General features: G+C 43.2%; 1 protein-coding gene, 1 long non-coding RNA gene, 1 other non-coding gene and 1 pseudogene across 4 annotated transcripts; 3 read left to right on the top strand and 1 right to left on the bottom strand.

Moving 5' to 3' along the window:
- Window positions 1-5,165: 5,165 nt before the first annotated feature.
- Window positions 5,166-21,882, bottom strand: LOC108352222 (uncharacterized). Of its 2 annotated transcripts, XR_015631822.1 has the most exons (3): window positions 17,551-17,629; window positions 16,926-17,041; window positions 5,166-5,391 (listed from the first exon to the last, which is right to left on the bottom strand). It is a non-coding gene; the product is annotated as an uncharacterized LOC108352222 (long non-coding RNA). The 2 variants fall into 2 exon arrangements; XR_015631823.1 differs by lacking the exons at window positions 5,166-5,391; window positions 17,551-17,629 and adding an exon at window positions 21,490-21,882 and having other exon boundaries at window positions 15,226-17,041.
- On the top strand, window positions 12,805-12,911 carry LOC120095360 (U6 spliceosomal RNA). The gene has a single exon (XR_015632533.1). It is a non-coding gene; the product is annotated as a U6 spliceosomal RNA (small nuclear RNA).
- Window positions 21,883-27,709: 5,827 nt separating the features above from the next.
- Rps15-ps10 (ribosomal protein S15, pseudogene 10) lies at window positions 27,710-28,154 on the top strand (annotated as a pseudogene).
- Window positions 28,155-32,735: 4,581 nt separating this feature from the next.
- On the top strand, window positions 32,736-96,692 carry Cpd (carboxypeptidase D). The gene is given in 21 exon segments (NM_012836.2): window positions 32,736-33,526; window positions 39,206-39,453; window positions 63,379-63,521; window positions 64,666-64,835; window positions 65,611-65,960; window positions 66,405-66,596; window positions 69,469-69,636; window positions 71,812-71,921; window positions 75,645-75,747; window positions 76,198-76,340; window positions 77,978-78,147; window positions 79,950-80,273; window positions 81,895-82,090; window positions 87,437-87,572; window positions 88,290-88,421; window positions 88,740-88,835; window positions 88,936-89,000; window positions 92,779-92,910; window positions 93,846-94,031; window positions 94,553-94,652; window positions 96,274-96,692. Coding segments are annotated over 21 exon segments (4,137 nt in total). The 5' UTR covers window positions 32,736-32,780; the 3' UTR covers window positions 96,501-96,692.
- The last annotated feature ends 16,116 nt before the right edge of the window (window positions 96,693-112,808 follow it).

Here is a 112,808-nt window from a genome sequence, read left to right as displayed (position 1 = left end):
CGAACCTGGGATCTCACCAAGGATTACAGGACATTCCTCAGGGAGAAGATTAGGGTAGGGCTCTCCAAACCAGGCAGAGAAAAGGAAGACCTCCCCGCTATGAAAATGGAGTCCTCCATTTTGTGCCTAGCTCAGGAAAGCTGTCCCAACACGGTAGACCTTAGCAATGAGGTGCAACATGCCTCCATAAACACCAAGACAGGGTGTGGAGAACTTCCAAGTGGCTGACCAACATGGAGATTCTGGGGGTGGAGAGGGTATGGAGGCTGTGCCTCCCGTCCTCTGCGTTTACCCCGGTTTAATGTGATGTTATTTAGCAGGAGCCCTTGGTTTCTTCATTTTTGTGTTGTTTGTGTGCTGGGGATTGACCTCAGGCCTTTGTCATGCTAGGCCAGCACTGTACCACTGAGTGATCCCAGCAGCCTTGCTAACATTCTTCACGGGTGCCCTATTATTTACTTATGTGCACACGCATGTTTGTGTGTGTGCCCGAATGGTCAGAGAGGACAACTGGCTGGAGTTGGTTCTGTCCTTCTACTATGTGAGTCCTTAGGATTGAACTCGGCTTGTGTGTCTGGGCAGAGAGTGTCTTACCTCACTGACCCACCTCAACGACCCCTTCATTTTTATTTGTATGCATTTTTTTGCTTTAAATGTTTATTTTTATTAGCTTTAAATTATGTGGACATGTGTGCATGTGTGTATGGGTATGTGCGTGCGACTGCAGGGACACATGGAGGCCAGGGTCCCCTGGAGCTAGAGTTACAGGTGATTGTGAGCTGCCTTGTGGGTGCTGAGAATCAAAACCTAGTCCTCTACAAGAGCCGAGAGTGCTTTTAACCACCAAGGCATCGCCCCACCTCTATTCATTTGTTCTTGAGGCAGACTCTCATTCTGTAACCCAGATTGGCATGGACCTTATGTAGTCCAAGTCAACTTCCAGCTCATGGCAGTGTTCCTGCCTCCCAAGCGCTGGGATCCTGAATGTTTGCCAATATATCAAGGTGTCTGATAGGTACTTTTTTTTTTTTTTTTTTTTTTTTTTTTTTTTGGTTCTTTTTTTCGGAGCTGGGGACCGAGCCCAGGGCCTTGCGCTTCCTAGGCAAGCGCTCTACCACTGAGCTAAATCCCCAACCCTTCTGATAGGTACTTTGCAATGAACCAGTGATCCTAAATGTTCCCCTGAGTTCTATGAGCTGCTCCAGCAGACAAACAGAAGCTGAGAACAGGGTTGTAGGAACCCTGGCTTAAAGCCTGTAAGTCAAAAGGTCTAAGGAAACAGCCTGGGGCACAGCTAGGTGTGAACTGTGGGGAGGATAGGAGTCCACTGACTGACTGAGCCTGTGGGGTTGGACCGGAGTCAGGACACAACAGAACCAGAGGATAACTGTTGCAGGCAGGATTGCTTGCTTAGTGTCTGTGGGAGAAAAACCCCAACATTTGGTCACAAAAGTCTCTCTTCCGGTGGCTGTTGTGTAAGAGCAGAGGAACTGGGCTTGTTTACTCTTGTGCGTTGTTCCGTGCCTTTACACTGTGTGCTGTTAAACTTATGCAACCGCTTAGCCCATCACAGAAGACTTCTGTTTGCTCTCTTATCACCCGTTAACCTGTCAGCTATGTAGACAGACACATGCCATTCTAACAATGGGCTGATTTGCAGTCTTGCCTGAGTGATGTTCTGACGGTTTCTGTGTCTACTGAGTCCATTAGATAGAAAAACTCGGCAATTTGGAAAGCAAGATCTTGTTCTAGGAGGAAAAAGAGTATCGCAACACTAGACTAGTCCCTGTGATTTGTTTGAAAACGACAGTAAAACAAAAGTAAGATGAACCAAAAGAAACTAAAACAATAAAAGCCGTGAGTGGCGTCTGGGGGTATAGCTCAGTAGAAAAGCAAGTGCTTAGATCATGTGGGACCCGAGTTCTATCCCCAGCACAAAGATAAATAAATAAGAAACAGGGGAAAAGAGATGGGTAGCTTTATGTTTGTATATAATTAAGATTTATTTATTATTATATTTATATGAGTACATTGTCACTGTCTTCAGACACACCAGAAGAGGGCATCAGATTCCATTACAGATGGTTGTGAGCCACCATGTGGTTGCTGGGAATTGAACTCAGGACCTCTGGAAGAGCAGTCGGTGCTCTTAACCTCTGAGCCACCTCTCCAGCCCATGTTCATATATAAATGAAAAATCTAGGGTTGGGTTTAGGATTTAGCTCAGTGGTAGAGCGCTTGCCTAGCAAGCGCAAGGCCCTGGGTTCGGTCCCCAGCTCCAGAAAAAAAAAAAAAAAAAAAAAAAAAGAAAAATCTAACAATACAGCCAGGAATAGGAATGAGTAAATTGTGAACACAATGTGTCTGTCAGGGTTCTCCAGAAAAATAGAACGAATATAGAACCAATACACTTGATCTATGTACTTGTCTGTCCATCATGAGACTTCTAGGGCTTGGCCTCAAAAGGCCAAGGAGTCCTCACCATCTGCCACCTGCAAGCTGAAGCCCAGGAAAACCAGGGCTGTCACTTGTTCTGAGTCCAAAGGCCTGAGAAACAGAGGAGTTTGGGTACAGACAAGGAGAAGGCAGATGTTACAGCTCAAGCAGAAAACGTACTCTCTCAAGGCTGCCTTGTTCCCGCAGTGGGTTGGATAATAGTCACCTGAGCTTCCAGGGACTGGCTGTTAGTAGCTCTTCTTAGCTTGGTCTACTGATTGAAGCTGGCTGACCAGCTCGTGGTTGGATGCGGTTTGTGAAGAGATGTGCAAAGAGATAAGAAGAAGAACTTAGATATCCGGACATTGAAGATTAAACTTGTCCCCAGGGAAGTCGATGCCCCTAATCAGCAGGGGGTAGTCTGAGGAAATTGTCCCCTCTGTCCTTTTTTCTCTCCCACCTAATGGTTAGGGGGTTAGAGGGATGGGGGAAAAGGGGTGGAGAAAGGTGGAAGAAAAAGGAACCCACAAGGTAGCCAAGTGGCTAAGAGATTCACCTGCCTGCCTTCTGGGACTGAGGGCATGTGCTACACAGCCCAGCTGACAGGTTTTTAAGGGAAGAGGCGCGGGCAAGGTGCTAGAACAGAACTTGGGTCCTCTGGAAGCCATATGTACTCAACCATTGAGCTCTTTCTCCATAACCCCCATTATCGTCTGCCCTTCCAACCCCCCAACACTAGGTAGGAGAAAAAGAAGGTTAGAGGGGAAAGGGGGTAGTCTTTAGACTACTTCTTACTGATTAGGGGGATCGGGTTCCTTGGGGCAAGTCCAATCTCTTGTCAGAGTATCTCCAATCAGCAATCTGGCAACAGGAAAAGCAGCAACAGGAACCAGCATTTGCCCGCAACAGTGGGAAGAAAACCATGTAAAGCAGCGGCTGCCCCCAGTCCTCTCAGAGCTCTCGAATTTCTACCTTTCAAAGGTCTCCAGAATTCCAAATATAAACTATTGGCAACTGGCAAAAATCACGCCCCTCCTAGAGCACGAGACGGTCATAGTTAGCAGCTTTGGGCAATCTGAAGCAGTCCAATATACCAGACCTGGGATTAAAACAAAAACATATTCACATATAACTGGGTTTTTAAAGAAACCAAAATTCTCACTACAGAGACGAAAAAAGCTGCTGCTGTCATTTTGATAGGAATTGCACTGGATAGATAGAAATCTGGGGTTATGACATCCTAACACTATGTAGTCATCTGGTCCATGAGTTTAGGAAGCCTTTCTGTTTATTTGGTTTCCAGTTCAACGAAGTCTCATAGCTTTTCAACATAAACATCTTGTACTGCTTTTGTTAAATGTATTCCTAAACATCTTATTTGTTTTGATGTCATTGTGAATGGCATGTTTTATTTCATTTTCCAATTATACGAAATGAGAGCACAGAAATACATTGAAGCCAAGTGTGGTGGCAAAGGCCCATAATCCTGTGGGGCACGTAGACAGTGTCACCAGATGGGCATAAGAACTGGTGAGGTGGAGTGTGCCCAAACTCCAGGAATCTCAGAGATCTGAGATGGCAGGAGTGGGGCTGCTCCCTCCCTGCCTCTGATGCCTGCAACCGAGATCCCCAACTGAGGTGACAGGCACTCAGTCCCAGTGGCACAGCAGCTGGAATGCATCTCCATGCTAATGAAGCATCTCAATAGCCTTAGCCTTCAGTCAATGGCCTTCCCTTCCTGGTTATTCTCAAGCCCTTCCCCAAAATTATATAATCCCTGGCTCACCCCGAATAAAGCATATGCATCCAATTCCACCCCCACCCCCAAATAAGGCAACATGAAAAAGCAAAGATCATCTCAGAGAGCTGCTTCTTTAGAGATCACCCCAGGGAAAGCCTTCACCTAAAAAGAGCCACAACACTAAGACTCCTGAAGAAGACCTTCTCTCTTCTCCCACCCTCTGGCACTTGGCTCCCAACCTAACCAGAATCCTGCCCATCCTGGACTCTGCTTTCCCCTTTCTGGCCTGGCGAGCGGTGGCTCTGAGAGAGACTTATTCTGTGAGTTCTGTTACTCTAAGAACCCTGACTATATACCTGGACATGTTCTTTCCCGTAATTGTACTATTTTGTTTTTTTTTTCAATCAAAGATTAACAATTAAAAAGAAATCTTTCCAATCCACTCCAGTTTGGATCAGAGGTTGGAACCACTACAGATACAAAATGAATTGATCGTACTACCACGGATTGAAAACTCAGCCCACCGAACCATTATTCTGACACAATGTATCTTCTCTTCCTAGAAGCTGCTCTCATTAGGTATAGAAGAAAAGCCCATGAAAACGTCCCACATTCAGCTACGGGAAGACTGAAAACCAGTGAGGCCTCCCTTCCAGAAGAGAAATAGGTCATTCTACTTGCCTAATGCATTTAGTAAGTGCACTTCTGGCTGTCCTGTATCTAGATTCTAATGTGCGTGCCTTTAATTTGGCACTAGCTTCCCCAGCAATAGCTCTTGCAAACTGGGGCTTCTCAGAAGACAGGAAATGAAGCAACCTGAGCTTGAGGCAGCCTGAAGGCTCATCTGTGGCAGGCTGGTGGCAAGGTAGCTTGAAAGGTTGATGAGGGGGCTGGGGATGTGGCTTAGCGGGTAGAGTGCTTGTCTAGCATGTACAGGCCTTGGGTTTGATGCCTTGCACCACAAAAAAGACGATGAAAACAAGTGTGAAATCAAATGAATTTAAAAGTTGGTTCCAACATTCAACCATGAAACTCTGAACATCCGCACGGTGACTAAACTTTGCGTGCTTCCAAGTAGCAGCAAGGACAAGGTGACTTGACGTGACAAGCTGAGGTGGTCTAGGAGGTTTCAGGTTCTATATGTACAATCAATCATCCTGGAAGTTGTTTTGAAATGCCTTCTGAAATTATAACAAATCTCCATGCTGGCACACCTAAAATTATGCATAAGGAGAGCAAGACAATTAATGTGATATACCTTGCATTTCTATATATGTGTATCAGAGGACCTTAGATATATTTTAACGTTGTTTTTCCCCCCGGTAGTTATCTGTAATATCAAGGAGAAAAAAGTATCTGTGAGTTAAAACTTTTTTTTTAATTTAGAAAGAATCTCATTTATCTCTGGCTGGACTCGAACTCACTGTGAGGCAGAGGATGATCTTGAACTTTGGATCCTCCTGCCTCAGCCTCTAGTGCTGGGGTTAGAGGTCCACCACACACCTGCTTCATGAAGAAAGCAGTCTACTGAGTTTCCTTTTCAGACCAAAGTGTACTTTTAAAAATTGGTCACATAGTTTAAGAAAAATAGATAATAAACAGCAGAAACTTACAAAAAAAAATGCAGTGATAGAGATTGGATCCAGGGCCTCATACAGCTGAGTCAACAGCCAACCCAGTTCGTAATAACAAAACAAAACCTCTTTTTATGTTGCTTCCCAAGACTTCCTCTCCACTGTGCTCCAACTGTCTTGCTCCAGCCCAGGATATGTTCCCATGGGATTTCCATCCTGCCCAGGCTCTCACGACACCACCTTCATGTATGGACACTCTCCTGTCCGACCACGCAGATTCCGACACTCCCCTGGGCCACGGTTACTGCTTCACGCCTCCTCCCCCTGCACAGGTTCCCACTTTCCTCCCCGTCGCACCCCTCCAATGCAGGGGTGGGGCCAGGCTCTGGAACCTCCCAGGCTGAGCCATTCCACTGAATGACTGTCTCCTTTCTCTCCTTAGGTTCTAAGGCTCCATTCTGAGCCACATCACCTCACAGAAATCCACCTCAGTTTGCTCAGCAGATCGTCTTTCTTGTGTGACTATGTGGGTCCCAATTCGTGTTATCTATAGTTGTTTTGTCTTATTTCTAGGCTTACATGGTTTGAGATTTCATGATGGGCTATATTTTCTGTATCCTTTAGTTTCATCCTGGGATTTCTTCCTTAGCTAGACTTCAAAAAGTGTTTCAGTATAAACTTATACATGTTTGAAAGTGATTTTTTTTTTAAGTGGGGTTAGAAAGATGGCTCAGTGGTTAAAAGCACTGACTGCTCTTCCAGAGGTCCTGAGTTCAATTCCCAGCAACCATATGATGGCTCAGAACCATCCGTAATGGAATCTGATGCCCTTTTCTGGTGTGTCTGAAGACAGCTACAGTGTACTTATATACAAAATAAATAAATAAATAAATAGATTTTTTAAAGATTTATTTATTCATTTATTATATATAAGTACACTGTAGCTGTCTTCAGATACACCAGAAGAGGGCATCGGATCTCTTTACAGATGGTTGTGAGCCACCATGTGGTTGCTGGGAATTGAACTCAGGACCTCTGGAAGAGCAGTCGGGTGCTCTTAACCACTGAGCCATCTCTCCAGCCCTAGATATTTTTTTTAAAAAGTGTGTGTGTGTGTGTGTGTGTGTGTGTGTGTGTGTGTGTGTGTGTACAGATTCACATGTACACCTAGAGGTCAATGCTAGACGTCTTCATTTTACTTCTTGATCTCATTGAAGTTGTATATCCCTGATTTGGCTAGATTGGATCTTCCTGTCTCTGCCTCCACAGTGCTGGAATCATAGGCACATGTTGTGTCTGACTTTTTACGTGTTTTGTTTGCCTTTATACATGAGTAGAAATTTAGCTGGTATAGACTGTTGGATCATACTAATTTATCTTTTTTGTTTGTTTGTTTGTTTGTTTTTCTTTTCTTTTTTCCGGAGCTGGGGACCGAACCCAGGGCCTTGCGCTTGCTAGGCAAGCGCTCTACCACTGAGCTAAATCCCCAACCCCTAATTTATCTTTTAAACAGTAATCATCACTCTGCTATGCTCTGGCGTGGACCTAGACTGTGATTTAGGTTGGAGCCCGGCTTCATAGGAGCAGTTGTTCCTATTACAAGTGACCGATCTTTTCTGCCTATAGCCCTCCAGGATAGGTTACTTAGCTGTGTGATTCAGTCACCTCCTATCTGTGACTATCAAATTCTAGTAGCTATTCTTTTCTGCCTATAGCCCTCCAGGATAGGTTACTTAGCTGTGTGATTCAGTCACCTCCTATCTGTGACTATCAAATTCTAGTAGCTATAAGGATAATTATTAGCACAGGAATGGTCCAGGAGTGAATGTATTTTATCCCCTTTGTTAGTTCAGGTCTTGGGTAATAAAAACCTTGTGGATGATTTTTATTTCCTAAGTATGTGCGAGTGTGAGTAAAACACAATGAAGCAGGCTGAGATGAAGATGGCCGTCAAACAGTATCAGCCCCCGAGTCAAACTGCTCCTGTTTGGGAGTTTCAGTTGGGTCTTCTCTCAAAACACCACCTCAGCTGAGCTTGTTGACTCTTTACCTTCCCCCATAAGAGAGGTCAGTTTGGGTCATGAAATCCTCACCAGAGTATCCAGCTGCCCCCTTAACCAGCTGTATGCAATTCTGCCCCAGTTCCGTATGCAGAATGTGGTGTTGGGGGACAGGTTAGAGGACACAGGAGGACGGGACTGGGGGAGGTGGCTCCATCTGGGCACCTATGGGAATGCCATTTTTCCCGCCAGTTAAAGACTTTCTATTGTGGCCTTTTGGGGGTGGAGCACCCACAGTAACTTCTCACTCGTTCTGTAAGTAAGCCCAATAATTACTCCTTGATTCCACACAGTGAACTTCGGGTTTGTCAGTAGAACCTTAGGCAGAGGGCTGGATGCTTCTTCTGTCTCCCTGTGGGAAGGAATTTGCGCAACACTTGGCATGTAGCTGGCAGGATCCAACAAAACTGAAGACGAGTTTGGGGAGGACATCAGTGTCCCTGATGTGGGAAATGAGACAAACAACTGAAGTGATACTGTGTGAAGGGGCGTGGGGTAATGTTGAGGACATTTTGACATGGTAGGTAGTCTATCCCTATAGGGCTCATAGGAGTAGTGGCAAGGGTCTAAAAAGTGCAGGGGACAGTGAGGCATTAAGAAAGGGACGACATAGGGGCATACGGCTGATGTCCTCAGTTTTGGCCTCAGACTTAGCAGGTAATTGGCGAAAAGGTAGAGAGAAATGAAGGCATTGGTCTGCTATTTTTCATGCTAAGGGGGTCAATGAGGGAAGGACCCCAAAGGAGTCTGTTCTGGGACCACAAAGCATGGAGTCCTCAGGAAAAGTCAAATAGCAACGAAGAAGGGAGAATAACCCACAGTGACAGAGATGCGCCTCAGGCCTGACCTTCAACGCAGAGAAAAGCATCTCTGGGGCTCTTACCAATGGTCAGGTGAGGATCCTGGTACCAGAACACACAGTATCAGAGCTGCTGGAGCAAAGGAAAGGCATCTTTTTTGCTTTTGTAGAGACAGGATTTCTTTGTGTAGCCCTGGCTATCCTGAAACTTGCTCTGTAGACCAGACTGGCCTTGAACTCAGAAATCTGCTTGCCTCTGCCTCCCGAGTGCTGGAATTAAAGGTGTGTTTCACCACCACCCAGCTAAACTTTTCTTTTTAGATTTTTTTAAAAAACTATTTTATGTATATGAGCGTTTTGGTCAGTGTATATATCTGTTCGCCACATGCATTCCTGGTACCCAAGGAGGTGCCATGGTGAACATCCATGTAGGTGATAGGGACTGAACTTGGGCTGTTTGCAAGAACAAGAGCTTTTTATCAAAAACAATGACTTTATGAAATTCGTAGGCAAATGGTTGGAACTGGAAAATATCATCCTGAGTGAGGTAACCCAATCACAGAAAAACACACATGGTATGCAGTCATTGATAAGTGGATATTAGCCCAAATGCTTCAATTACCCTAGATGCACAGAACACATGAAACTCAAGACGGATGATCAAAATGTGAATGCTTCACTCCTTCTTTAAAAGGGGAATAAGAATACCCGTGGCAGGGAATAGAGAGGAAAAGATTAAAACAGACACAGAAGGAACACCCATTCAGAGCCTGCCCCACATGTGGCCCATACATATACAGCCATCCAATTAGACAAGATGGATGAAGCAAAGAAGTGCAGGCCGACAGGAGCCGGATGTAGATCGCTCCTGAGAGACACAGCCAGAATACAGCAAATACATAGGCAAATGCCAGCAGCAAACGACTGAACTGAGATGGGACCCCTGTTGAAGGAATCAGAGAAAGAACTGGAAGAACTTGAAGGGGCTCGAGACCCCAAATGAACAACAATGCCAAGCAACCAGACCTTCCAGGGACTAAGCCACTACCTAAAGACTATACATGGACTGACCCTGGGCTCCAACCTCATAGGTAGCAATGAATATCCTAGTAAGAGCACCAGTGGAAGGGGAAGCCCTGGGTCCTGCTAAGACTGAACCCCCAGTGAACTAGACTGTTGGGGGGAGGGCGGCAATGGGGGGAGGATGGGGAGGGGAACACCCATAAGGAAGAGGAGGGGGGAAGGGGATGTTTGCCCGGAAACTGGGAAAGGGAATAACACTCGAAATGTATATAAGAAATACTCAAGTTAATAAAAAAAAAAAAAAAAAAGAGCAAGAGCTTTTAACCTCTGAGTCAACTCTTCAGCCCTCAGTAAGAAAGAGTCTCACACAAGCAGTGAAGGAGCCCTCCATGATCTGACTTTTGAGGCTGTGGGGCATGGAGGCACATGGGATCAGTTTGGTGTTGTGGAAGCAAGAACGGAGGAATAGAGCTGACACACTTCCCTCCTTGAGACAAAGGCTACAAGGTAAACCCTGATGGGTCTGCTCGTATGAGCCATCAGGGTGCATGGTTAACTCTAGCTTAGGTTCTCCTGAATATTGGGAACTCAAAAGCAATAGACAGGTAGACACTACTGAGGGAACTAACTGGGTATACAGGAATAGTTATCTGGTGCCCAATTCATATGCCCAGACAGGATTGTGTTTATGGGAGACCTAAGAGAGAAATCAGTTTGGCAAGGACTTGAAACTGGTGAGGAACATGGATGGTGGTGTTAAGCCCCTTAGTAGGGCAGGATGTTTATGAAGCAAGATACATTTCCTTCTGGCAGAAGGTTGTGCTAGGGCTGGAATGGTTTGCCCAGCCAGGGTTTTCCCCAGCATCCAGGTGTGGATAGAGAGACAACAGTTGTGGCTACAGCCACATGCTGACCCCCAGGGTCTCTTGGATCCAGGGAACCAGTGGGTGCCGCAGGTGACAGCAAAGCCTAGTTCTTCCTGACCGTGGGTGGGCCCCAGCAGTTTGAGCCGGTCTCATTGAGTTCATTAGAGTAGAAGATGTACAGGAAGTTCCCACGGAAGAGCTCCCGGACAGAGGTGTGAATGGCTTGGAGAGAATGACTGAAGATTGTGGAGAGCTAAGTTAGTCCCTGCTCTCCATGCAACTGCATCCGACATTGATCTGTGGAGGAATCAATGGATACAAATGGAAGGAATCTTTCCCTGCTATGTTAGATCTCGCTGATGTTTGACTTCTGTATCTTTTTAGTTTCAAATTCTGTGATCACTTGACACTGGCTTGGAACAGATGGCAAAGGACTTTCAGAGTGCTAGATTATCTTTATAACCCACTCTTTATGATGGGATAGTGGCTTCATTGATCTTCCCGTCCTCTGTACAGAGGTTTCGCTACAGAGATAGCCTGCTGCTAACCTTTCAGTGTGCCTAATGACTGTTGACCTTCCCTCATGGGAGGAGGAATGGGGTCAAATGTCATGGGACCCTCAGCTGAGTAACAGTGAAATAGAAGCCCATTCCTTAGCTTGATGTGTGGCCAGTTGTCAACGCTTTTTCCTCTTTTTACTACAATCCCTGGGACTTGTTCCTTCTCTGGCATTACCCTAATCCAGCCTCTTCTTTTTTTTTTTTTTTTTTTCGGAGCTGGGGATCGAACCCAGGGCCTTGTGCTTGCTAGGCAAGCGGTCTACCACTGAGCTAAATCCCCAACCCCAACCAGCCTCTTCTTACTGTGGACATGGAACGCTGCTGCTCATGTAGTGTCTGGTCCCCATCCTCCTGTCCTCATCCTTCTACCTTCTCTGTTCTCTCATATATATAGACCCAGGGCCGTTCTGTGGCTGGAGTCTCCAAACCCTCCCGGAAGCACACTGTATCCATAAAACTGCTTGAGCATAAGTCTCTAGCATATTTATATACTCTGTAGTCATGTGCCTGGATGACTAAACATATATATTATAAAAATAGGGGCTGGAGAGATGGCTCAGTGGTTAAGAGCACTGACTGCTCTTCCAGAGGTCCTGAGTTCAATCCCCAGCAACCACATGGTGGCTCATAACCATCTGTAAAGAGATCTGATGCCCTCTTCTGGTGTGTCTGAAGACAGTGAGAGTGTACTCATATATATAGATATAAATATACATTAATATGAAATTAAAAGGAAATAAAAAGTGAACTCCCCTCCCCATCCCTAGTACTGGGAAGTAAACCCAAGGCCTCTAATAATCTAAGCTAGCATTCTACAACTAAGCTATATACCCACCTTGGTTTTTTATTTAACATTTTGCATTTTTAGAGATCAAAAATTCTTCTCCCTATAACGGAAAAGCATCTGCTACTTTCAAAACATAGTGGCTTACCAGTTTGTGAGGCAGCAATTCACACACACACTTCTAATTTCAGGCTATTTTTAAAAAATAGATTCTAACTGCCATCACAGCCGAAAAGGATGTTCTTAGTTACGATTGCCAAATGTACCCAGAGTGCATTACCACTAAATCCCCACCTTGAATTCCACACAGCGGTTACACAAGGTCTTACTGTACTCAGCCAACAGCAGGCCCAGCATGGACACCTGTAATTCCAGAACAGGGCGCTGTCGTTCTGTTGCTTTGATTGGCAGTGCTGAATTGGAGCCTCGGCAAGCATTTGTCCACTGAGCTACACCCTGAGCCCTTCCAGGAGGACTAATTATGGTGTCACCGTGATGACAGAAACATCATTCCCAGAGGCAACTACAGCTTCTGCAGTGTAATACCCCCAGTAGCACGGGCACCGCTCTTCTAAGTAATAGAGGTCACAGAACTTTCTGGCTGGTTCGGGTTTAAGACATCACGTAGATAGTGACCCTCCTTGCTGCAAGGGTCCTCTTGTTCTGCCCATTCTCAGGGCCTCCTGCTCCACCTTCCTCAGTAAGATCCCTTTAGCAAATTCTGCCTGTCCTCAAATTAGCTTGACTTAGTTTCTGGTCCTTGTGGCTAAGCAAGGATTAACTTTGTATTTCCATTGTGACTGACACAGTAACACAGTGTTAGTGTGCATAAAACTAACAGCAATAACAAAAGAACCCTTAAAAGAATTCATACCTATATAGTGGTTTATTAAAACACCACTCTATGAATATTGTACCTAATGGTGAAAGTCTGCAGCCCTTTTATTAGAAGAAGGAACAAGGGCTCGCTTTGGCAGCACATAAACTAAAGTTGGAACCAGACAGAGAAGATTATCATGGCCTCTGTCCAAGGATGACGTGCAAGTTTGCGAAGCGTTTCGTATTTTAAAGCTAGGTGTGGTGGCATACCCATCACTCAGGGTAACTAAATGTAGGAAAAGAAACGAATACAAGCCATCCAAATAAGGAGAAAAGCTATGACTCCCTATATTTGTAGATGACATGGTCTCATCTTTAAATAGACAAACTCAAGGTGTCCACTAAAAATCTAGAATAAGTTCATCAAAGCTACACAAAACAAGAGATTCAACTGTTGTACTTTTAAAAAGTTTCTGGTTTTGAGTCAGGGTCTTGTTATATGGCTCAGGCTAGCCTTGAACTCTCAATTCCCCTGCTTTGGCATGTTTTTCCTCTGGTGGGATGCTTGGTCAGTGCTGTTACACCGGCTAGGAGAATGCAGGGAGGATGGGGAACCCACAGTTTGAGTTTCCCCTCATACATATATGATATAATGTGTATATTTTTATAAGATATTTATACATAGTTTCTATAATATTCTATATTATTTATATAAGCTACATATTCAGATATAGTTTATTTAGATAAAAATTCCATAGGGGTTGGGGATTTAGCTCAGTGGCAGCGCGCTTGCCTAGAAAGTTCAAGGCCCTGGGTTCGGTCCCCAGCTCCGAAAAAAAGAACCAAAAAAAAAAAAAAAAAAAAAAGAACCAAAAAAAAAATTCCATGTGTGTAATGTGTGTATATATATATGTTTTTATTTATATAGAGAGATAGATAGATAGATAGATAGATAGATAGATAGATAGATAGATAGAAAGATAGAAAGATAGACAGATACATTGATACATGGAATTTAGTAGAATTATTTACAAATTGTGGTCAAGCTAAATTATAATAAAAATATATCTAAATTATCCCAGGAAGCTCCCTGTGTCTCTTTTCAGTCAATATCCCCTTTCAAAAACCACTGTTCGGACTTTATAAAAATAAAATTTATTTATATGTTGAGTATTATGTCTCTGTCTTCAGACACACCAGAATAGGGCATCAGATCCCATTACAGATGGTTGTGAGCCACCATGTGGTTGCTGGGAATTGAACTTAGGACCCCTGGAAGAGCAGTCAATGCTCTCAACCGCTGAGCCATCTCTCCAGCCCAAACACTGTTCTGACTTTTATATCTTGGTTTAGTTACCTTGTTAACTTGATACGAATGGAATTACAACAACATGTGCGTACGTGCTTGTGTCCGGCTTCTCAGACTCAATTGAGTGTTTCTTAGATTCAGCTTCACGGTTCTAACTCACTCCTCTCTGTTGTACGACATTTTTAAAACTCAGTCTCAATTGTGTTGGTTTTTAGGTGAAGACTATTACAAATAAACTTAAATGCCTGCTCTACCCCTGAGCTACATCCTCAAACATTCTTGTAGGTCTTTTTAGGCATACTTATTTTATTTTTTATGTATGAGCGTTTTGCCTACATGTATGTATGTGCGTTGTGTGTGTGTGCCTGGTGGCAGGGGAGGTCAGAAGAGGGGCTAAAAGAGTTTAAAATTATGCATGTGCATGTATATGTATATGCTCCCAGAAGTCAAAGGTAATGGAGTCCCTGGAGTTGGAGGTAATAGGAGTTACAGGTAGTTGTAAACCACATGATATGGTTGCTGAGAACTGCATTTGGGACTCCAAATAGCAGTTCTAAGTTGCACATACTACAACTCCAAAGCCTTCTCTCCAGACATCCCCTTTTTTGTGAACGAGAGAGAGGGTCTTAGATAGCCAAGGCTGACCTCACTATGTAGTAAGGATGATCTTGAACATCTGATCTTCGTGCTTCTATACTCCAAGTTCCAGGATTACCACCAGTCACCACCATGCCTGGATGTATGCAGTGTTGGGGCTCAAACCCAGGGTTTCATGTATGCTACACAAGCCCTCTACCAATTGAATTACATTTCGTGATTCAACCTATGTTCTTCTGACCTCTGACCATTTAATGCTTCAAACCTTTTCCATTCTCGAAACAACCACCAGACATCTTGGAGCATTCTTATAAGGTAGTCCGGTGATTTTTTGTTAGCAAGTAAACCAGCCTCTTTTCAGAAAAAGTAATTTCATTCTCTATTCCTACCTCTACTCATCGACAACCGTGGTGGCTACCAGGAATTGAGAAAGAGAAGAATAGCATTTGTGATTAGAAAGCAGAGTCACCCAAATTTATCACTTAAAACGGGGTCATGTTAAATTGCATAGGCTGGCCTTGAACTCCCAATCCTTCTGTCTCAGCCTGCTAAGTGCCAGGTTTACAGATGTGCACCATCACCCTCAGCTCCAGGAATTTTTTTAAAGGAGGAAAAAATGTCTGCACCTGGTTATCCCTTAAGAGAGAAACACAAGAGTGACAGAAATGTTCATCTTTAATTAGTAAAATTTGAATTTCATAGTGTAAAAGGAGGTTATTTTAATCTTAGCATATAAGTTCATGTCATCCTCGAAATAACATTTCATCTAGATTTTTTTTTCTGGGAAGAGATACCTTCATCTTTCTTTATGGTGCTTGTGGTGGATTGAATAGGCATGGCTCCCATAAATTCATGTGTTTAAATGTTTGGCCAACAGGAAAGGGCAATATTAGGAGGTGTTGGAGAAATGGTGTCACTGCTGGGGAGGACTTTGATGCTTCCTATGCTCAAGCTCTCTCCATTGTAGGGGATGGCTCTGATGCTTTGATTAGGAATTTGCTTGTGACCACTGAAGGTCCTGTTCTCCAATTGGTTCTTGTTCGATCAATAACGATGTCTGAAGCTAAGGGCTGGGAGGAAGTGGTGCGACTTTCAGGTTCCCTCAGGCAGGCTAGGAGAAGTAGGGGGAGGAGAGGGAATTCTCCATGCTTTGGAAGAAGAGAGAGTCAGCAGCCATGTGAGATCTTGGGTGGAGTATCCATTGGCTGCTTCCCCAGGCAGGAGATTAGAGACATAACTAAGCTGAGGGCAGATGTAGGGTGTTGAGCAAGAAGGTAATTGGACAACTAAGCTAAAGACAGAGAGTGTTGAGCAAGGAGTAAAGGAAAAGGCACGATAGCCACAGGCGGCTTAGTAAAACCCAGCCCCTGAACCACAGTAGCCGAGGGAGGCTTAGAAGAGCCCAGCCTCTAAGCCATAAAGGCAGGTTAAAATTGAGCTCTGCATGTGTGTGCCTGTGTGTGTGTGTGTGTGTGTGTGTGTGTGTGTGTGTGTGTATGTTTCATCCAAAGATCCAATGGAACTAGGGTGGTGCTGGTAACATGGTCCGCCCAGAGCTTAAAGCAGGTTAGCAGAAACCACACGCTCTAGCTCTGCCCAGTGCAGAAATCCAGTCTCCTCCTAGCTGCCTTCAGACCAAGATGAAGATTTCATGGCTCCTCCAGCACCAAGTCTGCCTGCACAATGCCATGCGATCCACCATGATGATAATGGACTGAACCTCTGAAACTCTAAGCCTGCCCTAATGACTTGTTCTCCTAAGAGCAGCCTTGGTCACAGTGTCTCTTCCCAGCAATGGAGCTCTAAGACACTGTCGAAAGCTTCCAAGGTTCTAATTAATCTGACCTGTGTACCCTTCACTTCCATGTGTCCACATAGAGGTCATGCTTGACCAACATCTGCTGGGTTAGCTTCCCTGTGGAGGGAAGACCTTGCAGGGTACAGCTAAGGACCAAGAAAATGATAAGGACAAGGGGGAGGGAGCATCGTGGGAAGCATCGTTGGAGCCTTGGCTTTCGGTATCTCAGGGGCCTCCAGAAATTTGCCGCAATCTCTGCCAATCCTGTCTTATCTTTGGCTGCACCAGTTTCTCTAATTTTTAATCTGGATTCATCATCTGTTCTTTCCTCTCTTTGAGGATTCCCCATGTGTAATGAGCAATGAAATTACTCCCTACAAGGTAGAAATTACTTCCTACAAGGTACATTTGCAAGCCTACTGCCCCGCTCTGGCTCTCATGCAAACTTGCAGAAGCTGGGTGGCTGCTTTCTCCCGGTCTCTGAGCATCACTTTTCTCCCAGACCTGTGACAGAGAGGTGGCTGCAGATTGTTCCCATAAATAGCATCAATTTCTTCACCTTCTGGTGCTTCAGCTTGTCCTCTTGATACAGTCCAGCTGGCTAGGCATGAATGTGCTTGTGCCAGGTGGGTGTCAGCAAGCATTTTCATCAACGTTGGAGGCTGATATTATTGGCTGTGGGAAGGAGTAGCGTTAGTAACTGAACTTTTTAATTAATTTGTTTTTATATCTTGGTGTGTGTGGTTAAGGGACTGTGAGTTTTTCTCTGGGCTGTATATGCAACAGAACACAGTTCTGATTTCTTGTCACCTTTTTAATTGGAAAATGTCTTTGATCCTGGGTATGCTTTGTTATATCTGGGCAAGAAAGAAAAACCCACTTGGTACCATTTGAATTTGTTGCTAGAATCTAGGGGCAGCCTCTGGTGAACCTATAAAAATAAATGTAAGATACTACCGAAGCTCTAACCTAGTTGCACTGGGTCCTAACAGCAAAGTCACATATCAGAGGAATCCGCATCCACGCCCACAGAAGCTGTAGAACTAAGTGTGGTGAATAGTCACTGTAGTCACATCAGGAAGGCCGCTCTGCGGCCAGTGAGATGGCTCAGTGGGAGAAGACACCATGCCCTGCGAGGTCAACCATTCTAAAGCACAGGCTCAAATAGCATTTAGTACACTCACCCCTAGCTCTACGGAGCTCTAGAAAGTTTTAGCATCCTGAAAGGCAAGCCCACTTGGTAGTTATTTTCAGTTGTTTCAGTTACCATAGTGAACTGCTGAGGATTGGTCTGGTGTTGCTATGTATTTAAATGTTCTAAATTCTGTACCCCAAGATCTGGTTGCCCCAAGAGGAGCAAATTCCCATGTACACCAGTTTTGTTGTGTAAATCTTGCTCCCTGATTTAAAACTGCTAGGTAAATAAACAGCCAATTACTGGGAGGGTAGGAGGAGGCGGGCTTGGGTGACCAGGCTGGGGCCACAGGTAGGGCCATGTGAGGAGGGGAGAAGAAAGAGAGAAGGGACTCGGAGGAGGAAGAAGATGGAGGGAACAGGAGGTCTCCATTAGACGTGACAGATCAGCAGCATGTGCCAAAGTGAAATGGACTCTGACCACAGGCTGGTGGAGCAGAAATAATCTGGGAAGACTCAAACAGCAAGTATTCGGGGAGCACAGCTGGGGAAGTAGCCAGTCTAGCCATTAGAAAATTAGATTAGTGGTAGCCCCCCAGTAATCGCACAAAAGCTAAATAAATAAATACATATCATAATCCAAGTCTCGTTCATTTGAAGCTAGACAGGGATAGGAATAATTAAATTAACTGGCAATGAACCAAGATATAAAAATATGAGACGGAAAATTCTAGAAATAAGCAATTCAAATGTTTTAAATCACATGCCATTCTGAGAAATATAATGGAATCCTACACTGTCTTGCTCCAACCAGCTTAGAACAAGACTTATCCTTTGTCCAGTTTTCACATTGCCTATGCTGCCTACCTGTGAGTCAGTTGATGGCTGTCTGGGTTGTCAGATCTGCTGTTACAGTATCACAGTGTTGGGTTCAAGTAACTTTTATTTAATAGCAGTCTCAGAGCGAGAGAGTAGGAACACTAGGAAAATACTTTAATGGGGGAAGGAAAACAAAAAATAATAATAATAAAAAAATCCAAATGCTAGGCTGGGGAGATGGCTCGGGGACAAAGTGCTTGTCGTGCAAACCTGAGAACTTGAGTTCAGATTGAAATACCCATGCAAGAGCGAATATCTACAACTTTAATGTTGGAAGAAGCTGAGGCAGGGGGATCCTGGATCTTATCTATGGCTTTAGTCATCTCTCGAGAATAAGGAGGACACTGAGCCATTGAGCTGTCCATCTCTGTGTGCCCCTGGACCTGGTTTGGTTTGTAATTACATTGGTTAATTCTAATGTATAACCCGGATGAGCACCATCCCGATCCTAGTCTTCCCTGAGGCTTTCCTACATAGAGCTCCACCCCTTTTCTAGATGGCAGGCAGCCAAGACAATGATCCCCTTTAGAAACATCAGCCTAAGACTGAACCCCCAGTGAACTAGACTATGGGGGGAAGGCGGCAATGGGGGGAGGGTTGGGAGGGGAACACCCATAAGGAAGGGGAGGGGGGAGGGGGATTTTGCCCGGAAACCGGGAAAGGGAATAACACTTGAAATGTATATAAGAAATACTCAAGTTAATAAAAAAATAAAATAAAATAATAATCCCTATGGGGATTTTTGAAAAAAAAAAAAAAAAAAAGAAACATCAGCCTAGTTCTGCTTTTCTTGAGTAGCCCACGGCAACCATGCTCCTTCCCTTTAGTATCCATCTTGTTTTGTGCTCCCTCCCTGAAGTCTGCTTCCAGGGCTATGGCTCCTAAGCAGATCATTAAATCCTCTCTTGGGTCAAAGAACTGTGAGGAATGCTGTCCTCACAGCAGAACAGGCAGTATTTCTTCATCAGAAGCAGCATACTTGCAAGCGCCCCTCAAAAGCCAGCCTGGCTTGGGAGGAAGGCAGGAAGCTCCTGAGACCCTCACCTGAGATTCTCAACTCCCTGCTGCCTCTCCTGCTTAGGTGTAAGTAATTCTGCCACAGCCACTGTGGTCTCAAGGTCTCAAAGGTGCTCGTGTATTTTAAGTATGGAAGATCGCCTGTAAGAGGGACTCCCTCTATGCTGCTTTGGGGAAGTCATTAACCATGCAGGGCAAGACTTTGGCGGTGTTGCTATTTTAAGGTCACCCCAGATACTGTCAGGAACTCCTCACCCACGCTTTGTAAGCAAACCCGATAAACTTGCTGTTTTACCCCGATAGACTCAGGGGGCATCTTTATCCCTGTCTGTGGGTGGTTCCCTATGGGGAATAAGAAGCTGTTGGTTACATTTCCCCGTGGAACAAGGAACAACCACCCAACTCCGCCCTATCCCTAAACATCAGCTGTCACGTTCTCAAGCCTCCTGGAGTATTTGCTTTTTAAAGACTTTTTTTAAGATTTATTTATTTTATTTAATGTACGTGCATGTTCCACGCCCGTGTATGTGTGTTCGTCATGTGCTGTCTTGTTGCCCTTAGAGGCCGAGAGAGGATGTCAAATCCCTTGGAGCAGGAATTAGAGGCAGGTGTGAGCTGCCATCCAGGTGCTGGGAATTGAACCTCAAGAGTAGCAAAAGTCTAACCGCTGAGCTATCTGTCCAACTCACTTGCTTTTTGTTTGTTTTGTTTTTCAAGACAGCCCTGGCTGTCCTGGAACTCACTTTGTACACCAGACTGACCTTGAACTCAGAGAGATCTGCCCGCTGCAGTGCTAGGATAAAAGATGTACGCTACTGAGCCCGAGCCTGCCTTTCATTTGCACTTTCTTTAAATGAAGGGAGAAGGATTAGAATGCTGGGGCCTTTTTTCTAATTGGGGGAGGACAGAGTGACTTTTGGAAGCGAAGGATCCTGTCCTAGTAACTTGAGTAATACAGATGCAGAAGAAGAAGAAGAAGAAGAAGAAGAAGAAGGAGGAGGAGGAGGAGGAGGAGGAGGAAGAGGAGGAGGAGGAGGAGGAGGAGAAGGAGGAGAAGAAGGAGAAGGAGAAGGAGAAGGAGAAGGAGAAGGAGAAGGAGAAGGAGAAGGAGAAGGAGAAGGAGAAGGAGAAGGAGAAGGAGAAGGAGAAGGAGAAGGAGAAGGAGAAGGAGAAGGAGAAGGAGAAGGAGAAGGAAGAAGAAGAAGAAGAAGAAGAAGAAGAAGAAGAAGAAGAAGAAGAAGAAGAAGAAGAAAGCGGTGTTGAAGTTTCCAGAGGAGGTGACAGACATGATGCTTTTAGAACCTGGACTCTCGCCTGAAAAATGAGAATAATTCAGCCCTCCAGGGGTTGTGTTTCAATAAGTTGAAGCCGGAAGAAAGAAGTTCTGGCTGAACACACACTCATTACAGATAAAGGCTAGCTGAGGCGTGGTGATGATAGGGCAATTGCCTGGTATGCACAGATTTGGCACTGCCCAAAAGAAAAATAAAAAGTAAAATTCATTTCTCTGTAAGTGGCCCGAGAACACCTGTGAAGAATCGTTCACTATTTACTTGGCCTGGAAAATACCCCCAAACCATACATATCTAGAGGTCCAAATTGTCCCTGAAGAGAAGGCTTCACGGAGAAAGAAAAAAATCCCAGGAGAAAGAAAACTTTATGGCATCTGCTAATTAACTTTCCATTGCTGTGACGAACAACTGAGGGTAAACCAGCCTAAAAGGAGGAGGAATGTTCGCTTTACTTTGGCTCACGGTTTCAGTCTCTAGTCGACTGGCCTCTTGCTCTGGGCCAGCGATGGTGCAGTACGGAATGATGGGAGCATGCGGCAAAGGTCTTCTGTTCAGCTCCTGACTGCTAGGAAATGAGAGGAAGAGGCCAGTGTCTCCATATCCCCCTTCAAGGGCAAGGCCCCGGTGGCCTAACTTTCTTCCACTAAGTCCCTCCTTCTAAAGCTTCTGTCAGCTCCCAGCAGAGCTTCAGCCTGGTGACCGAGCCTTAGCACATGGGATACTATTTATGACCTACACGGTGACAGCACATGAGTACATTCAGCTAAAAATAAACACAAAAAGGAGTAAAAAGACACTTACTCATTCATAGATTTGCCAGAATGCGGGCCAATCAACGGATTCTACACAGATAAGAAGCACCGAGTGGCGGAACTTAAGTCACTATCGTCACCAGGTGCCATCTGCTGCGGCTTGTCCTGCCATCACCTCTGGCTCTGGAAGCCAAATGTCCTGTTTTCTGCGTTGCCTCAGAAACAGTGTGTCTGCCCTCTCCATTCCGCCCCAGCTAGAATTAGCCACGGTCCTTGCTTCTCTGTGTCACCAGCTCCCAGTATTAAACCTGTAAACTCTAGGTTCATCTGCTTGGTAAAGCATAGGCTATTCGGCCCTGAGTAGGCAGAGCAAACCTGGCCTTTTCAGTATGAGGAGTAGCAGAAGGTTCTGCCTCAGACTCCGAAGGGGGAATGTTGCCCCAGTGTGGGAGGGGCTCAGACGCTGAACTATCAAGAACAGGACACATTTCCTTTCAAACTGCAAGATAAACAGTATAAAATACATTGTAAACTAAATTGCTGGGCGGGCCCTGGCTGTTCGCACTTTGTTGGTGCTGTTGCTTACTTCCCCGCATGGCTCTGCTTCTGTCATGTATTCAGTCGCATGACCTCCAATCCTTGCAATGCACCCTGGTAGACAATCCATGAGTAAGACGCTCTGAAGGTTGGTGTTTATGGGTGGTTTCCTCAAATTCTGTTACCAACTCTTTCCTTGCCAACCATTGATTTCTAATGTGGAAATGGCTTATGGGAATCAGACACCATCCCTGACCCCAGCAAAGACCTTAAGTCCTAAGCCTACATCTTCTCCCTGGCCACAGTAATTGGTTCATGGAGCCTTCTCCAACCTTCGTGAAATCAGATATTTGACTACCCCAAGGGCATAATATGTTTTTCTTGCCAAGTGTGAATCAGAAAACACCAGTGGCTCTGGGAGCTCCCAGCACCCTTCTTGGAATCACATGAGGAGTGAGACTTAGATAAACATTGCAGAAGGCAAGGCCAAGGGGCAAAAATAAACTAGGCACTTGGATAAAGCAAAGCCTGAAACCATATTTCTCCTTTGGACTTCTCAGTTATATGGGCCAATAAATCCCATTTAATTATTTAAGCATGACTGAGTCAGGTTTTCTAATATGTACAAGTGAAAGTATCTGGTACCTGCTTCCTTCCCTGCCTGTCTCACGGGGGCAGAAGTGTCCCTCTGCTATTGGCTTATAGCCTTTCAGAAATATAGATTAAAATCACTACCCTGGTTTCATGATTCAGTAGCAGTGACCCGGAAACTAGTTCTGACTGACATTTAAAATAGGGATAGGAGTTTAGCTTACTGGCAGAGCATTTGTCTAGCCTTGGCTTTGATCTCCAACATTGAAGAGAAAAGGCACCTTTTAAACAGAATAGTCCTACACATGGGCTACATAGTGGGTTCATGGCCAATCTGGGCTACAGTGGGAGACCTCATTCCAAAGCAAAACAAATGAGGAAATAGAATAGGTCTACATAACCACAACCAAACCTGAAATGCCAATAAACATATTTCATTTCCCTTTAGCTTACAAAGAGGAAGACATACAGGAATTAAGAAGCTGTCAAACAAGCCAGGCATGGGGGCATGCACTTTTAATCCCGGTACCGCGGAGGCAGAGGCGGGCACTGCCTCTGTGAGTTTGAGACCCAGCCTAGTCTACAAAGCAAGTCCTAGGATAGCCCCAGATGTTACACAGATAAATCCTTTCTCAAGAACAAACAAAAAACAAAAACAAAATAAACAAAAAAAAATAATTCTGTCAAACAAAAAAAAGCAAACAATAACATCAATGGAATATCAATCAAACAGAGCAAAATACATTCCAGTTTTTAACTTTGTAAATGCGTGAATGTTCAGAAGAGGGTGTTGGATGGAGTTACAGGCAATTGTGAGCAGCCACGTGGGTGATAAGAACCAACGTCAGGTCCTCTGCAAGAACAGCCAGCTGTGGTAAACCTCAGAGCCAGATCCTCAGCCCCACACCCGCCTATCTAAATGTAGGTTCCTTAAGAGCCTATCTTAGATCTTAGATCGGAATGTCTGTAGGCGTGATTCACTGGGGGAGTGTCTTGAGGAGAAACCTATGGAGGCTTAAAGGGAGCAAAATAAAGGAAGAAGAAGCTAAGCAGAGATAAACACATTCTAGCTGCAATCTGATTCCACAAGAAAGCATTGCCCCCCTCCAGAGACATGGAGGTGAACTGTAACCTGGCCAAGAGTGGGCTGCAGGCAAAAGCAGCTCTTGTCAGATCAAGGTGGGTAAATGACAACAGCTTCAGAAGAACTGATGGGCCAAAGTCCGTCTTGAGTTGTCCCTTCATTAACCCTTTCCTTTCAGAAATAAAAGTACTCCATTTTCCTCCTGGTAACACAGCAGGGAGTGTATGAAAATTCTGGCTGGGCCACCTGGTCTCCTTATCTCTTCGGTCTGCTCCTCTAGTTCTCTAAGCCAATGGGTGTCTGCAGTCCTGAGTTAAGCCTTCAGGCTTCTTCCCCCACAGACACTAGCCACACACAAGTTCACCTGCATATTGCATCTCACTTCTTCGTTAACGATCAGTGAACCTTAAAACTATTCATGGATTCTTTCTGTAGTTCTCACTGATGAGTGCCTCTCTTCCAGGCTTGCCTGTGACTGCCCTTCACTTTTTCCCAATGTGGATCATGTATGGGTAAAATGTGCGTACACTTCGTGCGGAGCAAAGTGCAATGAACTCCATGTTATGACCGGAGTGTCGGAGAGGGGTCCACAGGTGGGGCCGATGGCTGCAACTCTGCTGTGTGTCTTGCTGTATTCTTACCCGAGCCCGCTAGTGGCAACTTAAAATGAGGACCCTTTCAGGGTTCCCTGCCAGCGTGTGGTGTTGTTATGAGCATTGCTTGGGATAATGTACACACAGGCACACATAAATAAATATAAGGGAATATTATTACACAGACTATGAGTGACAGGATGTTTTTTCTTCCTTATCCCAAATTTGCTCTCAGACAGAAGGATCAGAAGTTTGTTGTTACTCTGGACTATTTACTGAGTTTGAGGCCAGCCTGGGCTACATGAGACCCTGCCTTGCAAAACAAAACAAAGACAAAAGAAAACTCACTAGTAACTTCTGTACTGCTAAGTTCAATAGTTTAGTCCTAGTCGCACTTGCCCTCTGAGTAACATTTAATACAATCCCTTCTTTCACCTTCAGATACATTGTTCTCTCATTCCTTCCCTCTGTTGCCATAAAAAAATAAAGTGGCGGGACTGGTACCCCGCCATGGGGCCATAGGAACCATTGCTAATTTATCTCAGCGGCTCCACAACGGCCCCATGGTGCTCTCTAACCTGGGTGGTCCGAGAGCCATTCCAGCATGGCACCTTGCCACGCTGCTTTGCTTTGAGTCACAGTTCCCTTGGCGGGTTGTAACCACACCAGGCATACATGTCCTTGGTGCTCCTGCCACCAAACCTTCTCTTGAACTCAATTAGGTCACCACACGAAAGAACACACAATAACCTCTGGTCCAATTGATAAGATATAATTTGCCCATCTAGACAACACAAAATCCTGTACACACCCATCCCTTAGAAATATTCATAGCGGGTTGGGGATTTAGCTCAGTGGTAGAGCGCTTGCCTAGGAAGCGCAAGGCCCTGGGTTCGGTCCCCAACTCCGAAAAAAAGAACCAAAAAAAAAAAAAAAAGAAAAGAAATATTCATAGCAACCTGTATCTATGCTCAGAGAAGAATCTCAACATCTGCCACCATGTTCTCCCAACAGGAGACTGCTTCTCCCTCTATTCCTTCTAAAACTTTTCTCCTGCCAATCCTTCCTTCTCGTCCAATGACAGGTCTTGTTGTATCCTGTACCTGCCTTCCTGCATAAAGACATCAACCTACATCCCTCCCTCCTTCCCTCACTTCTTTCCTTCCTTCCTCCCTCCTTCCATCTGTCCCTCCTCCCTCCCTCCCTTCCTCCCTCCTTTTCCTCTCACTTTCTTTTCTAAGACTGGCATGCTAACCTTGAACTCTTATATATCCCAGAGTTATATAATCTCTCTGTCCTCTTCCCTTACTTCCCATGTGCTGGGATTATAGCATCTACAACCATACCTGATAATGAAACACAGTCCCCACGTGACTTCCAAGAACTCCTGCTCTCATGACCTTTCCCCCACTTACTGGCCACTTGGAAGATTTTCTTTTTTCATTCTTCTGTTTCTCATCTGCACACATCATCCCACCTGGGCACATCATCCCACTTGGTCACATCATCCCACCTGGGCACATCATCCCACCTGCACACATCATCCCACCTGGGCACATCATCCCACCTGTACACATCATCCCACTTGGTCACATCATCCCACCTGGTCACATCATCCCACCTGGGCACATCATCCCACCTGGGCACATCATCCCACCTGTACACATCATCCCACTTGGTCACATCATCCCACCTGGGCACATCATCCCACCTGGTCACAGCATCCCACCTGGTCACATCATCCCACCTGTACACATCATCCCACTTGCACACATCAAAGGGTCCCAAGAGGACAGAGTCCAGGGTTCACATCAACGTTTCCAGCTCTCTTCCTTCTCTCTCACTCCTGTCTTCTGTCTTACAGGTTAAATGTCTCCAGACTCCCTTGGATTCAAGCTGAGAGGTTCAGCTAGGATCTCATATTTATACATCCACTTGCCTATTTCACTCCTTACACGTCTAATAGGCACGCCTACAAATGCAGCTTCAGCTGCTTCCCCGCAAACCTGCCCTGCCTCAATTTTCCTTCCCCAGTAAATAGAATTTCTCTCTTTATCATTAGCTGATTAGCTTACATCCTGGAGTTATCATTAATTCTTCTAGTTGTGTTACACTAACCCCTCCACACATTTTATCATTCTACCTCCAGGATATATTTAGAATACAACTACTTCTCAACACTTCTGCTTCCACCATGACCTGTTCCAAGCCATCCATCACCCATAGGCAGGGACCCTGCACTGAATTAAAGAAAAGCGAGGGTGGAGGGGAGTGAGCTGAGCACTGGCATTCATCTCTGCTTTGTGACTGCAACACAACGTGACCACTTCACTCACACTTGTCGCATGCTGTCCTAACCATGACGGACTGAATCCCCCTTATACTATCAGTTCAAATAATCCATTTTTTCCCTCCAGATGCTTCTGTCAAATATGTCACAGCGGGGAGAATAACTAAGACACTGTCGAAAACCCATTTATTTTGAATATTCACTTTCCATCTGTTCATATTCATGCCTTGCATGTTACATAATTTCTCTTAAAGGAAGGATTCCTTTTGTGGTGATGGTGATTCAGGGCCTCATGTATGCATGCTAAGTAAGCACACTGTCAATCAACTACAACCCAGTCCACATGCTTTTCTCTACTTTGTTTATTGCTGTCAATTATGTCTTGTATAGATAATACATACATAATAAATATTTGTTGAGTAAATGAATATAGTGTGCCCACGTTAGACTGGGAATTCTTAGCGTTGCAACTTTGATCTGTGAAGAAAGCTGCTGGCATTGAGATGGGCCTCAATGCTTCTCTTCAGTACCTTAGCCACATCCAGCCTGCTCAACTCACTTGAAGACAGGCTTTGAGGACACTGCTTCAGAAATTGTTCCCACTTCTTCCTAACACACACCACACACACACACACACACACACACACACACACACACACACACACACACACATCTAGAACTCAGACTCAGAAGTTAGAGGCAAGGGCTGGGGATTTAGCTCAGTGGTAGAGCGCTTACCTAGGAAGCTCAAGGCCCTGGGTTCGGTCCCCAGCTCCGAAAAAAAAAGAAGTTAGAGGCAAGAAGAATAGGAGTTCAAGACCCCACTCAGCACATAGTGAATTGGAGACCAGCTAGGTTATAGGAGGCTCTGTCTCAAAAGAAAAAGCAAATAAATGAACAAGCACGCCCACTCTGGATTTCACACAGGCACCTCAAATCTGAAAAGTCTCAAGCCCAATCCTCAATTCCTTTCCCAACCCCCAAGCTCCTCCCATGCAGCTTTCTTTTATTTTAAAGTCTTTCTTTCTGGTACTGGCAAAGCCACCTTCGTTGTCATCCTCACTGGTTTGCCATCTCCATGTTTTCTTCCTTCCTTTGTTCGTATCCAGGCTATTCCACCTAAATATTCCTCAAATACTTTCCTTCTTAAGATTTATTGCTTTTCCGAGCAGCCGCCAAGATGGCCAAAGTGGAGCAGAAGAAGAAGCGAACCTTCCGCAAGTTCACCTACGGTGGCATGGACCTCGACCAACTGCGGGACATGTCCTATGAGCAGCTGATGCAGGTATACAGCGCCTGGCAGAGATGGCGCCGGAATCGTGGCCTGTGGCGGAAGCAGCACTCGCTGCTCAAGTGCTTGAGGAAGGCCAAGAAGGAGGCGCCACCCATGGAGAATCCCGAGGTGGTGAAGACCCACCTGAGGGGCATGATCATCTGCCTGAGATGGTTGGCAGCATGGTGGGTGTGTACAACGGCGAGACCTTCAACCAAGTGGAGATCAAACTGGAGATGATCGGCCACTACCTAGGTAAGTTCTCCATCACCTCCAAGCCTGTGAAGCACGGCCGCGGCCTGACATTGGCTCCACCCACTCCTCCTGATTCATCCCTCTCAAGTAGTGGGGGCAATAAGGACTTGTTTTCATCCCTGAAAAAAAAAAGATTTATTTATTTTATGTGTATGAGCATTTTGCCTGCATGTATGAATAAGGACCACATGTGTCAGTCGAGGGCATTGAATCTCTGCAACTGAAGTTACAGGTGTTTGAGAATCACCTTGTAGGTACTGGGCACAAACTTGGGTCTTCTACAAGAACAGCAAGTGCTCTCAATTGCTAAGCCATCCCTCCAGGCCACTCTTATGTGCATGGGTGTTTTGTCCGATGTATTTATTTATGTACACCATATGCATGCAACATACAACACCATTGGAGGCCAGAAGAGGGAGTCTGATCCCCCCTGGAACTGGAGTCACAGACAGTTGTGAACCACCTTGTCCATGAATTGAACCTGGTCCTCCGGAGGAACAACCATCTCTCCAGCCCCAACTCCTTTTGCTGTGGTTTCAACTCCCAGAGCATACATGCACACTCGCACACAGACACAGCAATGCTTTGTTATGTATTAAACATGTAAATCATCTCGTTTGATTTTCATAAAAATAAAAGAACTTGCTCAAGGACACAAGTTCTCAACCTTCCTAATGCTGTGTCCCTTTAATGCAGTTCCTCACGTTGTGGTGACCTCCCCCCCCAAAAAAATTATTTTTGTTGCAACTTAACTGTACTTTTGCTACTGTTATGAATCTTAGTGTAAATACCTGTGTTTTCTGCTGGTCTTAGGTGACCCCTGTGAAAGGGTCATTCGACCCCCATGGGGGTTGCAACCCACTGGTTGAGAACTACTGCTTAAGGTGAAGCATTTAGAAAATGATCTATGGGAACTCGGTCAGTACCGACATCAAAGCAAATGAGCTAGCCTGAGGAAGGGTTTCTCTGACTCAACATAAATGCTTTTTCTTTTGTATTTCAAAGGCAGGTGTTTGTCTTTAAGTTCATGACATAGAAACAATGTTTGTAACAGAGATCAAACGCCCAGATTTTCACAGCCCAGTTTCGAGAGCTTGCTTGGGGTGACATTGTGCCTCAATGTCTTCAGTTTTGAAATGGAAATGGTAGAACCTACCTCTTCCGACTGTAAGTCCAAAGTGTTGCAAAAGAGCCTGCTATAGCCTTACCCGGAGGACGAGGGTGACATGTCCTTGTAATTTGTTATGTCTATGTTTCCTGGTCCCTCAGTAGATTTTTGCCTCTGAGAGAAAAGAGATCTTCTCCATTCATCTTCCAATTCTCTTGAACTCACAAAGTAGCAATTTCAATAGCATGTATGCTGCATAAGTGACAGTCATATTAAGTTTATAAGTGTGTAGGTGTTATGCCAGACAATCAGGCATTTACAAGTGCATGATCATGCTGTTTTAATTATGTACAAATCTTTTGAAGAAAGTAGTTATGGAACAGGATGACTATTCACTAGCTTCTACCCTATTTTTTTTTTTAAATCCAGACTTTTACCACTTAGTTACTTTTTTAAAAAAGCTTTCTCCAAGTTTGTTATTTGTGAGCCGATGCTTTTGTGGGAGGCAGAGTGGGAAAGGGACACCTGTCACACGCTCTCAGGCTTCTGGAACAGAGGGTAGTATTCAGCTGTGGGTAACTACAAAGCCAGCCCTCCTCCCCTCTGTGCCCTTTCACTAAGCAGTGACCTGCTCTGTAGCTTTGGGTTTCGTGACAGGGCCAAGTTGTACTTGGAGGGAAGAAGGCTCCAGTTCTTTCAGAGCCCAGGTCTGCACTGTGGGAGGCCTAAGGATGCCAGGGAGGGCACTGTCTCAAGTAACATACTATTATTCCACTGACGTTTGTTTCTTTGTGTTTCAGTCACCCTTCTTAGGTGAAGCGGTCCTTCTAAGGTCATCCAAAGGAGAGAGAAAATGATAGAGGAGGAATATTTGATTAGAAGTTAATGTGTCCCCTGGGCTCTTTCAATTTGGGTGATTGCAAAAATGCACGGTGTAATGTTTAAGCACTCCCAGAGGAGAAGGGGGTCTCTCTGCATGGAGCTGGGGCTTTATTTCAGATGAGTTACAGCCCTTGTGCGTGATACAGCCTGGACTAATGGGACACCAAGAAGTAATCTCAAAGCCAGAATGGCAGTGTGTTGTTGTGTAGCAATTTCCTCCAAGATTAAAAACTTCTATCTTGGAGGAATGCTTACTAAGATGCAGAATGTTAAAGGTGGAGGAGAAACTTTGTATCTTGCTGGAAAGCTTCATTAGCTCCAGAAGCAAACATCTCAGCCATTTCAGGAAGTCCCTGAAACTGACCAGATTTACTAGACTACTCCCTCTCTAAGCATATAAGCTGTAAAGACTGCTAAGACACACCCTCAGACCTGCTGAGCTACCTAGAAGAGGCTCTGGTAGGATGCAGACACCAGCTGTCTAGAGGATGCTTAAGCCAACTGAATTGACTGGAAGAGGCACCATCAACATGTTGTACAGTGCCCTCCAGTTTTCTAGTTTATGAACCATCACTGGGGTGGGCTTTTGGCGATCCAACTGTTGTCTTTGAGTAATTTCTGCAACTGTAAGTAACCCCTGACTCATATTCCTGTAAATAACCTCAATAAAATTCACTGATTCACCAAGTTGGATTTTAGTAGTATCCTTGCTTTGGTCTGTCATTGGTTCCTTATCTGGGGTGAAAAGACATTTGTTCATGTCTTTGTAGGAATAGTTTCACACAGCACTGCTTGTTACCATGACAATGTTCAATTTGGAGTCAGCCTGCCATCCTCTCTCTGGGTCAGCAGGAACTGTCCCATTTCACTCCTCAAGTTATCCGTTTTTTTTTTTTTTCCACTTTCACCAGCTCCACCCTTGTTCTAGGACTCAGTGCCTTCTTGGATTATGGGTTTCTTGTAGGTCTCTTGGCCTCATGTTTAAAGTAGCCTATACCATTCTTCAAGTTACTGTCAGAGGGGGAATTTTCTAAATTAGTTTCATCCCATCCTTGGCTCTCTATTGATACACCCCTTCACCAGTAACCTGGACCTACAGACAATTCTAGAATACCTAGTCTATGCTCATAAACTTTGCAACCTCCTGTTCAAGTTCCTACTTCTACCCAGAATTCTTCCCTTCTCTCTTGGTTTCTTCCCTGTCTTCTTGGTTTCCTCCTCCTCAGATTGAATGAAGATTTCCTCAGGAATGCTCCCACAGATGTATCACATCGTTCATTCCTGAATTGGACCTCTAACTATGCAAGCAATGCATTGCTTCCCAGCATCCAGCTTTGACATACACCAGTTACCCAATAAATACTCAGTAATCAGTGAATTCCACTGGCCCTATAAAGATTTAATTAGAGTTCAGAAAAGAGACCTCAAACTACCCAGCACTGAAAGGAGGAAATAATAATGGTTATCACAGTTACGTTGTTAGATGGGTTAGAACTTCACGCTTGATAAAAGGATTGCCGGGCTGGAGAGATGGCTCAGTGGTTAAGAGCACCGACTGCTCTTCCTGAGGTCCTGAGTTCAAATCCCAGCAACCACATGGTGGCTCACAACCATCTGTAATGAGATCTGATGCCCTCTTCTGGTGTGTCTGAAGGCAGCTACAGTGTACTCATATACAATAAAATAAAAATCTTAAAAAATAAATTTATAAAAAAAAAAGGATTGCCAAACTTCAAATCTCTTCAAGCTAAAGTGATTAAACCCTACTTGGAAGGTTAGGTTTTCTGAACTTATCCAAATACCTTGGGGGAATTACACTTGCCAAGCAGGTATTTCTAGACATGCCAAATCTATCTCTTAAAGACAGCATTCCAAAACTATAGTTATGGCTGTACAGAGGTAATCTAGACGATCCTACTCAAAAGAAGTGTGAGAGGAGGGTAAGATTACTAAAAACGATATCTCCCCAATGAGAGCTGAGACCAGCACACATAGAAGATAGTTACAGCCCAACATTCTTGCATGTCCAATGAAACAGACCACATTAACACGGGGGAGCCTACTATGGCAGTTTCCACTTTATAAAGGAGACATCTAGTCACGTGACAAATCAAAAATAAGAATTGATTGCTTTATGAGGTGTCTCATTCTCTTCAAGTGCATGCAAGCAGAGATGGGCTCAAGCCCAGCAGAACCCATGGCGGGGGGTGTGCAAAAGAGATGGAACTAAGGAGGTCTTTGATTCTTCAAGGAGGTCAAGATTCTTTCTAACTTCCTGATTTTCTCAGGAGTCCTTGAATCTTTGGAACCTTTTGATTCTTTTGATTATTGACTCTAAAGCATTAAAGCATAGCTAAGAATTGCTGCAACAAAGAAGGGGGCTAGTAAAAGCTCTCAGGGAATTTCAGAGAAGCCATAAAGAAGAGACTGAGTGGAAAAAACGAGAGAAGTAGAAGAGGAAATGGGGAGGCGGGAAGACCTTAGTGAAGGAAAGGAAAGTGACTAAAGTCCCTAGGGACTGGAGTGGAGAAGACACGCCCAGAGGGAAAATCGTCCGCTTTAAGGAAAGCCCCGCCCCTTAGCGTGACGCCCAACCATTCAGGGCTACGATTGGATGAGGCTGGAGGGCGGGATGGGGTTGCTAGGCGCAGAGGGGATCCGGCGGGCCGCCGCCGCCCGGAGTGCGGAGCCGCTGGAGCGGAGCGGTGTTAGCGGCGTTGCTGGAAGATGGCGAGCGGCTGGGATGAGCGGCCGCCCTGGCGGCTGGAAAGCCTGCGGCTGCTACCGCCGCCACCGCTGCTGCTGCTACTGCTGCTATTGAGGAGCTCGGCCCAGGCGGCGCACATCAAGAAGGCTGAGGCGACCACGACGACCGTCGGCGGCTCCGAGGCGGCCGAGGGCCAGTTTGACCACTACTACCACGAAGCGGCGCTGGGCGAGGCACTGGAGGCGGCAGCGGCCGCGGGGCCGCCTGGCCTGGCCCGTCTCTTCAGCATCGGCAATTCGGTGGAGGGCCGACCGCTGTGGGTGCTGCGCCTCACGGCTGGCCTGGGGCCGCCGCCCACCCCCGCCGCCGTGGGGCTGGACGCCGCGGGGCCGCTGCTGCCCGGCCGACCGCAGGTGAAGCTGGTGGGTAACATGCACGGCGACGAGACGGTGTCGCGCCAGGTGTTGGTCTACCTGGCCCGTGAGCTGGCGTCGGGCTACCGCCGCGGGGACCCGCGCCTGGTCCGCCTGCTCAACACCACCGACGTATATTTGCTGCCCAGCCTGAATCCGGATGGCTTCGAACGCGCTCGCGAGGGTGACTGCGGCCTCGGCGACAGCGGTCCGCCTGGGACCAGCGGCCGAGACAACAGCCGAGGCCGCGACCTCAACCGCAGCTTCCCTGACCAGTTCAGCACGGGGGAGCCACCTTCCCTGGATGAGGTGCCAGAGGTGCGCGCCCTCATCGACTGGATCCGCAGGAACAAGTGAGTGTTACCTGACTCTGCTCTCCACGTGAGCCTTCGAGACCAGGAGGCTTATTCTGACAGCCAGTAGGCTCCCAAACAATGCTTGCCAGCCTAAGGGGTCGGGGGCAGTTGAGGTGAAGAGTGACACCCTGTAACTGGAATGGAGGCCCGACTGCAGTACCTCCTAGTCTTGCTAATTGTAAAGAAGCTTACCTGTGGCTGTCATTTGTGCCGCGCATAGCCTGAGGGGAGACTTTTTTTTCCCTGCCATTTTATCCCTAATTTTGAAGGACCATCGGATATGAGAAATGTGTAAGAGTTTAAGGATTCTCAAGTTAACCTTCATTATGTAGCTAAGCTGTCAGTGTCGTCACTAGAAGCACTACGGCAAGCACTTTCTGTGACTGCATTATATCACTGGATGTTGACCACAATCGGGCGACCTAGACACCACTCATATCCTCCAGACACCACTCAGACTCTTGTTTTGCATACGGGGAAGTTGAGGGGCAGACTCAGGGAATCTAAGGCTGGTTACTCAGGGCTCCACTGCTAGGGAGACAGAATGGAGCTCAGAAATAGCAAAAGACACCCCCAATCACTTCCTCAGATATTGGACAGAAACCGACTCTCCTGCCTTTACTTCTGATTCTGCTTAGTATGGAATAGGGGGAAACTCCCACAGGTCAGAACTGCTTCGTTTCTGATGCCAGTTGTGCACCTTCTTATTGGGGTAGCACAGCCAATCATGTACATCGGTAACATTTAAGCACCGCGTGGGGTTTTAAAGGGTAAAACGTAGAAGTATGAGGCCCTTCAGAAACTAGTATGTAACAAGAGCATGTTATAAATATATATGAGAGGTTTACTTAGTTAAAACTTGACAGAAACTGTTCCCCATGAGCCACAATTTAAGGCTCCCTATCTCTCGGAGAGGCAGGCTATGGTCTGACTCCTCAGAGATGAGTAGTAAGAGGAAGGAGGAGTGAAGGAAGATGCTACTTCCTCAGATGGAATCGTGCCCGAAGTAAACCTGCACCTCTTTCCTTTCTCCAGCACCAGCTTTGTGCGAATATTCCCGATATGTGTCTTTGTAAGGCTTTCGAGGGCTGTATCTTGAGTTGAAGGTTTTTTGATTGGCAGATGAGTCAAAGGTAAAGAAAGCATCCTTGCAGATGCTTAATCTGTTTAAGTGTTAAAGGACGATTTCCTCTCCTTGATCACGTCAGACTTCTGGACATCTGCATAAATTTGATTTCGATATGACACTTGAACTGTCAGGTACTGTGGCAAGCAGAACTTTGCATTTTATTTTCTGTTGTTGTTTTGAGACAGGGTCTCACTGTGGAGTCTTAGCTGGCCTGAAATTCACCATGTAGACCAGGTTGGCTTCAAACTCACAGAGATGCTCCTGCCTCTGCTGGAATTAAAGATACTTGTCACTGCCAGCTAGGGAATGTGTCAGCTGCACTGTTTTCATTGCTTGCGTGTTTAAAATGTCCCATTACAACTGTTTCAGGGAGTTTTGTCTTTGGTTGTTATGTTGTGGTCAAGAGAAGAATTTTCTCGAGGCGATACTGACAGTCTCAAGGCACGAATTCACTCTCTGCTTAACTCTTTCAAATTAGTATCATTTCGTGACTGTGACTCCCCCGTGTCAGGGTCTTGTTGGCTTGTGAGGTTTTTAAAAGCTCAGGGCTCCATTTCAGACTCTACCTGTACTGTAGCAGATTACTTTGATTACTTATCAATCCCAAATTTTTGTGGGTTTTTTCAGATGTAATTTTAGTAAAAAAAAGGAAAATTTGTGCATAGTTTCAGTCTTAAAAAATTAACTCAAAAATACATATTCTTTAATAATTAATTAATAACAGAGGATGTTGATATGTAAATAAAATTTAAAATGCAAACACAATTAGAGATTGGTGGATGGAGGGAATATTAAAAAGAAAAACACAGACATTAGTCTATGTGAGAAAACTACACTTTTTAATGTGTTTTGTGGAGTAAGTTGTTTCACTGACTTTCCTGGTGTTCTTTTCATCCAGCTCTATCCTTCCTTCCTCCCCTCCCTCCCTCTCCTCCCTTCCCCTCTTTCTCTCTCTCTTTCTCTCTTTCTTTTCTTTTCTTTTCTTTTCTTTTCTTTTCTTTTCTTTTCTTTTCTTTTCTTTTCTTTTCTTTCTTCTAGGCAGGGTTTCTCTGCATGACCCTGGCTAGCAAACCTTGTGCTCAGAGATCCACCTGCCTCTCAAGAGCTGGAGTTAAAGGTGTCCACCACCACCTCCCAGCGTATATTAATTTTTTTTAATGCTGGCATTTATAGTTCAGTAGTGGAGTGCCTTCCTCATCTATGTGGGGCCCTAAGCTGAAAGGTGAGGGAGAAAAGGAAGAAAATTTTGTTGTTGTTTTTGAATATGTAAAACTCTTTTTTTTTTGGTCCCCCCCCCCCCAGCTGGGGACCGAACCCAGGGCCTTGCGCTTCCTAGGTAAGCGCTCTACCACTGAGCTAAATCCCCAGCCCCTGAATATGTAAAACTCTTATTTCTCTGGTTTATGAGGGTTGACCCTTGGAGCCTGGAAAGTATTCTACCACTGAGCTACATCCCAACCTTTGGTACACTTATAAAGAATGTCATCATCATGTCGGTGTGGATATAGATTATTTTTGAGGAATATTGTATATCGATGTCTAGTTTTTTGGGTCTTTTTTCTTTCTTTTTTTTTTTTTTTTTTTTTCCCCGGAGCTGGGGACCGAACCCAGGGCCTTGCGCTTACCAGGCAAGCGCTCTACCACTGAGCTAAATCCCCAACCCAAGTTTTTTGGGTCTTTATTGTTAGTCAAATACTAAATCCCTCCATCCCCCCAGCTGGGGACTGAACTCAGGGCTTTGCACTTGCTAGGCAAGCGCTCTACCATTGAACTAAATCCCCAACCCCTAAATTCTCCATTTTTAAAGAGGTTGTTTATAGGGCTATAGGGAGAATGTAATGAAGTTACTTAGAGGTTAATTTTTAAATTGATAAACATTCTTATTTTTAATATGGTATATTTAGCAACTTCTTTAAATCACGTGATACTGAAGTCAAACCCTTGAGGATTTGAATGGAAATCTTAAAACATCTTTTAAATAAGATTGGAAATGATAATACGCGCAGCTGCTTTGACAAAGATAGGAAAGGGTAGTCCTGCAGCTACTGTGACAGGTATTGCTTTGTTTTGAAACTGTCCCCAGAAGGATGACATTGTGTCTTAAAACTATGTAATTAGAATACAGAGAATCACATTTAATCACTATCATAGCTTACTAAGGGCTTTTCTGTTGTTGCTTGTATGTAGTCTTAATGCCTGCAATAGTATTCAGCTCATAGTTAATGCTTTAAAAATGCTTGTTGCTAAGTGAAGTACCTGACCTGGAAGAGCCTTTTTATAAGTTTCCCAAAGTAAATGGAGGGGAAAAAAAAATCCTTGAGTTGTTTTAGAAATACAACCAGAAAGTAAGTGGTTAATACATTAGCTAGGTGGAATTAGAAAGCTAGAGTGTGACAACCTTTGTTGTTCCCTTGTTGTTCTGTTGCTCAAGGAGTGGCAATTAGTAGCAGAATGAAACTCTGATCAGGATGCTAGAGAGCTCCCAGGAAATGAACATTTTTTGAGAAGCTCGTGTGTAGTTGCGTTCGGTGTCTGCTGTGTTGTTTTTAGTAATTGTGACAATTCTGAGAGGTGGGTCGAATATTCACATTTTATGGATGAGCTAGAAACAGGGATTTAGAGGAAGTGACTTCTGATCACAGTGTTGCTGAATTGCAGCTCTGGGGGACACTTGACCAGTCCCAGCACTTGTGCCAATGCAAGACCCTGAAGGTCGTTCTCTCGTGTCTGCACAGGCACTAATGAGAATGCATTCATTTTAAACTAACCTCCTTTATCATAAATTGTCTTTATCACTACCGGCTAAGTTCTTCCTTCTGTTATAAGCAACATTCATTGTTTGTCCGCCTCAGAGATGGTACTCGTCATGCCTAAGGTAGCCTTTCAGATTACACATATGATAATTTTAGTTTTCTTTCAAACATATAGAGAGACATGTTTAGACTCTGAAAAGGTCAGTTTATTGCAACTACAAGTATCCAGGGCCAGGAAAATTCTAGTCAGAGTGCAAAGAGAAAGTATTCAATCTCTATTTGTAGTAATGCTTTGAACAGTTACATAAGGGAAGGATGTGCAGAGAGAACACATGCCTTTACTTTAGTTTTCTCCTCAGAGGGAGCGCTTGTGATCTTTTGTAGCTATAAAGTGGACCACGCTAGTGGTTCACTTAGAAGTAGGAGTGAGGCCGGGGCTGTAGCTCAGTGTTAGGGTGTGTGGCTAATATGAGCATGGCTTGTTTGATCCCCCAAACCCATCCCCACCCCAAGCAGATTTTTTAAAAATAGAAACCCCCTTGTCTGTGTTGATTTGTTTTCCGGTGGCCCAGGCAGAAACCTCGGAGTAACAGAGGATAGCTCTGTATTGTTTTTCTCTGAAAGAAGATCACTATATCCAGTGGGCTTTTTTTCCTAAATCTTTCCAACTTTGTATCTTTCTTTCTTTTTTTTTTTTTTAAAGATTTATTTATTTACTTTATGTATGTGAGTACACTGTAGCTGTCTTCAGACACACCAGAAGACGGCATTGTATTCCATGACAGATGGTTGTGAGCCACCATGTGGTTGCTGGGAATCGAACTCAGGACCTCTGGAAGAGCAGTCAGTGCTCTTAACCGCTGAGCCATCTCTCCAGCCCACTTTGTATCTTTCTTGAAAATATAATTTTGTATAGGGACTTTGTGAAACTGGAATCAGATAAGATATATTGTGTTTTAAATTAGATGCCTTCTCCTAAAAATTATCTTTGGGCAGTAAGTATACAGAGCATAATGTTACTAACTTACCTCTTGTATTCAGTATTTATTATATTAGCCACTTTTTCCATGAAATGGACACATTATGGAACGTAAGTTCCAGGTTACACTATATGAAATTGTCACTTTCATAGATAGGAAAAGTAAGATTGAATTCTGGCAAGTTCCTGTAGGCCAATCTAATTAATGAATTTAAAATTCCTCATGTAAGACACTTTTTTAAAACATTAGTTAATGCTGTATTATTCAGCAACATGTTCAATGAAGGAAACCTCTAAATACCTGTGGTTAACTTGAAATGTAAAAGCAGCCTAATTGGTTGACTGATTGATTAATTGATTGCTTATGCATACTAGGCAAGCACTCAGCCACTAAGCTATATCTTTAGTTGTGAAATTTTAATTAGTTTTTTAAATTTATCTATATGTGTAGGAGAGCACACATGCCAAATGTGCATGTAGGTCAGAAAACAACTTGTGGGACTCAGTTCTCCCTTCTACTATTGTGGGTCCTAAGGATTAAATCACAGGCACTAGACTTAGTGGCAGGTATCCACTGAGCCATCTTGCTAGCCCCAAGATAGGTATTTGATTTGTGGAGCTGGAGAATAAGAGTCAGTGTCTAGCATGTGCCTAGGCCCTGGGTTCATCCTCAGGACTGAATGAATGAATGAATGTAAAAAGAATAAAGGAAGAAAAAACCCAAGTTTACTTAGGAAAGATCCTGTGGGTGTTTTAAATGCTTGGTATTTTCTCTGTCTTTAAAGGTGATATGTAATTTGATTGTGTTTTCAAAGGTTTGTGCTTTCTGGAAATCTTCATGGTGGCTCAGTGGTAGCAAGCTATCCTTTTGATGATTCTCCCGAGCATAAGACCACTGGAATCTATAGCAAAACCTCCGATGATGAAGTCTTTCGATACTTGGCGAAAGCTTATGCTTCTAACCACCCTATAATGAGAACTGGTGAACCCCATTGTCCAGGAGATGAAGAGGAGACTTTCAAAGACGGGATCACGAACGGTGCGCACTGGTATGATGTGGAAGGTACGCAAAGCACTGGCCCGCTTGTATTTCCCTCGCTGGTTTAGCTTTCTTATGTGTGTTCTGAATGCAAGAGGAGATGTGGAGCTTCAGTTCTTTTTTTTTTTTTTTTTTTTTTTTTTTTTTTTTCCTTTTCCGGAGCTGGGGACCGAACCCAGGGCCTTGCGCTTCCTAGGCAAGCGCTCTACCACTGAGCTAAATCCCCAACCCCCTAGAGCTTCAGTTCTTAAACAGGTTATTTCTTTGTATGTCTGGGCCAAAACTGCAGCGACATTTTAAGACGACCACAGAAATGTGTGCTCTCTCCATTTGAATTCACCCGCTGTTCCCTCACCCCATCTGCTCTCCCACCTACACGTGCTCCCACACACATTCTTTCCCCAGACCATTCACAAGTGTGTTAGTGACAGATCTCCCAAGTTCCTCAGTGCTTGTGCTTCCAAGCACAGAGACTTTTTCTGCCGTGCACCATTCCCGTTCCTGAGAGATCAACAGTCAGTCAGTGCTGCCATTCACATGCACTGCAGTTGGTTTCCCTTCTTGTCACCAAGGAATTGTAGTTCCTTTTTCTCCAAATCCAGGATCTGGTCAAGGCTCAGCCATTGTATTTGATCTTGTAAGAATCCAGGCAGGAGCCAGCAACACGGCCCAGGGGATAAAGGCTCCTGCCACCAAGCCTAACACCCTGAGTTAACGGTCCTTAGGACCCACATGATGGAAGGAGAGAAGTAACTCCTGAAAGTCGCTGTCTGATCTCCACATATGCACTGTTGCATGCACGTACCTCCCTCCCTCCCTACACACACAAATGTAATTGTAATGAAAAGAAAAAACAGTCCAAGTTATTGTCTTATAGAGCATTCCGATTTTTAGGTTTGTTGCTTTCTACATTATAATTCAACTTCAGTTTCCAGTAAGACCATTATATAGACCACATCACATGTTAGAAGACACAGAAAGTTAAGTTATAGGTCTTAAATTATTGGGCTAGAAACAGTGACCACCAGTCTTGTCTTTTACATAAGACATATTTGCTGTTGTATTTTAATCTGTGGACTGATCATGGAATTCTGGCTTCCTTTTTAATGTAGATATATTATCTATAAATATTAAAAAATACTCCATAGGGTTGGGGATTTAGCTCAGTGGTAAAGCGCTTGTCTAGCAACCGCAAGGCCCTGGGTTCGGTCCCCAGCTCCGAAGAAAAGAAAAAAGAAAAAAAAAAACTCCATAAATATGCTATATAATATATAGTATATTGAACTATATTTAAATATAATTCATGTAATATATAATATGTACTATAACATACTATATATTATATATTGAATATATAAATATATAATATAAACATTCTATATTACATATTTAATATACAGATATATTAAATTACAAGATTATATATTATATTTAAATATATTATATATTTATAGATTGTAATCTTATATAAATATATTTTAATATATAATATAATTTATATAAAATTATTTATTTTATATAAATGTATAAATTTATTACAATTTATATAATATGATATACTTAAAATGTTTATAGATATATAAATATAATATATAAATATATTTACATATATAATATAGTTATATATATAATATATTTAGCAGACAATTTGCCATTTTGTTTTCTTTGCTTGCTCATACATGTGGATACCTGTTGTTGTGAAAATGTTTGTGGTGTTGAGGACTCAGACTCCAGGGGCCTGGTCAACCTAGGCAAGTCCTGAATCACATGAGCCCAGCCATTCCAGCCTGAACTCTGTATCATGTATCTGCCTGCCTCTGTATCTGCCTGCAGTGTTCTGAGTACCGAGATTACAGGGTTATACCACAATGCTTGACCAATTTTCTAGGCATAAGGCTGCAGTGATAGTAAGAACATCCACAGTGCTATACATCCATCTGTCTACTTTCAGAACATTTATGTCACCTTAGATACTCTGTAGTGATCAGGTAGTATTTCCTATTATTTCCCTTTCCCTAAATACAGGAAACCATTAATCTATTTTCTACCTCTGTGAGTTTGCCTATTCTAGATATTTCATGTAATTGAAGTCATAAAATATTTGTACTTTTGTGTCTAGTGTGTTTCACTTACCATTGTGTTCTCAGGATTCATCCATTCTGTGTCATATATAAGAGCATCATTCCTTTGTGCAGTTAAATAATATTCTCTCTCTATAAAATATATATCATGTATGCACGAATGTATAATAAGTTTGTCTATTCACTCTCCGTTGATGGCACTGAGTCATTTCTATTTCACCATTGAGTAATGCCACAGTGAACACTGTTGCACGAGTAAGTGTCTGAGTCCTCATTCTCAGTTCTTGGTATATATGGCTAGGAGAGTCATGATTAGTTTTGTATTAGTTTTGTGTTTAGCTTTTAAGGGGACATCAAACTCTTTTCCATAGTGGTCATAACACTTATTTTCCTAGCAGAAATATATAAGGGTTCCAAGTTTTCATAGGATACTATTTTAACATATTATTAAGGTCTGGGTAGATGGATAGGTAGATAAAATGCTTGTGGAACAAATCTCCAAACCCCACAAAACCCTACAGAAGGGTCCGTGTCCCATCTGTAGTCCCAGAGTTCCAGACACAGCGATGGGGATCCCCTGGGCTAGCTGGGCTAGCTGGATTGAGTTCTGCAGGAGGCCTTGCCCAGTAAATAAACCTGCCAGTGAAGGAAGACAGCTGATGTCACCTGGTCTCCACACATTTGCATGCACACCCACAGTCAAGTGTAGCTGTATGCATGGCCGTCTCCAAACGCATGTGCCTACATGGATGTACACCATACACTCTCTCTCTGAAAGTTACAAACAAGCCTGAACTGTTTGCCTTCCTTTTAAAAGTCATGAAAATGGGGCTGGAGAAATGGCTCATCAGGTAAGAGCACTAGCTGCTCTCCCAGAGGTTCGATTCTTTGTCTCCACACGACAGCTCACATCTGTCCACAGCTGCCTGAACTGATTGTAACTCCAGTTCCAGGGGTTCTGTAGCCCTCTTCTGGCCTACAAGTACAACAGGTACTCATGGTGTACAGATATCTGTACTTATGAAAGGTAAATAATAAAGTAAAAATCATGAAAGTACCTACCATTTTAAATTTCCAGAATAATAAAGCACAGTGCAGAAATGGGTCTAGGAAGATGGCTCAGTAAGTAAGAACACTAGTTTTGAAAGCAAGAAGACACGAGTTCAAATCCCCAGCACCTACATAATAGCCCTGTGTAGCATGTGTGCCTGTGACCCTAGCCTTGTCAGATGGAAGATCCTGGAAACTTAACTAAAAAGGTAATCGCCAGGTTCAGTGAGAAACCCACTGTGGAGCTTGAGAGAGGAAAACCCACTGTGGAGCTTGAGAGAGGAAGATATTTGACATCTTCCCCTGGCCTCCTCATGCACGTACCTGGGTGTGTATACCCTCTCTTCACACATATAGGGGCATACATCACCCACACACAAACAATATGCAGAAAGAAGCTAGCATGGTGGCACACATGTAACCCCAGCACTCAGAATACCAAGGTGGCAGGATCTCAAGTTTAAGGCCAGCCTGAGCTACACAGCTAGCCCACCTTAAAAAAATCCTCAAAACTTAAGCAGAAGGAGCACTTGAATTTAAAGGAATGTCATTGGAGCCCATGATGAGATGCTGGGGTGTTCTTTACTTTTCTGCTGGCAATCTCGTTATAGAACATCTTGTGACGTATCTGTTGATTCACCTTATGCCTTTGAGCTTTTTGTTGTTGTTGTGTGTGTGTTTTTTAAGACAGGGTCTCACCATGTAACTCTGTGTGGACTAGGCTGACCTCAAACCCAGATTCTCCTGACTCTGCCTCCCAAGTGCTGGGATCAAAGGCAGGTGCTATCATGCCTGGCTAATCACTTTTTGATGTTTTTATGTCTAGCTGCATATACTGAAAATGAGTCCCAAGTTAGAGGACTGAACATCTTCTAGAATTTCCTGACGCCCTGTAGTTTCTATCCATAGTTTGTGTTACAAACATCTACAACAAGGCTGAAATATTTAGCAGCTAGCCTCTTCCCTCGTTAAAGTTAGATGTGGTTTGAAAAGCACCGATAAGGGTCGTACTTCCCTGTGTAATTCTTACGTTTCAATTTTCAGAAGTAAATTGAGTAATGTCTAGCTTTGTGAGCCAGTAGTTTTGTGAGTTGGTCAAGTTATTATATGAACTAGAGATATTATATAAGACAATGGAATGAATGACAATTTACCTTCTCTTTTTAGTTTTAAAAAAACCTTAAAAGGTTAAAAAATAATTCCTAATTGACAGTTTGATGCATGTGTTAAAACACAGTTTGAAAAATAACCATGCAGTTTTCAGAGAAAAGAAGTGTACTTTGCTACATAGTCACAGATTATTCCCTTAAGCCAGATATGAAGTGTTTCTGTTTCTCCCCACCTCTGAGAAAGCCAAGCTTTGTGGCTGCCATTGTTCATTGTTTGGGGGAGCATCAACATCCCTCTTGTTGGAGCTGACCAGTCAGATGCACTGTGTTGTCTCTACAGTAGCTTCTCTTCCTGCCACAGCAACTGCTTCCTAAAGAGAAAGCCGTGCTGGCTCCAGTAGCTTGAACAGGATAAAATCGTCTTGTTTTTCTCATGCAGGACCAAAGGGAGATGTTGTAAAACCTGTGACTGGGCATATTTTCAAGGCCGGATGTCCTGGAATGCCTTTACTCATACTATGCAATGTATTTATGAATTCCTGCTGAAAGATGTGTGGCTGTCTTAGAGCTAAAAATGAATATATTGATCTAGTTTGGTCCTTTTTGCTTTATGAAAATTCAAGGACTAAGAGATGAATTCACTTACACAATATAGCCATTCACTTAATAAGTGTTCCTGACCGACTGCCACGTCCTGTATTCTGCTTTAGGCAGTCGGGGCACAGTAAGAGCAGAGCAGAATCAGTTGCTACTTGAAAGGATCCGATAGCAGGTCAATGGTGTGGTAGTGGGGTGAGGTGGCTGTTGCTGCCTTCACCTTGCTTGCCAAGGCTGAGTCCTCTGCTATTGGCATACCTTTCCCCCACTCTTTCATGTGTTCTTGTTGTTTGACTGTCTTGTTTTTTGAGACAGTACTAGAGACTGAGCCCAGGATTTTGTGCATGCTAGCAGCATTCTGCCATTGAGCGATACTTCCTCCCCAGCCCTCTTTAATGACTAAATTTCTTTTAAGATTTATTTTTATTTGATGTGTGTGAATGCTTGGACATATGTGTGTATACCACATGCATGCCTGGTACCTGAGGAGGCCAGGAGTGAGTCGGATCCCCTGGAGCTGGACTTAGTTGTAAGCTACTGTGTGGGTGCTGGGAATTCAACCTGTGTCCTTTGCAAGAGCAGCAAATGCTAACCAGAGAGCCACTTCTCTAGCCTCTAAATTCTACTTTGAGACAGGGTCTCACTAAGTTGCCCAGGCTTGAATTGAGCTTGATCTTCCTGTCTCAGCCACCCTAGTAGCCATCTTGACAGGTTTTAAGACGTGAAAATTGACTGATGGTTTAACATGTCTATTCCCAACCATATTGAATGAAACTGGGCTGTAGTTTGGGTCACCTTTAAAGAGTTTCTGTCTTTAAGGACTGCAGAGATAGCACAAGCACCTGAGTTTATGTAAAAATGCCAGGTGTAGTGGTGTGTGTCTCACCATCCCGACACTCGGAGGGCAGAGGAGGAAGAGGGTCCTTGGGGCTTGCTGGCCAACCATTCTAGGATAATTGGTGACCACTAGACCAGTGAGAGACCTTTCTGGAAAGTGGACTATATTCTTGAGAATGAACTTGAGACTGTTCCCTGCCCCACCCACCCCACATGAACAGTTACATAAATGCATATACACACACAAGAAAGAAAATCTCTCTCTCTATATATATATATATATACATATATATATGTATATATGTATATATATATATATACATATATCCAAGACTGTAATTGAAATGGTTTTACCCAAGTCACCAGTCACCATTCAGTGTAAATGCTAGAAACCATCTAGGACAGGGCATGGATATATTTCACCTTTCCTCAGCCACAGGCATAGAGGCTAAGAGCAGAGCCTTGGCATCTGACAGTTTAGGTGTGAGTTTCAATTCTGTGTGTCTATAGATATGAGCGATTAGTTGATCTTCAACATGCAAATAATTCTACTCTCGATCCCTATACATAAAATAAAACAGTATGATCTGCTTCATAGGACTCTGAGGCTCGGCCGAGAACTATTTTAAGCACTTACTTCGCATCAGGCACTGTGACTACTCATCTCTGCAAAGCTCCTACTTCCCTAGGGCAGGGTTTCGATTTTATTTGGTATTCTCTTTCTTTGACTTTAATCATGCCTTGTATATAGGAGGCAAAAAGCGCATCTTTTGCGAATACTTGAATAAACAAATTCTTGTTATTCTTGTAGAATGGTTTACATAGTTTACAATATTAGACACCTGAACGTTGGACTCAAAATTCCTAAAAATATTCTTCCTACATTTGCTCCTATTGTAATAAAATAAGTTTGCCTTATGGTAGGTCATAGTGTTTTTGTTTTTGTTTTAAATTTCTCTAGTATCCTATAATGTGAAATACCTTTACATTTTTAAAATTATGTGTATATACATACGTGCCTGTGCACATGAGTGCCGCTATCTGTGGAGGCCGGGAGAGAGTGTCTAATGCCCTTTGCTGGAGCTCCTGGTTGTGAGCTGCCTGGCATGGGTGCCGGCCACCAAACGGACTCCTCTACAAAGGCTGACATGCACTGCTTGCCACTGAGTGTCATCTCACCAGTCCCTTTACATTTCATCAGTGTGTATATATGTTAAAAACTTTTTTTAAAACTTCATGAGACTAGGGATCTGGCTCAGTGGCAGGCACTTACTGAGCACAGGGCAGGCCCTTGGCTCTATCCCCATCACTGCGAACATCTGATAACGAACTTGCCATCTTTTTTTTTTTTTTTTTTTTTTTTTTTTAAGGCAAGGTAGGCTTTTATTACATTGGCTAATACTCATGTCCAAGCCAAGTGAGGCTCTGGTTCAGTCTGGGCTGCCACCCACCATGCCTAGCTGACGCTGATGTGGGACAGCCAGTACCCACGGCTTGCGTCCTCTCACACTCAGATAGCTGGCAACAAGGCAGTAAAAAGCTGTCCAACTTGTCAGTTTGAGAAGCAGCTAAGCCCTTCCCAGCACAGAGGACAAAGGGCTTGTTAGACAATGAGATGATCACGCGACATTCTGGTCACTTGTAGGAACTCCACCTTAGTCTGGGTCCTAGGTTAGTTCACATCTAGGTAAGGGGATGGGGCCCCTGGTCAGCCTTCAGACCTCACCCTTCCTTTGAGCGTAGGCAGCCAGCAAGTGTCCGCAAAGCCCATTCATTGTGCTCCTGGGTCCCGCAGGCGAAGGTCAGGAGCCTGGAAGAGATCACTGAGTGAGGACACATCCAAGAGCCTGGGTCCAGCAGCCCCCATCATTTATTTTTAAAGTGTGTCTAAACCCACTAATGTCTCTTACAACGCAGTAATGGGCAGTGGCCTCCAGCTTGGAACACCCCTACTCTTGATCACTGCTGCCATTGAACTGAATCGCTTCGATTTTTCTCTAGTAGGCACAAACACCCCTACAATTTGCACATGACAACTTTGCTCTTTTGTCTTGGCTTGCTTATATACCTCAGTCATTTATGGGGAGGACTGAGCTACAACTTACCTTGGGTTGTTTCTCTTATAACTTGAATGATTATTGAGACAGGAAATTACTCAGGAATACTGTCCCAGCCTCATGTGCTGCTCACATGTCTGCATACTGTTGCTGGTTGGGACGGCTGCTGTACTGCTGTAATGCTTTATTTTTATGGGGCCTCCCTCTGTTTTTTAAGTCTTTGCTAACATGGGCCTTTTCAAACTGGCAGTATGATTTTTCCCCTTCCTTCGGAAGAAGGAAACATTGTGTTGATTTATTGAGCCTCCTTCCCTCTCTTTTTATACTTCATCAGTTAGGAAATGTGAGCAGAGATAACACATCATATTCCCAGAGCAAGTTTGTGTAAGCGTGAACTCCTTTGATCACGTGGCCATTCTTCTCCAAGTGGCCATTACTCTGAGCAGCACTCAAGTGCACTAAATACTGAAGAGCACTGGCTTGAAGTCTTCTATGTCATTAAATTGGATATATACAAGAACACTGGAATCTAAAACAAAGAAATAAATATGCAGTGCGTAATTGAAAAAATAAGCCACAGTATTTTCTATTAATAAAAGATGGGTCCTTAAGGTTCATAAGGAGTTTAGTTTCTCTCAGTAACCATTCAGTCATGCAGACTAGAGGATCTGAACAACAGAAACAAACCAGTCTGACCTGAAGAACGTGTGCAGAGCACTGCTTCGTGGCTTGTTTCCTGAAGTCTGTTTACTATGTCAGGCTTAGGAAGGATGCCACTGGGCCTTACAAGTGTGAATTTGTATTTAAAGCTGTGCAGAAAAACAAAGCACATGGAGGAAATCTGAAAGGTTCTTCTATGCCTGCTGTGCCTGCTGATTTCACATTTCATAGGATCAGGTCTGAACTGCAACAGAGTGTGATCCAACCTCTGAGCCTCACTCTGCCTCTCCTGTGCGCTGGACTGTCCTTTGCCGGCAAATATGGACCTTTACAGGTCACTGTGCCTCTAGGAAGCCCCCTAGTAAGTCACTCTCCTGCCTTCACCCAGAGCATCCTCTTCTTGGAAATCATGAATCCACTCGTGTTGGACTGGGCAGCACTGCTCATTTCAGATTACCTTTAACCTAGGGAGAGTGTTCGTCGTTATCTGGAATGTGATCTCTTGATCAAGGCTTTCTCCACAGGAATACATGGGAATGAAAGGGAAGATGAGAAGTGTAAGAAATTGTGCCAGGACTGGAGAGATGGCTCAGAGGTTAAGAGCACTGACTGCTCTTCCATAGGACTTGAGTTCAATTCCCAGCAACCACATGGTGGCTCACAACCATCTATAGTGGGACTGATGCCCTCTTCTGGTGTGTCTGAAGATAGCTACAGTGCACGCATATACATTAAATAATTAAAAAAAATCTTTAAAAAATTATTTCTGAGTGAAGTTAGAAAATATTTGGGGTTGGGGATTTAGCTCAGCAGTAGAGCACTAAGGCTCTGGGTTCGGTCCCCAGCTCCAAAAAAAAAAAAAAAAAAAAAAAGAAAGAAAGAAAGAAAGAAAGAAAGAAAGAAAGAAAGAAAGAAATTGTGCCAGAAAGTCAGGGAGCCTGCATGTGTCTGAGCTAGGTCATCTGCATATGTGTTATAGTGTGTGGCTTGGTCTTCCTGTGACACATCCAACAGTGGGAGCAGGGCTGTCTTTGACTCTTTTGCCTGCTTTGGGATCCTTTTTCTCCTACTGGTTGCCTCCGCTAGCCTTAATGTGTGTAGTCTTACTGCAACTTGATATGCCATGTTTGGTTGATATCCCAGAGGCCTGCCCTTTTCTGAAGGGAAACAGGAGAGGTGTGGATTGGGGGGGGGGGGGCTGAAGGGGGTGGAAAAGCTGTGAAGAGCTGTAGTAGTATGTAATATATAAGAGAAAAATAACTAAAAAATAAAAATAAAAATTGTGCAAGATGAATCACAGGACTAGTACTGGTGAAGTGTCAAGGAGAACCGACAGGAGATCCGTCTAGGCCCGACCTTGCTGTGGGAGAGGAGTGACAGCCGAGGCAGTACTTAATCTTCCTGTCACAAGTACCAAGGAGCTGTTAAGAAACAACTTCCAGAGCCTCAGCGGATGGAAATGAAGAGAGGCTAAGGGTTGTAAGACATGTGATGGGCATATGTCTGTCCACAGCTCGATATGGTTTTCTGGCATAATTTAATTGCTTAGAGTCGAAATCCAGCTAGAACATAGTTGGACAGATGGGTGATTTTTTTCACCTCCAAAGCAAAAATGTTTGTAGCATTTTGCACCAGGGTTTCATGAAGGAATGCTGACAATTCAAGCACCAAGCGTCAGCCTGTTCACATTTCACAAGTATGACTGATAGTGAAATTGGTGTTAGAAATTGCCTTTGGTCTTACCTCATCCTGTACGTTAAAGACCTGGTTGAAGCTCTCTTCCTCTTTCTTTCTCCTTTTAAATTTGAGTGCTATCTAATGTAAAAGGGGAAAAAAGATTTAAAATCATATTCAAACAGAACACTTGCTTCTTCTTGAGTCACGAGTTTGCTTCTGTGAGCCATGATCCACCCTAGTACAGAGTGACCTTCAGGATCAGCTCACTTGTGTACTTTGTAAGGTGATGATGGGCTCACCAAGAGAGCGCCAAGTATGCTGACGAGGAGTCATCCCTCAGGCTTTCAGAGCTCGTGTTTACGAATTAGATGTTTTCAGTCCATGACCCTTTTCTCTGTAATTCAGATGATCAGGAACACTTTTATGAGGAAGAATACAATTCAGAGATGGGAGAGAGTGTTGACCAAGTGGGAACCGAGACCGGGCAGGACTGTGTAATCAGATTAGTTCTGTAGAATCATATCATTAGCAAATATATATCTAATGGGAGTGGTGAAGGAAGTGGATGCTCACAGAAGTTACTCAAGTGCAAATACCAACTTCAGATAGGAATTAAACAACTTGAATTTAAAGATTTAAAGTTGGAGCACTTTTTTTTTTTTTAAAAGATTTATTTTATTTATTATATATAAGTACACTGTAGCTGTCTTCAGATACACCAGAAGAGGGCATCGGATCTCTTCACAGATGGTTGTGAGCCACCATGCGGTTGCTGGGAATTGAACTCATGACCTCTGGAAGAACAGTCGGGTGTTCTTAACCACTGAGCCATCTCTCCAGCCCTGGAGCACTTTTTAAAAGCACACTTGGAGAGTCAGGCAAGTCTCTTAAGTTCAAGGCCAGCCTAATCTACAAAGCGACTACTTCCAGGGCAGCCAGGACTACAAAGAGAAACCCTGTCCACCTTTCACTTATTTGGTTCAGTGTTTCTCCTTAAACTTTTAATGAACGTTGTATTTATTAACTTTTAAAAGTATCTTAAAATGCAGAGTTATCATTTATCGTACATACAGAAATTGAAGTTGTGAAAATTTCTTACTACCTTTTGAAAGTCCGAGAAGTCTGCCCTTATCTGAAGTTAGGCTTTCTTAAGCTTCAGTTACCAGCCATCAGTCATAGTCTGAAAGTCTTAAATGGAAAATTCCAGCCATAAGTGATTGATAAGCCTTAAATTATGCACTGATCTGAGCAGCACAATGGAATCTTACATCACTCTGCTTGTATCTTGCCTGGGACATGACTCATTCCTTTGATGAGAATATCCACACTGTGTATGCTCCCTGCCCAATAGTCTCTGGTTTCCACTTGGTTTTTCAAATATTATGTGTTCCAGTTCAAGCAATGCTCACCTCACCTCCACGCAAGAGAAACTAATATATTCCTGTAAGACAGTAGCACATTCTCATGACTTTCACTATAGTACATTGTTATGCTTGCTTTATTTTATCAGTTGCTGTTACTCTTACAGCACTTGACTTAACTGTCATGTGACAGGTACTGTCAGGGAGTAACAAGAGCACGAATGAAACAAGTATAGTTTCTGGGGCGTTACCTGAGCATCAAAAGAGGGGGAAAGTTGCTGGGGTTTTTAGTTGCCATTGGGTTTGATTTTTGTTTGTTTGGCTGGTTGGTTGGCTGACTGACTGGTTGGCTGGCTGGTCAGAGTTTCTGTTTGTAGTCCTGGCTGTCCTGGAAGTCACTTTGTAGACTAGGCTGGTGTTGAACTTAGAGACTTGCCTTCCTCTTCAAGTGGCCTGCTTGATAGTTGCTGTTTTAATGTGGAAGCTTCTGTTTCAGAGCGAAGAGTAAAGGGCTAGTGTTTTTCAATGAAAAATGGAGTGTTTTAAAGTCTCTCTCCTCTTTAAAGCCATTCTCTGCTAAAACCATCAACAGGGACTTGCTCTGTTATAGAGGCGAATTGAGTATTAAAGCAAGTGAAGATGAGTTGTAAGACAGAGTCTGAGTAGACCATTTGATCAGAGAACCATTAGCTACCTATAGCAATTAATGCTGGCATTGATTACGATTTGTTATAGCACTGGACAGGTTCTAATAGTTACTTTGGAGGCTGGAGAGATGGCTCAGAGGTTAAGAGCACTGGCTTCTCTTCCTGAGGACCTGGGTTTGATTCCCTTTGGTGGCTCACAACCATCTGTAACTCTAGTTCCAGAAGATCTCTTCTCTATATGGGCACAGTACACACAGGGTACATAGACATACATGAAGGCAAAAATATCCAGGCACATAAGCTTTTAAAGTGAAAGAAAAATAAGATTCTAAAAATCAAATTTCTAGGCCATTTTCATTTATTTGAATATGTTTAAAGTAATGTTGAAATTTTATTTAAATTTTTGTTATGCAGGATATTATTTTGCTTACAACTACTCAAATGTAAAACATTTGGATACCAACTTAACATTTGTGAGGGAAGTTGGGAGGACTGCTGGGCAGCACAGTGCGTGCCTAGTATCTTTAAGGCCCTTAGCACCACAGAAATCAATAATTTATGCATTGCTGCACACTTTTCCAATTTAATGTGAATAAGTTGAAGATCATTGGCTGGGATAGCCCTCTAGGAGATTAAGCATTCATAGAGGCTTATTATAATTATAAATAAGACAAATAGGAGATCCTTTTAACTATTAAGATGTTTTTATTGGGGTTGGGGATTTAGCTCAGTGGTAAAGTGCTTGCCTAGCAAGCACAAGGCTCTGGGTTCGGTCCCTAGCTCCGAAAAAAAAGAAAAAAAAAAAGATGTTTTTATTGCCTTGAGGTATGCCGATAGCTGAATATTTTACTCCCCAAAATTAAAATTTTCTTTGCCCTTATGCAGTTGTTATTGTGAAGTCTGACATTCCTCTTTTATGTTGAGTCAAAGTATATACTAGCCTTAAAAAAAATAGGTAAATGTCCTGACTGAATTTGGCAGTGGCTGCTGGCGATGTATCAGATCTGTTCACGGGTCAGTGGCTACTCCCTGTTACAGTGAAGGTTAGCTTTGTGCAGAGAGGTCCTGTGTTGTTGGAAAAAAATCAAAACAACAGAGCCAAGCCAACTGCTTATGTTTCTTATACTTGAGGTCTTTGACATACAGTGTCAGAAAAACATGCTAAATTTAACAAAAATGTCAACTGATGTGCATTTGTGGCATCTCACAAAACATTCTTAAATTATTTGTAAGTCAGTATCTCTACTTGTTTTCAGGTTTTAGGTAATTTTAGAAGAAATTTCTAAATTATGAATTGAAGCTGGTGACTAAAGACTTTTTGATTTTCTAAAGGTAGAATAGCGCTTTTTTGTTGTTTGGCCCTGTGAGTAAGTTTGTTTTCTGTTCTAAGAAAAATGTAGATTAAGGGAAGTAATGCAGTACGGGAATTACCTTCTGAAGGTAGTTCTGAAGAAAATGTACGTTTCCTCTTATGAGGTTTTATCAAGAAAAAAATACCTTGTTAGATCACTTCCCCCAGGGCCAGGGAGCAAACTGGGCAGGATTTCCCTCCTTTAAACCTGTTTGTTTCATGACCAGGATGTGGTGTGTCTGGTGAATGTTTGTGTGTGCTTGGAGAGCATGTGTACTCTGCTGCTGATGGGTGGGGACAGTATACACAGCCCTTACACCTAGTCAGTTGTAGCACTATGGATTCCCTATCCTCTGCTGACCCTGACCCCTTGTTCCATGATTACTGAAGAATGTTGAAATGGGTTTAGGGATTTATCTCCTTAGTGTTACCAGTTCTTGTCTCCTGTATTTGAAGTCCTGTTTTCGATACTCACACACTTAGGGTAGATTGTCTTGGTGGAGTGACCCTTTATCATCTCTTTATTCCTCTGGTGCTATATCTGACTTCATGGCTCCCCCCCCCCCCCCCCCCCCCCCGAGCTGGGGACCGAACCCAGGGCCTTGCGCTTCCTAGGCAAGCGCTCTACCACTGAGCTAAATCCCCAACCCCCTTCATGGCTTTTCTTAATGTGTTCTTTCTCCTGTCTTCCTCCCCTCCTCCCTCCCCCCACCTCTTCTCTCTCCTTGTGTTCATCCTTGTGGAGTTAGGAATTCACCCGCAGACCTTACTAGGCAAGCATTCTACAGTGACCTAACGTCCCAAGCCCTTCATCCCTCTTTAAATGTGTTCATGTAGCATCTGTTTTTCCAACTTTTTTGGTTTTGTTCTTACTTTTAACTTATCTGCCACTAAATGATATGACCTGATCTCCAGCACTGCATGTTAATTCCTTTGGACAATTTCTTTCTTTTTTTTTTTTTCTTCCAGAGCTGGGGACTGAACCCAGGGCCTTGCGCTTGCTAGGCAAGTGCTCTACCACTGAGCTAAATCCCCAACCCCAACAATTTCTTTTAGTTGATCTACTCCATAACCAACAGCTGTCACTGTTGTTTTGTTCTGTTTTGCTTGTAACATTTTCATTGAATATATATAGTCGTTAGTGGGTCTGGATTTTAAAACAATTTTAATTAGTTCTCCTGTTATACCCCTGGTTTTAGGAGCTTGGGGGTAAAGTTATATTTTGAGGTAAGCTGTTTTATGTAGCACAGGCTGGCTTTAAGTTTATGATCCTCCTGTCTCGGCTTTCTGATTGGTGAGAAAGTAAACTAGTTTCTTTGTGTGTGTATATGTCTGCTGGGGACTGAACTCAGGGCCTCGTGTGACCTGAGCAAGTGTTCTACCACAGAACGACTGTCCTTGCCCTTGGTTTTTATTGACAGCGTCTTACTCTATGGCCCCAGCCAGCTTCAAATTCGAGACCCTTCTGCCTCTGCCTTCTGAGTGCTTGGATTACAGATAGCATCTGCCACTCAGCAGGCTAAAAGTAGTTTTATACAGTTCCCAGATAGTTACATCTGCTGCTTTTCATTTGTTCTTTATATCTGGGCGTTATTTCTCTTTTACCTGAGGAAATTTCTGTGTTAATTTATATTAAGTTCAGTCTGTTTGCAGTAGATTCTCTGGTTCTCTCTTATTGGATGCCTGTTTTGTCTTACATCCTGCAGGATATTTTTTATTGGTTGTAAAACTCCAGGTTATAGGTTGTGAGGTGGTGGTGGTGCTCCCAGGGTATGGGCTGTGAGGTGGTGGTGGTGCTCCCAGGCTATGGGCTGTGAGGTGGTGGTGGTGCTCCCAGGCTATGGGCTGTGAGGTGGTGGTGGTGCTCCCAGGGTATGGGCTGTGAGGTGGTGGTGGTGCTCCCAGGCTATGGGCTGTGAGGTGGTGGTGGTGCTCCCAGGGTATGGGCTGTGAGGTGGTGGTGGTGCTTTGTTCCATCATGTTTAGCTCTTTAAAACACTTGCTTGAGCCTCCTGACAGCCTGTTTCTGCTGAGAGGCTGTAGTAGGCATTTAAAAGGTCTCCCCTGCACACTCCAGAGCTCTCCCTGCATTGTTGCTCTCTGTCTGCTTTCAGGACATTTTTAATTTGGTTTTTGTCTTTAGAAATTTAGGACTAGATTTTATTTTTTGACCATTGCCAAATTTGTGAAGTATTTGCCACAGCATGGTAGTTTCTCTCACCTGATGCTCCTGCAGCAACACTGTTTAATTAAGCCTCTTCATACTGTCCATAAAACTCCCTCCCTCCTTCCTTCTCTCCTTTCTTTCCTCCTTCTCTTCCTTGTTTAAATCTTGTTTTTTTTTTATGATAAATTTTTTGTTTGCTTGTTCTAGCAGGAAATGACCTAATTAGATTCAACTATAAGTTCAGACTCGCCTCAGGTGGGGTGTGATTCCTGTCAGTTCAGTTTGCAAGGTTGTGTGCTGTTGAGGTCTGTCCTCTGTATCTTTTTTTTTTTCTTTTCTTTTCTTTTTTTCGGAGCTGGGGACCGAACCCAGGGCCTTGTGCTTGCTAGGCAAGCGCTCTACCACTGAGCTAAATCCCCAACCCCGTCCTCTGTATCTCTTAAGCCAGTCTTGGAACTCTTCTGTGCTTGAGTTCTTAGTGGTTTGAGTGTGCTGTCTCAGGGCAGATGTGCAATCCCGGAGTGTAGTTCAGGAGCCAGGACCTGATAGATAAGCTTTTAAGACCCTTGTAAACATCCTCACATTCGCAACATTTCCAAGTCTCTGTCTTCACAAGTTTCCCAATACAGTGGTAAATATATGCATTAAAGGTGTCTCTTCTTAGGAAGGGATATGCAATGTGGAGCACTAATTATATTACAAATTAAACCTCAGAGATTAAACCAAGATACATCTCTTAGAATGCCAAGACATTTACAATTGGCCAGGTTCTGAAGAGCGTACCCAGGTAATGTAGAGCTATTGACTGTCCACCATTGCTGGTAAGATTGTGAAAATGGTACAGACACTTTAGAAATCAGACTTTTTACAACGTTAAATGTAAAATTACTTTATGAAGTGTTCATGCCATTTGAAGATATTTACCTAGAAGGCATAATATAAGATGTATGTATAACTTTTAAAAAATAACTGCATATATACAAAAAACCAAAATTGGAATATCTATCACATGGATAGGCACACTATACTATAGCTATACAATTATAATTTTTATGCTAGCATTTTTAAAGATATTTTATAGGTTTTAGGAAGGTAAATCTATTGTTCTCTAATGATTTCACATTTTGATAACAAAATAAGAAAGATGTTCTGTTTATGATTTAATTTTTACATTAAATTCTATATAGATTAAAGAATTTATTTGATATGCTATATGGTAAAGTTTTTATGCCTTCTGGGTAAATACCTTCAGAAGAACACTAGGCTTACTTCTTCCTGAGCTTGTGTGATCTCACTTAACATATTTAATATTTATAAATTAAATTGGAAAAATGCTGTATCTGTTTCCCATAGTGAGTTTTATGATGATGGTATGTGTCATACATTTTATCATATTTAATCCTACAACTTTTATTGTTAATCTTTTTGTGTCACAATTTCTGATTATGGTAAAGATGCTTTTACTTATGTTTTTTGGTGTGATGTTGGTGTCTGAACCCAGTGCTGCATGTGCTTCTACACTGAGGTCTTCACTAACCCCCGAGGAGTACTGCTGTTTGCTTTATTAAGATAGGGTCTCACCCTGTAGACCAGGCTGGCCTGGAATCCAGAGATTTACCTGCCTTTCTGCCTCCTGAGGGCTGGGATTAAAGGTTGTGCCACTACACTCAGCCCCAAAACACTATTTTAAAGTTGTCTTTTTTTTAAATTTCCAATGTCATTATATATGGTTTTGTGTTTAACTTAAATATAGATTGTCAAAGGAAACTTGAGACATACATGTCACGATTTTGACAGTCTGTATTTCACTAGGTTCTGCACTCTGAAGCTAACACTAGTGTTATGCTTAGATTTTCTGTTCACTGAAGTATTGCCTCAGCCTAGAGAGAAGCTCATCTCCAAGAATCTGACTTTTTGATTGTTTTGCACTGTTCATATAGTTATTTGTTAAATAATCAATATTTGTGTGTGATCTATGGGACTAGAGACTAATAAGATGTGCTTTGAAACCTTTTATAAAATAGGATTTTCTTTATCTTTATTTTATGTGTGTGCATGTTTTACCACCATGGATGTACGTCCCGGGGTGAAGTGCCTGTGGAGGCCAGAACGGGGTGTCAGATTCTCTGGAACTGGGGTTATAACTCAGTGAGCTGGGAACTGAACCCAGGACCACTGAAGAGCAATGTGTGCTCCCCTTAACCACTGAGCGATCTCTGTAGCCCCCAGATCTTATTGTTAAAAGACTCCTGCACTCTCCTGCTAACTACCATGAGGATGTACTTGTGCCATTGCTTAGAGCTGGCTACTTATAGACCTATAAAAGTTACATCTGAAAACCAGATTAGGTAACTCTCTATGATGTTACATAAACTTGATCCTTTTGCTTTCTTTAGTTAACTTTTCCTAAATTGCTACTGACATAAAAATAAACAAATAAAGAATGCTAGAGCCCAAGCTTGGTTATTTTTACAGTGCTGTTATTATATTGTTAGTCTGTTTCACTGCTCTTTGGCATGCATGATTGAAGTGTGGATTGGCCATATTTATAATAAAATTGTGCAAAAAAGATGAATTCATAGTAATATTGCTGTCTTTTTTGTGTATTTTCTCTTTTGCTTCTTCAACAAGGCTAAACTTTGGCTAGTCATATTTTTTAATTTCTATTTTTATAATAATTGTAGTTTAATCTCTGATACACAGTGGCCATTGTATTGTTATCAGTAATGCTAAATGAAAGAAGCCAGTCATAAAGAAGTAGAATTCATGAGGAAGCTGAAATTGAAGAGAAGGAAAAAGAGAACTGTTCGCTGGGCATAGGGTTTCAGTTTTACAAGATGAAGAAATTCTAGAGCTCTGTCACACAACACCATGAATGGAGTTGTTGTTATCCTGTGATGGACGGCTATTACACGATGCTCAAAGCTTAACACGGGGAAGTGACCTATTTACCTCATGGTTTTGGAGACTCCAATGGATAATCTCAATTATAACCTGCTTAGATTGAGAAATACCTAGGAGACTTGGAAAGCATTCTTTTGGGTGTGTCTGGAAGGCATTTCCAGGAATGATTAGATTAGGAGAGCTCCAGCCTAATGAATAGAGCTATAATTTGATGACATCATCATCACCATCATCATCATCATCATCATCAACAACAACAACAACAACATTATTGGATGTAAAAGTAACTTGTTTTATTTTTACACTCCAGATTTTATTCCCCTCCCAGTCCACCCCACCCCCCGAGGGTTCCACATCCCATACTTCCTCTCTGACACCCCCCACTTCTTCCCCCTCCCCCCATCTCCACAAGGATGACTCCACCCCACCCACCCCACTCACCCAACTCACCCTACCAGACCTCTAAACTTCCTGTGGCCTCCAGTCTCTTGAGAGTTAGGTGCATCTTCTCTGACTGAACCCAGAGCTGGGAGTCCTCTGCTGTATATGTGTTGGAGGCCTCATCTCAGCTGGTGGATGCTGCCTGGTTGGTGATCCAGTGTCTGAGAGATCTCAGGGGTCCAGGTTAATTGAGACTGCTGGTCCTCCTACAGGGTTACCCTCCTCCTTAGCTTCCTCCAGCTTTTCCCTAATTCAACCAAAGGGGTCATCAGCTTCTGTTCGTTGGTTGGGTGCACATTATTAGAAGGTGGTAAGAAATTGGAGGTAAGGGGCTGGGGATTTAGCTCAGTGGTAGAGCGCTTACCTAGGAAGCGCAAAGCCCTGGGTTCGGTCCCCAGCTCAAAAAAAAAAAAAAAAAAAAAAAGAAAAAAGAAATTGGAGGTAAGTCACTGAGGTAATGCCTTTCAGGACTGTATCTTACCCGAGCACCCTCTTATATTCCCTATCAATACTTTCTGATGACCACAAGGCAAAGAACCTCCTGAACTGCCATTCCCACCACCCTGATGTTCTGTCCAAACACGTGGCCCTGAATTGAGTGAACTTGAAATTATGAGGCCAAATAAATGGTCTCTAGACTGTTCTCCCAGACATCATGGTCACAGTTTTGAAGATGTAACTAACTGGCAGAAAGTTCCAGTTGGGCAAGTCTATCAGTAGCCTCTGGTGAGAGCCCTTTAGACTAATAGTGATAAGACAGAAAAATAAAGAGAATCAACCACATGCAAGGTGATGGTGGTCTGCTCGGTAAACTCTTTCTGAGAGCTAACTGGGATTCCATCAGAACTGTTTTAATCCCTCCCAAAGGCAGCACCCCAGGGACCTTATTACTTTTTGTTTGATTTTACCTCTTGAAAGCTCAGCCACCTGTAATCTCACCACACCGTGGACTGAGCTTCCAGAACATGAGCCTTGTAGGACAAACCACATCCAAACTATGGCAGCAGGTAACATTATTGTAATATATACTTAAATATGATTATGGAACTAACTTTTATCTTACAAATATAATATTTAACAGAGTAAGTCCAAAATGATAACTTTTCAGTAGTCTCATTTGTACTTAGAACAGGGCGACCCTACATTGCTGAGATCACTCAACCTCATTTTGAACCATTTCTCTGAACCACAGTAGCCATCTGTCCATTTCCCTAACTTGACAAGTCTTGTCCTCTACCCAGAATGCTCTTCCCTGTGGCATTTACCCAGCTGTTTCTGTCTTGGTTTTCATATTTTGGCTCAGTAGTATGTATTAGTTTTCTTGTTGATGTGACGAAGGACCCAACAGAAGCGATTTGAAGGAAGAAGGATTGACTTTGATCTCCAAGGGGCTGTAGTCTGTGATGGTAGTGAAGGCGTGGCGTGGGAGGTGAGGTATAGTCACACTGTCTGCACTTAGGAAACAGAAGGGCAAACACGGTCCTGCTCACACTCTGCACAGTCTTCCCTCTTCAGTTAGCCTCCCCAGAAAGCCCCTCACAAACCTGCCCAAGGGATGACTACCTCATGCTTCTAAACAGAGTCTACTTAACAAGGAAGGTTAGCTGTCATGAAGCCCCTTGTCACAGAGCTGTCCTGGTCACCCAGCATCCACTGTTACCAGCCTCTAGATGTCACATGGCTTTGTGCAGTACTGCTCACTAGCTGATACTTTCTGGATTTGCCCAAGAATGTGTGTGATCTTGGTGTAGACTTTGTCTCTTTATAACTTTATCCCCTGCACCTAGAACAGTGCCTGCTGTGATGAATTAACCTCCTAGTCTTAAATGACCCCATTCCGAATTATTTAAATTTGAATTGTAAGATGTCTTCTTAGATAGTTCTATCTAACTGTAGTGCAGATACCTCAGACTCAGACTTAGCCTGCTCTGAACGGAGGCTGTCACACCCCTCTGCCCACTGTGCCAAGCATCTCCTGTCTGTAGTTGAGCTGTCAGACCTGAGGTTCTTTCTGATTCTCTTTCCCTGATCTCTCAGCAGACCCTGTTAGAATTTCCCTCTCCTCCTCCTTTCCCATCTCATCACCACCACCTTTAGGTCAAAGTACATTTACTTGACCCATTGTTAAAGGTGCCAAACGAGCCTGTGTACCTTCCCCACTCTCCTCTCTTGCTGCTTCTCCTGTTCTCACTTCCATTTCTCTTTTCTGGACCATAAGACCTTCCATTCATGGGGTTGGGGATTTAGCTCAGTGGTAGAGCGCTTGCCTAGCAAGCACAAGGCCCTGGGTTTGGTCCTCAGCCCCGGAAAAAAAAGAAAAAGAAAAAGAAAAAAAAAAAGACCTTCCATTCCTGATGCCACTGTCCTGTTCAGAACAGCAAAATACAGTCTTTTAATGCAGCCTCCTATTCCCCAGCCCAGCTCCCTCACCAGGCTGACTCGGTGGATTCGAATGTGTTCATCATGTAGCTTACATCACTAATCACTGCTCAACCAACATATGCCAAACCCTGCCCAGCACTTTTATAATTCCATTTCCACTGATTTTTTCTGATTCCTCAAAACCCTTTTTCCTTCAATTTATTTTATTTTTAAATTATGTTGAAGTACCAGGAGACAAGCCTGGGACCTCCGTGTACAGACAAGTACACTACTGCCCAGTTGCATCCCTCAAGGTTACCCGTCTTTCTTTAAGACCTTACTGGAAAAGCTGCAGCAATAAAACACCTCCCCAGAAACCTTTCTAGGTCTCCCCTCAATCCTAAAATTGAAACTACTAGCATAGGCCCATATTATCTCTATTGCTTGTTTTTAAAAATTATGGCAAAGTATATATAATATACAAATAATCGTTTTAATAGTGGTAGGTTTCCAGCTCATTGGCATTCATGTATTCACGTCGCGTGTAGCCATCATGTCGCCTGCATAACCATGCTTGTATTTCTTTTTTAAAACTTACTTATTTTTATTTCATGTGTATTGCATGTATGTCTGTGTGAGGGGGTTATATTAAAGACAGCTGTGAGCTGCTATGTGGGTGCTGGGAATTGAACCTGGGTCCTCTCGAAGAGCAGCCGGTGCTCTTAACCTCAGCGTCCTCTCTCCAGCCCTTCTTCTTATTGCTATGGTTGTTGCCTTCAGATTGTAAACAAAGGGATGTAACTGGGCAGCAGTGTACTTGTCTGTACATGGAGGTCCCAGGCCCATCTCCCAGCACTTCAACATAATTTAAAAATAAAATAAATATGAAACTCAATGCTCGTATGTTAACCTTAAAATTAAATTTAAAAACGTGTCCTAGTTTGCAGGCATTTGGTTAGTCAGCATGGATGGGCACGAGTTTATCAGACTTGGTTACTGTGCTGTCAGCGTGTCTCTTATGCCGTGTTACCTGCCTTTCTACACCACTGGGGAAGCTCTGTCCTTTGATGAGTTATGAACTGAGCTGTGCTTTGGATGTGACACTGACTTCTCTATAGACAGATCTCCCAATGTTTCTTTCTCCCAAATGTTCTCTTCTTGCCTTTCTTGTATAGTCAAACTACCATGCATTTCTTGAACACTATAGCTTCTGAAGGTTCCAAGTTCTTTGTGACCCTAGCGCTCACATTTTGCAAATAAAGAAATAAAGACCATGTTAATAATACCTAAAATTTAAAAAACACTATGCCCGAGATTCTCAGCCTGTAAAGGGCAGAAGGGCTGTCACTCAGGGTACCTTTATTGCTAAGTCTGTAAAGGCAATAGGTCTTGTTCTTCTGAGCACTGAAGGATCTTGCATTTATCATCTTAGATGTACCAAGAGCTGGATAAAGATAACCCTTAAAATGCACATTTGTATTTTGTGTTCTCATGGGTGGAGACAAAATTCTCTGAGGACCTGTTTGGCCAGGTCTGAGGACGGTTGAGAGAGGATGCCTGTTCAGCCAGGGACAGGGCCGATAGGAGGATCTCGATGAGTATAAAAAAATAAAACAAAACCAAAACCTCAGCAAACCTGAGTTTTGGGGTGTCTTTCAGGAATTATGGAAATGACTAAGGTCAGGGCCTGTTTCACATGTAGAAAACAGTGGGAAGCTTCAGGTTCTGTGCGGTTTGCCTACCCACATTCTAGGAGCAAGGTGAACTCATAAAGAAGTTCTGCCTCTCTCCTCTCTTTATTTTCATCCCCCTAAAACAAGATGGGAGAAAATCAGGTGGCAGGAATGATAAGGTAAAACCCTCGTGTGGATGAATGTATGGGCTTATGGGAGTGATGTGGGAGCGATGGTCGACTGTGAGTGCTAACCTTCCGGTTCTCTCCCCATTACACACGTCTCTAAAGAGCCCATCCTCTCACCATTTCCTGAGTTATGTAGCTGCACTACCCTAGATGGAGTCTTTGTCTCTCACCACCTTCTTGATAACACACACTGCTCAGTGCCAAAGACTTGTGTGGTCCTGCAGGGCTCACAGCACTCACATCACTCAACCTCCTTTTGAACCATTGCTCTTCCGTCAGTTGTATAAAGCCACAGTTGACATCTCCTTGTTTCCCTGACTATAGCTAGAATAGTGTGTGCTCAGGAATATCTTTGTGCCTGACCTCTCATGTATGTAAAATGGGCAAAAGAGTAATAACTACCTCATACAACTTCTGGTAATACTGTAAATATATAAAATTGTTAGAACTGGTCTGAAATTGTAAGCAACTAAAACTGTTATTAGTTGATTTAATCATACTTTTCCTAGCTGCTTATCCTACCAGTTAAGGATATATACATATATATTCTTTCATACACGCACACACACACACACACACACACACACACACACACACACTTTCTTCCCAGTGTGTATAAACCTTCCATTTTAGTTTTATATAATTGAAGAGCCTTCTTCAATTTCAAACAACTTAATGGACACAAAAATATGTACATGGAAAAAGCTGGATGATTTAATTTCTTTGGTCTTTGGGGGAGTGGAATTCTTTCCTTCTGCAAATAAACTCTTTTCCCCATCACATTGCAGGTGGTATGCAAGATTACAACTATGTGTGGGCCAACTGTTTTGAGATCACATTAGAATTATCTTGCTGCAAATACCCACCTGCTTCTCAGCTTCGACAAGAATGGGAGAACAACCGTGAGTCTTTGATCACATTGATTGAAAAGGTAAAAATTGCTGGCTGGAAGGTTGGAATTTAGAAATAATGAGTTAAACAAGGGAGAAATCTGGATACACTTGAAGATCAATCCAAATAGCATGTTCTTTATCTCATGCATTTTAAGATTGTACATTCTCTTCTAGGAATTGTTAGTTTATGATCTACTAGAGTACATCAAGCTCCTCCTTTTCTACTCTGACCCCCAGTCCTAGCTCCTTGCTCCATAGAGGCTTCCATCGACAGTCTTAGAACACTTTTACAAATGGAAATATGGGGCCAAATCGTTAGTGGTGGGGGGGGGGGGCTCAGTAGTAGAAGGAGTGTTTGGCATGAATGAAGCCCTGAGTTCAATTCTTGGCACCAAGAAAACCCTACAGTTTTGTCCTGTCAGGTTAACAGTGCCATGTGTTCATATTGCTAAAGACCCTTTCTCATTGTGAACGTGCTTATCAGTTTAGTGTAAACATGAGAAATGTTCCTGCAGCTGTTGACTGTGCCAGAAATTATAGTTTGAAGAGGAAATTTGACTTCAAAGAGAGGGAATTTCAAACACACACACACACACACACACACACACACACACACACTAAATTTAGGAGTTTAGTGCTGAGGCTAGAGAGATGGCTCAATGGTTAAGAGCAGGCTGTTCTTGCAAAGGACCTGGGTTTGGTTCCAACCACCAACACAGCAGCTCACGACCTACTGTAATTCCAGTGCCAGGTGTTCCAACACTGTCCTGGCCTCCATGGAGCACCAGACAGACATGTACTACACATCTATCCATTCATCCAATACATACATGCATGCATGCATGCATACATACATACAGGCAAACATACACGAAATAAAAATAAATCTTAAAAAATAATTTAGTCCTTTACTTTATTTCAACTTCAAGGGATTAAAAAACACTTTGCATGCTGGGCATGGTGGTGCACTCCTTTAATCCCAGCTCTCCAAAGTCAGAGGCAGGGGATCTCTGTGAGTTGGAGGCCAGCTGGGCTCCATAAAGAGCTCCAGGACAGGCACAACTACATAACGAGAGCCTGTCACAGAAGGAAAGGACAAATTGAAACTGTCATGGCAGTCTGACTGTCTAGAAGCTCTAACACCGAACTGATTGCCTCTGAGTTTTGATTTTTGTCTTTTAGGTCCACATTGGAATTAAAGGATTTGTTAAAGACTCAGTCACAGGCTCTGGGTTGGAGAATGCAACCATCTCAGTGGCTGGTATTAATCATAATATCACAACTGGGAGATTCGGTGATTTCCACAGACTGCTCATTCCTGGAAGTTACAATCTTACAGCGGTTTCACCTGGGTAAAAGTTTTAAACTAGATTCTTAATTACAGTGCAAGCCTCTCTTTAGACATAGGGTTGTCTAAATACTTCTCACTGAATGTGGCTTCTGTTTTTTCTGATTTTCTCATTTCCCCTTTAATAATGAAAAGAAAGTGCTATCACTGGAGCGTTCTGTCCTATAGTGCAACGGTGGGAGGCATAACTGGAGAACTGGGAGGAAGGAAGAGAGAAAAGCTTTATAAAAGGCTCCACTGTCGGGAGCGTTGCCACAGCTAGTTGAATTGGGTAGAAGCAGCTGGGGCTCCAGAGATGGGGTTTGAAGACCTGTCTCCCAGTTTCCCGATACAGTAAAGCAGTGGGATTTCACCTGTGCGAGCCTTTCTGCACACTCACTTGATGAGGATTTTATTGATAATCTTTCATCCTGAGCTTTGTAATGGGAAGAAAGGGAGAGTCTGATAAGGCGAGGCAAAGGTGGATAGCACATGCTTTGAGCATCACAGCAGCAGTTAGCTTGTCTGCCCCTTCAAACAGCACAGCAACATTTTTGGCAAAATTTTAATGTGAGATACACAGGAAGCTTTGTGTGAGAAATAACTCTTTCAAGACTTAATCCAAGACTTTCTGTGAAATAACTTTCTAAGATGGCTAAATTTATACAGTTGACTTAGTTTATGTTTTGAGTTTTGATAGATCACTAAGTGAAGGAGTATGAGAAAAGATCATAGTGTTTCTATAATGCTAACTCACCATGATTCTTAATTCCAAGCCACCTCCCTTTCCAATTTTTAAGGTATATGCCGTTGACTATTAATAATATAGTGGTGAAAGAAGGACCAGCCACAGAGATGGATTTCTCCCTTCAACCAACTGTGATGTCAGTAGTGCCTGACTCGACTGAGGCTGTGACAACTCCCGGCACAGTTGCCGTTCCTAATATTCCTCCTGGAACACCATCGTCCCATCAGCCAATTCAGCCTAAAGACTTTCACCACCACCATTTTCCTGACATGGAAATCTTCTTGAGAAGATTTGCCAATGAATATCCTAACATCACTCGCCTTTATTCTCTGGGAAAGTCCGTAGAGTCGAGAGAACTGTATGTGATGGAGATATCTGACAACCCAGGCGTCCATGAACCAGGTAATGGCATGGCCTTTCACATGCTCTCAGCAGTGCCTCTCAAAGCCAGTGTTGGATCCCTGTGCTTTGTCTGGAAATGTTAATTACGAATACCCAGTCAGTCTCCAGAAGAGAAAAATCCATCTGGAAATCCACATTTGCATGGTGTTTAGTATGTTCATAAACTAGATTCATTTAGCTGAGTTCAGTTTGGCATGTGGATATACATATATGAGCATTACACGTCTATGTATCTATAAGATATGCAGACATATATGCTTTGAGCCTGTACAGATATATATTCTGTAAAGAAGCTATAATATGTTTATAAAGTTTTTTTGATGTTGGCAAATACATGTTTACTTAATATTTTGGTTTGGAATTTTTATATAAATATTAGGGGAAAAACAGAGTCCATTTTAACTGAAGAGGAAAAAAGTCTTCTGTGTAATTATTTTGTTTCAGGTGAACCAGAATTTAAATATATTGGAAATATGCATGGAAATGAAGTGGTTGGAAGAGAACTGCTATTGAATCTCATCGAATACCTCTGCAAGAACTTTGGAACAGACCCTGAAGTAACAGATTTGGTTCGCAGCACTAGAATTCACCTCATGCCATCCATGAATCCTGATGGGTATGAGAAGTCCCAAGAAGGTAAAGAAGAGCTGACTACTAAAGCCTAATCTGTGGTTATTCAGAGTGGAAACGATGTTAAACTTTTTACTCTGGTGATTTATGAGTGATTTTAGCTTTTATGTACTTAGAAAATAGGGCAGACTTTTCAATATGTGATGAAGCATATGTATAGTGTGTGTGTGTGTGTGTGTGTGTGTGTGTGTGTGTGTGTGTGTGTGTAAGGCAGAAGTTGATATTGAGTTCCTATTCGTTGCTCTCCACTTTATTTGTGGGAACCTGGAATCTGATTCAGCTCAGCTTGCTGGTCAGTAAACTCCAGGGATCTGCCTAACCCTGCCCCCTAGCGCTGGAGTTGCAGACACATTACAGTGCCTAGCATTTTATGTCCGAGCAGGTATCTGTGCTTGCATAGCAGACACTTTTCCAACTGGGCCATCTCTCCAGGCCTTCATCAAGACGTGGGCTCCTTGTTTGGTTTTTGCATTTCTGTAGTGGTTGTTTGTCTTCTTCAGTGTTCTCTAGAGGAACAGAACTGATAGAGATAGAGAATGGATTATGTGAAACCATAAAAAGGGGTTTGTTAGATTGACCTCTATGATTAGAAGGTAGGTAGTGCAATAACGATGCCATATGTTGGAACCAGAGAACGTGGTAACTGTTCAGAACAAGAAACAGGAAGCCTGGAGACAAGGATCCAGCGGTGCTGTCCAAGGCTGAAACCCTGGCATCTACCTGAGGTCACTGATGCCTGTTCCCATTAAGAGGCTTGAAGATGCGGGAACCTGATGTCTGTGGGTGGCAGCAGCAGTGGTTGCACTTGCCTAGGAAGAACAGAGCTATCAGGCGCTAGCTGACTTCCTCCATCATGTATTTTGTTCTGTCATATTCAGAGCCAGTCTTCCCCCTCCCCCTCCCTTCCCCTCCCCCCACCTTTTTGTTTTGTTTTCTGTTTTGTTTTCAAGATGTGGTTTCTCTATGTAGCTCTGGCTGTCCTGGAACTCAGAGATCTGCTTGCTCTGCCTCCTAAATGCTGGAATTAAAGGTGTGCTCTAAGAGAGATAGATGTCTCATCTCCGTTCTTCTGGAGGTTCAATTCCTAGCACTCACATGGCAGCTCACAACTGTCTGTAACTCCAGTTCCAGGAGATCCAACACCCTCACACAGACATACATGCAGGCAAAACACCAATGCACTTAAAAATAAGTAAATCTCTTTTAAAAAATGATCAATGTTTTTCCGTCATACCATTCTATATGTAAAATACCTTGAAGCCATACCCCATAGTGTGATTTGCTAATCTTGTGCTGTCTCTATCCAGTCAAGTTGACAAGCAAGACTAACCATGAACTTATTAAAAATAATGGAAGATTTTTCATAAATTGTTTCATTTTAACAGTAGTTTTTATTAAACTATTATATTTGCAACAGTTCTTATCACTGGAAAATCAAACCAGATAATATTTGAAGCCAGTGGCTTCTGTACTTATCCATATTCCATACCTGCTAAGTTATTGCTTTTTCTTTTTCCTGCCTCCCCTAGCAAGCCCATCTTTCCCAAGGCAATGCTGAAAGGGCTGGGAGGACAGGTTTACACAGGCCACCTTCTACAGAACTCTAGGAGAGTAAGAATCCATCTTTTCCCAACTTATGATTCCATAGGGAACTTTTAAATATTTTTCCCTATAAAAGGTTTGATGATTTTCATCTATATTAAACTTATAATGGGTAGATTAGCAAGGAAAATTAAGTTAATTTATATTCAGAAATATGAGACTCATACAGGTATAAGTCTCAAAGGAGAACTAGTTGAAATTTATATATACCTAAGCTAGGGGTTTGGGTCTGGGTCGATGGGAGGTGGTTATGGGGTATGGAAGGTTGAGGGGAGAAGGGTCACAGCCAGCACAGGTTGTTTTGTCATGCAGATAAAGTCGGCAAGGTGACAGCTGTCTGTGATCATCTCTGTGCCAGGTGTCAGACCCCCACTCTCTATTTAAGGGGTGCCTTTCCTAGGTAGGCTGCCAGCGGAAAAGCTTTCTCTGTATACAAGGACAGCTTTGCAGAGCTATTCCCATCTCTGCAGTTAACTGTAGCCAACTGAAATATGTCCATGCAGTCTGTTGACTCTCCCTCAGCTGCTCCTAGAGTGATCCCTGTGAGGGGAACAGGCACCACCACACAATGTGTGCATCCAGACACAGGATGGGGAGCTCACACTGAGCCGACCCTGGGCTCTCCTTCCGACAGACTGGGGTGGACCCTTACTGCATGCAGGTTCTTGCTCCTCCCTCCTGTCAGCATTACAGATCCCTCCTGATGCCTCCAACCCTTCTGTAAGGGGGAGCCCTCCAGTGGGCCCTTCCCTCACTTGGAGTTCTTCTCTCTAAAATGACGGTAATTACACTCTCGCTCATATCAGAGTCTACACAGTTAAGCTTGAGTTGAACTTTTTTCCTCTATTGGATTAAGTGCCCACAGTGTTCTCTCCTAACTTTACCTTCCTGTAACTGTTTTAATGTCAGCACACCAGTTTTCTTTTTGTTGGTCTCTTTTCTCATGATGAAGCCCACCAACTGAAGGGCTGCTTATGCCATCATGTGTGTATTATATCACTTGAACAATGCTTTAGTATAATTTATGTAATTGGATTTTTTTCCTCTCAAAGTATAAGCAGAAGACAGACACTAGAGAGTAATGATTTTACCACTTTGCTTTAAAGATCTGTAAGACATGGTTGCTTTTTTTAAAATACATAATGTACCCCCCAAAAGCCGTAATTCACTCAGTGGGATTGGAGCCTGAGATGCTTGCATGTTAGGGTGGCTGATGTTGTGTGTGATATTAAAACACAGTGAAACCTGCCTTAAACTTTAATCTTTTATCCTGCAGGAGACTCGATAAGTGTAGTTGGCAGAAACAACAGCAACAACTTTGACCTAAACCGAAATTTCCCAGACCAGTTTGTTCCGATCACAGATCCTACCCAACCTGAAACTATCGCTGTGATGAGCTGGGTGAAGGCCTATCCGTTTGTGCTGTCGGCCAATCTGCATGGAGGTACGGCAGCTCCTACGCCGCTAAGTTCATCTTGTTGAGAGCATTTGAAACCCTGCTGCAATTGTCTGCTCGTATAGTCCTAGGCTTTCTTCAAGTGAGTACTCTGTCACTGCCTCTGTGACAGAGAACAGTTAAAGCCTTTCTCCTTTCTCCTTTCTCCTTTCTCCTTTCTCCTACTCTTGTAGGCCAGTCTCATGGCTCTCCCACTCTGTTCCCCACTCATCTTCCTTCCTTCTTTTCTTTCTTTCTTGACTTTTTTTTTTGGTTGGTTGTTGTTCGTTTAGCCATGTCCTCACCATGTACCAAGGCAGGCCTGACGCTCACTGTGCAGGCCACACTGGCCTTGCCTGCAGCCATCCTCCTCCTGCCTCTGCCTCCGTGGTGCTGGGATTGCAGGTGAGCATTAGCAGGCCCAGCTTGCTCTCATCTTTTGTCACACAGTTTTTCCTCCCATGCCCTTTCTCCTCCTTTCTTTTTCTTTCCTTTAAGTTTTAATGTTATTTATTATTACATATGTACTGTGTGTGTGTATGTGTGTGTGTGTGTGTGTGTGTGTGTGTGTGTGTGTGTGTGTACATGCTATGGCATGTGTGTGGAGGTCAGAAGACACCTTTCAGAAGTCAGTTCTCTTTTTCCACCGGATTTGAGGATCTAATTCAGGTTGTGGATTTACTCACAGTGCTTTTCTCCCACTAAACCATCTCTCCCTCCCTTTCTCCTCTTCTTCCCACTTCCTGCCTTCCTTTTTCTTGGTTTTTTGTTTTTCATATCACTATAATAGTTCTTTAAAGGTTGATTTGTTACACTGTTAAATGGTCACTTTGCTATCAAAAAGTCAAACACATTCTCTTCTACTTGTGCCCTCCCCCCTGTGTACCACACACACACACACACACACACACACACACACATACACATACACACACACACAGTAACTTAACTGCACCAAAATGACTTCATTCTCATTGGGGATTTGGGAATATAGTTGTCAAGATGACTCATCAGGAATGAGTCATTTGAACAAAATGAAAGGTCAATATTAAGAGAAACATCATAGGTATATATCTGAGCCAGTAGGGTACCTACCTAACATGCATGAAGCCCTGGAGTCTGTGACCAGCATGTACCTCTTAAGCCTGGCATGGTGGCATATGCCCGTAATCCCAGCACTCAGGAAAGAGAAGCGGGAGGATCAGGAGTTTAAGGTCATCCTTATCTACATAGTAGTTCAAGGCAACCTGGGGTACATGAGCACCTGTCTCAAAACAGTCATGTGAATAAGAGCGGAAGTACCAGTCTGGAGAGATGGGCCAGCAGATAAGGACCTGTGCCAGGTTCCATCCTCTGAACCCACAGAGTGGAAGGCAAAAATCTACTCCAGCAAATGTCCCTCTGACGTCCACACATGCATTTTGATGCAGTAGAAGGCATTATAAGCAGACAGTCAGACATGTGAAAACAGTTTGACAATCAGGAAAATAAAGGATGTGGTTCTTTGACAATCATAGCTCAGAGCTTCTCCCTGAGACCCACCATTGTTACTCTCCTCTTGTGCAAAGCATGAGGTGGGGGATGGCCTTTTTGCAGTTGAAAGCATCCCTTTCTTCCTTGAATCCTTCATTGTTGTTACAACCCCAACTGAGTCACTAGACCATTTTTCTGTGTGGACCAGGCTAAGTTGCCTAACCTCCTGTTTTAGAGAACGCATCATTGGCCTTGCTTGACAAATCTCATGGCTCTCCCTCTGCCTCACCTTTCCTGTTGCTGTGATAAAACACCTGACAAGCACTACCTAAGGGAGTGGAGGTTTATCTCTGCCCACAGCCCTGGGGTGCAGCTCATCCTGGCAGGGAAGTCTTGGCAACAGAAGCTTGAGGAAGCCTCTTAGAACGCAGAGAATGGTAAATGATTGAGCCTGAGCTTCCTGGCAGTGGAGCCCAGGGAGCGGTGCTGACCCTTTTACAACGAATGTAATCAAGATAATCCTTAAAGGATGCATAGAGTCTAACCTGATTAAATAATCCCTCAAGGGTCCAAAGGAGGGCTTGTCTGCTGGGTGGTTCCAGGGCCTGTCGAGGTCATGAACCGGACCTTCCTTCTCTGACTGTACTGTGAAAGCTTGTTTTCCACAACTGATCCATTTTGAAACAGTGCCTTTTCCTGTTTCCCTTGTAGGTTCCTTGGTGGTTAACTACCCTTATGATGATAATGAACAAGGAGTTGCCACATACAGCAAATCACCAGATGACGCCGTGTTTCAACAAATAGCACTTTCTTATTCCAAGGTATACTGGAAAATTAAGTAAAAACTACCTTAAAGCACTCAGGTAGATGCTCTCACTGCTAAGATACCCAGGGCTCCTTTCATTTTTTTTTTCCTTTTTCTTGTTTCTTGTCTCACTTCTGAACATTACATCTCTTTTTCCACCAGCTTTTAAACTCAGTTATGTGTTTTATCTGTGGTTTTTAACTCAGCACCTGGAACAGAAATGATGTCAGCTCATTTTATTTAGTACATATTTAGTTTATAAGTCCAATAAAGTTGCTAAAGCAGAATTGATAAGTTAATTTTTTTTTTTTTTTTTTTTTTTGCCATACAACCACAACCATGCTTTACAAATAGTCTGTGTAGCCAATCTTGGCTACTTTGTGGGTTTTCTTCCACCCTTCTTCACCCCTTTTCTTCTACCCTTTTAACCCCACAACACTAGGTAGGAGACAAAAAAGGATGGAGAGCGAAGGGGCGATGTTCTCCCTGGACTTCCTGCTGATTAGGAGTGTGACAGGTTTGATGTTTGTTGTTAGGAGATCTGATTTCTTCTGGTCGTTTCATCTTTGCGCACAAGAACCTAACAAACCTCCACCAACAACCCACCCGCCTCTCAGGGCCCTAGCAGTTATATGCGCTCTGGAAAGACCCCAGGATTTCAAACATCATACAACAGCAGACACTGCTGGCTGCTGGCAACATCATGCCCCTGGCCAAAGCATGAGGCAAATCATAGTCGGCTGCTGTGGACACCCTAAAGCAGCCACACATCCCATACCTGGGATTAAAATGAAAATACATTCTTATAATATTTCTGGATTTTTTAAAGAAACCAAAATTCCAAAATTGTCACTACACGTCTTGGTTGTATTCTCTTAGAGCATTTGAACATAGGTCAGTCTGATTACCATACCAACAAAGACAAACCCTACAACCATCTCAGTAGAGGAAAGGCAGTTGAATGCTTGTGACAGAGACCTTTAGGTCTGTTAAAGCTAAGTTTTACTATCTGGCTCCCTGTGTAAAATGTTGCCGATTGGTCATAGTGCTTGAATCCCTGTCCTTAGGAGGTGAATGGTGAGGCAGAGGAGCATGGATTAGGGGACACCCTAGTTAAACAGCAAGCTCCAAGTCAGGGTGGGCTATGAGAACGTGGCTCAAAAGACAAAACAAAAATCACCAGTAATTCATTAAGATATTTGAAGTTTTACCTTAATGTAAAAAAGGGCAAACAAGATTCTATGTTTTCTAAACTTCCTATATAATGAGCACAGTTTCTTTTCCAAATCAAAATATCAAGATAATGACTGGGGAAGTTGCACAGTTAACAACATGCATGATGACTTGAGTTCAGATCCCTGGTATTCACACAGAAGTCTGGGCACAGAGGCACATCCATAACCCAGCCCTGGGAAGGCAGAGGGGAAGACTCCTGGAGCTCCCTGGCCAGCCTTGATGAATCCACGAGCTCCAAGGTCAAAAATGATTCAGAGAGGACACACTTCAATCTCTGTCTTCCACATACATTAGTATGATGAATTACACTGACTTATTTTTAACCATATACCCTCCTAGCACATATACAAAGAAGTGTCAAGGGGTGTGTGTGTGTGTGTGTGTGTGTGTGTGTAAAAAGCACACAAAAATGTAAATAGTTGTGAGAAAAAAGTCATGCTGGGCTTCAGGACTGGGTATGATAGTTTCCCATGTTGATCTACTGATTGGGTGTGTAGTTTTATTGGTTATGGATCATAAAAGTTAATACTGCAACTCTGCTCTCTAATACAACCTTTTGTCACTTCATCTTCATACCCCCTCTGCAAATGGACCTTGCGAGATTCATTTTCAGAGTTGCTAATAAAAGAATGCACCTGTTTATTTTTCTTAAAAAATTGTTACCTTCTATTTGAGTATGACATATCTGGAGAGACATGCATTCAACAAGAAGAATTTATTATACCATCTGTCAAAATCAAAATTAATTGATCAGATTTTTATATATTCCCACCACACTCTGCACTCACTCACTGTGACTTCACAATTCTTTACCTTCATTTATTTCCTTAGACTATTAACCTTTTTACATTTGTCTTTCTCCCTAGCCTCGACCTACAGCCTTATCTTTCAGTGATATTCCTAAGTCTCTTGCATACACCCTTTGACGTACATACCAAGTATCCCAAAATCCAGTCCTCAGGAGGACTGTAGCTATGTAAAGACTGACCAAAAGCAACCTTGGGAGAGAAAGGTTGATTTGGCTTACGTATCCTGGGTCACAGTCTATTGAGGGAAGCCAAGACAGGAACTCAGCAGGAGCTGATGCGGAAGCCCTGGGAGCTGCTGTTCACTGGCTCACGCTTCATGCTTGCTCAGCCTGCTTTCTTACACAGACCAGGTCACCTGCCTAAGGGATGGCACCATGCATGGTGGCCTGGACCCTCCCACTTCAGTTATTAACCAAAACATGTCCTATAGATTTGCTTAAGGCAGTCTGACCAAGGCGTGTTTTCAGCTGATATGTCCTGGTTTATGTGGATGGACAAACCAACCACTGAACTACCACCTCTCTTCTCCATCTCGTCATTGCAGATATAACCCAGAGTAGTCACACACCTGCCACACTCAGCTTTTCCTCACTGACCGTAGCTGAGCCCCGTCCAGGGGACCAGTGAGTCACATTTTGCTGCTTACTCCCCCCCCCCACCGACTTATTTCCCGCTGTGGTGATTGTAATTCCTCTAATTCCTCTGTCATTGACTGTGTCCTACCTGGTCTCTCTTCCTTTTTAATCCCACTGTATCCTGCCTTCTCTGGAGTCTTGTGTCTGTCTTCTACTGCCCCTGGGAAAGCTGATTACTAAGTCTTCTGTCTTTGTTCACAGTCTTCTTTTTCTTGGCCAGGAAGCAACTTACTAAAAGTAAAGGCTTACATAAACCTTAATAAACACCCAGAGTAAGTCTCTGTTCAGAGCTTGTTATTTTAAAGTTAAATGCCTCATTCTCAAGGTGATAAGAAAATTTGATATTTTTCTTTTCATGCTTTTTTGTCCTTATTTTCTGTTACCAAGCGGGGAGATGAAGCTTTGGCTATTGTTCAGAGTTTAAAATCTTCCAGAAACTTCTTCCCCAGTCAAAAGTCACCTTCTCTCCTCTGGGTTCTTAGTGTTTATTTGTGCCCTCTGGGAGCTGTAAGTGTGCTCATGTACTTTGTGCCAGACGCCAGGCTGCAGACTGAAGACACCAAGACCCAGGGTGTTTCCACGAGTCTTGTCCTAAAAAAAGAAAACAGCTGGAAAAATGGCAACAAATAAATAAGAATAAGGAAAACATGGTTTTAATTTTTCTCATAACTGTGTGTGAATGTGTATGACTGTATGATGAGAACTGTCGGCCCCATTCTCTGATCAGTGCTGGGAAGCTTGAGACAGCCAAGGGACAGTGTCATCTCAGAAACACACAGCACAACCCCAGCTCCTCCAGGCTGTATGTGAATGTATATGTGACTCTGTGGAGTCAGTGTGGGTCCCAGGGATCAAAACTCAGGTCTTCACATGGTCAAAATCCAACAGACACAGAAAACCATACATTGAAAGCCTCACGACTTCTCCCACTTGAAACCCTCTTATACACCCTCTGGTAACCTTTGTAAACCTGTTCCTGAACCACATAAAACACTAGTTTAAAAAAGTTTAAAAGTAGATGCAAGCAAATACCAGTAAAGACTCTTTTCTCTCTTTCAGGAAAACTCGCAGATGTTCCAAGGTAGACCTTGCAAAGACATGTACCTTAATGAGTATTTTCCTCATGGCATAACGAATGGAGCGAGTTGGTATAATGTCCCAGGTAAATAAGGACCAAGGCTTTACAATGTAGGTTTCCCACTCTCCTAGACAGTGCTGCTTCCTAATGATCCTTTTCAATTTTGAGGAAGAACTTTTTTTTTCCTAATGCTCAATGATTTAAGGTATTACAGTAACCTTCTACCTGTTTTGCATTTGGTGCTGTTTGAATTCTGCATAGACATTGCACTACAGTCTGACTGACTGGTGTATGGCCTTTTACCTCCCAATCATTATAAGTCTTTCATGTGCTACTGGGAAGACTGTGAGCGCTTATGGAGTGCAGATCAAAGGGCCCTCTCAGGAGTTATTACTGTTGGTCAATAACTGCAGAGCCAAGAGAAGTTGGTGGTGGTGGTGGTGGTGGTGGTGTTAACTAGGAATAATCCTCACCTTGTAGAGTCTAAACTATTAAAATGTATTCAAAGTGACGGTTTTAAGCTTTTGCCTTTAGGTGGTATGCAGGACTGGAACTATTTACAGACGAATTGCTTTGAAGTAACCATCGAACTAGGTTGTGTGAAATATCCATTCGAGAAGGAACTGCCAAAGTACTGGGAGCAAAACCGGAGATCTCTAATCCAGTTTATGAAACAGGTAACTACTCAGAAACAAGTGTGAGTCCTTCCAAGTCCAGGCGAGCTTTGTGAGCGGGTAGTTATTATATAGCGAAGGGAGAGTGTCTTTAAAATACTCTCCTGTGTATGAGTGTTTTCCTGCATATGTGTATGTGTGTCCATGTGTGCAGAGTCCACAGAGGCCCTGTGGGTCCTGGGCCGCAAACCAGGGTCCTCTGCAAGAGGCAAGTGCCCTTTAGCCACTGAGCCATCTCTCCACCCCCAGAAAATACCTTCCGAATTCTAATTTGTTTTAGTTATTTGCTCTATTTCTGTATTCCAGTTTCTTTTATTTACATAGAAAATTCATGGGTATAGATGAGTTTATTTGTCTAAATGAAGAAAACAGTGAGTGAAGAAAGTAGCATCTGCTGTGATGGCCAGTGGTCAGTCTGTCCTGGCTTTATAAAAGCTGACATAGATTAGCTCATTAGAAGCATTTGCCAGGTGATGGGTATGAAGGATGTTCTTTTGTTGTCGTTGTGTGCACATGAGGGTGTAAAATGGTTTCCTTTTATTTGGATGTGCACAGTGGCTAACAGGTAAAGATGCTTCAGAGTGGTTAGCTATCACAGTTTTATCATTTTCTAAAGTTTGATGCTAATATTAAAAATACTTTGTGGTATGTATTTGTGGTATTCATAGAGAAGGCATAAGACTGATACAGTAAACACTCCTATACCACACCTAGGTTTAACAAGTCTAACATTTTGCTGGCTTTGGTTTACTTATATGAAAAATTCACAGATGCATGTTTTTTGTTTGTTTGTTTGTTTGTTTGTTTGTTTGTTTTGGTTCATATGCTTGTTTTTGGCTGAACCATTTCGGTAGAAATTGGAGCTATTGGGGAATTTTGCCTTTAAATGCCTGGACATCTATTTACTTGTATTTATTTATTTTAATTTTATGTGTATGCTGTTTTGCTTATATATGTCTGGTGGTTGTGGAAGCCAGAAGAGGCTATCAAGTCCTCTGGAACTAGAATTACAGACAGTTGTTAGCTGCCATGTGGTACTGGGACATGAACCCAGGTCCTCTGGAAGAATAATTAGTGTTTTTAAATGCTGAGACATCTCTCTAGCTTCTGAGCATCTATTTTCTAAAAATAAAAATATTCTTCTATATCTCATCTCTAGATACCCAGAAAATTATACCAGTTCTCTAATATTACATAATTTGTAAGTCTATATTCAAATTTCTATGTGCCCTACAAATATATATATATATACATATATATATATATATGCACAAGCAGGATATAGTATATTTGATTTTTATATCTCCTTGCCCTTTTTAATATAGAATATTTTCCTTTTAAAAATAATCCATTCAAAACAGTTCTAGCATGTTTTCTTTTATAGCATCCTATACTGGAAGTAGTCCCAGTGTCCTAAAATCTGAAGTTGTCTTATGTTCCTCCATGGCCTCTGCTTTCACAGGCATTCAGAAGCAAATACATGTTTTAATGAGCATTTAAATTCAGCTCTACTGGGAACATTGAAGTTCTGGTAGCTCCTTTGTTTACATTATTAGTAATCTTTTAGTTTGGATATGAGTTCCCAAAGTAATTAGATGGGTTTTTTCCCTTAAAATCTGGTATTCTTGTTCTTTATACAGGTTCATCAGGGTGTCAAAGGATTTGTTCTTGATGCCACAGATGGTAGGGGCATATTAAATGCCACCCTCAGTGTTGCTGAAATTAATCACCCAGTGACGACTTACAAAGCTGGAGATTACTGGCGTCTCTTGGTCCCAGGGACATATAAAATCACAGCATCTGCTCGAGGGTAAGTGATGAATCCTTTCAAATTGAAAGCTTGGGAATAAGACAAACATGGGCTTCCCTCTGCAAAGTTATTTCCAGAAAGTCCCTCAGAGCCGGCTAAACAGTGCAGGGAGGGTTGGAGCTCGTTCCCCAGTGAGCACCTGCTGCCTGTGGCCCTACACCATCGAATAGGCCTCTGAAGTCATATTTCTTTGCCTTCCTCCACTCTGATCATCTGCCCTCTTCTTGTGACTTCCCTCACTGTTAGTAGTAATTCTGGGACATGCTTTCTGGAAGAAGTAAGGGGGGAAAAGATAAATACTTATGTTCCGCTGAGTAAGGTCATGCAGTTCGGTCCCTCCCTCAAGAACACCGTTCTATATTTTATAGCTTCGCCAAGCTCTCGTGTGCACTCATTTTCTGATACATTCACATCATTGCTTTCATGAAAATTTCTGCTGACTGCAGTAAGGCCATCTTCCTCTTTATATCTGTCTGTCTGTTTGAGAGACAGGGTCTCTCATGTAGCCCAGGCTGACCCCAAAACTCTTGGTCCTCTCAAGTGCATGCTGAATTAGATTTATTTATTAAAAAGAAGAAAGTGAACCTGTGGCTTTTCTTTTTCTTTTGTTTTTAGAAAACTAAAACAACCTGGTTGTCTTTACAGTCCTTTACAACTGGTAATGAATTGGAAACACCTATTTAACCTGAAACTTCTCTTTTGTTGTTGGTTTTGTTTGTTTCGTTGCTGTTGTGAGGCAGGAGCTGGTGAGGTCCAGGTGGCTTGACTTAGTGTGTAGCTGAGGTTGACTTGAGTTTCTGATCCTCCTGCCTCTCCCTCTGGAGTGCTAAGGTTACAGACACATCACCACACTCAGCTGGTTTTCTTGGTGCATGATTTAGCAAGAGTAGGCACTACCACAGACTTCTCTCCTCCCCTTTGGAGACAGGCAGAGCTGTTAGTGCCTTTCTTTGCACCAAGAACAGAGAGCCTTTAAAGAGCCGGTGGCTCAGAAGCCCACGCTCCTGCCCTGCAGGTCGTTGTTTTCTTCTACTTTGGCAGACTAATTAGAGAAGCTAGAGCCCCAAGGTGTCTGAGAAGCAGGCAAAAATCCTGTCTTTGGTAGAGAATGTCCTAAGTTGCTACCACAGGCTCTCCCACCCACATACCATAAATGCTGACAAATGGATTCAGACTCCAGGAACCACTGGTAGCTGCAATAAGTTCAAATTTGCATTTGAAATTATATTTTATTTTTATTATTTTAAGTGTATGAATATTTTGCCTACATCTATGTCCATGCATGCCTGTTACCCACAGCACCCAGAAGAGGATATTGGATCCCTAGATCTGGAGTTACTAATAGTTGTGAGCCACTGTGTGGGTCTTGAGATTTGAACCCAGATCCTCTGGAAGAGCAGGCAGTGAGTGCTCTTAACTACTGAACTCTCCAGCCCCTGAAATTCTGTTTGTTTTGAGACTGGGTCTCTCTACATAGTCCCAGCTGTCCTGGAACTCACTATGGCAACCAGACTGGTCTCAAGCACAGAGAACTGCCTGCTTCTGCTGGGATTAAAGCTGTGCTGTGTACCACCATGCCCAGCATGAAATCCTAATTTGAATCTTAGAAACTTATTCATATTATACATTACCTATGTTTGTTTTTGTTATTTTTTTAAATAATAAATTGACTCTGGGTTGAAACTTGCTCCTTTTGGAAATGACATGTTTATTTCTGGAATTCATTCATTCTCTTCACACCTCTATTTCCTGGTGCTTGAATACTGCGAAAGTGTGCATCTGTCCTGTCTGCTCTGTTACAGGTATAACCCCGTCACCAAGAACGTGACCGTCAGGAGTGAAGGTGCTATTCAGGTCAACTTCACACTTGTTCGATCTTCAACAGATGCAAACAATGAGTCAAAGAAAGGAAAGGGGCATAGCACCAGCACTGATGACACCAGCGACCCAACTTCTAAGGAGTTTGAAGCACTGATCAAACACCTTTCGGCTGAGAATGGCTTGGAAGGCTTCATGTTAAGCTCGTCCTCAGACCTGGCTCTGTATCGATACCATTCCTACAAAGACTTATCCGAGTTCCTGAGAGGACTCGTAATGAACTACCCACACATTACAAACCTTACCACGTAAGATCTCCCTGCTTTTCTTCCTTCGTTTAAGCGGGTCTGTTCATGCTTTGCCCCATCAGAACAGGCATTATGCTTGCTCAGAGGGTTACCTGGGGGAGCTGATGGACGAGAGTTGGAGTCTTGTCTCACAAGGATGTTTTTCTGGCAGTGAGTCTTGTGCATCGGTGGAAACTTCTTGTTAGATTAATGGTGTGGATGGAGCCTTCGGAGAGTCAGAGTTTCTCTTCCTGTCACTTTCTCCTTTGACTGTCACGTGTCTGCGAGTTCCCGCTGCAGATTTGTCTCCTCGCTAAATGCTGTCTAGCTTATTTCATTTTGCTGAGGGCAGTGGACACACTTTGGAAGGCTGAGCTCAGATCAGGGATGTTTATGCCAGGCACGTGTAAGCTGCACACCTACTGAGTGTATGCCACAAGTGCATAAGCTGTCTTCTGCACACCTACTGAGCATATGCCACGAGTGCATAAGCTGTCTTCTGCACACCTACTGAGCGTATGCCACAAGTGCATAAGCTGTCTTCTGCACACCTACTGAGCGTATGCCACGAGTGCATAAGCTGTCTTCTGCACACCTACTGAGTGTATGCCACGAGTGCATAAGCTGTCTTCTGCACACCTACTGAGCGTATGCCACGAGTGCATAAGCTGTCTTCTGCTCACCTACTGAGTATCATTTAGCCTTTTATTCTTTTACTCAGTTCGTTTCATTGATTCTAAAATTTTGCCAGAAACTTTAGCTTTTTAAATTCTGATTTACAGTGTTTACAGATGCAGAACAATATTTAATTTGGAAGAGCCAGCTAACTTCCTTTCTTCCATAGACTTTAGTATTTCTGCCTTGTTTGGGCTTTAAAGTCATCTGCCATAGCCATACCACTGCCCACTGCTTATGGCCCCTACTTAAATAAAGCCCAAATCAGGCAGTATCCTGCTAGCTAAGTTTTTTAAAAAGCTCATTAAGTATTTTAGCCATTCCAATTCAAGATGTGCTTTTGAAAATTAAATAATTCCTTAAAATACAACATATCTGCCTTTGGTAGTCACGGGCTTTTTAAGTGGTATATCAACAGGCACCAAGTTCCATTGACTGGCGTTGTGACAAAGCAATCACTTTTGTCCTATTAATGTTTTTCAATTTAATGCCAATTCTTTACTCCTATCTAGGTCTGGTAAATCTTCTGTCATGGTAAAGGAAGCCAGCCGTGAGCTGGAAACTCTTATGAAAGTAAATTTAATAATTGATTTTGTTTTTATTGACTTAACTTTTACTGTCAAGCTGATGTTGCACTTATTGTAAGGTATAAACCGTTATTCATACAGATTAATTTAGATTTTAAAAAGAGAGACTCCCACATTTAGTATATTTAAATATTTACATGATAAGGATTGGAGCGACTCAGTGTTGCGATGTGTGAGGACTGAGTCTGCAGGCTGTGGAACAATCCTGCCTCTGAGTCTGGCAGTTCTCAAGGAAAAGCATTCCTCGAAGGTTCTCTGATACAGTGTCTCAGGCTTTAAAGACTGTAAGGCCGTTGTGCTCCATCTCTGTTTAAAGCCTGTAAGTTGAGTTTAACGTAACACTGGATTACTTGCTGACTTTTTTTTCTGGTTTCTGAAAGTTTGGGACAGAGTGTTGAATATCGTCACATTTGGTCCCTTGAAATCTCCAATAAGCCCAACATATCAGAACCTGAAGAACCGAAGATTCGTTTTGTTGCTGGTATCCATGGAAACGCTCCAGTTGGCACTGAACTGCTTTTGGCTCTGGCAGAATTTCTTTGCCTGAATTACAAAAAGAATCCAGTTGTTACCCAAGTAAGAGAATAGTTTGTTTTGCCATACTTCAAAGACGAAGGCTCTGGGATCATTGATGTCAGAGCGCCATTTAAAACTTTTTAATTTCTTAGTAGAATTTACACAGAAGTATTTTAGTACATTGTGGTTCTATAAGAAAGAAAAAGAACCATCTTTATATATACTCACAGTTCATAGTGTCTTTCTAGTATATTTCTTTGTTTATGTTGAAAAGCAAAGAACAAAAATTACTGAAAGTTTACGTTCAGTCCAGTACTCCTGTAAGCTGAGGCTCCTTTTATCCTTACCCACAATTCTGTGCTTTCTAACTTCAGGATCTGCCATTCTCAATTACTTATAGACAAGTCACTTTACTATTGAAAAATACAGTGAAAGACATAATTCTTTTTTCCTTTTTGGGTACTAGATAAAACCATTGGGGATCTTGGCTGCAAGCAATTGCATACAGACTGATATAGCGTTATCTAATTCAGCCGTCTGTGGCCGTAGAAAAGAGGTCTGTCCTAGAGGCTTAGTTGTATATGATTAAGAAGCCTTGATCTTTGCTGATGTAGGGCAAGGAGGATAAGAAAATGCATCCATTAACTGTGCTTACACTGAACTCAGGAGAGGTGGGAAGGGCGAGCACTTGTGGGATACACGACTGTGCCAAGCACTACCGCTCAGTACTGTCTGCACATTGTTGCTCAGCCCTAAGCGCTGTAACACAAGTAGAAGCTGGGTAGAGGCGTTGGTTAATTCACTAAACATCTGAAAGCCAGCAATTAGTAAAGCAAATCTAAACCAACATACAGTCTACTTTTTGTTTTCTTTTCCTCGTAATTAAAAACAAATAGCAGTGCATCCTGTGCTGAAGCCCACGAAGTATTGCTGTAGTGCACCACCTTCCCCTAAAGGGACTGGGAGAGAACTGGCATCTTGACGAGGATCACCTATGTACCTAGGTGAAATTGGACTTGATCACAGATTATTTTGTTATCTCCTGCAAAGTCGATTCCATTGACAGTGTCTTACAGGTTGCAAAAGTGTCTCCCAGACACTTTTTGTTTGTTTTCTCTTAAAATGAGACACGTCTAATGTTGTAGTAAAATTAAAAAAAAAAATTTAAAAAAAGTAGGGTTGTCTTTTACCCCGCTAGGTCCAGCACCTCAGTGCCCCAAGGTATCTGCTGGATATCTTAATTCTTAGTCAGCAAAGCGTCTCACCCGCTCTGCTCCATCCCATATCACATTGCCAAAGGCCTCTCTCTGAGCCTGGCAGCAATTTCTCTACCTATCTAGTTCCCAAGGCAGGTTTCCATGCCAGAAACACACATCCCAACTCTGTGGTGGCCCAAATCAGCTGCCCCACACTCCATTACACTTAAATCTATACATAAAAGAACACACAACACAATAATCTTTGGCCCAATTGGTAAGATATAATTGCCCACCTAAACATACAAAGCCCAGTACACCATCCATCCCTTAAGAACATTAATAAACCTGTAAATGCACAGAGCAGAATCTTTTTTTTTTTTTTTTTTTTTTTTTTTTTTTTTTTGATTTTTTTTTTTTTTATTAACTTGAGTATTTCTTATATACATTTCGAGTGTTATTCCCTTTCCCGGTTTCCGGGCAAACATCCCCCTCCCCCCTCCCCTTCCTTATGGGTGTTCCCCTCCCAACCCTCCCACCATTGCCGCCCTCCCCCCATAGACTAGTTCACTGGGGGTTCAGTCTTAGCAGGACCCAGGGCTTCCCCTTCCACTGGTGCTCTTACTAGGATATTCATTGCTACCTATGGGGTCAGAGTCCAGGGTCAGTCCATGTATATTCTTTAGGTAGTGGCTTAGTCCCTGGAAGCTCTGGTTGCTTGGCATTGTTGTACTTTTGGGGTCTCGAGCCCCTTCAAGCTCTTCCAGTTCTTTCTCTGATTCCTTCAACGGGGGACCTATTCTCAGCTCAGTGGTTTGCTGCTGGCATTCGCCTCTGTATTTGCTGTATTCTGGCTGTGTCTCTCAGGAGCGATCTACATCCGGCTCCTGTCGGTCTGCACTTCTTTGCTTCATCCATCTAGTCCAATTGGGTGGCTGTATATGTATGGGCCAAATGTGGGACAGGCTCTGAATGGGTGTTCCTTCAGTCTCTGTTTTAATCTTTGCCTCTCCCTTCCCTGCCAAGGGTATTCTTTTTCCTCATTTAAAGAAGGAGTGAAGCATTCACATTTTGATAATCCGTCTTGAGTTTCGTTTGTTCTAGGGATCTAGGGTAATTCAAGCATTTGGGCTAATAGCCACTTATCAATGAGTGCATACCATGTATGTCTTTCTGTGATTGGGTTAGTTCACTCAGGATGATATTTTCCAGTTCCAACCATTTGCCTACGAATTTCATAAACTCGTTGTTTTTGATAGCTGAGTAGTATTCCATTGTGTAGATGTACCACATTTTCTGTATCCATTCCTCTGTTGAAGGGCATCTGGGTTCTTTCCATTTTCTGGCTATTATAAATAAGGCTGCGATGAACATAGTGGAGCACGTGTCTCTTTTATATGTTGAGGCATCTTTTGGGTATATGCCCAAGAGAGGTATAGCTGGATCCTCAGGCAGTTCAATGTCCAATTTTCTGAGGAACCTCCAGACTGATTTCCAGAATGGTTTTACCAGTCTGCAATCCCACCAACAATGGAGGAGTGTTCCTCTTTCTCCACAACCTCGCCAGCATCTGCTGTCACCTGAGTTTTTGATCTTAGCCAATCGCACTGGTGTGAGGTGAAATCTCAGGGTTGTTTTGATTTGCATTTCCCTTATGACTAAAGATGTTGAACATTTCTTTTGGTGTTTCTCAGCCATTCGGCATTCCTCAGCTGTGAATTTTTTGTTTAGCTCTGAACCCCATTTTTTAATAGGGTTATTTGTTTCCCTGCGGTCTAACTTCTTGAGTTCTTTGTATATTTTGGATATAAGGCCTCTATCTGTTGTAGGGTTGGTAAAGATCTTTTCCCAATCTGTTGGTTGCCGTTTTGTCCTAACCACAGTGTCCTTTGCCTTACAGAAGCTTTGCAGTTTTATGAGATCCCATTTGTCGATTCTTGATCTTAGAACATAAGCCATTGGTGTTTTGTTCAGGAAATTTTTTCCAGTGCCCATGTGTTCCAGATGCTTCCCTAGTTTTTCTTCTATTAGTTTGAGTGTGTCTGGTTTGATGTGGAGGTCCTTGATCCACTTCGACTTAAGCTTTGTACAGGGTGATAAGCATGGATCGATCTGCATTCTTCTACATGTTGCCCTCCAGTTGAACCAGCACCATTTGCTGAAAATGCTATCTTTTTTCCATTGGATGGTTTTGGCTCCTTTGTCAAAAATCAAGTGACCATAGGTGTGTGGGTTCATTCACAGAGCAGAATCTTAACATCACCTGCCATGGCTTCTCACCCTCTCCCTCCTTTCCTCCTTTCCATTTCTGTCCCCTCTTCCTTCAAACTCTTCTCCTGCCCATCCTTCTTTCTCATCCAATGACAGGCCTCCTTCTATCCTGTTCCTGTCCTCACCTGTATTTTACAATTTAAATGGGGAGAAGGTTCTGGTGTAGTCACCTGAGTTCTGAGCTTGTGACTAGGCAGCTGTCCTCGGGGCAGTGGAATTAGCATCAAAATACAGATAACTCCAGGGCAAACTACAACAGTCTATGATAGTGAAATTTCCCAGCAGTATATTAGAAAAATCTTAGAACCTTTAAAAACACCAGTGCCTGGGCTTCATCCCTAGGGGGCATCAATGTTTCTTTTTTAACTCCTTAGGCTTTCCTCCCCTCAAGGAATAAACTGCTACAGCTTCAGCTTTGTTTGTTTGTTTGTTTGTTTGTTTGTTTGAGACAAAGTCTCACTAGGTAGCCGAGGTTGGCCTTGAACTTGCTTTATGGCCCAAGTTGGCTTCAAACTCCCAACACTCCCACCTCCACCTCTGAAACTATGGGGTTATAGGCGTGTACATCACACACTACAGACCACACTCCGGGATTGTATATGTTAGATGCATGCTCTACCACTGAGGTAAACCCCAGCCCAGGCTGTTCTCATAAATAGCCAGACTTGTACCTTCTGCTCTCTTGGTAGTAAGAGACCATATCGTAGCTAAAATACTTTGGCAGAAATCTCAGAGCTTTTGAAGCCAGCCTGGGACATGGTGGAACCCGATAAAAGAGAAAGGGGGCGAAGGGATGCAGAGATCCTGTTGTAGGTCTGTGTCGAAGTGGAAATTTAAGAGCCAATGAGTTAAAGGTCTCATGTGTTTTCAGAAAGAAAGGGTTCATTGTGCCTCTTGCTTTGAGGGATGAGAGCCCATCGTGATGGTGAAGGCCTATAGTGGTCCAGAGTAGGAAGTGCCAGTCACATTTAGTCCAAAGTCAGGAAGCACAGAGATGGAGCCGTCTACTGCTTGCTTCCTCCCTTTCCCCCTTTTACACTGTCTGAGACCCCTGTCCATGGGATGGTGCCACTGACACTGAGTGTGGGTCCACAGTTAAACGTCTCTAAAAACACCCCCACAGGCATGTCCAGAGGTATTTCTGAGGTGAGTCTAAGTCCGTTCAAAATGACAGTGAAAATTAAGTGTTCCACTATAAGAAGTAGGAAGCACTTCAGGAATTATTCCATGTCCCATGTGTAGGCATCAATGACTGTGGACACAGTTGTCAGCTCTCCTTGTCTGAAAAGGCATTGCTCTGTCCAGATTTTATCTTCCCTCCTGTAATCCAGAAAATGGTCCCACCATTATTACTACGGCAGTGATGACAGACACATTCTGTAAGGACCAGACAGTATATAGTTAGGCTTTGCAGCAACAGACATTGTGTGGCTGCTCAATCTCACCACCATAATTCACAAAAGTAATCGAACATAGGAATGGGCTTGATTTACACAGAAAGTCAGCCAGCAAGCTGGGTTTTATATGTCAGGAATGCGTCTGTGACCACCATTCTTTGTCACCAAGAGGCCATGAGGACTATTAGTTATACAGAGTTGTCTCCTTTATTTTAAATTTTGTTTGAAGCAAATAAAAGTTGTATTTTGCACTTCAGTTTCTTTTAGTGTTTTGCCTTTTAAAATAACTATTTAAGGAGGGTGGATGGGGAGGGGAACACCCACATAGAATGGGAGAGGGAGGGGTTAGGGAACTGATGGACAGGAAACTGGGAAAGGGAATAACATTTGAAATGTGAATAAGAAATACCCAATTTAATAAAAATGGAAGAAAAAATAAAAAAAAACCTATTTAAAATGAACAATAAAGACTTTGTGTTTGGAGGAGGTAACTGTCAGTTCCACATAGAGTTAATGAAGTCTTGATTTCTTTTTTGTTTTAGTTGGTTGACAGGACTAGAATTGTGATTGTCCCCTCTCTGAATCCAGATGGGAGAGAGCGAGCACAGGAGAAAGACTGTACCTCGAAGACTGGGCACACAAATGCCCGTGGCAGGGACCTGGACACAGACTTCACAAGTAGGTCTAAGCTTTAGACCATTTCATGCTTTTGAAATAAGTCTTTCTGTGTAGGAGATTGGTCAGCCCCACTTCATGGATGAGGAATGAGTGGTACTTGTCTAGGCTGTGAGTGTGAAGTATAAATCAATATAGACATTCAGAAAACATTTTAAACATTTTTTCTTTCACTTTGCAAAAGTGGTTGAAGTTTTGTGTTTGTGTATGTTTTTTTTTTTTTTAAAGAAACTTAGTTGAGATTGTTGGGGTGTCCCAATGCCTATAGTAGCAAAGGCCCTCTTTTTCTCTACCCTTCTGCATATGTGTACACACACAGCACATGTGCATGCCGTTATATGTAATGTACTAATGTGCACATGTTACCTCAAACTATGCACAGCTTGGTGTAACCTCCCTCTGAGGATATGAATATGTCTTTCTTGCTTGAGGCAGCATGTGGTGAGACAGTTGCCCTCAAATTTATAGTTGTTGTTCCAGATAGGGTTTCTCTGTGTGGCCCTGGCTGCCCTGGGACTCACCCTGTAGACCAGGCTAGTCTGGAACTCAAGAGATCTTGCCTCTGCCTCCCGAGGGCTGGGACTAAGCACACACCACCACTGCCTAGCTCCCTACAAGTTTTGTAAGCCAGCATTGTGATGGAATTCAAATAGAGTATTTCTTTATACTTTAACAAAAATTTAAAACTCGATATTCTATCTTTAACTTTTCTGTTTTTAGGTAATGCTTCCCAACCTGAGACCAAAGCCATCATTGAAAACTTGATTCAAAAACAGGATTTCAGCCTTTCCATTGCTTTAGATGGTGGTTCTGTGCTGGTCACATATCCGTACGACAAGCCAGTCCAGACAGGTAAGCTGAGTATCAGTTCTCACATGCAGTATCTTATCCTGGTGGACATTCCACGTCACTAAGTAATGCTCCTTCTAGAAGTCTTTCAGTAATGAGCATTTGCTTTGCTTTATGCTAAAATAATCAGCCTTGGAAAGTTACCCATACTGTTCTTAAAGAATTCAGTCAGGTTGGAGAGGGAAGGCCCGATGGAAGCCAGACTCTACTGGCATCTAGTAATATCTGTCCAGTAAGCTCTGCTGCCAGGTTTTGAGGAGTTACTGTTGTAGAGTTTGAGAATACAAGCGTGACTGACTTTCACATTTTTCTTCTTGGTAGTGGAAAACAAAGAAACGTTAAAGCATCTGGCGTCTCTTTATGCAAATAACCACCCATCAATGCACATGGGTCAGCCCAGTTGCCCAAATAATTCAGGTAGGCACTCCCCTACTCTGAGTTACTTGTGTTGGTTGATTGTTTTGGGGAGAGGAGAGTTTGGTCTTGTTGATCCTGTATCTCACAATGACTTTTATAGATGAGAACATACCAGGAGGAGTGATGCGGGGAGCAGAGTGGCACAGTCACCTGGGCAGCATGAAGGTACGTATGCTTTGGAGAACGCGGTTAGATGGGCTAAGAATGCTGGTCATTGAGCAAAAAGCAGCTGCCTTCTCTCAGATAGAAAAGTGACTGGCATCTGGTATCTGTGCCTGTGACTTCCTCAACATGCTTAGGCCTTAATTAGCCTGACAGTAATGTTCTATTTTAAACATTCTTAATTGTATAGTTTAGTAACACTAACTGTATTTACAACCAAGTCTACTTCTGTTCGTTTCATTACTTCAGACTGCACCTATACCAGTTAAGCAGTGAGGGGCTCCCTGTTCTCTCTTCCCACAGCTCCTGGTAATTGCTACTCTGTCTTTAGGGATTTTCCCATTCTAAATATCTCCTAAGTTAGCTTACATGTTAATCCTTTTGTATCTAACTTCTTATATTAGCATAAATTTTTGAAGTCTCTCCATTTTATAGCACATATCACATACCTTTAGAACAAAATATTATTCCACTATACACAGCACCTTTTGTTTATCAGCTTATATGTTGATAGACATGGGCATGTGGTATCTTTAAGCCTGAGTTTTCACTTTGTTTAGGGAGAGACCTAGGAATGGCATCACTAGACATTGTCTCAGTTCCGTGTTTAACGATCGATCTGAGGAACCAAGCTTTTTTTTTTTTTTTTTTTGGTTCTTTTTTGGTTCTTTTTTTTCGGAGTTGGGGACCGAACCCAGGGCCTTGCGCTTCCTAGGCAAGCGCTCTACCACTGAGCTAAATCCCCAACCCTGGAACCAAGCTTTTCCGTAGCATCTCTACCACCTCACACCCATCGGCTGCATCCAAGGAGTCCATCTTTCCTGTATCCTCAGAAATGCCTGTGGTTTACATTTACGTGTTCTAATAGACATAACATCATCTCACCGTGGTTTTCATTTCCATTTCTCTGATGGCTGATGATATTGGAGTTACTTTTTATGTGCTTCTTCGGAGAAGTTATCTATCCAGATCTTCTGTGCACTTCACAATCAGGTTTGGGCCAGCAGGCTGCCTCAGAGGGTACAGGCGCTTTCTGCCAAGCCTATGACCTGAGTTTAGTCCCCATGACACACATAGTGGAAAGAAAGAACCAACTCCTACAAATTGTCTTTTACCCTCACATGTGTACTATGACATGAATGCACACACAATAGTAATTTTAATTTTTTAATTGGGGTGCTAGAGAGATGTTTAAGAGCACTGGTCGCTCTTCCAAAGGACCCAGGTTCAATTCCTGGTACTCACATGATTGCTAATAACCAACTGTCTGTAACTCCAATCCTAAGAGGTCCAGTGCCCTCTTCTGGCCTCATCATTTACTGCACATACATAAACATGCAGGCAAAACAGCATCCATACTCATAAAGTAAGAATAAATGTTAAGTAATTGGATTGTTAGTTTTCTACATAGTCCACATATTGAATCCTTCTCATGTACATGACTTCCAAATAGTTTACCATCCTATAGGCTGCTGTTTTAGCGTTAAATAATTACATTTATTTGGGGGTAGAAGTGAGCATGTGCCACTTGTGGGAGCAAGAAAGCAGCCTGTGGGTCAGTTCTCTCCTTCCACCACGTAGGACCTGGGATGGAATTCAGGTTGCTTCCTCGTGATTTGTTGGCGTACTAAGATTCTGTTTTTCTTGTAAGAGTTTTATGACTTTAGCCCTCAATATGGTTTAAGTTCGTTTTGTATACGGTGTGAAACAGGAGCTTAGTTTCATGAGAGGGCAGGGATCTAGATTTTATTTTATTTTATTGTATTGTATTGTATTGTATTGTATTGTATTGTATTGTATTGTATTGTATTGTATTTGTCAAAAATGTGAGTCTCTCCTCATTGGATGGTCTCAGCGTCCTTTCAGAAAGCCTCTAAACACAGAGGTATGGCTTTATGTTCAGACTTGTATCTCGCGGATCTGCAGCCGTTCTTTTGCTGTCGCACTGTTTTTGGTATAACCGTGGTTTGTAAGTCTTGACAGTGTTCTTCTTAAGGATTGTTTGGGTTATTTAAAAGTCCTGGCAATCCCAGCTGGACTTAAAGTTGGTTTTTCATACTCTGCATAAAAGGCCGTTTGGATTTACTTAGGGGCTGTGTAGAATCTATAGCTCTTCTTTCTGACCCCGTTAGTAAGTGCAGTCACAGTTACACAGTGAGTGGCTAACTGACCATTTGTTCTTGTGAGTATCAGGAAATTGACTGAATTTCCATTTGTTTGTTTTTTTTAAGAGTTTACTATGTGGGGGCCTACAGACCTAGTTCAGCAGTTAAGAACACTGGCTGCTCTTCCAGAGGTTTCAGGGTCAGTTCCCAGCTCCAACAGTTAATTAAAAGCGTAATTAACTATTTGGGCTGGTGAAGTCACAGATCTTGGAGAAGAATCTACTACCACCAACTTTACTAAATCAAAATGAACACTAACTACATTCTAAGTATTTATTCTTATAACACAGATAAATGTAGTCCTCACCCTTCATCAACAGAGAGACACCAATCAGAATGCAGAGTTGCAGAGCCCAGTCCCAAGAGATAAATCTAGAAAACAACTCTAGCACTTACAGGTTCTGAGAACTTTGCAGAAGAGAGGGCAAGATTGTAAGAGTCAGAGAGGATCAAAGAGTTTGATGTGAGATTGTGCCTTCTAGTAATGCAGAAGCTAAACCATAAAAATCTCACCAACAAAACCACCTAAAACTGAGCTGAGCAAGGACAACCACAGTGGACAAAGTGGGTAGGGGGGAAACACAGGGCCTCACCCCTATGTAAGGAACTGCAGGCGACTTAAAAATGCCGAGAGTCAGAGAAATAGTATTCCCCAAGGAACAGCATACCAACTGGTTATAGCTGTCCCTTGAAACATACATATTAGTTATGTGATATAGACTGAGCAATCTATATGCATATACATATGTGTGTACATAATATAGGTAACAACAATCAATGAAAAAAGAGTCCATGGATTTGAAAGAGAGCAAGGAAGGGTGTGTGGGAGGGTTTGGAGGGATAAAAGAGAAGGAAGAGATTGTGTAATTACGTTATAATCTCAAAAATAAGAAAAAAAGGTGGGGCTGGAGAGATAGCTCAGTGGTTAAGAGCACTGTTCTTCCAGAGGTCCTGAGTTCAATTCCCAGCAACCACATGGTGGTTCACAACCATCTGTAATGAGATCTGATGCCCTTTTCTGGTGTGTCTAAAGAGCCACAGTGTATTCACATAATAAAATAAATAAATAATTCTTTTTAAAAAAAAAAGAAAAGAAAAAGGGTATAACAAAAAAAAAAAGATGAAGTTTCTTGACACCGTGAGAATGTTAATATCATTAGGTAAATGAGAGAGTTGAGGGAAGGTGGCAGGTAGTTTGGAATCTGTCTGCACTTGACCAAGTGCTCCCCTATGGCAGTGACCATTGCCACAGCAGGCCCAGACTGAGAGGATCAGGAGGTGCTCATCCTCTGCCTCCAGTGCCAGGGGAGCAGCAGGGGGTTCGAGAGCTGAAGGGCAAGCTGGCCCTCCCTGCAAACCCCAGTAAACTCTCCATCCCTGCAGGCATGGTGGGAAGCACTCCCACATCAGAATGGACGGGACGTAGTCACTGTCCTCACGGGATGTTCCTGAGGAGCTGTCCTGCTTGTGACCCTTTTTATACATGCTGACTTATTTACAGTTGTTGTAAGACGTATCACAAATGCTGCTCACATCACACACTTTTTTTTTAGTTCATTTGTTTTACAAAGTTAATTTTCACGTGTACTAATTTGATTCTGGACTTTATATTTCAGGATTATAGTGTCACCTATGGCCATTGCCCAGAAATCACAGTATACACAAGCTGCTGCTACTTCCCAAGTGCAGCTCAACTCCCTGCCCTATGGGCAGAGAACAAGAAGTCTCTCCTCAGCATGCTGGTGGAGGTGAGCTTCTTTCCAGTTGTTTCCCTCTGACACTGAGATCAAACCCAGAGCCCCAGGCTAGGCGTCATCATAGGGGTGTATCCAATGGGAACCTTTAGTAAAACATTGTTTTTTAAATGTATATAGAAAGAAGAATTTTGTTCTTTTGTGTATGAAGGGGGAGGGGAGGGCAGAGAGAGATGCTATTCACACATGAGCCATCACGTGTATACATGTCAAAGGTTAAGATCACTTTCCACTATACATACTAAAACACATGTCTCAATGTACCCAGACCTCACTGGTCTGGCTAACCAACAGGGTTCCCTATCTCTGCCTCCTGAGCACTGGATCGCAGGTGGGCTGACATGCTCACCTAGCCTTTTACATGGGTTATCGGGATCTAAGCTCCAGTCCTCACGCCGGGGTGGAAAGCAATCTCTCCTCCGAGCCATCTCCTGAGCCTGAGGTTTATTCAGCTTTTGCTTGCCAAAATGGATGCCATAGATGCCATGCAGTCACAGACCTTGAATCTGCTGTAATTGGGGGCTTCTTGTTCTTCAAGCTCAGGATCACACAGTCACACTCAGCATTGCCATGGAAGGAAATCATTCAAGGCATTTGAAGACTTTAGGCTTTCATTGTTTCAGAGTTCTTATCGCTGGCTCTGACTCGGGAGCACTGACTGATTAGCAGATAGTCAGAGTCACTTGGGACAAAGGTTAGCTAGGCTGACAGGGTCAGGTCGATTTGGACCCAACCCTGAGCTATAATATACTCATCAAACCCCTTTTTTTTTTTTTGAGACAGGGTTTGTTAATTTGATGATGGTAGCCTCAATTGTGTATGTGTGCACACACATGTTTGATTGATTTTGATCAAGCCTCAAACTATTGCCTATAAAATATCTGCTGACATCTTGAAAATTATGTTTGTTTGTTTGTTTGTTTTTTCAGGTCCACAAAGGAGTCCATGGGTTAGTAAAAGACAAGACTGGTAAACCAATCTCTAAAGCAGTAATTGTACTCAATGAAGGAATAAGAGTACACACAAAAGAGGGGGGTTATTTCCATGTGCTTTTAGCTCCTGGGGTCCATAACATCAATGCCATCGCTGATGGATATCAGCAACAGCATTCACAGGTAAGAAACTCAACTTGGATTTGATAAGTGCTTATTGTTTTTAACACTTGCACCTTATTTTAAAACTCTTATTAGGAAACAAGAAGTAAAAATATGCCCACCTCTCAATTACAGAATCTATTATCCTTTTGTTGCCAAAAGGTATTGTTCTATTCCTCGGCAACAAAAGAATAACTTGCATAGCATTTATATAGTGCAGATGGTTCTTGGCTACCTTCTTGGTTTGCTTTATAGGCCCAAAGCATTTAGTGAAACAGGACTGCAGTATCCTAAAAGTGGCTTTGCAAATTTAACATGGATGTGTATGGATGTCTGCCTGTGTGGGCTGTGCACCATTCACTTGCAATGCCAGCAGAGGCCAGCAGAGGGTGTAGATTCCTAGATTCTCTGGAGCTAGAGTTCTGGATTGTTGTGAGCCACTGTGTGTGGTCCTCAGGAAGAGCAGCCAGTGCTCTTGACTGCAGAGCATCTCACCATTCCCATAAGTGACTTTTCACAATTCTTAAATTTTATTGTTTTAGGTCTTTGTGCATCATGATGCAGCCAGTTCTGTGGTGATAGTCTTTGATACAGATAACCGGATATTTGGTTTGCCAAGGGAACTTGTGGTAACTGTGTCAGGTAAAGATTTTCAGTTTTTAGAACTTGATGTTAAAACCAGTTCTGCTGTTACACTTTGAGAGTGGCTAGTCCCCACAAACACCTCTAACTGCTTTTCCCAGAGTCTATCCATCCAAACCTGATTTCCCAAGCGGCTGTTGTCCTATATGTTCCTCTGTCTTGCCCCTAAGTTTTTCAGGTCCATCCTCAAATTAATCTCTACTGAGAGACTGCTACTATCTCAACCCTAAATTTTTGCATCACCTTAGTCACCGTGGGTCTCATATGTACCTGCCCAGTGCACTGTCTACATTTAATGTCCACCACCAAAACAAAGTTCAGGCAACAGAGAGTTATCTGCATCCCCAGATCCTAGAGCCATAGTTGGCCCCAATGGGGTCTTGTTGAGTAGTGTGGAACAGGCAAGTGTCACTTTGCATCAAGATCATACTGGTTGCTAGAATTTACTCTTTGGTTTTTCAAGGTCCAGAAAAGAGGAAATGTTTCCCTGCCAGGGTTAATTTGTGCCATTGTTTCAATTACTTAAAGGTTAGGGGGAAATGTGTAGAAAGAACAATGTTCCCGTGTACTTCATCTGTCTGACACAATAACCTCCCATTCATTTCTCAGTGTAACTGGACTGAAAGCAAAAACCCAAGCTCCATTGCAGCGTGGGGGTCTTGGGTGAGAATGGTACCTTGGAAGCATGGTGTGAGCACAGAGCTGCTTGTGGGATGCTTACCATTCTCCTTGAGCCTGGCAAATACAAAGAACTCAGTGGTTGAAGGCACAGGAGTCAGGATTCAGCCGTAGTTTAAGTCTAGCTTTGCCAGCTATTTGCTGGAGTGCACTCAGATTTTATTTCATGCCTATTACTTTTTTTTTTTTGCTAAGGCTATTGTTTTGCTAATCTTGTATACAAATTTAAAATAAAAAACCACTGCAAGTTAGAGGCCAGTCAGGACTATACTAGTCTCAGCTAGCCTGAGATACAGTGAGACCCAGGGTGGATCGATGGATAGGACGGGTGGGTGGATGCTGACAAGATGGCTTAGCAGGTAGCAGCATCTTGCTGCACAAGCCTGATGACCTGAGTTCAACCCTGAAGCCCACAATAGAAAGAAAACCAATGTATACAAATGGTCCTCTGTAACTTAACTTAATGTAACTTAAACATCTTTAAGTAAAAATTAAAAAAAGAAAGAAGAAAGAAATAACAGTCTGCTGGAAGTGCTGTCCAGTGATAGAGAGCTTGCCCTAGGATCAATTCCTAGCACAGGAAAAAGACAAGGGAAGGAAGGAAGGAAAGAGAAATAAAGATAGATAGATCGATAGATCGATCGATCTTGGAAAATAACCCTAAAACAATTAAAAATTACTGGGTCCTGAGTTTTGCTGGTTTGCTTATTGATCTCTCCCATCATGCTACAGTAAGGGCGATGCTTCTAGAATGACAGAGTGGGTTTGTTGAGATGCTAGAGATTGGGCCCCCGGCTTCTTGCCTGCCAGGTCTACCACAGAGGATCATCTCCAGACAATCAAATTGTTCTTAATTGCATGAAATTAAAGCAAATGATATATTATTAAAAGTGCCATCAGAGGTAGTTGCTTGTTGACACTCACATGTGGTTTTGTCGGACAGGTGCCACCATGTCAGCGCTGATCCTCACGGCTTGCATCATTTGGTGCATCTGCTCTATCAAGTCTAACAGACACAAAGATGGCTTCCACCGGCTGCGGCAGCATCATGATGAATATGAAGATGAAATTCGCATGATGTCAACTGGCTCTAAGAAGTCCCTTTTAAGCCATGAGTTCCAGGATGAAACGGACACAGAGGAAGAGACATTATATTCTAGCAAACATTGAGAAGCACGGTTTGCATATCTCCCTGCTTAAGTACCAGGCAAATGACAGCTCCTCTTGGGAGACACTGCAGTAAGAAGAGAGATTCCTTCCTCCTTCAAAGAGCTTTGGGAAGTTAGCCTGCTAAATTCATACTCTCTGAATGTCACAGGCAGTTTTGAACTTCCCTTCCTTAAAAGTACTCTTAACCTTTTCTTAAAAAAAAAAAAATCTGATTTCTATTTATGCAGCAGAAGATGGGACAGCCACTTTGTTTCCCTTTTTAATTTAAGATGAGCTGTTCAAAGATCCTACAGAAACAGCATACAACCATCTAGTAGATGTGTTTTGCACATCAGGCATTTACTAGTGGCTTTAGTTTTGTTCTCTTTAATTTAAAGGCCAAAAGAATCCAGAAACATTAAGGCAGGGACACCAGTCAGACTCTGACATAAAGCTTTAAAAACTCGAGATTTTTCTCCATCTACTGAGGAGTTTTCTTCTCCAGTTAGCAAATGGCTGGGCTTTCTCTTATTCAGGTTTAATGGAGGCTGGATGATTTTTAAACATGACATCAGGAAATGGAATAAACGGGCTTCCGTCTTTGTCTTTCTACCTGTTTCCAAACTGGGTCAGAACCGGTGGGCTGTGCTTTTAGCAGGATTTTACTACCTCTCTTGTAAGGTTTAGCAAAGTTCTAAATATCCTCATCTTAAAAGAGAACTCACTGGCTTTGCTGTGGAGGCACCAGATGCCCTGTGAGTAGAGGGGAAAGGGGGTTGGAGCAGAAGCAAGGACATTGTCTGTCTTATCTTGGTAAAACCCATAGGTGCTGCTGCTTTAACTGTGAAGCACTTGTTCCCCAGGAATGCCTGTTCCTTAGTGTTTCCTACATCTCAGCCTCTTTTGTGTGTACACCTGTGGTTTCCATATGGTCCCACACCTAAAGGTTCTGAATTCTACTGCTGAAACTATCTAAAAGTGGACGAAACCTACTTGCACATTCTTATTACACTTGGATCCAAATGTCTACACTTGATGCTCCAGCCCAAGCCTTCGCCCCGAGATGGCATATTGTCATGGAAATAGTATGGCCTCTGCACATAGGCCTCTGCAAGCAATTCGGTTCTTTGTCCTAATGATTCCTTTGACAGTCTTCTTTTGATCAAGCAATTATGTTAAAATTTTTCAGTTCTAAGCTTTGAAATATGGCTCTTTCCAAGTGAAAGGACCAGCTGAAAGACTGCCATGTGATAGGACATTGGTGGGAAGGTGTCCTCTTCAGTGCCAGTCAGGCAGAGACCTACAGGACTGGCATCTTACTGTGTCTGTCTGAATGCTCTTCAGTGGAATGATGCTGTCTGTAAGTGCGAGTCTTACCAATGACGTAACAGTTTAATATCTTTGAATGTTTTTAATGGCCAAGTTGCTGCTGAACTTGTACTAAATCAGGGGATCACAAAACTAGCTCCTCCCTTTCCAAACTGTATTCATACCATTGATGTGTCAGTTACCCCAAAGGCTCAGCTCACCAGGTCACTCAGCTACACTTGGTGAGGAATGCACCCAAGTGGCTGTAAAAAGTTGGCATCTTGGTTAACGACTAATGAGGGACTAATGAGATCGTGGTATCTGTTAGCCACAGTCACTTAGGTGGCTTAGGTCCTGGCGTCAGCGTGTGTGAGTCCCTGTCTCGCCGCAGGAGCAGAACAGTTGGAGGCAGGTGATGCTAATGAAGAGCACGGGACTCCATTTCTTCCAGTAACACTTCCGCTTTCCTAAAAGATGTGTTTGTTCTTTTCCAGCTTTATTTTTAAAAGTGCCAAGTCAGAAAACCAACAAGTGGCCTGTGGCTGGGCCCTGCTTGGGACAACTAGAAACCAAGTTCATGTGACGTTCTTCACTTTACTAGAGTTCACTAATGACACTTTCCACTGTTCTCTGGAATTCAGTGTGTCTTTAACAGAACATCTCAGCGGTCACAGGCCACGCCTTGGTCACAGGCCACGCCTTCTTAAGTATGTATGAAACTTTGTTAGAGATGAATATATAGAATAGTTCTCTTCGTCATCTTTTCCTGAAATGAAACACAAATTTCTGCTCTAAGTTTTAATGAACTTCTGATGTACTGAGGTGGAAAATCAGGCCTCCCCAGCCTCTGTCACCTATGAACATGAATGTACCAGACCCATGACTACTCTGTTCTTAGCCCAGCCTTCTTTTGGTTGTGAAACCAATCTAATCTCACACTACTTCAGCAGCCAAGTGCACTGAAGCCATACAGGGAGGGCAGTGCACGCCTCCAGTGTTTCTCTGAAGACCTTGCATTTCTTCAGAGCCCTGGACTCGAGTGTTCATAGTGTTAGGAAGTCTGCCCCGCTCTGAGACGTGCCTTTCCTTTGCTCACAAGGCATTGCTTTGTCCTGGTGATGAGTTTATAAGCCTTCTTCCCTCCCTGCTCCTTAACAAAAGCAACGTGATGGATAGCTGATGCTCACAGTGTCTGCCCATGTGGATGCACTTGTGCTGGTAGAGTCTGGTGAGATGATCTCAAGTAACTATGCCAGCTTTGGTGTAGCAATGAACTCTGGGGGTGCTGGCATCTGCTGGGTGTTTCCGTGCCATTCTTGCTGAGAAGAATTGGCTTTGGGACTCAGTTAGCTTCGAGGAAGGGAACATTGCATGCTTGGCTCAGTGTGCTTGGCTGGTTAATCTTTGATAATTTCATCTGAATGAGATTTGCTGAATTGGTGAATATTGAATTTAAAACTAATTATGAGTGAAAAATAAAAGGGTAGTGCTTATGTCTGAACTTGATGCTTTTTTGAGTTAGCACCAGCTTACTGGAACCACAGTTTATCTCCGCCTGTTCCTAGCATTGAAGAGGTTTCTCGTCTTGCCAGACTCACACTGCGTCAGGTTGTGTCTCTGCTCTCTCATTGACTATGAACATGTCATGGTGTCCTGCAGTATGGGTCTCTGGTGGATTGTTTTATGGTGGCACCCAAGTATTTTCCCCAAATTTTTCCTTTATTGTTATTATTAAAATTCCACTAATGGTTAAATATTCAATGATCTTTCAGTCTAGCAACTTGTTGATAACTTTAGGTTTCTGATTTGTTTTTATTATAGCAGTTTGGGGGGGTGAATAGGGTCTTTGATTAATGTCAATTGAATTTGGGTTTCTAGTTTTTTGAAGAAAACCCTCCCAAATACACTTTTCCTTTATATTTGGAAAAACTTCACTGATAGCTCCACTTAACTCTCAGAGTATTGTCCTGGTTGATTTTGAAATATGAAAGTAGGTTACCATTTTGAGGCAATTGGATAAAAATTATGTAAATACAGACAATTACAATGTTTATAGCCGGCATAGCATGAATGTACCAGCTACATTCTGCACTGCAGATTTTTTTGGAGGTATGACATGGTATTTTTTTATGTTCCTTTTACCTCTCTTGATTTCGGAATACTTCCCCAGATCCAAAACTCTTCACAGTTATTTATGTGACACAACACCCATTCATTCGTCTTAAGTGCTTCAGTCTTTTGTTTTATTTCATGCACTGTGCCTTCAAGATGAAAATTTAAAAGGGACTTTAAAAGAATTGAATAGTAGTTTTAAAAAAGTTAATCTGTGTAATTTATGTGAACTCTAACTGTAATGAGGTCCTTTGTTTTTTATATGTAAACAGATCTACTAATCCTGTATAAAAGTTATTTTATGATGTTTGTCTTTCTTTGTGTGTTGTCTCATAAGCTTTATTCAAAAACAGTAGACCAAAGGAGGTTACTGCTCTAATCCTGAAAGTTTTAAGCTTAGTTTTTCTACCTAACTTGAAAACAGTACCAGAGGCAGGATACAGGGAGCCATCTGTAAAGTGTTCCCGCCTTCATGAATTGAGGAGCAGAAGGTTTCGTTTCAGAAGCGACTGTTTGCATAGCAGCCGCAGCAGCTAGGTAGCGCCTCCAGAACGGTGGGGGTCAGAAGCACCACACACAGTAGCAACACAGGGCTTTACCATTGCACCACCTCCTTCCCGGGTATCCTATGTGCTACCTTTTGGATCAGGAAAGCCTGAGAGGCTTACAGACCCATGTTACATTTGTCCATTAAAATTATGGTCCTTGTTCCAGGCGAAGCACAGTTCGAATACCTGAGCTGGCATCTCAGGCATGGCAGTGATGGATTCAGTGTCCCCTTGTTATTTAGCAAGCGTCCTCAGTATTGCTGCTCTGATGGGTTGGGAATGTAGAGCTATATAAGAAACATGGGCTGTGCTGACGGGCTCAGAGTGCGGACTAGAGGAGTAGAAATACCAATAGACTCTGCTTCAGGGGCGTTTAGAAGTCTCAGAAGTCTCCTGAGGAAGTTCTGAGAGGTTTGAGTCTGGCCCGGCTTGTGATAGATGTCATTTGCAATCTGACCTTGAATTGCTAGAATCTCGGAACAGGTTCAGCAACTCAGTTTCCTGTCTGTTAAAGAACCGACTTGAATAGAATGATAGGTGGGTTGAATGAGATGGAGTCCGCACGGTATTTGGCTCCAAGCTGAGTACCTGGAGTAGCCAGTGTCATTTCCTGGTCTGTTTGATGGTACATTGTCAGCCGTCTGAACACAGATCTCTTAGAGGTCATCTTTTCAGTTTAGAAGATATTTAGATAAGAAAACTTCCTGGAACTTTCTTCCACTTGTGGTTCAGTAGGTTGTCTGAAGTATGACAGAAGTTTTAATTTTCCAGACGCTTTCTACTTGTCTTTAGGTGTGATTAGACTGTGTCTGTGTTACTTTTGTAGAAGCTTTGTTTAACCATTGAAAATCCCATCCTGAGTTTGACCACTTTTTTCATGCCTGAATCCAGATGTCTTTATGTTGTTTTTATAAACATAATCTGCTGACTGTGCTCAGTTTTCCAGATTTTTAGGAATTGTTACCAGCAATGTAAATACCGTGGCCACTGCTCACATGCATCTCAGTTAGGAATAAATGCCAGCATGCAGATTGCATGCCTTACTGTCACTGGCATGCAAACGCCAGCTCTAGTACTGATTCTCTGTTACTTACTATAAATGTGAAATAACTTTGCACAGTGGCCCAGAACTTAAAAACTTACAATGGAATCTGATAAAGTATTAACCAGTAATGGGTTAAAGCAAGCCACCTGGTAAGCACTTTTGTCTAGAGTCAAATGGGATGTTTCCCTGTTACAGTGTAACAAAAGTGGGTGAAATGAGCACAGTGAATGGTCTCAGCCAGTAGGGTGGAATTAAGAGAGGTTAAGAGTGCAGTGCATTTTCAAGTCCATGCTGGAAGACTGAAGACAAACGGGAGTTTGATGATTAGATGGAAGGCAGCACTGTAATTACAAATGATGGCATAGCTGGGCATGGCTCACGCCTTTAACCCCAGCACTCAGGAGGCAAAGGCAGGCAGAGCTCTGTGAGTTCGAGACCAACCTGGTTTACATAGTAAGATCCCTTATCTCCAAAGGTGGGGACAGGGTTAGTATGGAAACCTCGACTTTACAAAAGCTATGTACTCAAACAGAAGAGTGTGAAGAGATCAACGTGAAGTCAGGGCTGGGTGGAAATGTGAGCTAGAATGGCAGGCAGTTTTAAGGTGGAACGTTTAGAATGGCAGGCAGTTTTAAGGTGGAATGTTTAGAATAAACTACAGAATAAATGCCTTGTTGATAATGTGGATTGTAGTCTGAGGTTGCCATTGTGGTTGAGCCAAAGTGAAAGAGCTATAAGGAAAGTTTAGGCTGCTTGATCTAATGCCAGGGGAATTATGTGGTAATCACTGGCCTACCATCCCTGGAGCCCCAGGGTCATGGTTCAGACCTGAGCACCACCTGTTAGAATTCCAAGTACTTCCCTGTACACATCTGTCTACAGCATCTGTGCACACTGTCATCTGTGATGGTCATGTCGTTTCTGAAAGAGCCCAGCACCAACTGGGCTTTTGATTTAGGATCTGAAAAGACATAAAGGACCTAAAGTTGATCTTAAAGAGAGTGTGTAGAATGAGTGTGTGGGCAGGTTGTGAAGATGGCTGAATTCGAGGACTGCTGGATATTTGGAAAATAACTTTGGGAGAGTTTCAGATATATGAAGTTACAAAGAGAATGCAGAATTGGCTGCTGAGTTTAATGTGGAAGATGTGGCTGTTGGAATACAAGAAAGGGCTGTGTACAGTTTTCTATTTGACAGCACTTGGATGGGGTGAGTTTGAGAAAGAACCGGACACAGGACATAGGATGCCTAGAACCTGGCCAGCTCTGTGGAGCCCAGTTTCTGTGGAAGGTGTCCATAGAGGCAGAGGGAGCCTCACAACTTTTTCACCACCATAAAGACAATAGAAAAGTGTCTGTTAATTTCAGGTGTTGGCATTATCAAATGCTGTAAATCAAAAAGCAAAAAACAGTCTGTGGAGACGGAAGATACAACAGTAAAATTAGAGTTGTTTTGGCCAGAAGACAGACATGTAGACATTCTTAGAAGTCTAATTTGACTCATTATATATGCTGGAAGTGATTCCAACATAGAGCATGTAACACGTTCTTGTAGGATGAAGAGGAACTTGCAGATAGCTGGAAACACCATTAGCAACCTAGCTGCTCTCCCAGCATTTCATTACAGAATAACGCAAAACGGAAAAGGGTAGGTGCAATGGCACACACCTTAGATGTGCACTCAGCCATCTAAGGCACAGATGCGGGAGGACCGCTAAGTTTGAGGCCAGCCTGGACTACAGAGCAAGAACCTGTCTCAAAGAAAAAGAAAAGCATATGTAGAAAACATACCCTTTTGATATTATTTGAGAGTAGAGAATGTTAGAATCAAATTTAATAGAGAAAATCAGCATCACAGCACGTACTCTACTTCCTAACACCCCTACCTCCCACCCCAGTCCCACCACCAGACTCAAAAGCAGACTGCAGGGACGATGGGCAGTGTCAGCAAACGGAAGGGACACTCCAGTGCTTATCTAGAACTCCCGCCAGAGAGACAAGTCTGCTGCCACCTGAAGGCTCTAATGGGGCGTTGGCAATGTCTACTTGCAGCCCCTTTGCTCATGGAACTTTACACAATCCTGGGTGTATATAAATAATGAGTAGGGGGCTGGAGAGATGGCTCAGCGGTTAAGAGCACACTGACTACTCTTCAAGAGGTCCTGAGTTCAATTCCCAGCAACCACATGGTGGCTCACAGCCATCTGTAATGAGATCTGATGCCCTCTTCTGGTGTGTCTAAAGACAGTGTACTCATCTGAGAGAATCCCAGATGAGGACATGTCTGCAAAATAAATACACTAAATAAATAAATCTTTAAAAAAAATTGAGTAGGTACACAAATCAAACATCCAGTGCTAGTCTATCATAAAGAACTTATATTTTTGGTTGTGAGCCTAGCCTTTAACAGCTGAGCCATCTCTCCAACCCAAGAATTTATTTTAAAACAGGTTTTTTGGTACATATAATTTCACCGTGAAAGATGCAAACATTTATATGCTAATTGAGCTAAATATGCTTGATAATTTTACCAGAATCATGGCTGAATATGTGCTACTCAGACACACTTCCATCGTCCGTCAGAACTGCCTGGTTTTATGGTCATCGGCACTGAGACTACCGCTTTGAGCCATTTCAGAAGCTGAGACGAAGCCAAGAGTCATTGAGCAAATTTTTATGAAACCCATCAGCTACTCAAACAGCAGCTTTTAAAATCAAACATTCTAACACACCACGCCCCAAGTAAGGATACTTACATGCCAAGGAATGACAATAGGAAAAAAATTAAGTCTTTCTTTTCCATAATTAAGCCATTTTTAAGAAGGGCAGGAAACTTTGTACAGTAAAACACCACACCTCCTAATATGAACAGTCTCAAACCTGAGCTGGGTGTTGCTGGCCACATTTTTTGTTGCCCTTATGTCATGAGTTGTCATGCACAGTGTGGGTCGTATGCTCAGAACCAAACTGGAGTGAAGTTTTCTGAGAAAACGCGGGCGGGTGCAGCCCAGATAACCTTGGAAGCTGCACATTTGATTTTGAATTAATTCCTAGTGATGGCGTAACATAAAATGTCCAAAAACATTTTTCCACTGCCAAGTTTATGAAGCTCATGTTGGCTACTGGATCCCATGTAGAATCACCACAAACCGGAGGATGGGGCGTCAAGTACGTGTGGTCTGAGTTGTGTAGGTATGACCTGAAGAGGCCATCTTCGCAGCACAGCTTCTAATGAAACACAGAACACAGAGGAGAGGTATCCCTTCACCAACTAGGAATGGAAGAAAAGCAAAAGCCATGGTTTGGTTTTGAATCCTGTCTGATGAGAACTGCAGAGTTGGGCACTTTGATCCCTGTCACCAAAAACATCCACTGAAGTAACTGAACGTCTTTCTGTTGACAAGAAATCCCAGCCGGGAAAATAAGATATGAATACCAGGGGTGGAGGTTTGGCTCTGTGGTTTCGAGTACCTGTTCCTCTTGGAGATGACCCAGATTCAGTTCCCAGTACCCACATGGCGGTTGACCATCCCAAACTCCAGCTCCTGGGGATCTGACACCTTCCTCCTACCTTTGGGCACCAAGTATACACACAGTGCACACACATTCGGGCAACACACTCTTACACATAAAACTAAACATTTTTAAAAATACAGATTTTTAAAATAATGGCAGACAATATGATTATATGGAAAAGTACAAAATAATTTACAAATTACAAATATAATTTAGTTCTACCTGTAACTCTGGGCAGATTGAGGTGAAACAGATTTTTATTATGAGCAATTAGAACAGCTGAGCTGGAATTGGTGGCAGACACCTTTAATCCCAGTACTTGGGAAACAGACAGAGCGACCTCTGAGTTCAAGACCAGCTTGATCTATGTGCAGAATTTTAAGACAGCCAGGGCTGGGACAGGGAAAATAAAACCCACTAACGCATTGGGGAACTACTAAGAAGAGCTTAGTATCCTAAGCTTTTGATGTTTCCTCACTGGAGGTAGGAGAGAAAAGTGCAGGAGGATACCAGGCAGGTTTAGACCTAGTCACTGGTTGAGTGGCCACAGTCCAACATACCACACAGTATACACAGGTATGCGTACTTCTTGTTGGAAAATGAATGGCTGCCCACTAAAAGTGAGGGCTAACCCAAGCCAGATCAACTTCAACAGAGAACCCAGCCGGGCATCAGTTCCACCCACAGTGGATTGAGTTGATCTGCCCCTACCCTGACTGCAAGATGTCCTAGGTCAGAGAAATGGCTCCATAGGTAAAGCATGGGCCACTAGGCCTGAATCCTGAGCTCCGTCTCCAGAGCCCATGTTGTCCTTCTGACCTCTACACTGTGCATACTGTGGCACTCGTGTCCCCCCAAACCCATGGTGATAATAATAAACACAAATTTTCAAAATAATTCTATTCAGTGGATGATAAGAATCATCCAGCTATCCAGAGCTTCACTTTCTTAAAAACCGTATTTACAAGACAGCATTCTACCAAGTTACCTATCCAAAGAAACATCAAAGGATGGCTGTATCAGGTTAAGACCTGTAATTCTCACAAGTTAGAAAACTGAGGCAGGAGGATCACTGAGAATTTGAGGCCAGCCCAGGCTGTGTGCCTCAAGGCCCCCTAACTACAGATTAGAACATGCATCTCAAAATTTAAACAAAACAAAACAAAACGGGAGGATGGGAGTAAGGAATGCCAGAGAGTGAGAGAGTGAGAGAGGGGGGGGGGTTGCCATGGTTACCTGAATTCGTGAAGCCAGAGAAACCTATGTGAGCAGAGCAGACATCAAAGCTGTGTCAGTGAAGCAGGAAACAGTAGAGGCATCTTCCGCAGGTACTCTGAGCACTCCTCCAGACCTAGCCAGACTGCAGGCCAATAACCAGCTACTTGGGGAGACTAAAAGTTCAAAATGTGTGGGATACAGAGTAAGTTCAAGACCAGACCAAGCAATTTAGTGAGACTCTTATCTCAAAATTAAAGATTAAAAAAGGGCTGGTGGGGGATGGGAAAGTGATCCTATCCGATGCCATGGCCAGTTTCCTAATTCGCTTTCAGTAAAGAGCAAGCACGAGGACTCGAGTTTGGTTCCCCAGAACCCACATAAAAATGCTGGATGATGGGGCTGGAGAGATGGCTCAGCCGTTAAAAGCACTGAGTGCTCTTCCAGAGATCCTGAGTTCAATTCCCAGCAACCACATGGTGACTCACAACCATCTGTAATGGGATCTGATGCCCTCTTCTGGTGTGTCTGAAGACAGCGACAGTGTACTTACTTATATGTGATAAATAAATCTTTTTTTTTTTTTTTTTGGTTCTTTTTTTCGGAGCTGGGGACCGAACCCAGGGCCTTGCGCTTCCTAGGCAAGCGCTCTACCACTGAGCTAAATACCCAACCCCCCCTTTTTTTTTTTAAATGCTGGTTGATGATGCATGTACCCCTCAGTGCTGGAGGGCAGAGACAAGAAGATTCCTTGGCTGCTTAACCAATCTAGACAAATCAGTTCAGGGAGAGCTCCTGTCTCCAAAATTAAGGCAGAGGACTATTGAGGAAGACACCAACTTCAACCTCTGGCCTACACACACACACACACACACACACACACACACACACACACACACACACAGGCATACAAAGAAGGGCTGGGACTGCCGCTTAGTGGTAGAGCATTTGCCTAGATGTGGAAACCCTAGATTCAATGCCCAGAATTATAGGGGAAAAAACCACCATTCTGAGATCTGAACCCATGTGGCTACCTGTTCCAAACACCAGAATTACATTTACATCATGGAAGGTGCAAAAGACGTTACTTTTCTGCCAAGCCAAGGAATGTCCCACACTATCATACCTTGCCCTATGCTCCTGAAAACTTTGATCAGGAAGGACTCATGGAACACTGCCGATTGTCCCACAGCACAGCTTCTGCCTCTGTGGGTTTGTCCCACATGGACCTCAATGGTGGGCTGAGAACTCAACAGTCCCTGTGACAGCTTCATAGAACACACCCAGCACTAATGCCAGCTTCCTCCACTCCTTTGTGGATCGCAATATTGAAGACCTGCTGAGTCAGGCCTTAGAGTATGTCATCATCGGTCAGGAAGCAGAGTCTTTGCTGTTTGTCTCATATGACAGGGCTTTACCTACACAATGGATTAGGAAACCAGCCATGGCATGGGAGAGGGTCATTTCTATAGGAGAAATGGGTCCTCAGGCTAGAACCCCCTTTTACTTTAGGCTCTTGCCTGTAGGATATTCCCCACTATTAACCTTGTCATATGGTCTAGCCTCCTAGTCTGACAGAGAATCCAGCTTCCCACCTTTACCTGACAGTCATTTCCTGCCAGTGTTTTTTCCTCAGGTCCTCTGAGCTAGGTAAGGCCTTTCCTGGGTCCTGATGGCCCCTGAGCTGTGAGTGTGTGTGCTGACAGCCTCCTGTTGGGGCTCCTGCACCTCTGTGCCCGCAGAGCCGCCTGGTGGTAGGTCTTAGGTGCATCCAGTGAAATGTGTCAAGAGTTCTCTGGGGCAAACATTCTTGAATTTTGCAATGTCCAGTGCTGGGGCTTTTGATTAGAGATATTTTTCTAAGCCTCTCACAGGGCCTTAGAATAACTGGCTGTGTCTTAAGTGCCTGCCACATAACTGTGCCACACATATTTAATACAAATGCCTTTACATTGGAGAAGCATGTGTTGATATGTAAGTAGTGAGGAGAGTCTGATAAAAGGGGTGCTGGGGGGGGGAATAGCTTTTTGCTTCTCATTCTTAAATTAATGAAGTGTTTCAGACGGCTGGGTCCCAAGGAACCTCTCTACTGGAAGCCTGCTTCCATCCTGAAGCATGAAAAGGAATCCTCAAACAATTAAAGAGTGGAGACTCAGACGCTTTGCCGTCCTCTGCTTGCTACAGTAGATGGAACTGAGTGTTGCTTTGTTACCAGACGTGGTGTCCATACAACCTGGCTTCTATGCCTAAATCTGTTTTTTTTTTTTCAATCCTGCCTTTCAGTGCAAACAGAAGCCATAGGAAACCCAGTGCCAATATCCTGTTGACTCTCCAAAGAAGACACTTTTGGGAAGTCATGGCTTATTTCTGAGCAGTTAAGAAAAGCTATCTACTGGGAGCTGCCTTCAGGAGCACCTAAAGAAATCTTCTGTTAGCATTTCCACAGACAGCCGTACACAGGAGACTCAGATGTTAGCCTAGTCTGTAAGAGCAGATCCTCTGACTCACCACCAATACCATGGGTTTAATTCATTTGTTATTGCATGCCTATGTTTGTGCGGTATCTGTGCATGTTCAGATGTGTGTTTGCATGTGTGTGAGCATACATACATGTGTGTACGTGTGTACACTAGAGCTTACTGTTGAGTGTCTTCCTCACTACTCCTCAGGGTCTCTCAGTTGAATACAGCTCAGTGATTGGATCGCCTAGCTAGCCAGCTCGCTTCAGGCATCTCCTGTCTCTGCCTCCGGAGTGCTGGGATTACAGGCAAGCAGCCTGGTATTTATGTGGGTGCCTCGGATTCAAACTCGCATTCTTACGTTTGCACAACAAACACTTTATCTACTGAGCCATCTCCCCTAGCTCTTTGTTCACTCTTTTGTGTCATGTGTCTCTAGTCTAGATATGGAAGTCTTTTGCTGGTCTTTGGCTGAAATCTAAAGTGATAGTGGGCATTAGGCTTTTGCGCAACTACTGTAGGCCTCTTCCCACATACCGTGGGAGAGCAAGCCCAGAGGCTTAGCAACCAGTGAACAGGGAACTCATTTAGAGAAAGCTGCTTTTCTTCTAATATGTTATTACTTGGAAAACATTCGAATGTTAAGGTCCATTTCTTACCTATAATAAGTTCCCTCAGACTTCCCTGATCATTTGAGGGACCCAAGAAGCACACGCCCACCCAGCCACACCCACCGGACCAGTGGAACCAAAGGTTTATTTTCTTGTCATAAGCACACTTATGTACTTTTTTCACTTAATTTTTTACTTATTTACTTTACATCCTGATCACTGCCCCCCTCCTGATCACCCTCTCTTACAATCTGTCCCCCGTCTGCTCTTCCCTTCTCCTCGGAGCAGGTGGAGCACCCTTGGGTATCCCCCGACCCTGGCACTTCAGGTCTCTGTGAGACTCGGCACTTCCTCTCCCACTGAGGCCAGACAAGGCAGCCCAGCTAGAAGAACACATCCCACAGACAGGCAACAGCTTTTGGGAGAGCCGCTGCTTCAGTTGTTCAGGACTCACATGAAGACCAAGCTGCACATCTGCTACATATGTGTGGGGACGCCTGGGTTCAGCCTGTGTGTGTTCTCCACCCAGAAGCTGACTCAGACAGACGCAAACACCCACAGCCAAACAGTGGATGGAGCTTGGGGATTCTTATGGAAGAACAGGAGGAAGGACGGTGGGCCCTGACGGGGATAGGAACTCCACAGAAAGACCAACAGAGTCAACTAACCTGGACCCCCGGACCCTTGAGGGTCTTAAAGACTGAACCACCAACTAAAGAACATACACTTCATGTACTTATTATTTTTTTTTTCTTTTCTATTTTTCGGAGCTGGGGACCGAACCCAGGGCCTTGTGCTTGCTAGGCAAGCGCTCTACCACTGAGCTAAATCCCCAACCCCCATGTACTTTTTTTTTTTTTTTGGTTCTTTTTTTTTGGAACTGGGGACCGAACCCAGGGCCTTGCGCCTCTTAGGCAAGCGCTCTACCACTGAGCTAAATCCCCAACCCCTGTACTTATTTTTTTAAAGGTATATTTATTTTATGTATGTGAGTGCACTGTAGCTGTCTTCAGACACACCAGAAGAGGACATGAGATCCCATTACAGATGGTTGTGAGCCACCGCGTGGCTGCTGGGATTTGAACTCAGGACCTCTAGAAGAGCAGTCATCGCTCTTAACCACTGAGCCATCTCTCCAGCCTCCCTTCATGTACTTCTAATAAGACTTTCCACAAAGTGAGATCATTGTGTTTTGGCTTATCACCGTGGAAGGCAAATTCATTTCATTATTTTCCTAGGAAAATGGCAATAGTCCTATGGGAAGCACAATTATTTTCAGTTGTCACTCGAACATTATTAAAACGATGGCAATGAATAAATTCAAGAACAGAAGATAAAGAGCTAAGATGAATTGTTACAGAAGATTTAAATGGAGATCTCCATTTCTGGACAAGATAGCATGTTTGTATTCTTCCTACCAAGAACACTTGTGTGTCTTATGTAGAACAACATGCCAGTGAGTTCCCTGTGTTATTTTGGGTCTTATATACCTACATCTCACCAGAAGTGGCAAAAGGTACAGACTAGAAACACCATAAGCCAGTGGCTCTCAACCTTCCCAATGCTGTGACCCTTAATACAGTTCCTCATGCTGTGGTGACCCCCCAACCATAAAATTATTTTCACTGCTACTTCATAACTGTAATTTTGCTGCTGCTAGTGAAAAGCTCTGTGTTTTGTGATCTTAGGTGACCCCTGTGAAAGGGTCCTTTGACCCTCAAAAGAGTTGCAACCCACACATTGAGAGCCCTGGCTGTCCTGGAACTCACTGTGTAAACCAGGCCATCCTCAAACTCACAGAAACCCACCTGCCTTTGCCTCCCAAGGGCTGGAATTAAAGGAGCGCACCACTATACCCAGCCATAAACAATCGTGTAACCGATGATTTTATAAAGAGTCTCAGCGAGGAACAATCTCCACAAAGAAAGGAAGTGAGTGCGAAAGACCTGAAATTTTCAATAATGGAAATTAACTCACCAAATGGGTTCAGCAGCAACATGGCATGGGCAGGGGAAACACCTGCTTGTCTGCCAATCAACCCGAAGGCAGAATAATAGGTATTCTCCAAACAGAACAATGGGAAATAGTTTACGAAATCCGTTGTCAGGGACCTGGGGAGATGGCTCAGTGTCCTGAACGAAGAATGATCTGCATTAGCTGTGCTATTTTCAGACAAGCACGGTTTTTAGGTATACAGCAAACAGAAATGAAAGAAAGAGACAGCAAACAGGAGATAGTAGTTTGTGAGATCAGACACTTACGTCATCCAGCAGGAAGCAACAACCTGGAGAGCAAAAACCAGCTAGTTGGAGCCTCTCCCTGACCCACAAAAAGGGTTGCAGGAAGAACGGCTTCTTTTAGGTGAGATATGCAATGAGCCATTCCTGCCACCTACGACATCTTTATGTCAGGAAGGTCAGAGGGAATAAGTGGCCCTCCCACTGTGATCAAGGACATAGTATTTTGACTCAAATACTTACTCTCCTTCTGTCCTTGTGGAGCCGGTGTTTTTACTCTTTAGGCCATTTCACTATCCTGCTTCTGCTTTCTCCTAGGGCCAGCCAGCCAGTCCATCCCCAGTCAGGGGGTCTTTCGGACACTTTAAGAGTGACTTGTTTGGGTAGTAAGTGTGTTTATGGCAGGGACATGGACGGGGTGGCAACCCTATGTTCACAGTCAGCTTCTTAATGAACTTAAACACCACATCACTTATTAACATCATGCATTTTATACCCAAACAATAAATTGCTTGGCATACGAGCATTAGGAAGTGAGTTAAGATAACTACCTAGGACATATATGAAAAAGCCAGGCGTAGCAGCATATGACTGTAATCCCAGCACTGGGGAGGCAAAACTGAGGCTTGCTAGCCAGCTAGTCTAAATCAGTGAGCTTCAGGTTGTGGGCACATGGAAACTGCCTGTTAGCAAAGGACAGAGGACTGAGGCTCTGCTGTAGACATAGGAAAACCATCCAGGGAAGAAAGCTTCACATGCTGGAGGGTGGAAGACGGGCAGAGCTGGAAAGTAAGATCAGAAAAGGCTCTGAGAAAGGAAAATGCTGATTGAAGATACTTTTCTCTTTTCTTCTTCTTTCCTTCCTTCCTTCCTTCCTTTCCGTCTTCTTTCCTTCTTTTCTCCTCTTCCTCCTCCGAGACATTTATCCTAGCTGGCCTTGAACTCCCTATGTAGCTGAAGATGACCTTGAATTTCTGGTCTTTCTATGCTCATCTTCTGAGTACTAGGATTAAAGGCATTTGCCACCATGTTCTGTTTATGAAGTGCGGGGGATCGAATCCACACCCTCTTTTTTTTTTGGAGCTGGGGACCGAACCCAGGGCCTTGCGCTTCCTAGGTAAGCGCTCTACCACTGAGCTAAATCCCCAGCCCGAATCCACACCCTCTTACAAGGCACCTTGCTCATTGAGCTACACGCACCCCCGCCCCTATTCCCAAGACATCTTATTTAAGGGGAGATAAAGAAAACTGTATCTCTCCTCTAGGTCATCTGCTGAAA

This window comes from Rattus norvegicus, chromosome 10 (assembly GCF_021556685.1).
Source record: "Rattus norvegicus strain SHRSP/BbbUtx chromosome 10, alternate assembly SHRSP_T2T, whole genome shotgun sequence".
NCBI lineage: Eukaryota > Metazoa > Chordata > Mammalia > Rodentia > Muridae > Rattus > Rattus norvegicus.
This window is presented reverse-complemented; position numbering and strand designations above follow the sequence as displayed.